A 144,179-nucleotide genomic window follows, 5' to 3' on the forward strand; every position below is an offset into this window, starting at 1 on the left:
CACTCTGAACCCTAAACCCAATTGCAACCATATCCATAATAGAGTTTTTTTTTAAATATCTATTTTTTATAATAAAAAATTAAAATTTACATACATATATATATATATATATATATATATATATATATATATATATATATATATATATATATATATATATATATATATCACCCAAATAAGTCGACACACTACATCTGTACTAATAGGGCTTTTTTTCTTTTTCTTTTTTCTTTTTTCTTTTTTTTTTTGACGATAAGAGGCCGAAGCCAAGATTAATTATTATGTGTTGTAATTAATTATTATTTTTATTATTTATTAAGTGTGATCGTGAGTAGATTCGAACCCAAGACCTCTCCGATAAGAGGCTCACAATTTACCATTGTGTTGAAAGCTCTCGCCTACATCTGTACTAATAGTTACTAATAGTGAACAAGTAAAAATTATAAGATTCCTATTTTTAAAAAATTGTAAGCATTTATAGAATAAAATGACTGCAATATATAGAGAGAGAGAGAGATTCTTCTAGAGTCTATAAACAGACAGTCCGGAGAGATTCTTTTAGAGTCTATAAACAGACAGTCCGTATATGAATCTATGAGTAACTTATAATAACATAGAAACAGTAGATAACATAGAATTAATAGAGCCATTATTAAGACAACATAACGACTCATGCAATTTGATCTCTCGTTTACAAGTGAGCAGCGAAAATAGTTATGAACGCTATGACAATCGCTTGAGCGAACAAATAGAAAGAAAACCTTTCCCGTGTCTCAGTAATATATTTGGCCCAGGAACTAAGAACTGGAGATATCGGAAGGAGGGTGAGAGCGAAAACCGGTGGAACGCAAACAATAATGAACTCACAGACTGAAAGAGATACATACTCATTGAAAGCTTCCTTATCCATCCTCCTAAGCTTCGCATGGTCGTAGGTTGTTGTATAGGAAACGGCGGCAGTGAGGAATGCTATTACCGTCCACACGATTGAAACGAGCAAACTCATCCCGGAAACATAGGACAGCAACGGCGCTTCTTCCGAATTATTGTAAAACAATACTTGTCGAGCTAACCAAGCGAAAACCACAGTAAGGGAAGTGGTGAAGGCCACAGTGTCACTGAATAGGAACAATCTAAAACGCCAATGAAATGCCATCCTAGCAGCTCCATAGTGTATACTATTTTTGTCATCCTCGATTCCTCCAGGAATTTGAAAAATGGCTGCAAATGTGACGGTGGCAATGAGTGATGCCACTACCATGTGCGTATTTATCATATCTTTGTCTCCCACTCGCTTCGAATTTTTTCTAGGATGGGGAGCTGTTTTAGATTTTGGTGTGAGACTCCACCCAATGGCTCCTTTACCTTTTAGTATATGTACGATGATGGCACAATTGGGGTTGTTTTGAACTGCTGCTGCTGATGCTATGTCAAGTGCAGTCAAGCCTTCATTGTTGAGAGCATTCACATCTACACCTGGAAATGAGACAAGGTATTCCAGCAGCTGCACTTACAACATCTTATTACATTACGTCTGACGTATTTCTTCTCACAAAGTCCATTACTTCCACACCTTGCATATTGTAAACAGTTTTATAAACATTTTACTTCAGATAAGGGGGAGGATTTAATAGTTGGACATTTTAACTTCCATATTTTTCAAAATTCTATCTGTAAATTTCAAATCAATTCTACATTTATACAGAAACTTATGTGGCAGGTCTCTTACTTATAACTAAGGTTTCAAGATCACATCATGAAATGCAATGTCAAGCATTCATTTATCCAAGGTGTCCAAAAAGGTTCCAAAAAAATGTGAAACCAATAGTCACGCACTAAGTCATGTTTTATTGGTGCATTAATGTGGCATCATATGATTTGTTAGTTTTACATCTAAGAAATGCAATTCATTTAGTTATAAGTAATCATTATCCACAGTTACTACTTTTAAGTCACAACTATTAGTGCAGTATTGTCAAAAATATTGGACTTTAAATCAGCAAGTGTTATCACAACTATTAGAATACGCTCAACTACTTGGCCCTCCCCCTTTATTATCATGTACATTAAATTTAAATATTTTTATTGATGAAGTTTGTATACAAATGTTTTTGATAACTAAAACCAATAGAACAAGGGTCTTGCCTGTAACACCAACCCAAAAGTGAAAATAAAAACAACTAAATAGAAGACAGACCATTAACAGCAAACTAGCAGCATAGCAAGCAACCCACATGTTTCATTGGGGGGGGGGGGGGGGGGGGGGGGGCGGGGGGTGTGGGGAATGAAAGACTATCAGGTGACTTTTCCTTTGCTGACGGACAACTGCCCAAGCAATACATTTAGTAAGGTCCTCACCACCATGGGGATGTAGTGTAACCCTCTTCACAAGACAAATAGCACCAGGAACAGAGTGTTGGTAGTGTTGTGCCTCCAGAGCCAAATGGTTGAAGAAAATCAGGAGTAGTCATCAAAGGAGGGTCTGTGTAGCCAGAGGGTACCGTACTAGCAGCAAGAGGCAGAGTTGGGTCCACCAAGTCTGCTGAAACAACAAGAGCATCTCCCTGGGGGGATTCATCACTGGCCTCTGAAGAATTGTTAGAGGAAAAGAATAAAAGGTCATGAATTAGGTCAAATGTTCATTATTTGCTTCCTTCCACCAAGTGGAAGCACCTTTACAGCATGAGAGAGAACAATCAATAGCCAAATGACCAATAGAGAGGTATCGTCAAAATCGAAAGGGGAGACCCTATAAACAATGATTGAGTCCAAAGCCTATCCCCAACCATAAGAACCACATCCCTTTGGAAGGGGTGTGGAGATGTCAATGTCCACCAAAATGCGAGCAAAGGTAGAGATGCCCAAAATTGTCGTAGCCTCATCCACCTTTAAGAATCAGCCAATAGAGTTTCTAATGGCCTCAAAGGAAGAATTCTCCCAAAAATGAAGGTGAGGATTTACCCAAATGCTGGATGCACGCTGAGTAGTTCAATAAGAGGGTTAAAGAAGATTGTCCAGTGTTTGGTCAAGAGAGAGTGATTCACCCAGCCCCACGGTGTACTCAACACCAAATCACAGTCTTGAAGAAATGAAAAGAGCAATAGAAAACACCTTTGCACAAGGGAAAACTCAATGTTACCTAAGACGAGATCTCCAAGAATTGGAAACCCAACGATGCAAATCTGAAAAGGCAAGAAACCGATGAATCTATAGACTAACCCGCAAAGTTGGTAGAAATCCATATTCTTCGCCGCATCCAAGCTACACACCACCACAAGGGGTGTCTTGGCACAGGCAAGAGGTCAACATTTCTCCTTTGAAGAAATAGCTGCAGCAGACTTGGCAACGTGAGTAAAACTCTGTCAACCAACAACTCTGTGGAACCCTTCCACTACTTGCCAAAATTCCAAAATCACCAGCAGCAAGGTATAAAGTAGACACAGGTACCTTGAAAAAGAGGGTCCAAGGCAATCCCCACTCAGTACATCAGAAATGGCACAGGAAAGTCTACCACAACAGGTGAAGAAACAAGAGCACCCCTAGGGACAGAGGGTAGAGTAGTCATTCCAGCAAGCACTAAGGTCTTGAAGTTAATTTTTTTTTGCCTTGGTGGGAATACTTGATGGCACAGTAGCAGATGTAGATGTGAATGACATCATTTCAAAACCTGTCTAATAGGGTATCATTTTTGTATATTCATGTTATTTTCATCCTGGTGATGGATCAAGGAGTATGATCCGAAACGTCGATGGTAAACAACATATACACAATCATTTCTATAAACATTATAGCTAGATCTTCGTCTACTTTTACATTTATTTTGAAGTGACTAAATGTATCTACACGTGATAAATTGTATACATTTGTAAATATGCCCCTTTCCTAATGATACTTCTTTGTTTATAAACATTACAAATACATTTGTGTCCTGACTTATCAATGCCAACACACATTCTAATATGTACATTTAAATAAGATTTCAATTATAGCAATCTATACACACATTATGTTATATTTTAATATCTATTTTATTTGATTGTTCCCATATCATAAGTCATTCTCATGAGCACAAGGTATGATAATTGACTGTGACTTGAAAATTCTGAAATTCATTCAAATGTAAACTTATTCGTATTTGGATAGTATTTCAATACTCTTTGTAATCCTAATTTAATTATTATTTGATTTAATCTATTATTGCACACTCATACAAACGAGTGTTCCACATTGAGGTGAGAGTCTTTACTACACATAATGTAATATTTTATTTCTATAAGAAATTGAAAGAGCATCCAATGACATAAAGATCTGAAAGAACATTTTACGACATTATGAGATATGGAAGAGAACTTTTGACAATTCTATGACATGTAAAAACATGTGAGGGGGTTACCTTTTCTTTTCATAATAAAAGTAGTGAAGTAATGATGTTGTCAGTACAAAGACAAGCTAGAAAGTCTATTTACAACTTGTTTAAGAACAAACTAGAATAGATCAATTCAAACACACTAGCAACACCTAGTAACCCACATCAAGAGTGGGTAAAAAATTCACCCACAACATGGGGAAGAGATTGGGGAGAGGAGGAAGCAAAATATTTCCTACACCGACTAACAATAGTCCTAGGATATTATCATTAGGAACACCATCATAATGGGGAGCAACTAAAGAAATCTTCTTCGCGAGACTATCAATGCAAAGGACAATCCTAACAAGGTTGCACATTATGTACCAAAGGTTGGAGCATAATAGGAGAAATAGTTGGAGAAAGGTCCATGCAGAAAGAGATCTATCAACAAGAGGTGGAGTAGGATCCACAGGGCCTGAGGAGGCCAAACCAACAACAAAAGAAAAACATCATCTTAAGAGGACCATCATCATCCTGTAAAGAGTCATCAAAGGAAGAATTGGAAGGCACGACAATTAGCTAATCCCCATTGGCATCCTTCAACTAAGCAATAGTGTCTTAATGATACAAGAGAACAATCTATGGCCAAGTGACTAGTAGAGAAGCACCAATAACATCGAAAAGGGAGAACCCCATAATCCAACAACTTTGTCCATGGCCTATCCCCAACCATGAGAACCACATCCCCAAGAAGAGGTAAGGACTAAGACAAAAATGCATTGAAAAGTAGTAAAACCCATGGAGGTATCATCTACCTTTAAAAAAGCAAGATCAAGACTTCGTACGAATTCACAAACAACCTACCTTATCCAATGAGAGAAGAAGGCCCATCTTGCAATCCTCCGCCATTTATTTTGACTAAGTAGAAGGCATTGATAGAATCAAACAAATTGCTCAAGGTGCAGAAGTTTGGACTGACAGTATCTAGAATGAAGCAAATATAAGCATGTCAAGAGCTTTGTACAAGTTCATGATAGGGCATTGCCCATCCTTTCTAGGATTCACTGCATAGTGAAATCATGGGATGATGACCGCATCTATCAGGACAAAATGGTCTCCGATTTGCAAGAATTGATAGAAACACCCAGGCAAACATTGGTCAATGGTGGGATCATCAAGCAAGGAGATGCATATGACTTTCCTTGATGGTATGGCACAATACTCATGGCAAGGGAAATGTTTGCACTACCAGAGCACTACCAGAGATCTCCAACACTATAGCATCAGTGCTATCATGGAGGACGGTTGAAGATGAGATAATTGTAGACAACCTAAAGAGAAAATTAGAGGAATCCTTCATATTGAATATCTTCACTAGAGATGATTTTGAGAACCTCTCCACATTCTCAAAAGACATGCATACAGGCCAGGACTTGCTGCCAAAATGGGAAGAAAGCTTGTGGAAATCCGAGCATGCAGTGAGAGCCTTGGAATTCAAGCATGAATCGGCATCGAGCGTCAACATGGATGAATTGGAGACGATATTGGATAGATTCCAAGAATTCAATGACAAAGTCAAAGATAAATCCATTTAATGCATAGTGGGTGTGTGCAATGTTAATTTATTTCACCCTACTCTCTTCCTAAACGAGCATAGTGGGCATTTATTACCCGCTATGGTAGTGGATTACTTTTTACATTAATGTAGATTCTTCATTCTTTGCCCTAAGCCTACTTAGGGCTGATGTGACAAAAAAGGGTGATCAATTATTGTTTCAATCTAGGACACCCATTGTCTTCAAGGAACTATAAAAAGGTCTCTTCTTCTCATTTGTAAGAAGTGGATCTTCAGAATATTGCTATGAGCTACTATAACAATAAAGTCTTCATTGAAGTTTGGTGAATACTTGAAGTGTTTTAGTGCTTGCTTGGTTTCATAATTCCCTCATTTAGATTAAGGTTGTTAGATAAAGTGTCGTGATTGAGATGGAAAATATGATGGTGTTTTAATGGATTATTTTGGTTCAGACTTTTGACAATTTATTGATTGTAAATCATTGTGCAAAGTTAGCCTGAACCCCATTCTTGTGTATTCTTAACTTCTATCATTCACATGCATTGTTCTTTCTGATGGTGTTCGTGGTGATATGAAAATCTTTTGCATAACCCTTCAAGATTGCACCAATTCACATGTAGTTGTAGTATAGCTTGGCGAAGCGGAGCTCAATTATTGGGGAATTTGTCCATCAAAGTATTGTTTGTTGTTGTCATTACTCTTAGGATTAGACTAGAATTTCTTAGCCCTTTCCCCTTTTATTTCTACATATTTTGTTAGGATCCCAAAATATTACTTCACTGCAAAATCTTCTAATAGCTCCCACATCTAGCATGATTTGAAATTAATTTGAGTGAACATACGTAAGGCCCCTTTTTGATATATAGTAAATCACATCAACCACCAAGCGTATCCACAATCAAGACCTGACATAAAAGATACCTTGGAGTCATCATATGATCTTCTCACAATCTTAGCATACCCAAGAATTTGTTCAAGATAGGATAAGATACATCTGTATTTTGTTCTACTGTTTGGTGGGTCATAAAATGCACATCAACAAAAATTGGTGCTAGGAGGGCTAGTACACATTATCAAGATTCAAAAGAAGTTTCACATACTAGAGAAAAAGAATCTTATGGTCCACCTCAGGAGAAAAGGAACTGCAAGAATTAAATTTTGATCCAAAGCTTGGGCGAGGTAAGAAAGAAGCATCTACAAGTTAGAATTCACCAAGTGTAGCCGAACTTACAAGAACATTCCAGACTCCATCTCAACATCAAGCACAAAGAAATGCCCACACGCAACAAGCAGGAGTTCAACAAGGAGCTACACAAATTCAACAACTATTTTTGTAGATACCTATACAAGTTGTTGAACCTAAAGCCACTCAACAAGAAGTTCCAGTGATGGCCTAACAACAGTAATGTCGTCCATAGAATGCATTGCCCCTCACGACATTTGTTGCTTACCACAATATGTCAAAGAATTAGAATCCTGAACAATTTTGTTCTAAATTCTTTGTGAATGATGTCAATCGCACTGCAAATAAACACATTAAGATTTTTGAAGACGCTTTGCAAAATCGAAATGTTCAAAAAGAGGATGTTGCTTGCAATCTATCCCCCTATTCGTTGGGCATGATGGAGCCCTAATTTGTGCAAATCAGGACCTCCATTTGTAAAATAATGTTAGAAAATTTACATTCAAAGACTTCCAAAATCAGCCTTGATGGGTGAAAACCAATGCAGCAAGAACCCAATGCAGATTTAGTTGGCCTTGATTGTTGCAACTCTAAAAGGTTGCAACATAATGGAGAAGATCACAGAGTTAGCAATGATATTTTTTAGCCTATAAAAGACACTAAACTAGAGTCTCCTAATGCTATAACTGATATTTGCAATGATAGCATTGAATCTAGTGAGTCCAATGAATCTGGAACATCTGGAGATAGTTCTTACACTATGTCCTCTAAAGATCTGGAAAAAGGAAATTGTTCATACGCTTAGTCAAAATGAACTTGAACAAGAGACTTCTAATATTAGAATTCGATAAAGATTAGAAAGTACGAGAAACTTATGAAGAAACACAACTATAATACAAAGATTGTCACAGACATATCTTTGCCATGAACAATAATCTCAAGAAGACAAAGAAAATTGGAAACAAAGTTGTAGAGGATGACGGTGAGTATACGACTATAGATATGTGACAAAATTTTAAAAGTGCTTGATGAAAAACAAATATAGCAGCAATATATATATATACTCCTTCGTCTACAATGACAGTGAAATGGAATGAAAGATATATGTGGAAGAAACGAGAGTATGTGAATCAGAGAAACAATATATAAAGAACACAAAAGTGCTTATGGAAACACAGTTCGAAGATCCTAGAGATGTCATCAGTTGACTCACAGACAGCAATGATAAGTTAGAGACAACAACGATATAGTTTCCATGTCAAGCAGTCGTGGGAGTTCACCAATGCATATGTGTACAACGACATTACACAGAAAATACTAGATCATCGCCAAAAGTGAAGGTCCTATAACAATAACAGCAAAGCTGTAAAAGGATGTTCAGGAAATATAGAATATTAGCGATTTTTTTGAAGCCAATCAAATACAGCAACAAACGTGGGGAATATGCAACAGTGGAGAAAGTTGAGATGCCATAGGGATTTCGGTCCACATATATATTTATGGAAAAACTAAAATTATATTGATCTTGTCAGATAACAATGCAGACAAGACTATTATCAATCTATATAAACATGAAAGCAAGTTAAGGAAATAATAATTGGTTTAAAGAAAAGAAGTCCAAAGTATTCATAAACAAATAGCAATGCATCGTATTTGAAACAGTTAAGAATAAATATTTTATTAAATAAAAAGATATTTGAAAAGTCAAACCCTTAATCAAATAGGATATAAATGAAGGATACTTTATTTGAATGGAGGGAAGTCAGCAGTAAAAAGAAAGTAGAAACACAGAATATATAAAGAGAAATAAGGAGGGATGGAATGTTTTTTGTAGTTTTGGTATATTGAATATTGTAAATGAACACACTATTTGTAGTCATTTTTCAAATTTAATGCAAGAGCCTTGTTTTTTTATTCATCTTGAAAATCAAAGTTCAAAGTATTTTGTTCAGATTTATCCCCTGTGATTATTAATTTCAAAATCAATTGCTACTAACAGTGATGAAGTTGATTTCAATACAAGTCTTTGATAATCAGAATTTCCATATGAAATGTTGTCTATGTGAATTTTGTCTAATTGTTTTTTACAGAAAAATTAAATTCAATTAGACTACAGATTATGTTGTCAATTGAAGCTTCGGTCTATAGTGGATGGTATAGCACTGTCTCTCAAAGTTGTATATAAGGATCTGGAAAAAGTTTGACTCTATTTACCCAAGGTAGGATAAGGGACTAGTCTGCAATTTATTTTGTGAAAGTATGATGATGTCTGAGGCCTTGAAGTTCAACATTCTGCCATATCCATAAATCATAAACACTATTGCTTTCATTTAAATAATATTCATTTCATAAGTAAACATGTCAAAGCATTTATATAACTTTATTTTGATCAAGTCTAAGAATTTTGCCAACTGAAGAACCTACAACGTTTAAATTTGCTATGGAAAAGCTTTAAACCAAGTAATTAAGGTTTGAGGTGAAGGTTTACCTACCTAGGTTTAGCAAAGTCTAAAGTGCAAGGGAAGTGAATCAAGAGGTTATTCATGTTCGTTGGCCAAAGTTGATTATGTAATCCTATTAGAGAATTGGCAAAGCTCTTGGATTTCCAATCTGTGGTTTTGAGAACCAACACTGACAACTCTACTGGGAAAGTTGTTCACAATAAGTATTGTGAAGTTACCCAAATGTTCTTGTTTTGCAGAACTGAAATAAAAGATATTTTTCGAAGTGCACTTTGCTGGAAGGAAGAGCCCAGAGAATCCAACAATCAATATATTCCTCGAAGACAGGTGGTGACTCTATTCAGATAATTAGTGACTCTGCTGAGGGAAGTGACTCAGAGAAATGTATTTTTCTCATTTTTTAAAGAAGGAACATTGTTATTGCAAAATGTACCAGCCAAGGAAAAGAAGACACTGTTTTCCGAGTGAAATTAGACCGTTGGACCTCAGAGGGTTTCAATGTAGTCCTAATGATTTATATTTAAGACTCTTACATATTGCTCTGAAACTCTATGGAGAAGGTGGTGAATATGCCCTCGACCATTTGGATGCCTTCTATAGGCTTATACATGCATACAAAGTAGATTCAGAAAGTCATGCAATGAAGCTCTTTGTCAGAACCTTGAAGGATTTTGCGACAGAGGCATATGACTTATTGACCCCACAAAGTATTTCATCATGGTGGGATTTGGAGCAATGTTTCCTTGTTGTATTCCATGATGCAGATCAAGAAGGAGAGGACATGTATGAAGACCAAAACAGCAGCATTGAAGAAGATCCTAACATGTATCTACTTGATGCCTTTTTCAGTTTGGAGAGATTTGAAGAGGAGTCTTCTGCATAATTATACAGAAGGGCAGTAAATACGTATCAGGGGATACCTGCAGATATTGTGCCTTCACGAAAAGCATTCATAAGAAATGTCAAAGAATTGGGGATCTTAGATGAGCTTAGCTTGGATATGTTGCTTAAGATTATGGAGCAAGACTGTTGTGAATCAAATCATGTTGCAGAGTTTGATGACAGAACTCTAGATCATAATGAAGTAGAATATACATCTAATGATCTCCATGCAGAAGATAATGAATGCAAGATCAAAGATGCATATGAGTTAAGTGATGTTTTAGATGCAGGAGAAGTTGTAGATCAAATGGAGTAAGAGCCTATCAATGGTGAAATTTCCATGGCAGCAGCAGACACCAATAATCATAGGGAGGATGATCTTCTTAGTGTAGAAGAGATCTCTAATTTACTTGAAACAGAATATCAATAGCACATAGAGAAACATGTTCAAAATTTCTGCATCCCAAATCTAAAGAAGATAGAACTAAGGGAACTAAATACTTAAGTGATGCTTTGTGAGCAGAGGGAGATTTGAACTACTCGGCAGAAATATCTGTCCATGATAAGATTTCCATAGAAGTAGAAAGTCTAAATTAATGAAGCGTGTTTAGTATTAGCATCAAATAAGTAGTTAAAAATATGTTTTCTTCTACTTAGAGTGTGTTGCTCCCAATATTATAGTGTTGACTTTTAGCCATTGCTTATTAAATTTACCCTGCATTGTAGAGGATTAATGGGTTACATTTAAATTGGAAACAAGTCTGATTTACTTAATTTTTTCATCTTGTTGAATACAGTTTCTATTTCCATTATCTATTTTCAATTTTTTTGCATGCTACATCCTTTGTCTCTGTGAGCCTTGGCTAGTTGTTGGGCATAGAATGAATCTATTCAATCATAATGCTCATCAGTCGGAGTATATTTGCAGTTGTATTTCTATTTATGTCTCCTCTAATATGCAAGGAGGCATCAACAGCGACATATGCTTCATGGTATAGTCCTGTGACATTCAATGAGGGTTTCAACTTTCAACAATCTTTGGAGTCCTGAGCATGAAACAGTGTCACAAAGCCAATCTCAGATAACTCTCTGGCTTGATAGGCAGGTAATCATTTGATTATTTTTAGATTCTTATACTTGCATTCAACCCTTTCGCATTTTTAAACCACTTGATTGATATTGCTAAATAGGGTAGTCTTTGAATTGATGAATGTAGGAGTCAGGCTACTTCAGTGCACCCATTAAACTACAGCCTGGCTATACTGCAGGGGTTGACAATGCATTCTATGTAATATTTTCTGTGTTACCTCATGTTTCCTTTTGTTCTCTAGAGTTGAGGATATTTATGGCAGTGTTTTACAAATCAAAGTGATGATCTGTTCTTCTGCTTGATAGTTTTGTTAAATAACGTAATAGTTTAGCTGAAAAGAAATTGTTTGTTTTCAGCTTCTTCTCATTTCTTGGGCTGTGATGGCACCCACTGCAGATAGCATGCATGATTGTAGATTTATTTTTGTTTTATGTGCTTAAGTATAGCAGCAGGGAGATGCCAAATAGAAGATACTGATATAGATTATTGATATGCAGCATTTCTTCTCATGTATTAACAATGCAGAAAATTAATAGAACATGGTAGAGAAGAGAAGTGTATTTAGCAGTAGGAACTCCCAAATTAAAAGTTAATGACACCACTTATTGATCTGTATATTTCTGTGAAGCTGCAAATTTGTTTCAAGCTTTCAGAAAAGCACTCTTTTGCATTATTAAAATTTAAATATTTCCTGATTATAATCATTAATTTGAATCTATATTAATTGTTGAATGTGAAGTACAGAATGTGTAAAAACATTTGCATTGCCAACTACAAAATCTACTGCTCTTGCTTCTCCAGAAGTTCAGACTGACCTTATCAGCCAGCACAGTGAGTGTGCTACTGAAAATGATCTTCTCTAATCAAATCAGTGGTCTTCAAATTTGATCCTCTTTGTCCACTTCTTTCATGCTAATCATTTTAGCTACTTTTTTCATGCTAATCATTGTATCTCCTTCCTTTCCTCACATACAACACAGAAAAAAGTACCAGCTCCAAGAAAGCTCCTTCCAAACCACCCAACAAGATGCTTTTGGAACACCTGAAACCCTTATGCTAAGGGCAAACTGAACTAAATATCTTATTTTTAATCAGCGCTGTTCTTTATGTTCTTTGTTAGCAGACAGCAGAAACCCCTGCATTTATCTTATAGAATTTAGCTTATATGGGGCCGTATGGCTGTAATGATTTAGTTTGTGAAAGTAAAACATGACCATGAATCATGGACAAGTTTGTGCTTTCATTCTACTATTGTCACAGACAATAAAAATTTATTGACTAGAAGCATTGATATTAGTGGTCATTTCTGACACTGAACTGCACATAATATCTGCCATGTATGTGCTGCAGTTTTTTTACACACATTTCTAAGTTTACACTATTAATCCTTGCCTGAGATAGAGTTATCCTAAATCCTTGTACTCTCGTCCAATTTTCTTTTTCATCACAATTGAACTTAGCTCAAAGCTTCATTATCCTCCATTTGCTTCCATTTCACTGTTTTACAAATGCAAAGATCACATCATTGCAATTATTTGAATGCCAACTCCAGCATTACTATTTTGGCAAGAGGCAGGGACTTCAGCCCCATCGCAGCTCTTGTTTTTTCCTTTTTCCCCGCTTAACATGTTTTACAACCCTTTTCACCAAGTCCCTGATAGATGTCAGAAATATGTACTATGTTGGCTATTGAATATGATGGAGATGTGCCATGACCCCCGTTTGAAACCCTAATTGTGATATCTCAATACATGATGTAGCTACCAATGCCTCACATGATCCTTCAATTTTGTTAAATCTCTAAAGGAGACAAAATTGTAAAAAGATAGATAACTCAAGTATGGTGTTTTTGGGGAAAATCTAATGAAAAGCCATCAATACATCTCAGTTAATGATAATACTATTGCTGGTCATCTTCAATATTCTCAAGACAACAATGATGTGAAATATTGGATCAAGGAATATGGTATTAAATTATTAATGCTATATCATCACACCAGGAAACACTTTTAGTTACTTGGCAACTGATAGTCCAAAAATACCAATTATGGAGAACATAAGTATCATGAATTTTAGCATCGAAGCTAGAAAGGAGAAGTTGTTATTGGGAAAATTAAAGGCTATCACGATGATGTGTATGGATGTCTGCGGCAATCACAAGGAGTCAGATCCTTCTCTATGAAGATTCATGACAAATATGCCCATTATCATAGAGACAGCAATAATGATCAGAACATTTGAAACATTTATCAATTGTTATGGATGATATACGATCTTCTAAATCTGACTGCAATTGAAAATCAAGCAGCACCTAACAATTCAATAAAGAGAAAACAAAAGTTAACTGGCTATGCGTAGTGAATGGTAATTATTTGACAGTAACAGTAACTTGGATGTATGCTGTCATATAAGGCTCACTGTGAATTACGAAATATGGTGCCAGCAATTACTTACACGGGTGTTCATTATGAAGAGTCATTGGCAATAGTTAAACAAAGATTGATGGTGTGCGATGAATAGCATTTAGTCAAATAGACCAAGGACTCTACTAATCAAAGGGATGTTATACTATCAATAATAATAAGGCAATAAGCAGTAACATTAATACCATTGATTTATTATTAAGAAATGCCGATGTTAAACTCTAGACATGTATAACTAATTAGACATCAATCACAGAGGAAGGTTATCAGGTTATTACAAAGAGGTGCATCTAAAATGTGGAGATATGATTAAGGAAAAGACAGTGTCCTTTGGAAGGAAACCATCCCATGTATGTGGTATAAGCTGAGGTTCAAACACATTTATTTTGGCATCAGCGAACAAGGAAAATAGACTAGCATGATAGGAGGAAAGCTTGAATCATCATATTCATCTAACCAGCAATCTATAGCAGTACATGTTTTTATAATTATTTCAGCGGTATCTGGTGTGAGCAGCTCCCTATGTATATACAACACTATGAGTTATCCATGTGTTCTTAATACTAGCAAATGACTGTTCATATAGCAATGTGCTTAGGAGGCTGAACACATCTTATTATAGTACAATGTTAATTATTTGCATATGATTTTTTTTATATATGGCCATATTGAATAAGTGGATTGATAAAATACTATATCTGTATTCATCTCTGACTGTTATTGCCTGCCACAATAGGCGAAGTGAGGATTCCCAATCAGGGGAAACAGTGATGAGGTCACTTTCTAAGAAAACACTCCATGTGGTAACTAAAGAGTCCGGGGGCAAAGGGGAACAAGGTGGACTACCTTTGGGCTTAGGAAGGGTACACTTTCAGGACACCTTGTTGTGAAGACCCTTCACCATCTCTATCAAGAGAAGTTAACCTTCAATCAGGAGAGACAAATTAGGGGTGACTAATGGAGGGAAAAGGCAATAGGAGCCCACACTAGGTACGCCACCTCATATGTATTACATGGGCCACATGAGGCCAAGAGGAATGGTACATCCACTCTTGGGCCAAGGGTAGAAGGTTTCTACGATGCCTCATTAAACCATCTGATCTTGTCATCTCTATAGTTGAATGGCATCAAAGTTAATTCTAGCAATCTATTGGTCCAATTAACATTTCTTATATATGTTTATTTCTAATTAAAAGAAATCTAACTATTGCGTTGTGATTATAAATAAAATACTAACAATATTGCAGGATTTCAATTTAAGGATTACACAATTGAAGAAAACTGTATATATGGTAACCCCTAACCCTAATCTTGTGTAATTGTGATTACTAGGGCTATTTGAAAAAGGGACATTACAAGGTACATATTTAGGGAGCATAGAAGTATAATGTTCCCCTTTACTTTGTGCCTCCTCTTGATTGTGTATTTTGTTCTAGCTAATATTTAGAGGGGAATGTTAGTTTTTTAACTTTTAATGAAACCTTTCTTTTTCCAAGCTATATCTTGTTTGTCTGTAATGTCCATTTTCTTCTAATTGTAATATTCTTGTTTTATCAGATTTAAACGTTACTTTCAAACTTCTGTCATCCGTTTACATAGCCATGGCCCTCAACAATGCATATAATTGTTAAATATTAACAGTGATATTTATACTGGTCTGAGAAGTGCAAACCGCACCTTAATCTTCTCCCCTTATTCCATACAAAAGCATTATATACACTACACTTGACAAATAGGATGGGCAGCGATCCTTAGCAGTAAACATGTTATGTACTAACTACTAACTATAACTAATTGTTATTTTAGTTAACATTTTTTATCTACTTCATAGGCGCCAATTTCTACAAGTAATGTATGGGCTGACCTAGAGAGGGTCATGTCCCTTTAAGGGACATGCCCTTTGGTCTTGGTATAAGGGGTGGTGTTATTGTAGTTTAAGGATACAGAAGAAATATAAGTCTGCTCCTTTAAGCAATTCTGCCTATACGAATTTATTGCAGAGATAAAACAAATTCAGAACAGCATTTAATATTCTGATAACTCCTCCTGCATTCAGAAGATAAAGAAGATCATCTACAGCAAGCATAAAAGTAATTATCTAAGTCTGATTTAATAACAGAATTTGCAGAAAATTTACAATAATAAGCAAAGAGAAATGAAATTTCAGATCAAGAAAAGAATGGATAAAGCAGACAAGTTAAAGGATGCCAAACCTGGGGATCCACTGCATTCATTGCTGCCAAGTGTAATGGTGTATTTCCAAAAAGGTCATGATCATAGCTCACCAATTTCCTTACTTCTGTACTGTGTTTTTCTTCTAGCAGATTCATTGTTACAATTAGTTGATTATATTCCACAGAGAAATGCAGAACAGATTTATGATCTGAACTGCGGATTTCTACACAGTCTGGCATTTTTGAAATGAATTCACTGATTATGCTCCAAGTGCCTTTCATAGCTGCTATATGAACTGCGCACCTTCCACACTCATCCTCCTCTATCATTGATGAGTTTTCCCACCAACGATGATTTATCATTGCCCTTACTAACTCAATGTGTCCACTACGCACCACTGCATGCAAAATGGGGATTGCAGGAATATTCAGGTTTGGATCATCAAGGAAGACATTATCTGGACTGTGTCTGATAGGATAGTCAAGCATTGCCACAACTACATCTGCCTCAAATTCAAGTTAATTAATGTCAATGTATTGGGGATGCATCTGGAGACTTAAATCTTACTTCAACTAGAACAAATAACATGTGACTCTACCTGTATGTCCCCTGTAAGCTGCTTCTCTAATAGATCGATCCCATTCAAATACATTTTCATGTAACCTGGTTTGCAAGAAATGCCTAACTGTTTCCACGCAGCCATACTGTGAAGCGAGTATTAAAGCTGTCTCTCCAAGCTTATTGAAATGGTAGACATAACTCTGTCTGCAAAGGAGAATATCGACAACCTCTCTGTTATCAGTTTTAGCTGCTTCATGCAGTGGCATATTGCAATCCTTGTTTTCAGCTCTGGCCAAAGAGGGGCTCATTTGAAGAATCCATCTAACGAGATCTACATGGCATTTCCTTGCAGCAATATGCAGAGAAGTATCTCCTTGGAAAGTAACCTCAAACAGAATGAGTGGGTCCAAACTATACAAATCTTGAACTTTAGTAAGACTGCCACTCTGCAAAGCACGGAAGAGTTCGCTTTTCATCCTTACCTATGACATAGGATGCACTGACAAAATCAGATACAGCAGAAAAAAACTTAGCCACAAAATTGTGTCGACCAGAGACAATTATTGTAGATGAAAGAAAGTGTGAAAATGAAATAAAAGTTATGTCCAGTCGGGAGAAAGAGTGAGCCATGAATATTTATGGAAGTCCTTTTTTTATGAATATTTCTCATAACATTTATAAATAGAGGGAATTATTATAACATTAAAAAAGAGAGGTAGACACATTCACAAAGTCTACTGCGATCAAGTTCTAAAAAAAGACAAAATAATAGGGTCAAATCCAACAAAGTCCAAACTGCTAGAGTAAAACGAGAAGGATCCTTGTCACTAGGATTGCCCCATTTATTTTCAGTGACAACATCATTAATCAAGCTGGCTGGTGAAAGCGGTTTCTTCTCCAGAAGGGTATTTGGAGGTTGCTAAATGTGGCATGGAGGAGTGGCCAAGTTCTGTTAACTTTCCTAAGTCAAGTTGATTACAATCAACTTGCCTATGAAAAGAGGTGGACCTCTTAGAAGGCTACTCCCAACTGTTATGAGCAAGGGTACTTTAGGCAATTGGGGTTTGAGAGCCATAGGGACCACATAGAGTGAGATATATGATCATGCCTCACATGAATCTCTGTCCATATCTACATCCTCATTTTGTCGAGGAAAGATCAAGTAGAACACAAGCAATAGTACATAGAACATCCCCTAGGTGATCTAATAGCTCCTAAGATAAGCATGTAAGTACAACTTTATGAGCACGCACCTAAATTTGCATGAGTACATTAGATCGAACCATGCCTTTAATATACAAAGACTAGTATAGATCAAATAACATAGCAAGACAAAAAAGAGCATTATTTATATTTTTTTCAAATGCTATCAAACCTAGGCATATTTGTCTATAGATAAGGTTAATCTCCAAGTAAAACAATATGCCAACAAAATAAGAGTAGGCCTTAAAAACTTACAAAGAAATTATGGATCCAACTCCAAGCCTCATATGCTTTGGGATAAAACCAAAAGAATCCATCTAATCGAAGAGTCAAAAAATGGAGATTAGGAATACCCATGTGAGCCAAGTCGCTATCCAAAGGGAGGCCTTGATATAAAATGCACAAGGCAAAATTAGCCAAATTAGGAGCCAAACTACTAATCAAATACACTACAACTAGCAATACCAAGCCCCTATAGAAGACTAGAGCTGCTATCGAATATTTAGCTAATCCACCATATGCATGTGAGGGAATAGCTCCACAAGTATCCTTTGGGAAGCTTGTAGTTATGAAAGGGTGTATTTGAATGCAACTTCCATCCATCCATCCGCAAGGTTTGAGAGACTTGACCCCAATTTTGTAAAGAATCTGGGGAGGCATAACATCAATAACCAATCAAAAGACTTCATTGTCTTGGGTAGCCAAATTCCATTTTAATTTTAATTAAGGCCAAGTAATATTAAGTTAGGTACTTATATCACTAAAATTTAAAAACAAGTGAATGCCACTCAAAAAATTAATGCAAAAGTGGGGATGGTCTTGAGAATAGAGAACCAAAGAACAAAAAAAAAAAATGTTAAGTGACAAAAAGGCCATTATACAAATCACTTTCCACTTGAAAACACCAATATTTGATGGTTTCTTAGGTTTTCCATATACTTTTGATGACAAAAGTACTCTAAATTTTAACATTATCCTGAATTGTGCAAAGAGTGCTAAGGTCTAGGCCCTCTCAACTCAAATGACCAACTAGTACTCTCAAATCAATACAATTTTTTAATAATTTTTTCTAAGGTTCATTGTCTTCATAGTGTTGTGATAATCCATTTAGCACGTAGAATAATACCTTACAGACTAAGAGCAAGCCCTATCCTCCAAAAATGTGAGGTAGCCAATCACACTCCCAAGCCACATGGTGAAAATCATGACATTCTACATAATTAACCTAGATAAAATATTTGAAGAGATTCTCAATGTGAATGTAAAAATATTTCAATGGCACACAAGGAGACAAATAACATGCATGGAAACCAACACTTCAAAAATAAATCTAGAATTTACCACCCAATGAAAGAGACTTGAATAAAATAACTACGATTTTTTTCCACAAAACAATCATAGCTTGACAAGTGTAGACAGCAAGGCTTGAAATGTATAAGGTGAGTCATATAAAGAGGAACACTTCCCCATGATCAAGCAAATGCTAGTAGAATTGGTTAAGTCAATGCTAGTCATTAAAAGGTGTTTATCCTACACTACTCTATCATAGCTTGGGTTTATGTCCTATTTAGAAAGGATTATTAATAGCATCATGTATAACTTTGATATTTAATTAAGAGGATTATGGTTAATATGATCATGTTTTCATTTATGTGGATTGTTTAATCAATAATATTCACATGGGGATTATATTCATGAATGGATAATGTATTTACAATACTATTAATATTTTATTGTTTACAAGATTATGAAGATGAAGATGACTATTCCTTCCTTGTTAATGGACGCAGAAGTAGATCAATCCCATGAACATGGGCACAGTATCATCAAAGAGAGGAGGTGCAAACATGGGATGAAGATCGGAAATGTCACCTAAGCAGGAATCCATAGCTAAGTATTTGGTCATCAAGTCTCGGATTAGGTTGTTGCCTTGGTCATGTAAAGTTGGCTAACCATTCTTGTCCTCTTTTTAATAAAAGAATTAATGACTCTTGATTAATAGAAGTGCACTATGATCTTTTCCTATCAATTGAAAGGAACAACCATGGAAAACTCTTCATTTATCTTTGTTCGGTTATATATACATAACATAAACATAAATGGATACAAATATATGTATATATAGATAAATGTGTATGTGTATGCATTTATAATGGTTGGGCAATCGAGTATGTGGAATGTACGTTTGCAATAGGTTAATAGCACATGTGTGTGTGTGTATAGATGCAATGTATATGCAACCTTGTGCTATTAGGGCTTGATATTATTCTTTATATTATGGTATTGTTGGTCAAGCCCAACTTCTAATAAATTTATAATTAAACTTTCTCATTGACAAGGCATACCTTCTTGGGTGGCAATGTAACTCTTCTTGTCGCCCAATATCAATGAGGAGTTACTTTTTCTTGATAGATCATTCTTGTTAAAAGCATTTCGGCTCATTTTGTTATTGCGGCTGAAAAATAGTGCTTTACATCTTGTGCCTCTGGAAATCATTACCAAATATGAAATTTTCAAGGTGATAGCATTATAGTTTGTAACTAAGGTTATCGCACCAGCAAGGATAGCACACAAGAGCCTTAGGAAAGAGTTTTGCTTCCAAGATTTACCAGACATGCTCTTCTTCATGAAGCTATGTCGTATTATGTATTTATATTTGCATGTTGTCCAGTCGATCATAGAAGATCTTTGTGCTCGATGTTAGAATCGATATAGAGAGTTTAGTAGTAAACCAAATTTATATTGTGACACTAATACATGTTTGCTTGCTAATCAAATCAGTCAATCATGAGTATGATCCATATAATCATTGTTGCATATTGATTGTAATGATCCCATCTTTTAGCAGTTGACCAAGTGTGTGTGCGTTAGCCTTGTTCTACATGGTCCTGAGGGCTAACGAAGGGTTTAATGGGATCTTGGAGTGTTTTGGCCTAGTCATTTCCAGTTTGGGCCAAAACGAAGTTGATTTACTCAGTTTCAGGCATACTTACTATTTTTAGTAAGTCGGCAGGACACAGTGCAGGTCAATTTTGGTGATTGGATTCGATACTCCTCGGTGAGAGCTTTCCGATGAGCTATCACTCGCATTATTCGAAGTCCGATTGCTAATACATTTTAATGCCTGAAGTTTTATTAAAGTAACGTCTAATTTAATTGTAAAATATTAAATTGTTACTTTAATATTTATTCCCTTGGGGTTTGGCCTTTGGAATTCTTTCTTATTGGCTTCATTATCAGGCAGTTTAGTTGCATTTCCGGCTACAGGCAGATTTGATATTTTGCTCATATCTTCTTCACTACTTGTCCGACGCTTATGCCGCTTGGAGGGAATGGTATTATGAAGGTAGTGGACTGATTGGAGGACAAAGTATTGTAGCAGCAAGTTCGTAAGCATGGGCTGGAGTATTATGACAATATTGCTGAAGTAATTAGTGAGTTGATAAATCTGCTATGTATTTGATTTTATGAATTCTGAAAATAACATTTTATTAGCAGCAGTTCATTTCCACTTTGCATATCATTGTAGTTGCTTTCTTGTTTATGTTGTATGATACCAATTCCATGCACGAAACACAACAAACAATAAATGTTTGATTTCCGGAATTATAAGGGGTTTAAAACATTAAACGGAGAAATAAGAAATTGAATGCAAACTGTTTGACATAATTCCTTTCAGCAATTTGGTTTAGTTTTTTGGGACATCCAAGGGTGACCATTACAGTGGTATCAGAGCTTCCTTGCAAAGTCTTTCATAAAGTTATAACCAGGGGTGCCCATTACAGTGGTATCAGAGCTATAAGTCCTGCCATCCTGTGGAGGTCTTATAGGGAATTTGGAACAGCCGGATAGAGGGAAAAAGTAAGTAAAAAACACAGGCTAAGCATTTATGTTTGAGCATGCAACAGGGGCCTTATAATTTTCGCGATACCAGAGCAAGACAAAATAGGATTTCAGATTTGCAAAGCAAACAGTCTAGTACATCTATGCAGAGGGACATTGAATCCAGCCATACAGACACGGAGGAGATATTCTTTGATCAGGACAACAATATGGGTGATCGAGATGACAGGAATACAGGATTAGGCGGAGGCGGGAATGCTGGTCCAGATCAGGGGGAGGTACTGTTCAGAGAGTTATTGGGTACATTAGAGAAGGGGCAACGTATGCAACAGGAGCAGAATAGGCAAATGGATATGATGTTGCAGCTTATGGCTAGACAGATGGGCATCAACATTGATGATTTGTATGCTGCTCCAGAGCAAAAGGTAGTTGATTCCTCAGGTGGGATCGAGACATGTATAGAGCCAACCAATTATGATGTTGGTGATGTGGGCATTTCGACAGAGTCAGTAGAGACATGCGTGCAAAGTCAGGAGACCACATATGAAGCCTTGTCAAGGGATGATGATGTAGCAATAGTGGAATTAGGAGAATGCAAGGGAACTGTCATATCAACAACCACTTCTATGTCAGTTGAACCATCCAATGAGGAGTTTGGTAATAAGCATGCGGTTGTAGATTTGTGCTCTGATGATAGTACACTTGTTATTGCTAATGAGGTGAGCAATATAGTGACAGAGTCATATTATACTATCGATCAACAAAGTGTTAATGTTCACTCTTAAGATAGTACTATGTTCAACATGGATGCAACATTGTCTTATGACAATCTGATGTTTGAGGCTGATGTTAATCATTCACCTGAGTGGAGATGGGCTCAGTTTTCACTATCTACAAAGATTCAGTTTTGTGTTGCAGCAGTTGGGAGGAAGAGGTTTCAGAGATCTTCTATGGAGCCGCCTTCTGGTGACATCCAGACTTATACTTCATTAGCACAAGTTTTGGGAGCTAACTTGCAGGACATGTGGTTGGTCCTAATGATGTTCATTTGCAGTTTGTTTAATGTCTATATGGATATCACACATTACTTCAATTGGGATCCAGGTGGAGGTTGGAGTTCATTATGTTGCTTAATTGCTTGAGGACAAGCAATTTCAAGGAGGGCGGATTTGTAATGATCCCATCTTTTAGCAGTTGACCAAGTGTGTGTGCGTTAGCCTTGTTCTACATGGTCCCGAGGGCTAACGAAGGGTTTAATGGGATCTTGGAGTGTTTTGGCCTAGCCATTTCCAGTTTGGGCCAAAACAAAGTTGATTTACTCAGTTTCAGGCATACTTACTATTTTTAGTAAGTCGGCAGGACACAGTGCAGGTCAATTTTGGTGATTGGATTTGATACTCCTCGGTGAGAGCTTTCCGATGAGCTATCACTCGCATTATTCGAAGTCCGATTGCTAATACATTTTAATGCCTGAAGTTTTATTAAAGTAACGTCTAATTTAATTGTAAAATATTAAAGTGTTACTTTAATATTTATTTTATGGTGATGTGTACCCAAAGGAGACATAAGGGGTATTTTAATATATGTTTTATATTATACATCTTTTATCCCACATTGCCCATATGAGTTGAGCGGACCAGTGGGAATAGAATAAAAGGAAGCATTTGTGGCTTCATTAGGCAGGTTGAATATGAGAAGAAATTGGTGTGTGAGTTGCAGCTTTGTTCTTGGCATTTGAGGACGTCTATCCTCTCTTGTAACATTCTAGACGTCATTCCCTTGGGGATTTGGCCTTTGGAATTCTTTGTTTTTGGCTTCATTATCAGGCAGTTTAGTTGCATTTCCGGCTACAGGCAGATTTGGTATTTTGCTCATATCTTCTTCACTACTTGTCTGACGCTTATGCCGCTTTGAGGGAATGGTATTACGAAGGTAGTGTACTGATTGGAGGACAAAGTATTGTAGCAGCAAGTTCGTAAGCATGGGCTGGAGTATTATGACAATATTGCTGAAGTAATTAGTGAGTTGATAAATCTGCCATGTATTTGGTTTTATGAATTCTGAAAATAACATTTTATTAGCAGCCGTTCATTTCCACTTTGCATATTATTGTAGTTTCTTTCTTGTTTATGTTGTATGATACCAATTCCATGCACGAAACACAACAAACAAATAAACGTTTGATTTTCGGAGTTATAAGGGTTTTTAAGAAGTTGAATGCAAACTGTTTGACATAATTCCTTTCAGCAATTTGGTTTAGTTTTTGGGACATCCAGGGGTGTCCATTACATTGATATACAAGAGTTTAGATGCAAACCATATTTACATTGTATCTTTATAGGTATTTGCTACATATGCAATCATTGGAATGTTGATAGTTGTGTATAATATTGAAATGTTATTATAATAAAGGATTAATGCATTTTTAAATATGCCCCATCCGGTTCGCATTTCTAATCAAAGCAACTGGATTATACTCTTGATTGTTATTCTTTTCCAAAAGAACTGTTGTGCATCTGCATATAGGAAAAAGAGCTGTCTCAATGACTCATATCTTCTCAAAAAAGAAATCATGCCATGTTTTGAGCATTGCATTGGACTACACTCATCTTAAATTGGATGATCATAATTTTTTTCATAGAATTAACCAAACGAAACACCTCTTGCCTGAAGCATAAAAGAATCCTTAGAATCAGTAATGGGGAGAAGATTCATGTCAGTTTTATTTCAGTAATATACTGTTTATTTGCAGAAAAGAATCAAACTGAAACTGAGTCACATGTCTTATCTGGAACTAAGTTCTAAGATTGGGATAGACAAAACCCTTTAATGCTGTATTCATAGATTTCCCTTAGGAAATGATAGCCAAGGAACTGAGATTAAGTAGGGTTAGTTTGTTTGTCAACCTGTAAAGTAAGATGTCAAGGGAATGTTACCCTGCAGCAAGAGTTAGGGTGTTGCCTAATCTTAACCCTAAACCAAAATAGAAATCAGGGAAAATTATGAAAACCCTAGAGCGTCACAAATATATTCACATTGCCTTGTACAATTTGACATTATTATTGCCATTTAGGACAGCACATCCTAAAGGTCGGGGAAGAAATAATTTGAGTCTAGGACTCTTACACGAGTTTGGCAGCAACATTGACAACACAAAGTACAGTGCTTGCACCTCTAAAACTTTGGCCAAGGTAGCACTATGTACATGGGTAGTAACTAGTAACCATTAGTCACTAGAACTAGCAGGGCAATGTCTAACTAGGAAGGTCATTTTCATAGCAAAGATGTCTATAGGTGCGACTGGCTATGACAGTTGTGGGTTCTACACTAAGTTTCAGATGGCCTGAAACATTGGATCCCATGTCTGCATCTCTCATGTATGATCGGGCCACTTCCATTAGGGAACTTGTGCAGGAGAACATTAAGGTTGAGATCCTCTTATGATATTCCTCTCCACTTAAAAGTAATCAGGAACATTAACAAAGAGACACAGGAATTGACCTTCACCTTATCAGGTTCTATAGTCACTGCTTTGTCAATTTGTTTCAGTTAATGAATTGTTACTTGGCATTAAAGAATTGGAAAAATGTTGATACTCTTTTTCATGTGAAGTTAGTTATTCAAGTGATGTCATACCTTTCTTTCTGCTATTTAGCGAACTATTCAATTATTTGTGTTCATGAGAAAAGGCATGCAATTATTTCTATTATTAAAGAATAAAAGCAAAAAAAATATTTACTATTCTTTATTTGAAAATATTGTTGATAGATAGTTTTTCGCATGTAATAAATTGTCTAAATTGTATTCAAGATAATGCACTCATTGGCAAGAAGGATTATTGCCCTATTGTAGAGAGATGGACAAATTCCTTATTTCCATAATTTGAAACTCTGCCAAATTTAAATACTCATCTTCAATTCTTGCTTATTCTAGATCAGACCATTATCATATTTGAGGGGATGTGTTATGGAACGACAATCAAAGAAAATTTAAATCTTCAAATGTGAGCAAATATGGTTCAGGGATAGAAACTTTTTGGTGGCAAATGCACCTTTTGTTTCACGATCTAGACTATTCTCGACAGCAAAAATAATTCTATTTATAAATGGACAGATTAAGCAACTGAACCAGCTGCATTTCAAAAATATTTTTAAATAAAAAAACTTCTTCAGTAGTTGCAAGACCTTAATGATCATGTTATTGAGCTTAGAATGAATGATGAATCCTTTGAGAAACACAAACAACTACTAAAAGAGTTGGAAATTATTAAATGGAGAAAATTTATTGGCAACAGAGATCATGAAAAACCTCAATTGAGGGGGGGTGACAGATATGCGAAGTTTTTCCATATGTCAAAAAATATCATGAGACATATCAATATAATTTTCTCTATCAAATCAAAATCCAATAAGAGTGTCAAAGTTCCAAGTCTAGTCCAAATGCAATTGTTAAGGCAGAAAAAGATAAGGAATTTCTAAACTTCATACCAAAGGTAGTCACCCCTTAGGATGATAAGTATTTATTGTCATGTTGATGTGAGTTTTGTTCCCCTACAACATAAAGAATCAAATACTTAGCATTCCAAACTGATTGTGAATAGATTGTGCAATCAAATGAGATAACCTCAAGGTTCCTTCTTAATTTGGACTTTTACTTAGTTATAATGATGTAATAAGATGGTTATCAAAGAGGGACTTACGCTATTCATTCAATGGGTATCAACTACTTCAATCACTTCCAACCAAATAACTACAAAGGATAAGGGTTCAAAAATATCTAACTCTAAGAATGGAAGACAATGTTGATGATGGGATGAGCCTCTAACCAATCCTTGCTTCGTTGTGTCAACTACACTTAGGAAGGTGCCATCTTCTATGAATGCGAGAATGATTTTCACATTGTCAAAATTCATCCAAATACCCTAAAATGAACATCTCCAATAGAAGACAAACACTTGCAAATTAGGCCCCCAATTAATATTGCCCTACTACTCACAATTAGTAAGTCGTAAAAGGTATGGACACTAGCTCTAACATTTGTTTAAGGGGGAAATGGCATCAAGGAATTTAACAATGTAAACTAGATGAGATAAATTCATTAACTAACCACTTTCGCACTTAGTCATTCAAAACAAAAGGAAAGAGGGGCTTTCAAACATAACTCTCAATATAACCTAAGTTAGATTAGCAAAACCCAAGTAGGATGAAGGGATGCTAATGCTAAACCCGAATTATATCAAGGAAGTACAGAAGCAAGTCCTCTTTCATGCAATGTTAATTAACTTAAGATGTGCAATGTAAATGTAAATTGAACCAATCGATTTAATGACAAGTAAAATAGATCTAGGTGTTATATATATGCAATCAGCCCAATTAAGATATGAATATAAGTATAACCATTTATGCTAATGAACCTTGGAGAGTTCTGATCAGAAACAACAGTCAATGCTCTATAGTTCCCAAAGGCAAAAGCTGGATGCACAAACCATTTTGTGATTTGCTTTTAAGAGATTTTAAGATCAGAGTATTTGGTTCTAATGTTTTTAGTACTCTCTGGAAGGCTTGGACCCAGTCAAGGATACTCTTACCAGTTAGAGGTGTTATTGGCTCTTCTCCATCTTTTGTTGTCACAGATAGATCAATTTGGTGGGGGCTATACCTAAATGGAAAACCTTTCACACTTAGTTGTTCAGAAAAACACTGGAATGTGATGGGAATCTCATTAATTAGTGACTTAATGATTGACAATCGGATGGGTACTTGGGATGATCTTAGAGCTAGATATGATATCCCACAAACTCAGAAAAAACATATATTTTAATTTGCAAGGCACTTGGTACATGTAACTTCTTCAAGACCATTGACTCAAACAGTTTTTTCAAACAATTATTGTGGAGTATTTAATGACGTATCAGTTAAGCAATTATATATTATGCTTGTTTCTGATCTTGAAATTTTTCAAAGGGTGATTCAAGGGTGGGGTTTGTGTTCTCCCTTTTTTGAATGGTCTTTCTTTTTTCAGTAATTGTGGCAGGCTAAAGTGGAACCCAAAAAAGTTTATTTCAAATGGCTCTTGTTGCTTTAAAAACTTGCTTTAGGACCTAACTTGGAGTCTTTAGGTCTTTCCTCTGGCTATTGTAATTTGTGATGCAGTTGAGTCTTTTGAGCATGTTTTCTTTCAATGTGATTTTGCTATTATGATATGGTCAATTTTTTTGGGCAATCCTATTGTATGGAACTCAAAGCTAGGTCTCTCATGGAGTGAAAGTTTAGTTGGATATGTTTAAGCTTTTGACTCTAATCTTAATTCTTTTTGGTCTGCTCTTACATGTGAAATTTTATGGTTCCTTTGGAAAGCGAGAAATGAAGAGGTTTTTCAGCAAAAGGATAGAGGACTTACTGAGTGTACTCGTAAACTCGCACATTTTTCCATTTTGTCATAGGTTTCACTCTCTTTGGAAATCTCTATGGTTCAATTTATGACACTGGTCAAGGATGGTATGTTACTTATTCACAAAGACGAAATCAAAGGCCTTCAAATACCTTGATCAATTTAAGGATATAATGGACCCGGATGACATAACAAATTGTTAAAATGATGGAGGATCTGCACATTTCCACTAGAACCCAGCAATCTGCTTCACAAGTTTCTACTAGTGAAAAGGTTCAACTGGCAAGTGATTTTGTTCTAGCAGGTTGGAATGATAAATTGTTTGATGCTTCTTTTCTACAAACTCTAGATTCTAATGATGGATGGGGCCCGAATGTTAATAAATAGCATGTTTAAGATTGATAATTAGTAATATGTACAGCTCTTGATTATCAGTAAGATGTTACTCAACACTTTGTAAAACTTTTTGGTTATTCAGAATAACTCTGATACTGTTTTGATTAGTTGCAAAGTGAAACATATGGGCTGACTACCCTATAAGTCATGCTTAGTAGTGATATGTTTGTCTTAAAAGTTTGTTGTTCTGGTAGCTTATGCTGAACAATTCATTATGAACCTGATGTATTCTGTTTTTAATCTATTCTAATATCGATATGAATATAGGTATATGCTAAGAGATAAAAGAAAGGGTGGAAACCTTACCTTAAAATATGCAAGAGACGATGCTATTAACTCTGAAAATCGCAGATCTGCAACTATGATTGCGATTTTCACTGCAGATTTGCGATTCGAAAACCCAAAAAAAATCCAAAAAGCCCAGGCCTCCAGGTATAGGTTGACCAAAAGAAAACTGACCAAATGGTTTATGCAAAGTTGGTCAAGCCCTAGATTTAGGAATCAACCTTGAAATGAAATGAAATGTAAAGCAAGCAAGACAAATGTAAATATTCATTTTACTTGTTGAAACCCTTGTCAATAAGGATTTTGCAATGCTTGATTGTCGATGTTGAATCTTCAATGAAGGACGTAGAAAATCACCAAACCAAATCCAAATCATCGAGCCATGGATGTAAATGTGCACCAAAGAAGAAGAAGAAGATGAATGCCACAATGTATATCTCCTCCCTTGATGACCAACTGTAACATCCCCTTTTTTAGCCTTAACTAAGAACTATCATATCATTGAACATAGCTACTTTTCCATATTCATGAGCATAAGAAGGCAATTAAAACAATTATTTTACATGTTCATATGAAAGAGATCAATAGTTATACCGAGTTAACTGAATTTCCTTAACCAACAATTAGAAGAGCATTTAACTAGAAAATGCAATATATCTAGCTGCCATCGTAAGTAACCATTGCTAAATGGAAAAAGAGATCATTTTCTACTAGTAAAGATATGTTACTATTCATAATCACATGAAGACAGTTTTACAACCACTTTACATATTCAAATGGAAGACAACAAACAGCTATAACAGAATAACTCATTAAACGATATTAACTGTCAAACATAACTTCAACTTGAAATTGCAAATTCATAAAAATAAAATACCCATTACTAGAAGATATTTGAAAGCAAATAGTATCTTTGCCTTGTGCAAGTCTTGGCATCTGGTAAAGAGGAGAAGCATTGCCAAGTGCTTAACCTCCCAATCGCAGACCCTTAAGTATCCCCACACAATCTCTACTGATAAAAGCCCTCCCTACCCCGGGGATTAAGCTTGGGACACCATTGTCCAGCCACTAAGCATCCTAGTGTTAAAGTGTCAACACACCATGAGCTGACATGGACTTTAACATCTCTTGTTACTTGTTTAAGTTAATGATGGTTCTTTTCTTTTATCATGCAGGAATAACCATAGTTCAATGATTGCCATTTCACACCCTCCATCTCGAGCATGCTAAATCACTAGGTGGATGTATAAGCATTTGTAATCACAACCAATGTATATGTCAATCTCGCCTTGGCATTATAAAAGATTATTTGAATGTTTAAGCATTAATATTCATAGCCACACTCCAGTTATTCATGATTTGGAAAGAGAATTTTCTTATATGAGCAAAAGCCATAGTTTTGGAGCATTCTGACAATATATACATCAAGAAAGAAGACATCATATCTTGATCGATTCTAACAACATTACTTTAACTTTCCAAGCAGGCTTCAACTATGCCTCACTATATCATTTTAAATATAAAACATAAAGTTTATCAATGGTGATTTCATGACCTAACTGGAGGTCGTCCTTTGCAAAGGGCTTGAATGATTCCTGAACAATGTTGCAATGCACGATCACTGATTGATATGAAAACAAGAACAATATCAATCAGCTACTGTCGCTCTGGTGCAAGAAACTTGGCACCGAATACTGATTATGATTGACGCAACACTTGAAGAAGGCGGAAGCTCTTTCCAAAATGAAGAATGGTGATAGATGATGGTGTGTTTGCTGAATTAAAAGAAATGTGGAGAAGAAGATAGAATCCATTCTTAAGGAATCCGGTATGACAAGAGAAGAATTTAATGAGATCAAAAGCATAGCAATGGAGATAAAAGCAAGTGGGAAAAGTGAGGTGTTGGCAGCCACACCTATTGCTATTGCAGCACTCGTCTGAAGGAGTGACAGTAACAGAGCCTACTTCACAGACACCTATTGAACCATATGCAACAGCTGCAGGTTCAACTAGTTAGCGTACAACATAGTCAGCAAAAGAGGAAACCATAAGATGATATAGCAGTTGCGCAAAGGAAATCAGAAAAATTGATAAAGCTTAAGCAAGAACCTACACCATCTCCCAAGAAAAGGGTCAAGCAGACCATCAGTGGACTCAGAAAGAGGAGAAAAACACTGCAAATCAATGAGTTTGAGGAGTCTGAGGAAGAAACCAAAGAGAAGCCAGTTGAATAAGCAGTTGAAGGAAGGACACCAGCGAGTAAGAAAGCTTGAAAACCTAAGGTAGAAAATCTGAATATGCAGATTATAGATAATGACAATTTTGTTCAATTGAATAAGTATTATAGTTTGTACAATAACATGGATTGGAGACAATTAGAAAATGCCATTGTAAGGAATATGATTCTGAGGAATAAGAGATTTGATAGCATCCAAAATAAGATACCAAAAGATTTGTACAATAGATTGATAAACAGGAAAAAAAGAGTAGTAGAGCAAGACTCTAAATTAAGAGAGAATATGATTAATAAATTGTGTGAAGTAAGTACAAAGGAAGATATAGAAAAGATTTTGAAAGGTATAGAACCTTTGCTAAGAAATAAACGAAGAGCAATTCTTCTTATGGGAGGTAACTATTAAAAAGTCAGGAAGAAAACAGAAGAAGCCATAGTAAAATATATGACTTCCATGCCTAAGATCACCAAGGATAGTGCGCAACCGGAAACAATGAGTCCAATTTATGTGGAGGCCAGTACTCCTACTGAAGGTGAAGAAGAAGTTGAAGAGGCACAGAAAACTTATTCACCTCCTCACATAGTTATGGGTACTGAATCCATGCAAGTGGATAGTACGCATATGACAGTTGATGTCAAAGAGAATCTGTTTACAGCTTATGGAACTAACATTGTTGGCAATATCGCTGCCTACTCAAGCTTGGATGAAGAGGATGATGAAGAAGCAAAGAAAAATGCAGTGAAGAGAAAGATAGAGGAACAAGAAAGAAAGAAAGAGTAGAAAGAAAAGAAACAAAGAGAAAGAAACAAGAAGAGAGAAAGGAAGAAGATGAAAGAAATAAAGAGCAAGAAGCAACAAGAGTTGAAAATGAGAAGAGATTAGAAAAAGAAAGAAAGAAAGCTGAGGAAGAAAGTAAGAGAGAAGAAGAGAAGGAGAAAAGAACACAAGAGGAAGAAAAGAAGAGCACAAAACTAAAAGCAATTGCACTAATTCCAGCAACAACTTCCAGTAACAGCAACAACAGCAGCAATAACTAATGATGATGATGATCAGAAAGGGAATGAGCTCCTTGAGAAAATTACTTGAAAAGAACAAACCAGTGAAGTCTTTGGAAAGAACGCTGACAAAAGCCTTAGAGAGAATGCAGAAGAAAATCCACATAACTGTCATAAATCCAGACTTATAGACAAAGGCAAAAGAATGGATGAAATCTTTTGATGAAAAATTAACAATCTTGTGTGAAATTGCTTCAATACAAGCACAAGCAAAGCGTGATGCATCACTGTTTGATACAATATGCACAAATGTCAGAAATGATATGAAAACATTCGATATGTGCATTAAAGAGTAAAGGAAGAGCAAAGATGAAGGTAAGAAGTTGTATGGACAGTGTGCAATGTCAGATTTTGATAATCAGATCAAAGGCCAAATGAGTGAGCTTCAAACACTCATTACCAGATAGATGTCGTAATGTTGTCATTTATGGCAACATATATTTAGCATTTCATTTATGCAATCAGAGTTAGAAAATTGTCTAAGTGTTAGACAGGTTGCAGTAGGTGAGTTACAGATACAGTATGTACGAACGACAGACTTTGAGTTTGTTCATGTGCAGTTGAGGATTGATAGTTGACAAGGTCACGATGGCGTATGTCAATGCGCAAACTTGTATGGATAGTACAGAGCAAGCTACAATTAAATTACTAGTTCAGGTAATCAGCAGAGCAGAACAGACCACGGCAGCTAATTGGAGTATACAGCTTAAGGAATTATTTTTGAAACAAAATAATTACTTAATCATGTTGGGCCGACATCCTAGATGTTTACCCAAAGTTATTTATATTTGGTCAAGCGCATGAAAGCATCAAAGCCAACTAAGCAACGATTTATTAATTTGCAAGATATAAGTAAAGATCATATCTTGCGCAAATAGTGTGAAGAGTGAATGTGATGCGAATTATATGTGAAGAAAGCTTGAATGATATGTGAGCCTTATGTGATGCGAAATCTGATGTATGATCAAAGCAAGTGCGAGATACAGTAATAAGATCGTATTGTATGTATATCTACTCTTGTGAAGAAACTTAATTGTATATTGCATGTTAGGGCAGTGGGCTCTTCTTGCATACATTGTATTTGATCTACCAACTCCTAACAGGGTTGAGGCTTTTAACAGGGTCTAGTCCTCTAACAAGGACTCGAGACACTATATGTATTTCATAATCTCCTAACAGGGTCAATATCCTTAACAAAATTCTTTTGTTTAGTGGATCATCTTGTGGGTACCATCCCCACCAGGGTTTTCCCTTGGCTAGGGTTTCCCTAATTAACAAATAATGGTGTTATGAGTTTTCTTTATGTATGGTTATATTTATTATTTAGCATTGTTGGTTTACTTTCATATGCAAGTTATAAAGTAATTAACAATATTCAGTTGTCGGCAAAAGTTTGTAGAATACTGATTCACCCCCCCCCCCCCCCCCCCCCCGCCCCCCCCCCTCCCCCTCTCAGTATTATCTATTTCTAACACCCATTTGAAATAGAGTGATGGTGTGAAAACCTCACAACATGTCACCAATCACTTTGTAAAAGTAAAGGATGTTGCGTTTACCCTCTCACCAAACAAGGCCATGTTGATGTTAGTTTTGTACCACTACATAACATATAGAGATTGAATACTTGACATGGAATATCAAACACTCAATCACTCTCTTGAATAGTAAATACTCATAAAGACATGAGAAAAACTCCAATGTTCCTTACACCTGTGGATACTAACTCAGTTATATTAATGTGATTTGTTGGTTAATCACGTAGGCAGGCTTACGTTGTTCATTCAAGGATGTTTAACTCTCGTTGTGATGGTGATGATGATGGCTTTGTAAAGTATGTGAGCGCCAAATAATGTTGATGGTGATGATGATGGAGGGTGTGTCTACCAATGATGCTTCTCCTTTCTAACTTTCTTCTTCAAAAACTCCAACTACTAAACTACTTGCTACTCTACTCCTACTCCTATGAATGGAAAGATTAGCAAATGGACAGGGATCAAATCTGATGAAAACTTATCAGTGGCTCCACCTCCATAGATGCAATGATTCAATGGAAAAACACTAGATTACCACGCAAGTCTTCCTAACAAACCGCTAGAATGCTAGTGGCCTAGTTTATAGATCCCTACCAAACATCTACTAATATCACCATGCAACTATCCATCTACTCTTACTCTTAACAACTTTCTTGAAGTAAAATCTACTTTAACAACTTCAATGGAAATTAACTCTAACTATTGGAAGTAGAAACCATGCAATAACACCAAGTGTTTTTATCACCATGCAAGTCACAACAATGATAAGAGAAGCAATTTTGGTACTATCTTAAGTAACAATTTTCTTCAACCCTTTACAAATGAGAGCAAATGGCCTTATATAGGGGCCAAAATTACAACCAACAGTAGAGATTAAGAGGCAAAATCAATGACCTAGATCAAATCCTAGAAACCCAAATTAGGGTTGCCACCTCATCAATGGACCAATGAAAAAAAAAAGTGGCAACCAATAAGAAGGCACCAAAATGGTAGCCAATCAGAATCAGACACCTATCCTACCCAAAAGAAGGAGAATTTGCCACTTGGGCTTACATCAAATGATCTTCTCATATAATTCTACCATTTTCTTTCATCTTTTTAGCCAAAGCGATGAACTTGGCTAACTTGTCGTTGACTTCCTCCATGGGAGGGCAAAGCATGTGCTTCATCTTGAGCTCAGCTGAATTCATCATGTTGCTCGCTGCTTGCAGTGTCTTCTCATGATCCTTCTCATACTGTTTCACATATCCGATAAAGGCATTGAGAGAGGCAAGGGTGCCCAAATGCTTCTTCTTGATAGCAACCTTCCCCAACTCATCCAATCTCAATCCAAATTTTGTCTCACTGATGTTCTCCTCTTTGATATCTTCAAAATCAAGTGCAACTCCAACATCGCCCAACATAGTTGAAATGGAAGAGTCAACACCTGGGCTATGTTGTGCAATCTCATTCCATATCTCTTCAAGTATCCTCAATCTGATGGTCAAGACAACAAACTAAGACTCCAACCATACTCATTCCTCCTTCGTCCACCAACTTGGCTCTCTTCAAATATCTCTCTGGTAGCTCAATAAATGCACATAGCCTAGGAATGGCTAAGTCCTTGATTGGAAAGAAATCCACCCCCTCACCTTCAAATGTTTTGAATTTGTCTCTAATAATGACCTGAATGTCAAGATAAAGAAAGGCAAGAAATTTCGTCCATCTTGAATTATATCATGGATCCAATCTTTGACTTCGCGCAGCTAAGTCAATGTCTCTTTTATATTGCTCCTGTTATCTTGTGGAAGGGTTTCCTAGTGCAACTATTGGATAGGCTGGCAATCCCTCCAATACTTGTTTTCAGCCTCCAACTTTACAATCCTCTCATTTGTCTTTCTCAACCTTTCTTTAATTGAAATCATGCCTTCCTAGATCTCCTCACATTCCATGTCATCCATGATTCTTCCCAAGTTATGCTCTACTATTTCATAATCTTGAGCTACAATCTCATCCACTGCCTTGCTAACCTTTGGTATGGCAACCTGAACTTTTCGGTGACCCTCATCGCCACTCCTGATTACCTTTGCCACCATTTTTGTAATTTGTTTTTGTTTCTCGCTATCATCCTTTTCCACTAACCCTTGAATATCTTCAACTGTTCGGACAGTCACCACCTCGTCTCTTGGCATAAGCATTTGCCTTAACCATAGCGATGCAGTGCATCTCCCCAAATCTGGATTTGGTTCGACTAGCAAAGCATCACCAACAGCCTCAGGCGCCTAGCTTATTTCCTCAATATCAACTAGCATATCCTCTTCTTCACTAGTGATTGTCACATCATCTCCATGTTAGTTCTCCGAGAAAGGAGAGTACTCAATACTGTTACTATAACCGCTTGATTTGGAATCAAAGCTTACCTCTACCATGGCCCTTTGTCCACTTGTATCATCCTCTTGGCCTCTAGCCTCAATTATGCTCTCCTTTAATGATGTTGCATTCCGTCTCTTTGCAGGAGGTTCCTGATGTTCTTTACTTTTCTCAACCGCCAAATTTTTCTTCTTGTACTTAACTGCTCTTGGTTGCTGGCTACTGGCTTCACCTTTCTATCTAACTGACTCCGTTGGACCTTCTTCCTCCAGTTTCATCTTCTCATAAGTAAGACATACATTCCAAGTTTGTAATTGCCTTAACTTCCCATTGTACCACGACTCAGTGTGTAGATCCACTGTCCTTGTAACTGCCTCTAAGGAAGGATCCTGATGATCATCCCAATCCACTGGACCCAATTTTGTTCCATTCACTGTATCATAATCCTCTCTTAGCACATTTTCATCCTCTTCCAGTTGATCGGGAATTTCAAGGCCTGTCCATCTGATTGCCCTCATCATGCCTACTGACAATCTCAAGAAAGCTAGCTTTCTCACATGAAAGTCAGCCTTTGCATTGGCCCAAAAATCTTCTATAGTAGGAATATGTTTGAATGTGTTTTCGTGAGATGCCTTGATAAGACCATTAGGATTGAATCCTTGTCTTGCTCTATACCATCCTAGATGATACCATTCTAATTCTTTCTCTGCAACTACAAAGGCGACAGGTTTGGGGCAAGTATCATTGCCTATTCCAAATGAGAAGGTAATCCCTATCTCACCTTTAAGTTTCATCATCTTGTCATAATGCTCAAGTTGCCTAACCAACTCCATCAAAACTATCTTGTCGGGTGGGTACCTTGGAAGTCTCTTGGCAAACTGTACTTCCCACCACTCTAATATATGTGAATTGCGGAAATTGGATGAACCAACTCCCATACTTCTTAACTTTTACTTCCGCTTCTAATGAGAGTCTCCTAACAAGTGTCCCTTGTAATATCTTTACCGTCTTCATGGGAAAGGCGTCATAAAACATCTTATAATCTTTGACATTGTGCAAATGAAGCTATGGATAGCACTCATGCACCAAGCATTGCTCCGGCCCATTGCCAATCACTCCTAAGGCATTAAGTCCAAGATTTTCATATAGTCTTGCAATCAGATAAAAAAGATAGGATCCCATATAGAATTGCTTTTGATTTTGCACCATCCTAAGTTGCAACTCTAGATTTTCACTTATAATTCTATCCCAATCAAATTTTCTCTTTCCATTTTTAATTTCATCCATAAAGTAGTACATCTAGCTTTCGAATTGCATACTTTGAGCCACGCCCATAATTAGGCTGAGAAGCACAATAAGATCACTATACTCTGGTTTGAAATCTGACTTGATGAGCTTTGATGACCTGGTAACTCCCTTCTTGCCTTCGTGTAACCAATTTTGCTTTAGATGAATGAAATAGGCCTCCTAATTTTCCTGAAATAACTTGGCCGCCTAATCCATCATTACCACTGTCATGCCTTTATACTAGAAAAAATTGAATACTTCTTTGACCACTTATCCGCTGATGTTAGCCAACACTCTTTTCCCTTCATTGAAAATGATGAACTTGGTCACAATATCAAATCGGGATGCACATTCCATTACCAATTCCAGACAAGGCAATGTAGGAGGGAAAGTCGCCACGTGTACAATTTCGCTCTTGTAGATCTTCTTTGCTATGGGGGATTGTCCCTTCAATTGTACCATGTTCACCATGTTGATATTGGTATCACTTATTCACCTCACTTTCAAGAAGGTGGTCTTAGGCATCATGTTTTCCTTGTCTTTTTAGTATTTATTCCTTTTGGGTTCTTGCTTGCACTAACATCTACCATCCTAAACACTTATTTCTGCCCCTTCATTCTAAATGATATGGACTACACTTATCAATCTCCAACCTTCTTTTTATCAATGGAATCTAGTTTATTTCTGCCTCTCCAAGTCCTATCTCTACACTTATAAATCTCCAAACTTCTTTCCTAGGGATGGGACTACCACTTATTTCTGTCTCTTCATTACCTTGGGATGGACTACACTTATATCTCCCAACTTCAATTCTAGGGTGGTCTAGCTTATTTCTGCCTCTCCAAATGTCTTATCATAAAATCTACACCTATATCTCCCAACTTCAGCCTATTAATGGAATTATGAAGTGGTGGATGATGAGTGCAAGAAGAAAATCAAGGAAACAGACCAGCAAGAACAAGGAATAGAATCTACCTTTAAAACCAATCTTCACCTCTAAAAATGAATAGAATTTTACCTTAAATCTGCCTTTACCAATAATTGGGTTCTCTTCAAGTTCAAATCAGATCTTAGAAATTTCAATCCTCCTTACAAATAATGATGCCCTAGCAAAAATCAGAATTTCAACTTCCTCGAAATTGCCCACACTTGCCAAAAATCAGATCTTAAATCATGTTGTACTTTCACCAAATAAAATCACCAAATTCTAGAAGGAGAAATCACTACCAAAGATGGAGAAATCAGACTTCAAAAAAATCGCCCAAGCTGAAAAAAAAATCACCAAATTCTAGAAGGAGAAATCACTACCAAAGATGGAGAAATCAGACTTCAAAAAAATCGCCCAAGCTGAAAAAAATCAGATCTGCTCTCGTCCTAGGGCAGAAATTTGCCCAAGCAAGAAGGAGAAAAAATGCCGCCAAGAAATGGAGAAATCTGCCCCAAAAATTGCCCAAGCTGAAATTTGCCTCCCTTAGGAGAAAATCGCACATCTGAGGAGGAGGAAAAAGGAATGAGGAAATAAGAGTGGGGGAAGCCCCTCTTATACCAAAATTTTGCCTCTCCAAGTGGGACGACCTGCCTGGAGGGAAAACAAAATTAAATTAGTACCTCAATTAATGCTAGATTTAAATGCAATATTAAAATTACTTAGCCCTATACTGAAATTGGCCCATTTAGTTGTTAGGTTTGATCAAAAATTGCAAAATAGAAACAAGGTAAGCCTAGGAGATGTCAAAATTTTCATTTAATAACGTTTTCACAATTAAAATATCATTGAAATTGAATTTAACAAGCCAAAATCAATTTTCAATTCCAAATTACCAACTTTCTTTAACATTTCTAAAATCCTCTAGGCTAAATTTCAACCAAATTAATGAGATTTTGCAATTTAATCTAATTTCAATTTTGCAATACAATTTTTTTTTTTGACAAAATTAATCCTTTTCCTAACGGTTAAAATTCAAACTCCAATTTCAATTTCACTATCAAAAATTTCCTTTTTCACCAAAATATTCAAGATTTTCCAACACGACTAAATCTAACAAATTCATTTTGAAAATGCTCAAGCTTATACAATTATTTCAAATTTTCAAAAATCCATCGAAGTCCAAAATTTGCAATTTATCCTGCCAACTAACCATCGAAAAAAATTGTTGTTTTTGAATTCTATTTGGCCTAAGGATAAAATTATATGTTCCAGAAAAATTCAAGTTTTACACCAGGTGAAAAATAAATCAAATCAAATCCCCCCTAGACCGAAGGCATCCCAAGCGTAAAATTTTCAAATTGAAAACCTTTGGACAACTTCAAAAAATTTGCTAAGGCAACCGAAAAATTTCCAACACTGCAAAAATTGCCAAGGTTTGCCCGAAAAAAGGGGGTCCTCAAGTTTTGGGGCGATGGTGTGAAAACCTCACAACAGGCCCCAAGGTCTTAACGGTTTTACTTTTGTATTCTATCAGATTTGTTGGCATTTTGGTTGAAAAGATATTTGGTTGACTTTGGAGGAATCACGTAGAACTGAGACAACGTAAAAGGATCTCAATACTACTCACATTGTTTTAATACCCAAAAATCAAATCCTACCAGCTTTGCAGAGTTTAGTCACATCTCTCTTTGCAACACCATCTATAAAATTTTATCATAAGCTATTACCCTAAGGCTTGCAAAACTCTTTAACAAGATCTTGAGCCTATGCAATTCCTTGAATTAAATTTCTTTTTGTCATATTCCTAGGGAGTGGAACAGAATGGTTGAGTGTCTAGCAAAGTGGACTTTGACTAGCAAAGAGGAGATGTTGTGGGCTAGGAGGGATTACCCCCAAATTGGATTGAGAGTTTGGAGAGGCTAATCTTGGAAGGAAGGATTATGTAATAGCCTTTTGTATTGTTCCTTCTGGAATCTTTTGCTTGGTGATTGATATTGTGGTTGGGCTCCGGGCCTTCTACTTTGTACTACTGATTGTTCTTGGATAAAATTTTACCCCTCTTTCAAAAAAAAGGGCTTGCAAAACATTTCTTAGGTATTACATCAAAAGAGAAGGGTGGTTTTGTCTCGAGAAAATAGACTATTGAAGGAGCAATAATAGCACATGAATTTCTACATTCTATTCATCAACAGAAATTTTTTACATCAATAATAAAATTAGATATGATGAAAGCATGTGATAAGGTAAATTGGGAACTCTTGAAGTCTAGGGGCGATTGGGTTTTACAACAAAATGGTGCAAACAGAATCTATTGTATCCCAATAGTGCAAAGTCTTTGTTAAACTAAATGATTCATTGGCTGGCTTCTTTTCTATGTCCCACAAGGCACGACAAGGAGATCAAATAAATCATTAGGGACAACTAATCCACAGTCGTATATCTCTTATACACATTCCTTGTTTGCAGATAATACATTACTATTTGTAGAGCCTTTTGTCAGAGAAGCAAAATATATTAAATATGTGCTCGAAAATTACCAGGTTATGGGGTCAAGTGGTTAACCCGGGGAAGTAAAGAAAAATTAATCCAACATACTAGTACGTTGATTAGTGGTCGCATTCTATACATCTTGGAATTTAAGAGAGGACAACCTTCCTTGTAACTATCTTTGTATCCCTTTTGTTGCAAAGACTCGCAAATCATATTTTGGAACAAGATCTTCTCAACAATCCAAAGTTGGGTGTGAAAGGAAGCCTAAGTGCAGAAATGCTTCCAAATGCTAAATCTAACAAGAGAGATGATGCTGAAATTTATCTCACAAAAACTTAAACTACCGCAAACTAAATAAATACATATAGAAAGATTCAACTCATAAACACAGAACACAAGATATACGTGGGAAACCCTTCTCAGGAAAAAACCGACCACTCCAAAGCTAGACTCAATTGTATTATCAGCAACAATAGTTACAATACAATCTACAGAGTCACAACTCTCCAAGAGTATTCAGTTATGATATCAAATCCAGAACAATTCCGGCAACATAACAATGCTCACACTCCTATAATTTTCTACAACAATGCCTTGTACTTAGAGTTTTCGTACAAGAGGAAACAGTTTCGAAAGCGTCTACATTCAATGCATCTATAACTTATTTTAGAAACTTCCTTATGCACACCTTTGCATAAAAAACAAAGCATAATAGAATAAATCACCAAAAAATAGAAGCTTTTTGTTTTCCTACTCCAAGTCTTTTCTTGTGGAAGAATCCACTTTTATTTAGCAACTTTCCATGAAAGCATAAATAAAACAAAAAATTATGGTAAGGCTGAGTCACCTTATCCCAACAATCTCCCACTTGACGAAGACCTTACAAGAGTTACTGTATCACAGCAGAGGCCCCAAGGCCCATAGAACTAACACACCATCTGAACTTCTCAATGTTCACTAGCTTTGTCAGTGCATCCGCAACATTCTCCAAAGTCGCAACCTTTTCTAACTTCACCTTTCCATCTTCCACCATATCACGAACAAAATGATACTGTTCATCAATATGCTTTGTTCTGGCATGGAAAATAGCATTCTTTGCTAAACAGATAGCACTTTGGCTATCACAATAGATAGTAATCTGTCCTGCATCAAAACCAATATCAGAACACAATCTCTTAAGCCAAATGGCCTCTTTAGAAGCATGAGTAGCTGCCATGTACTCTGCTTCCGTAGTAGACAAAGCAGCTACAGCTTGCCGCTTACTCATCCAACTAATTGCACCACCAAACATCATAAAAGCATATCCACTGGTGGATCTTCTACTATCAATGTCGCCTACCCAATCTGAATCCACATATCCACGAATGCAAATAGAACGACAAGATACAGAAGAGTTACCTTGAAAACACAAGCAATACTCAGATGTGCCTCTCAAATATTTGAACACTCTCTTAACTGCATCCCAATGCACCCTTCCAGATTAGCCATATATCGACTAAGGACTCCCACTACTTGGGCAATGTCTAGTCTTGTACAAACCATAGCATACATCAAACTGCCAACAGCACTCGCATAAGGTACTCGAGACGTGTCCTCCATTTCGGTAGGAGATTGTGGACAATCCTCCTTAGATAACTTTGTTCCATGTAATATTGGAACAACTAATTGCTTGTAAGCTGCCATGCTGAATTTCTCCAACACAGAGTTTACATACTTCCTCTCGCTCATCCAAAGCTTTCTGCTAGCTCTATCTCTAATGATCTCAATCCCAAGAATATATCTGGCTGCACCTAGATCTTTCATCTCAAACTGTGCTGCTAACTGAGACTTCAAATCTGAAATCATTGTTTTACCATTCCCAATAAATAACATATTATCCACATACAGGACTATGATAAGAATGTGACCATTTTCAGATTTATAATACACAAAATGGTCAGATTTAGATCTCAGAAATCCCAAAGACAACACATAGGTGTCAAACTTTTGATACCACATTCTAGGAGACTGTTTCAAACCATATAGAGATTTCTTCAACTTACAAACAAGATTTTCTTTACCTTTTTCAACAAAATGCTCTGGTTGTGACATATAAATTTCCTCCTTCAAATCACCATGAGGAAATGTTGTCTTCACATCCATTTGCTCAACTTCAAAATCATAAGCTGCTGCAAGTGATAACAATAATCGAATGGATGTCAACTTTGCTATAGGAGGGAATATTTCACCATAATCAATTCCCTCCACCTATGAATAGCCCTTCGCAACCAACTGTGCCTTATACTTCTCAACACTACCATTTGGACCCACTTTCTTCTTGAACACCCATTTACATCCAACTGGTTTTCGTCCTTCAGGAAAAGGCACCAAATCCCATGTAGCATTCTTCTTCAATGCTGCCATCTCTTCATTCATGGCTTCTATCCAGGAATCTGCATCATTCATACCCATAGCCTCTCTAACAGTCCTAGGCTCGTCAGTGTTAGAAATCAAAGCAAATATACATCTAGAATCCAACAAAGAATATCCAAACCTCTCAGGTGAATAACCAAATCTATCAAGTCGTTGTCTATCACGAGTAGACCTCCTCAAAGTTTGAGGTTCAAGTTCTTGCTCTTCTTCAGAACTTCTAGAGCTACTTAAGCTCTCCTCATTCTCAGGTCTATCAGGAGCTCACAGTTCTTCTCCCTTAGAGATAGTAGCAAAATGAACTACTTCCTTTTTCTGCTTCTCTTCCTTCTCTAGCTACAAAAGAACTGTGGAAGGTTTCAGCTCACAAAATATAACACTTCTACTATAGAGCACCTTCTCTACAACTGGATCCCAAAGCTTGTAACCTTTCACACCGACACCATAGCCAACGAAGATACACTTAACTGTCTTATTCTCCAACTTTGATCTTTTTACACTTGGCACATGAGCATATGCCTCACAACCAAAGACTCTGAGATGTCTCAAAGAGGGCTTCTTACTAGACCACGCTTCCATAGGTGTCTTCTCACCAAGCACTGAAGTAGGAGACCTATTAATTAAATAACATGCAATGGCTACTACTTCAGAACTTTTGTTCAAGACCAGCACCACTCAACACACTCCTAGCCCTCTCCATCAGTGTTCTATTCATCCTTTCTGCAACTCCATTTTGTTGTGGAGTGTATGGAGTTGTTTTATGTCTCTCAATTCCATGATCCTTACAGAACCTGTCAAATTCTGCTGAACAAAATTCACCACCATTATCAATCCTCAAACACTTAATTTTTCTACCAATTTGATTTTCAACCAAGGATTTAAATTCCTTGAACTTATTAAAAACTTCAGATTTACTTCTGAGGAAATACACAAATGTCCTTCTACTATAATCATCTATGGATGAGACAAAATACAAAGATCTAGATATCGAAGGAACATTAACTGGACCAAACACATATGAATGAATATAATCCAAAACCCCATAAGACTTGTGAGAACTGGAATAAAAGGAAAAACACGATGTTGTTTACCATAAATACAATATTCGCAGAAGTCAAACTCCATATTACAATCATCAAGGCCTTCAACAAGGCTTTTATTTTTCAAGGTTCTAAGACCATTTTCACCAATGTGACCAAGTCTTTGGTGCCATAACATTGTCTTCTCAGCAGGGAGCTTCATCTCCAAAGTATTAGCACCCTTAGGTACCCAAAAAGCACAACCATTAGATGTAGAAACAATGGTCTTCTTATTTTCTTGATTTGTTGGTGACGATAAAGAATCTAAAGCCCTTTTCTTGGACTTCACAGAAGTGCTATTGCAGTGAATTGTGCATGCATCCAGCCTATACAAGGTGCCAATCCTAACACCCTTAGCAAGGACCATAGAACCTCTTGTCATCTTGCATCCATCACTCGAGAAAACAATCTGCACACCGACATCACCGAGCTTGCTGACTGAAAGTAGGTTTCTTGCTAAACTAGGGATATGCAGTACACCATCAATCCCCTTCACTCTACCATCAGGGAATCGGATCTTGACTCTACCACGACCAACAATATTCGGGTGAGAGTTATCACCCAGATACACCTTTCCACCGTCAAACTCTTCATACTTTGAGAACCAATCTCTGTGAGACGTCATGTGGAAAGAAGCACCTGAATCTATCAACCAAACATCTTCTGATGTATGCGTTGCCAAGGCTGCAACAGAAGCATCTACATCATCTTGAGAAGATTTATCAGTATCAAAATCAGAGATATCCTTCTTGCCTTTCTTTTTCTTCTCCTCTTTGCAGTCTCTTCGAAGATGTCCAATTTTGCCACAGTTCCAACATTTTGCCTTGGATTTTTTACCAGGAGACTTGGATTTTCCCTTCTTGTCATTTTTCTTGCCTTTCTCTGTTGTTCTACCACGAGCAACAAGGGCCTCCTTAGCCATCTCAGAAGACTTTCTTCGCATCTCTTCAGATAACAGTGAACCAACCACATCCTCCAATTTGAAAGTGGTTGTTGTGCTTCCAATAGCCATAACAAGGTGGTCCCATGAATCTGGCAAAGAACATAACATAAGCATGCATTTATCTTGATCATCAATCTTATCACCAACTGAATTCAACTGAGCAATCAACATATTAAACACATTCAAGTGATCAGCAACAGAACCTCCTTCATCCATTCTCAAAGAATACAACTTCTTTCTTCGAAATAACTTATTTACCAAGGATTTTCTTTGATAAATATCACCAAGCTTTTTCCAAAGACTAGTTGCAGTCTTCTCTTCATGAATATTCAAGAGTACAGAATCAGCCAAACAAAGTCTTATCAAACCCTTGGCTTTTCGATCTGCCTTATCCCACTCTTCTTGTGATTTAGTCTGAGGTTTTGTTGAAGAAACCACATCCCATAGATCTCTATCTACAAGCATGTCCTCCATTTTAAGTTTCCACAACTCGAAATTGCTGCCATTGAACTTATCCATCTCTACTCTACTGGATGTGCTTGCCATATCTAACCTGCAATAAGGATTATGAAAAAAAAACCTCTACAAAACTCCCACTGAAACTAGATCAGCACAAAAAACCTGTCTACCCAACAATTGTAACAAAGCTGGCCAGGCTCTGATACCAATTGAAAGGAAGCCTAAGTGCGGAAACGCTTCCAAATGCTAAATCTAACAAGAGAGATGATGCTGAAATTTATCTCACAAAAACTTAAACTATTGCAAGCTAAATAAATACATATAGAAATATTCAACTCATAAACACAGAACGCAAGATATATGTGGGAAACCCTTCTTAGGAAAAAACCCACCACTCCAAAGCTAGACTCAATTGTATTATCAGCAACAATAGTTACAATACAATCTACAGAGTCACAACTCTCCAAGAGTATTCATCTGTGATATCAAATCCAGAACAATTCCGGCAGCATAACAACACTCTTCAAACAATGCTCACACTCCTATAATTTTCTACAACAATGCCTTGTACCTATAGAGTTTTCGTACAAAAGGAAACAGTTTCTAAAGCGTCTATATTCAACACATCTATAACTTATTTTAGAAACTTCCTTATGCACACCCTTGCATAAAAAACAAAGCATAATAGAATAAATCACCAAAAAACTTCTCCAAGTCTTTTCTTGTGGAAGAATCCAATTTTATTTAGCAACTTTCCATGAAAGCATAAATAAAACAAGAAATTATGGTAAAGCTGAGTCACCTTATCCCAACAGGGTGACTTCACGGAGAAGGTAACTGTCTCTTGCAGGAAGAATCACCATGAGCAAAGAAATGATAGCTACCATCCCTAACTATTTATTCTCAGTGCTCCAAATGCCCAAAGGAGTTTATGATGGCATAGTTAAAGCAGCTAGACTGTTCCTTTGTAGCTTACAACCCCCCTTTTTGCTTAAAAGATTTGTTTGGTAAACATCATAAGCTAGAAGGACAATAAATAACGATTACACCATTGAAGTTATCAGATCAAAATCAGTACCGTGGTACAAGCTTCCCTTCTTGCACATCTGATTACAAATATTCTCTTGAGCAGCAGCAAAGAAAAGATATTGAGGCATGCAACAATTGGAACTTCCTTTTAAATGTGGCAGCAACAGAACTTGCCTCTACTGCCAAAATAACCTTGAAAGCAGCAATGAGTATCCAGATTACTTCTAAACAATTATTGGCTTCAGGAACAACATTCAGACCCTTATTATTCTTTTTTGAGCAGCAGCAAAGCCAAGGTTATGAAGCATAAAACAAATGAGACTTCTTTTATAATGTAGCAACAGTCAACGCACTAGGAAGGAGCCTCGGATATTCAATCCCACACTCCAATAAATTTCACTGTCACTCTAATGTATTCGATTTCAAGAGACATTTTGTTCTTAAAAACTATATAAAAAAAATTGAACTTGCAAAATCGACCCACAACGCTGTCTTTTGTATCTGGCACCCACAGACTCCAAAGTTTCCACAGACAGCCTCTAAATTACACGCAAGGGTTAACGTAAGGGTTCGCCTGTTCCCATTAACGCTTTCATTCTGACTAAAATAGTCGTCCACCTTTCCATATAAAATTTCAGTCATTTTCTCATCGCCCAACGCACAGAAATCAGTCAAGAACTTACCCATACTGAATGCAGTTTTAGTTTCCCATAGTCAACCAAGTTACACCCTTCACATGCACATTTTAATTGAACCGCCAAGTAATATGGTGATTCGACAATGTAACCCAACACTATAAAACCCTCCAAAAATCACAGTCCAAATTATAGAACAACGAGCACTCAGGAAAACTGAAAAATCGTCATTTCGATCAAAACCCAAGCACAGGTATTGCCTCCGAATGAAACAATCAAATTATCATCTAGCGAGATCTCTCACCCACGAAGACGACGCATTCTTCAGACTGTAAACCAATGCTATGCAGCAGAAAATTTGTATTTATTAAAAAAAATTAAAACTATCAGGATTTTGAATTTCATTTAAAAATGCAAACAAAATTGTCTAAATACCTAGGTGCAGTTTGTGCTGCATAGATATTGCCCAATTTCACTTATTCAATATTTTATTTCTTTCCGTCTGCCGAGGAAATGAAGAAATTTTTCCAACTTGGAAAAAATTGCGTGTCTTACTAAATGACCATGGCAGCCTTGACTATATTTAGTATTATTATTATTTCTATGAGGACTTTTTCCACCCAATGTTTATATATTTCCTTCTTATTAGGTTTCAAATCGTGTCATTTTTACAATCATACAATATTGATTAAAATGGAGAGGTACAAGAAAAGGCACAAATAAAGTAATTAGCTGATAGGCTTTCACCTGGGCGATAGCCCACTGGGAATTCCTCACGCTGTCGCTTGCCTTTCTGCTTCTTAGCCGATTTCAGGTACCACTGCCGGGATGCCCATGCCGGAGTTCTCGTTGCAGCCGTGTCGACAGCCGACTGCTTGCAACAGGGATGGAGAGTCCACAGGTTCACCACAGGCATTCGAAGTGCAGACGGATGGAGGCCACAGGTCTACTGTTAGGGCATCACCGGCTATGCAAATAAGGAGTGTGATCTCGCCATGCCGCCTGTCGTAGCCCCTATAAATTCGGCTGCTAAGGAGTTTGCTTGAGCTATCACTCCTATGCTACGGGTTCAACAGGTATTCTTGCTCCGCTGCTTTCTTTCCGTTCTACTTACATGCTTGGTGCTTCTAAATAACTTTGCTTACATCGTTCTTTGTTACCTCTTATAGGAACTGGGACAACGGTAGGAGAGGTGGACAACAGTGTTTGGAGTTCTCGTCGGTGATTTAGGTAAACTGCCATTATGCGATTCCATGCTCTATAGGGAATCAGATATGAAATTATCATTGATCAATCTTGAATTGACTACTGTTTTTTGATTTGGTTTGAAGTGTGTTTGAGATGGTGTTCTGATTTGGTTTGATAGCTTCTTCTGTTGTGAAATTTGGATTCTTAGCTTTCGTCCCTGTTGAATACGGGTGTACAAATTTGTGATAGATTTCGACTCTCGATTTTACTATTTAGTTTATGTTTCGTAGCTCTTCTGTGCTCTTTAACCCTAAGCAGTCGAATGATGAAAACATTGACAATATCCAGTTAGGGTTGTCTAATATTGTTCCATGCCTTCACGGGGCTAAATTTAGTTGTTTTAGGTATTGGTCTCTTGGATTGTTTAGTTCTACCAATCCACCCTTCTACATCGTTATTCTGCAATATCCTTGAGGTTGTCAGCCTCTGCAAACTTATACCAAAACCATTCTGCCCTAAAATACTTCATAAAATACTCATACAACGTTTTGGATTTCAGGCGGCAGCTTATGCTCTGCGTTGGCATTCTGAACATTTGATTAATATCCCATTAACAACAAGCTTGAAGTTATATGTTTACCTTTGTCGAACTAAATTTTGCCCTTTCGATGGATCTCAATTGACTGACTTTCTAATTGTTGATCAGGTACTGGTGGCAATGCTAATGGGCATTTCCACTTTAGTTCGAATTATAAACATTACAACTATCCCTATATGGACTGTTGCCACCACACCCAAGAAATCGTGCTTGAATCCAAGATTGTCATCTAGAAATTGTCTCACACTCTTTGGAGTGTCTGGTTTTCAAATGGGTAAAAAGTAGCCACTAAAATCCTCTGATTGCAGCAAGGATTCACATAGAGATCAAGGATTTAGAATTTGGCTTTAAACCGACCAGCTGCATCCATTTTAAATATTTCTATAGACTCTTCAAGAATTCTACCTGATGTTTCTTTAGTAATCATTGTGTTCAAGAGAACATATCCTCTCAAAATGGCATTTAGTTGTAAGGCATTATGTTGCGAACAATAGCACAATATAGTGTTGAAATGTGGTATTATTCAAGAGTAATTCCCACTCTGAATTATATCTCCCGAACTGATAGTTAATTTGCTGGCTGGAGACTTTTGTTGATCTATATATTTGAAATATGTGTTTCCAGACTATAGGCTGATGTTGCTTGATTGATACCTTCCAGATTCAGGTAATTAAATAAGGTCTTCACATCTGCTCTTTCATGATGCTCCCCTATTTGAAGGCAGCAATATTATTGTTTCCTATATGATGCCTGAGCAATGAATCTTTTCTTCCTAAACATGTGCCATGTCTTGTACTCATTCATGGGATACTAGATTCAGATGCTCCCTATCTAAAATTTATTAAGTGCCAGGGCATGCTGTAGAGGTTAGTTTCCTGGAAATCTCTATGTTAGGTCAATGTTTTAAAAGTTCTCAAGAACCTTAAACCAATTAATAATAATGACTTTGATGTTAGGAATCGGGAATATTAAACCGTTTGGAACTCTTAACCATTCCTCCTTCCACCGAATTTATGACATTACTGGCAGTCTATATAAAAGAAAACATAATTGACATTCGGACACAAAGATGCAGACATATATCTATATAAAAGTAAACCTAAAAACTAATATCCTTTCCTATACATATGATCAGACATCCAAATATTTGACTATTGATTATAGTGGAGGACAGCTCTCTTTGTACTAATGCATGACTATGCTTGGATTATTCAAATGAAAAAACATACGTGTTTGATCCCAGCTATGTAAGAAGATACCAGACGTTTATTTATAAGTTGCCTTCACCTAATATTTGTCTAGATTAGTCTTTATTTAAATTCTGGCTTCCAGTTTCCCCCTATTTATTCCATCATTAGTATGGCTAGTGAAATAAATACAGATAGGATCACACATTCTATAGGAAATGCTAGAAACATTAACTTCTCTATGATAAGCTCTGAGTAGAAGGCATAATTCCCTATCTTGAAAAGTGAAAGTTTGGATGTGTACAGGGTCAAAATCTAATTCACTAATGACCTTATTTCGAAAGACGTTAGAAGTTTGGTGAAGGGCATGATGATTAGAAGGATTGTAATACAGCAGATGAATATGTTTATTCTTAATATTCTTAGAACATTATAAGATCCATTAGAAGACTAATATTGTTAATATTCTTAGAACATTATAAGAACACTAGATGTCTATTAGAAATAAGGATCACATTTTAGCACGAAGCAAAATACATCCATAGGAGAGAAAACTAGCATAGAAAAAATAGCAAAGAAATTATAATAGCAGAGTAAATGTGTACATATCCAATAAGCGCATTGAATACCATACTGAACAGTGCTTGTCATCTGTTGCCTAGCTATGTTGCAATGCAAAACCATTGTCACGGAGGACTTCATCCAACACACAGATGTGTACAAAATGTGTACCGATGAGACAGAAACCTCTATCCTCGCTCAAGAGTTCTTGGCGCACCGCTACCTGATTACATATCGACTACCCCCGCAACGCAATGTAGACCATCTCTTTGTAGACCCACATGTCTCAGAATTCATCAGCTGTCGTACTTGCACTCCAATGCATATACATTACATTCCAACTGAAATTTGGTTCCATACACCAGTGGCAAGTGATATAGACAGCCAATATTTACTGGCTGGAACTGCCCAACTGTGGGCAGAACAGATGTTGTTGAGGCTGCAAATGAACAATCTGAGTTTAGGGTGTTTGCACTACCATGGCGATATATTGAGATTGCAATTTGGCTCTCCCTCAAGCACCATGTGGAATCGGCATTTGGTAGAAAGGTGGGGGCCACAGGGGGTGTACTTAACGGTTCCAATCAAAGAAAGGATCAGGACAATCGCTACCGAGCAAATACCAACATGGACGTAGATGGATTGTATCTGCTCTTTAATATTGCATCTTGCCACGGGCAACTGGGGACTGAAACATCGTAGACTTCAACATCTTTATTGGGTCGATGAGTTGTACCCAATGTCGGAAGAATTTGTGTCCCTAATGTCAGCATTGTAGAAGGTACGAAGCTCTAACCCTCGGTCTCAATCGACTATGGATGTAGTATACCATCTTGGTTTCTTTCCTTAAAGTTGGTTGGATCAAATGTAATAAGAAGCTAAGTTGTATCAAGGGAAACATGATTTGTATTGCATTTTATGTACACAAAATTGAGTGCTATCATACATAATAAGTTTTCCAACCATTTGATAGGAAAACATAAATTTGGTTTTCTAGTGTTCCTGTACTGGCCTAATCTACTTTGGAATGTGGAATAATCTAGCCGCGTAATGGAGTTAGAGGATCAAGAGGATGTCGTTACCATCTCCAACACCAGCCGAGGGAGCAACAACAGGGCACCGGCAAACAATAGCACCACAAAATCAGAGGTAGCCTCTGCACCCACACATGAATGCCAACAGATCAATGACGAAATCGAAGAGGTGTGCCGCAACATTGAACAATATTGTGAAGAGATTGTTCAGGACATAAGGCGTGCATCCAGCATCATGGAGACTGCTACCACCATAAGTGTTGAATGAATGGAACATGTTGTAAATACAGCAGAAGCAATGTGCAATGTGGCAGATGCCTTATATAAGTCGTCGTGTCAGATCGTACATGCAAAGTTGTACGACATGGATGTCTCCAGCATATGGAAACACGCATTCAACCGTTACGTGAGCAGGACATGACCGCCTAACGGTGGTAGGATACCATAACCCAGAATGCTAGTATTACAATATCTCTTTGTCTATGAACCTAATTGTACACAGATGTCAGAATAATTGTATAAATCGGCAAGACATGTAAAAACAATTTTGTGTCATGTTGTACCCTGAATCCTTGAAATAGTGATAGCACATACAGGCAAATATGTAGGGGCATAGCACGTGATAGTTAACTATCCATATGATGTACGTACAATGTCTTGAAATACATAATAGGTGTTAATCACATTTACGAACAGTAATGTGCAGCTCTGTTATACACATCAGCTTCTCTTGTCTATAAATACTTTTGAAATGAATTGATTCTATTCATGCATTTGTAGTGCGCATTGGATGTACTAAGGGGCATTTGATCATATTGTCTATGGGATTCTGCCTTCAAAATTTACTACCTTGTATTGTCTTTTTCCTACAACATCTACTGCACTTATAAAACTGAGAGCCTTATGAATGTGTGCAAGATCACATCAGTGCTTCTGCCTCCAAAATCAAATACCCAAGATTCTTTTCCTCCTACAGCACTTGACTTTTAAAACTCAGAGCCATATAGATGTGTGAAAGCTCATCTCATGCTAGCCAACTTAGGAACTTCTTCCCTACATCATCCCTTTAACAGCATCTTTTTTCCCTCATCCCTCCAATCAACACCACCTGCTTTCCACATCGCACACGCCTTAGTTTAGATAGCTCAATTTCAGCAGCAAACAATAATTCGAAGACAAACCTCGTGTAGATCCTCTACATTTTAGCTGAGATTTTTTAAGTCTTTTAACAATTAGAAATCTATAAATTTCCAAGACAATTAGAACCCATAACCGAAATCATATAAAACTCCAAAGCCCTAAGATTCCACTAATGGTGAGAGCCATATCAAAGACAAACCCTCACTAAAACCAGCAACTTCTAGAAAGTTTCTCCTAAATTAATTTTATTCGATATAAATTTTTACCAATACTTCAAAATTAATATTATTAATATTGAAAAAACAATAGAGAAGAAATTGGAAATATACTAAATTTCAATCATGAAAACAACTATGCCTTTTATAGGTTACAAACAGAAGTTAATCCATAAATATCTTGGCACATTAATCCTGCATACTACTTGAATTACTATGTTTGTATAATGAACAAAGATACATGTTGGTACTGCTCGATGTGATATGTAAAAGTGATTAGGACATGATATATGTGATATTCCTTATGATTTCATCAATCAAATGGGCGTCTAACATAATCCTAACTATGCATTTACATCCACTCTACATTCCAGGGCAACCAAAGTAGCACGCACTATGGATACACTCACACCATATGCTATACATCAGTTGACTAATGGACACAATGTCACTTCGCCTATTGTGCAAGTATGTTCAATCAATAAACTCCGAGAATGCCTAGGTGAAGCAAACCGCTACAGCTTAGACATTTCTGATGGTGTGCATGTGCACCGAGCATCACTACCCGTAAAATACAGTGAGAATATTGTGCTTGGCGAAATCAAAGTGGGCTCACTAATACAGCTGACAAAGTATCATTACTCTACATCAAACAAAGCACGGTAAGACAATAGAAGACATACAAATTCGAATAGTTCTACTATGCTCTTATGTCCTTTCATACCTATGATAGTTAACATCCTAACATTACTACAGTTGTAAAATGTCCATATGAAGGTGGATTGTCATTCTCGAACTGGAACTGATATCTACAGTGAATGACATAATCGGATCACCAACAAAGCTCACACTGGAACACACAGATGACGCAAGAACAACCCCATCACCACCAAATATGCATGAACAAAAAAAGAACCGTTTCGGCCTAACACCACCACGGCCTCTCAAAGAGTTGCCAGATGTTGTTACACCAATAAAGGATCTAAATCCATACCAACCACGGTGGACCATGAAGATTCGAGTAATAGCAAAGAAGGAGCCTCATCAGTATAAGACACAAAGAGGAGTGGGGCACATGTTTAGCTTCGATGTAATAGATAGCGACAGAACGGAAACTCGTGTATGCTGCTTCAATGAACTAGCGAGAAACTACTATGATAAAGTGCAAGTTGGTTCTGTATATCTCTTATCTAGAGGAACAATAAAACCTGCAAACAAATTGTACAATAGATTGAATAGTGGATTGGAAGTGACATTGCAAGAAAGCTCAAGACTCATAGCTTGTGAAGATGATAACAGTGTTCCAAGCCATACATTCTCATTCGTACCACTAGAGACAATTACAACCCTACCCGATAACTCTGTGATCGATTCCATAGGGGTTGTAATATGTGTACAACCAACCTCCACGATAAGAAGAGCAAATGGAATGGAAGTTTCTCGGCACGCCATACAATTGCTTGATATGACTCGGAAGCCCATTGATTTGATGCTCTGGGGCTCAGCAGCCGAGCAAGTGGGCAGCGAATTGCAACAAAGCTACTACTTGCAAGACACTACAGTTCTAGCGGTTAAGGGAGGCCGTGTTACTGAGTTCAATGGAAAAGTACTCAACACCACAGGTAATACACAACTGATGATCAATGTCCAAATTCCAGAGACAGCGGAGTTAAAGTCATGGTTCGATGACAATGTTAAGGACAATGGTGAGCCATCGATTAGCTACACCCCACAACCTCCTGCAGTATTGAGAATGACAATTCATGACATACATGATCAAACTGTGCATTCTACTTGTGCTATAAAGTGCATCATGAAAGCAACCATTATAGAGGTCAAAACAGACAAGCTATCCTACCCGGCTTGCCCCAACCAAGTGGCAGGAAAGCAATGCAAGAAAAAGTTGTCTGAAAATGCGAATGAAGAATGGTATTGTAAAACATGTGACAAGCAATTTATGGAATGCAGTTATAGCTACATGGTCCGCCTACGATTGCAAGACCACACTGGGGAGCTATGGGCAACCGCATTTGATGAAGGAGCAATACAACTGCTCGACATGACTGCGAACACGTTGCTAGAGCTAGCAGCTGAAGATGATGCAGAGGACAAAGCATGACAAATTGTCAGGAATGTACAAAATAGGCCACACATGATTACCTTGACATGTCAGGCAACAACGTACAATAATGAAGAACGGCTGAATGCAATTGTCATATGAGTTGAACCAGTGGACTATGTAATAGAAAGTAATAAACTCCTTGAATAGATCCTTTGGATAACTGCTAATATAGGAAATAGCTCGTGATAGTAAGTAAGCACAGGAGGCAGTTAGGAACATGCCCGCTCAATGTACAGATGAAGTCTTGCTACAATCAAATACCACCATATCATTGTACAAAACAACACATCAGTATACCGTACTATTTGCACATCTTTCACTTGTATATTTGTCAATATATCAACCCAGATTATGAAATAAATATACTGAAAAAGCATTTTGATTAGAAAAAAAAAGAAGGCTTCTGCATTCTACTAACTACCAATGTTATCAAGTATTGTGGCTTGCTTCGCCATGAGTATACACTAATGGAAAGAAATAGATCGATTGTGTGAACCATTATATTTAAAATTATATATCATATAGCTCTTTCAAAACCTTGTTTAAACATACACAAGAATAGATTAGTCAAATAAATGAGGCTTTGTTAATTTTTTGTCAGAATCTCATGATGAATCCATATTGATTTTAATATCTAACTACATGCAGAGTGTCTGAAAAAAAATCACACTAAATGATAGATACGTGGAAAATAGGTGCAAAATCGTGTTGCAACCGAATACCACTGTAGCATTGTAGAAAATAGCACCAGTATACCGTACCATTGGCACATCTTCCACTTGTATATTTGCCAACATAGCAACCCAATGTATGTAATAAATGGGCAGAAAAAACATTGTGACAGAAAAAAGAAGAAGCTTTTGTATTTGATTAACTACCAAAGTTATCAAGCACCATGGCTTGCTTCATTGTTATTACACAGTAATGGACTAATCCATTATTTCTGCTATAACATTCATAAAGAAATGACCACAGCGAATACGTTTATTGCAATATATTATCTCTATAGGATTTCTATACTTATATTTATAAAAATAAAATAACCATTACTTTCCGTTGTCACAGATGTGTAATTTATGCTCCTTCGAAATCAGAAAACTAGCATGATGTATGCAGTATATGATTTTTTGTGCCACATGCCATTCCGATGTTTATGCTATTATATATCTCGGTCTAAATAAGACAACAAACCTCTAACTAAAGTACTGATGATGAATCTTGTATGTAATTGCATGATGGATGTACATGGCAACATTCACCTAAGGCAGCAGCAATGCAGGCAACGGAGTAGATAATACTATGAATGCCATAAGGAAGACATATGTGCACGTAAAAAACTTAAAAAACAACAAAAAAAAATAGAACGGGATCCACAAACAAGAGCCAACACATCAGACGATTTTACACACAACTCTGGCTTCAAGGAAGCACTAAAAAGATTTCGCCATCGGATAGATACCTTAGGTAACTTACAAACATGCACCGTCTGCAAGGAATCGTACCCAGGCATGCCTGTCAACTCCAGGAACTCAACAGTCACATGCAGAAGATGCCAACGTGAAAATGGTACACAGGGATTCACACGTCTCAATAACATGGACCCAGGAGAGAAGCCAGCTATTCTGGCAAGGTTAACACAAGTAGAGGAAATGCTCATCGCTAGAGTCAACCCAATCTTGCAAGTTACACATGCTACAGGAGGCCAATACAAGTACCACGGCCATACAATAAGCTTCCCCCAAGATATCAGCCAGATAGCAAAAGAACTGCCGCACAGAATTCAAGATCTAGATGTGTTGATTGTCAGTAGGTCAGATGGTAAGGGTCATGCTTATGAGTGCTATGTAAGCAGGAGCCATGTCCAAGAGGCATTAGAATACAAAATAAGAAATGATCCGCTGTATCGAGATGTGATTGTCAGTGCTGACCACCTGTCGGAGCTTCCAGAGAACAGAACCAATGTAGCAAACATCATCCATACAATTGAAATAGTAGACGATGTAATAAATCAGGAGGTAGGGGAAGAAAGTGAAGAAGAGTGCACAAACAATGCCTACACAAATACATCATCCTTTGTACCGACACCACACAATAAGCAACGAGAACTTGATCTTATCAAAGAAGCGTTGGATATTACCACTACGAATAGCCAAAAAGTTGATTGGCCGACCATATCATCATCACCGATCAATGAATACAACACGGTTGGATTGCTCGATATGGCATTCCCAACATTGTTCCCAAATGGTAGACCTCTGCAACTGTAACCAAGGTTGACAGAAGTCAAAATGCACGAGTATATAGTACATTTGCTAAAATTCCACGACCAACGATTTGGGAGACATCCAAGGTTTTGTTATTTTGTATTCAACCTAATGATGAGACATCGCAGCCAAAGCTTAGCAACAATATTCATAAAGCAGAATGCTGAACAAAGTATTCCACTAAGCATCGATGATCTACGAGCCCATATGAATACCCTTCCTGACAGCCAATTGGCCGAGGAGCTCTTGCACTATGGGGGCATGATGAGAGGAACACGCCCATACTGGAGCATACGACGCAAAGAACTCTCAAAAATGATTCACCAACTTGGCCTGCCTACTCTCTTCTTCACACTCAGTGCTGCCGATACAAAATGGCTAGATTTACAAAAGATCCTTTCTACAGATGGCAATGTGTCGCAACATACAGGATGCCAACGCCTAGAGAATGTAATCAACAACCCGCACCTAACATCACTGTACCTACACCAACGCTTTACAATTTTCTACGAGGAAGTGATTGAAAAACTATTTAAAGCAAAAGAATATTGGTATAGATATGAATGGCAAAGTCGAGGCACAACACATATACATGGATTCATCTGGCTTGAAAATGCCCCAGATATGATCAACATAGATTGGCAGAACAACATGGCCGTAAAAAGAGCACGTGACTTCTTTGATGTATACATCAGTGCGTGGAACCCGCGTAATCTAGATGAAAGGAACAATACAGTTCACCGGTGTCGTAATGAGGACCCGTGCCTGCTGGACACCAACAATATCCTTGCCACAGATGGGTATGCTGACTATGTAGAGCTCCTCAATCGAGTACAAAGACACACAAAATGTAAGGATGGGGCCTGCTTACAGAAAAGGGGCCAAATGAAGGAATGCCGCTATAAAGCCCCTTGGAAGGAGCAACCGAATTCGACACTAACATGCGATGAGTTAGGTAAAAAGGAATATGCACCTGCAAGAAATGATGACAAACTCAATGTGCACAATCCTGAAATGTTGTCCATATGGCGGGCAAATATCGATTGCCAAGCTATAACATCAAAGGACCAAGTTCTAAAATACATAGCCAAATATGCAGCAAAAGTAGAAAAAACATCGGAGACCTGCAAAGACATGGTAACTAGAATATGTACCAGTAGTCAGCCGAAAGAACCAGCTATGAAAGCGTACCGCAAGTTTATGATGGAACTCATTGTGGAACGTGATATAAGTGCCCAAGAGACATGCCACATGCTACAAAATTTGCCTTTGGTCATGTGCAATAGAAAATTTACCAACCTCAACGTAGGACGCAAGATACTACATCGGCTTACTCAAGAAAGAAATAGAGCACAAATACAAAATAGTTACTTACAAACATACATGAGCTGACCTGAAGAAATGGAAGCAATATCGCTAATTGAATCTGCCAGGTCATTCTTATATGCAACACGACGACAAGGAGACAAATGGAAAAAAAGAAAAGATAAGAGCCATCGTTAATATATACCTAAAATTTTACAGCATTCCAGTCATTGACTCCGAATAGTTCCAAACATTCTGTTGGAGTGAATTGCTATTGTACAAACACTTCAAAAACATTGAATAGGACATCGGACTTACAGAGGATGTAATTATTGCAAATTGGTACCAGTTAAGTTCATATGGATACACTGTGTGGCATGTACCCCGCTCCACTACAGGCATCTCTGAGGCTGATGACCAAGAAGACAATAACGATGAAACAGCTTCATTAAATAACATAGAAATGCAAGAATGGGAACTATTGTCACGCATGGGCTGCATTAATTATGACGACCTTGATGATATGCAAATGCTTGGTAGACGCGAATTTGATATGAATCAAAATTGACAAGAACATACAATACCGCCAAATCTACATGATTGTGCATCAGAATTCATAGCCTTGAACAAAAATTACGCAACCACAAATGCAACCAGTCAAGACAGTGCACCCATCTTCAAATTATCACCTGACCAGGAGGAGGCCCTTAAAATAATTATCAAACATAGCAAAAGCCAATTCGTACAACCTCTACGCATGATAATCCAAGGTACAACAGGAACTAGAAAATCACACCTAATAAAATGCATACGCCATGCACTAAGGGGTAATGCTCAAACGCAACAACAACAAATTATAATACTTGCCCCGACAGGAGTGGCTACATTTAACATCAATGCAACCACTATCCATTCAGCCCTCAAAATCCCCATAAGAGACATGCATCCACTTAATGGCCAAGGACTGACAACATTCCAAGAGGCCATGCGGTATATCAAGTATATCCTAATTGATGAGATGAGTTTCATTGGTCCAAAACTACTACTAAAGATCGACAACAGACTACGTGAGGCTTTTCCTAATGACCAATCAACACATTTTGGAGGAAGATCCATTATCCTAACTGGCGACCTTGCACAACTACCCCCGGTATTAGACAAGCCCCTGTATGCGGCACACTCAGACGCCCTTGCAATCTGGAGACAATTTCGAACTGTTGTAACATTGCAGACCATATTCCACCAAAGAGGTGAATGCCCTGCAGAAATACAATTCAAAGCAGCACTGACCAATATGCGTGATGCAAAACCAACACAGCAAGACTGGGAACTACTAATGACGCGATCAAAACACTAGCTCCCGATTGAAGAAAGCAAACAGTTCGACAACCTACTCCACATCTTTGCTACAAATGATACTGTGACTGCACACAACCGAAGAATGCTGAAACAACTCAACCGCCCAGTCGCCATAAGCACTGCAACAACTTTCCGCAGCAATCAAAAAGACCACTCAGATGAAGAACAACTCCAAAAAAATGTGCTCCTATGTAAGGGTAAACGCATCATGCTCACAGTGAATATATGGACACAAACAAGACTTGTCAATGGAGCACTTGGCAACATCACCGAAATTGTCTACAGTCCTGGCTCCAAGCCACCCGACGTTCCTATGTATGTTACAGCTAGGATTGACAATTATACTGGACTGGTATGGGATCCAGCAGATCCAAGATGTGTTCCAATAACACCAATTTCATTGGGCAATAGAAGACAAATGCCTATCACTATGGCGTGGGCCATCACAATTCACAAATCACAGGGCCTCACACTAGAGAAAGCAACAATTGATATTGGCCAAACAGAACAGCAAGGCCTAACATTCACAGCAATGTCACGAGTCAAATCAATAGAAGGAGTTCAAATAGATCCAGCTTTTTCCTTTGACAGATACAAAAAGATGCAGAATAATCCATTCACCAATATAAGAAAGAATGAAGAATGGTGCCTACATCAACTTTGTTGTACAAGCAATTTGAACCCACCTTCATATGTACTGGTGCTGCTTGCCTTGCTAACCACCATTATGTTGCAATGCCAAAGCACTTATAAGACTGCTACTATAAACCATTACTGATGCCTTCTTCAGTTGTGTACTTTCAGGGGCCACGAGAAGAATCTGTTCATCACTGAAAGCAAACTACACATGTTGGCAGGCATAAAGTAAAAGCGATAACAATCTTACAGGTATGCCCGCAGTAATACCCACTTTCATGATCCCTGACTACTCTTAGACAAATAGATATTGAATTTAACCCAATCGAAGAAGTTGCTCGGTGGTAGAGCAACTGATAATGATGGTTAGGAGTTGTAAGAGCCATGCCATTTTATTTGGTTTCTTCCTCCTTTTCAATGATTTGATATATCGCTTATCTGAACCTAGTGTTTACCCTAATGTGTTTGCTGCATTCTCAGGTGCCACCCAAAAAATGCTGAGAATCTGATACCCTCCTATGTTTGCTGCATTTTAGTGTTCGTCACAACTATACTGACCTCTTCCAATAGAGATCCTCACTTTTTCAAAGACTGCCTGACCCACATTATGTTAAAGAGTACTTTGCACTAAAAAAGAATCTTCAAGACTTGACTTTCAGATTTGAGAATATAGAAGAAAATAATGATGCAGCTATTCTAAAAATGGAATCAAAGCATATGTCTCTGATTCTGAAATTGAAATGACTCTGAAGGTGACATCAAAGCAAACATATTCGATAATTTAGTTTTGAGAATATAGAAGAAACTAATGATGCAGCTATTCTGAAAATTAAATCAAAGCATATCTCTCTGATTCTGAAATTGAAATGAGGACAAGCTTGCAAAAAGCCTCAAAGAATTTCAAGATTCATATTTTCATAAATTGCACTAGAGTATGAGGAATTCTGAAGAAGAACTGACAATAATAACATTTTTTGGAATATTATTCATGCCCATGTTATATGTCATTATGAATGTTCTATTTGTTCATGTTTCTTATGGACAAAGGTAGCGATTTTCAATTTGTGTTTGCTCCTGTACAGCAATGCCTATCGGCTGTACCCTTGGACCCTGCTGGGGTCAAAGCGCTAGTTATTACTCCTATGTCCTTTTCTAGGGAGAGCATACACCAATGTTGGAATAGTCTCAAGAGTCAAGATCGTGAAAAAAAAAAAAAAAAATTAATGAATAGTTTTTTTGTATTAAAAAAAATACTAAGATTACAATTCACAAAAAAAAGGTCAGGAGATAAAAGATCACTCCGCGAATGAGTTCACATAGTCGAAGCCAGACTAAAAACACAGCGATCACCGAAAATAGAAACTATATATATATATATATATATATATATATATATATATATATATATATATATATATATATATATATATATATATATATATATATATATATATATATATAAAGCAACCTCAGGTTGCCAAAGCAGTGCCAGCTAAGGGTGGTGGATCATATTTATCATGAAAACCCCAATCATCTCTGGGATTGGGGGGCAGGTTGGGAATAGTTCAGCCATCATCAACAGCAACAGTAACCAGAGGATCAGTTGCAGTTTCTGCATCTTTAACCTCTGGTTATGGAGGAGAGATTTCCAAGTCTAGGCGAGGTCACTTCCCTAAATGAGCCCGACGAGTACTTGGAGGAGGAGTCGAGGACCAACCAGAGCCACCATAGGGTGGGGAAGCTAAGCGGTGCCTCCATCCACCATCACCACCATTGGGAGAGCGGTGGCGGGAAGCCTAGGAGTGTGAGGTGTGTGAGTGGCCACCTAAGGAATGGTGTCGAGGATGGTGGCCACGAGGCAAATGCCAAGGCATTAGGAGGAACTCTGGCAATAGCACAAGGAGTATAGCCCCAATGGTTTAGCAACTTCTAAAAGTGAGCGACCTCAAGGGCAACTTTGTTAGCTTGCACTTGAATCTGCATAATTACATTGTTACAAATGCATGTCTTAGTGTACATAGCAATGTTAACATCCAAAAAACTGTGTGTGAAAATAACAACATTCCTATCTTTCCATAGAGAAAACAAAATTTCCATCCTGAAGGTATGCCAACTCTAGTTGAACTTCCGAGGAATTCTAGGGGAGTCACCCAGTAAAATCATGTGCCAAGAAAAGAATGCAGGTCTCAATGGCTTGAAAAAATCATGAATCCAGTGCCAATAATTTTGAGCACGCTTACAAAACCAAAAAATATGCAAGAAAGACTCTAGTTGTCCACAAAAGGGGCACCTAGGATAAGAAACCCCAATATGTTTGAGTCGAGGCCCCAGGGGAAGACCTTGGAAGGCCAAGCACCAAGCAAAATGAGCAATCTTGGGTTCAGTTATAGCATTCCAAATGGTATCAAAGCATTTTTTTTCATTGAGAAAGAGAAGATTGCAAATGCCATCTCTGGTTGGGTGTGTCCACCATCAAAAGGTGGGGCAAGAGCCATCTGTATCCCAAATTTGGCTTGTAATTGGAAAATGGAGTGGCAGGATACCACTTCTAATCATGCTACCAAGAGTGAACAGACTGAATCCCCACTTTATGAACTAAGTGCACATGTATGGAAGAGAGCAGAAAGTCAAAAGTTTGTTGATCTAAACAGATAAGGCAGTATTGTACTTGCATGTCTTCCCAGGTCCTGAAACTCATGGTGACCCTTAAGAAGAGGTCCTTAGGAGTCTCGATGCCACGTTTGAAAAAATGCAGAGCACTGGCACCTCGAGTCTTAGCGAGGGGAGTACCCTGAATGGAAAATAGGGGAGACCACCATATGTTTTGTTGATTCAAGGAGAGGCCATTACAGAACTCATCTCCAACCCAACGAAGCCAAGGCCTAATAGCTTCCTAGGCTTTTCATACGCTCTTGATGACAAATGAGCCCTGTATGGCCATTGGTTCACGCATGATGAGAAGGGTTTGGAAACCAATCCCCTTCCACACATGCCTGTTAATAGGAAAGCTGGAAGAAATGCAATGCTCAACCAGAATCTTCCAAGCTTCATCTCCAAAAATAGCTTGAATAATCCATTTTGCACAAAGAGCAAGGTCTTGTTTCTAGGTGGAAAGTAGGCTAAGACCACTAGATTCTTTTGGGAGACAACAAAAATCTCAGGCAAGTCCGTGAAAACCATGATGATCAGAACCAAAGGCCTAGAGAAAATCCCTGAACAATCTTTCCAGCTTCAGATATGAAGCTTTGGAGGGAGCCTAACAGGAGGAATAATACACATGAGTGGCTGCCAGAATCTTCGAGCAAATCTGGAATTTCCCAATAAGGAAAAGTTGTTTTGTGATCCAATAATCAAGCTTCTTGCTAATCTTGGCTAGCATAGCATTCCAAAGTTCCATAGGCAAAGCCTGGAAAGCAAAAGGAATGCTAAGAAAGCAGAATATTTCCCCATGCGTAAACCATTTCCACTCAAACTGGTTGAGCCAAGGTGGAGCTGGCAAAAATGACTGGCAAAAGTAGAGTGTTTTATGCCATTGAATGGCAAAATTAGAGGCTTGACAAAAGGTTTCCAGGAAACTTAAAGCATTGTTGATGTTTTCTTCTTCCTCTAAAAGAGTAAGAAAGGAATCATCAGTGAAGTGTCCATTGACTAACTGGGAGGATGATTCAGGCAAGGAAATTCCATGAACCAATCCTGAAGACACAAAATGAGCTAGAAAATAGCCAAAACCTTCAGCAACAAGGACATAAAGCGCGAGAGCTAAAGGACAACCTTGCCTGATTGAATGAAAAAGTCCAAAAGCCTCAGATTGTGAATTAGTGATGGTAATGCAAGCATTAGCATCTCCAAATAGCATCTCCACGAATTGGAGGAAATTGGGATGAAAACCCAGAGCTTGGAGCATAGCCAAGATGAAGGGTCATTCAATGCGATCATAGGCTTTAGCAAAATCTATATTTAAAAAGATAGCCTTCTAATTGGACTTGTGAGCCCATTTCATGCCTTCCCAGACAAAAATAATGTTGTCAAGAATATATCTAAACTTGATGAAGTCAGTTTACTTAGGCCGCACAATTAAAGGCAACATGTGCCTAATTTTGAGAGAGAGTGCCTTGGCAATAATCTTATAAGACACATTCAAAAGGGTAATGGGTCTCCAATTGCATATGTCCTCTGGATCACCGGTTTTAGGTATGAATTTGATATTTCCTTTATTTATAATGGCTCTTAAGCTTTTAGAATTATAGGCTTCAAGATAAACTTTGTGTAGATCAAGACTTATATGCTCCCATAGGTGTTTGTAGAATTCATAGGGAAACTCATCACACCCAGGGGAATTTTCATCAGCCATGGAATAGACCGCCTCTTTAAGGTCTTAGAGGGAAAGAAGTTGCTCACAGAAAGCACATTGCTCAACTATTAGGCAGTTTGGAGTAACAAAGATACACTTTCTGAGAGCTTCCTCCTGAGCAATTGAATTTCCCTGCAAAGGAAACACGTTCTCACAGTGATGAAGAAATGCTTGCAGGATGTTGGGGAGACTGAATAGAACAAAAATTCCTTGTTTGATATTTTTAATCACAACATTGGTATGATGGGCTCAAAGAGCCTAAAAAAAATCCTTCGAGGCTTTATTGCCAACCTCCAACTAGTGAAGACGGGCTTTGATTTGGGCTCCTCGAGCAACATAGTTATCAACAATTTGTTTGTCATGGTGAAGCTTGGCAAGCTGAATTTGTAAATCTACATCAAAGGGATTGAGGGTGAGAGTCTTAGAGGCTTTTTGTAGGGCAAGGGTGTTAGCTTCATATGACCATTTTCTGAACATTCCCAATTGGTGCCCATAGGTGCACAGGAACCGAGCAGTTCTAGTAATGGCATCATTCCACCATTGAATCCATCCCCTTTGAGAATGTGGATATGGCTCCAAATCCTAGACATGTAGGATGTGTGAGATGGTGGAAGCATGCATCAACACAGACGTGTTGAGGAAGAACTAAGACTTGGCCAACTTCGAAATAGATGTTTGCCAAGAAATGACAAAATAAATGGGATAGTAGTTAGATAACATCACATCTGGCAAGGGAATGACAATTAAATCTTGATCCTCTGAAAAAGAGAAAAAGGATTGCGTAGTGATCATAGCAAGATCGAGGCGTTTTAAAATGCGGTTAGAGCCAACTCAAAAGTTTGACCAAGTGTGCCAAATCCCACTATCTTGGCGATGGTTGGTATTGGGATCAAAAAGGCCCAATTTATTGTGCATGTACTACCAAGCTACTCTTTCCCTAGTTTTCCAACAAAAAGGTAGAATGCCATCTTTGTTAGAGGCCACTTCAACCATATTGAAGTCCCCACACATGACCCAAGTAGCTAGAGGCAAATTGTCAGCCAACCAAGCCCACAGCTAAGATCTTTCCACAACATCATTATAAGCATAAACATTAATGACTCCAAAAGAATGATTGTTAATGGAAAGCAAAAGCCAAACAATTCTATGCGTGGGGTTAGAACCATGCGAAATCATAGCAGAATTAAGGTGAGGTGACAAGAGAGTAACTACACCACCTCGGCCAACTTTATGTTGAGAGGAAAACATAATGCCATCCTGCCAAATGACACAACATGCCATAGAAAACATGAAACTAGAAATCTTAACTTCTTGCAAACAAAGAAAATCCAAATTACCAAGTCTATGATGGGCATCTCGGACATAGTACTTTCTAAGGAAATCTATGAGACCTTGAACATTCCGTAAAAGGAAGTTCATAAAACTCTTTCATATCATCCTCGTCCTCAAGAGAGGAGTAGCTATTCTACAAGAAGGTAGAAACTTGGTTGAAGTTAGACAGAAAACCCTTTGAACTTATAGGCTATTGTTTCACCTTTGGTATCTCTGTATGTCTAGGAGGACTGCGAGAACGTCATGTCATAGGTGGCACTATGGAAGAAGCAGCAAGAGGTGTACAAACCTTAGCCAAGATAGAAGCCCTGGCGGCCACCTTTATCCCTTGCATACCAGCAGGGTTTGGAACCTGTGAAATCCCTAGCATGGGTGTTTTGAGAGCCACTTGCATCCCTACGTTGGCTAGAATTGATGCTTTTGTGGGAATAGGAGGAACCGTGATGACCACTGCATAGGATTGCTTGGGGGGAAAGGGATTCAAGGTAGCCTTTCCCTTGCACCCAATAGTAACCCAATCTTCTTTTTTCCCTTCGATGTATTTGGTAGACACTTCTTTAGGCGTGGGCTTGTCCCTAGGCATAGCCAAAGGGCAATCCTCGATCTTGAGTTCTGCGGACTGGCACCTATAATAGCTATTGGGGAGGTTCAAGTAAAGTACCTTCTGGGAGAAGGTTTGAGCCCCAATCTGGATTTCCATGGAATCCTTAAGATCCTTGGAAAGATCAACCTCAACGCAAATGCGTCACTGTGGACAAGCATTAAAAAAAAATTGAGGCTCCTTGGTGACAACTTTGCCAAGGGCTTTGGCAATGGACTCAATGAAGGCCAACATGACAAGGGTAGACCTGGGAACTTAACCCACACAAGAACCCTAAGCTTTTTATCATCTGAGACTGTGAAGTCTCGTGACCATTTTTGAAAAACAAGTAGAGAAGAACACACAGACCAAGGTCTGTTGTTAAAGACCGTGTTTGCTTGCAATGGGTTAGCGAAGTGAAATAAAAAAACCTTTGGTAAGGTTTTGCATAGCGTCAACGTGGAATCCATGAGGAGCCCAACACTAGTTAACCCATTCTCAGAGCATAACTTTAGGAGGAGTCCTACCCACAAAATAACCTATCAAGGTATGTTGTTCTAACTAGTCACAAGTAGCATCACATTCTTGCAAAGGAACGATAGCGTCAGGATTACCTCGTGAAAAACCTTCGAGACAAACTTGCAAGGGTGTTTGTTCTGTGGTGGCGCCATGGCAGTCCAAAGTAGCAGCGTGAACACTAGAAACAACTGGTTCACCGCTGGTCAGAGCCATTATAACCTAGCCTAAAAGCTCTCATAGTAAATGTAGTGTGACAAGTGGTGACTATAGAAAGAAAGCTCAAACGAAGAGTCATACACAAGAAAATTAAAAGTTTACATGAAGCAAGAAACCCTAGCAGAGCGCACTCCTAACCATTCTCCTAGTCTTCTTCTATAGAAATAGTTTTTGATAGAAGTGTCTAAGTTAAAAAAAAATCTATAATAGCTATAACTAGCAATCACATGCTTTCGTACATGCAATGAGTGTACCAATAGGAGATGAGATTTAAGAGAAAAATGTAGAATGAACATTAAATAATGTAAATATAATTTTTTTTAAATGAAATTTTTTTTTTTAAAAATTGAAGATTAAAACATAGATATAAAATTTACAATATTTAGGAAATTTGAATATTACTTAAGAAACGTGTTCATTGAGCTTCTTCCTACTGCTTCCTATTTGTGGTTGTTGTTCATGGCTGGTCTACTTTCACGGGGGGGGGGGTTTGCTTAGGGGTGCGTAGATTGGCTAGATGGTCCAATCCTTGTTTGGCTGTGGGAGGACAACTTTTACCTGCATTTTTGTTGTGCTCGACAATTTCTTGGTGGGTGGTGTTTTGGGATCAGAGACTGTGGGTTTCTTATCCCATCTCTCTCTGTCGGTGGGGTTGTGTTATTTGTCCCATGGTGAATCGGGGTTTAGCTTTGTCTCATATTGCCTCTGAGGATATGGAGATGGTAGATTTGTCTTCTTTAGTACATGCTAATGTTGAAGATTAGATGAGTAAACCCCTATCTGGAGATGGGTCTCCTCCTCAAAAGCGATGCCTCAAATAAAAAAAGTAAATGGATGTTTGGAAAGATCTGACAATCGACCTGTTTTGGTTATTCAACCTAAGCAAGTTTCCGAGGATGTTGAACACTAGTGCAATCAATGCCCGTATTTGCAAATTTTTGGCCTTCATCTTTCTCTACCCGTGTTGGATTCCTAGGCTCGTCAGGTTTGGAATCCCGAAGGTGATATGGAGATTATTTTGGTAGTGAATAACTATTTTCTAGTTATCTTCTCATGCATGTCAGATAGGAATAGGGCTTTTGAAGGAGGCCCTTATTTCTTTGACCAGGTGGGGCTTTTCATCAAGCCTTGGCACATGGGTTTTAACTTCATTGAAGAGATCCCCCCGCGAGTACTTGTGTGGGTTCATTTGTTGAGGCTTCCTTTGGAATTTTGGAGGGAAGAAATTCTTCACTCAATTTCATTGCTTCATGGAAAACCTGTGAGAGTGGCTACACAAACTCAAGATCGTAAGGTAATTTATTATTCTTATATTTGTGTAGAAGTTGATTTAACTAATCTATTACTAGACTCTATGGAAATATGCATGGGATCTTCTTCTTGGATCTAACAGCTAGATCACAAGATCCTCCCTTTTAGACGTCAAATTTTTCATGAATATGGTCATTTACTCTACAAATGCCCCATATTTAAGCCCTTCCCCTTGGATGCCTCTAGACCTCCTAGGGGGGACAAAGGGAAGGATCTTGTGCCTATTGAACTTGCAGATAATGAGGGCTTTACTTAGGTTAAGTCTCGTAACAAAGGCAAGGGTAAGAAGAGAACTTGGTTGGATAGACACAATGATGGCACTTTTAACAGATTTGATGTTTTTGAAGACTTTGTACAAGAGGAAGGTATTCTAGTTGAGCTTTCTTCTAAGGATAACGGTCTACATGAAGTTCAGGATTAGGATGCAAAGAAGGAGGATCAATTATTATCTCTAGGGGACCTTCAGATTGAACAGATTGCTCCAGATCTTCCTTCTCAAGTTTAGGATACCAAGGATCCCCAGGATTCATAGGCTTTGATGAGATCTATTATGGTGGTTCCTAATCCCCCTGCTCCTAAGGGGGCCTTAGACTCAACAAAGGGCAGTAAAGCTCCTCCTATTTTAGACTTATAGTAGAAATCCTTTAAAAAGGGGCCTCTTGATAAACCATCAAGGAGTGGCAGAAAGACTGATCAAGAGAAGGTCAAGATTATGGGGGATACTTTGGTTGAATCTAGGTCTGTGAAACCTATTGATTCCCACTTCTCCCAACCCCATAAATGATTGTTCTATCATGGAATATACGGGGGTTGAACAACATCCCTAGACAAAAGGTTGTCCGTAGATTAATTGATTCTTAGTTGATGTGGTTTTTATTCAGGAAACTAAGCTTACAGTGGATGGTTTGGCTAATTGTGCTTCGTGCATCTAGCCCTAGGGTAATTGGTAGGGGGTGGGAGCTTGGAATAGTTCAGGGGTGGTGGCTTGCTTCTAGAACCCAAGGAAAGTACTCCCCTTATGGTGGATTTCTAGTCGGTTCTCTATCTCTTTGGTTGCATCTTGTTTGGTGACTAGATAAAGGTGTCTCTTATCCAATATTTATGCTCCTACTGATCTTTTAGGTAAGTCAAATCTTTGGGCTCACATCAGCTTCATTCTGTACTTAAACCCATTTCTCCCATGGATTATCGCTGGTGATTTTAATTCTATTACCAATTTAGATGAAAAACGAGGTGGGTTAGCCAAGCTGGACCCCTCAACAAATCTTCTCAGGGATATGATTGGTTCCTTGAATCATATTGATGTAAAGCCAACCAATGGTATCTTTACATGGAATAATAGAAGGTGTGGTGTTGAGGCTATCTCAGAAAGGCTCAATAGATTTTTGGTTTCCTACTACTGGATGAATAGTAGGTTGATCACTAGTTCAAAAATTATTGATTGGTGAGGCTCTGGTCATTGGCCTATCAAGCTCTTTGTCACTACTTATGGAGTCACCAAAAACCCTTCTTTCAAATTTTAGTTAATGTGGTTAAGAGATCAGCCTTTGTAGGATATTATGGTGGATTGGTGGTATGAGGGGATGCCTACCCATGAGAAGACAATGTTTACTTTTTGTAAGAGGCTTCAACATATAAAGTACAAGCTTTAGAAGTGGAATAAACAAGGTATTGGGAACCTACAGGCTCAAAAGATAGTTGCTTAGATAACATCACTTGTTTGATTCGAGATCAAGGGTTGACCCTTGATCTAAGTAAAGCTGAGTCCTTTGCTCTTAAGGGATTAGAAGAGTGGGAGCTTCATGAGGAGATCTTTTGAAAGCAGAAATATCGTGTTGATTGGCACTTTAGGAGGGGGATAGGAACATTGCATTCTTTCATAATTTGGTTAAGGCTCAGAGGCAAGGAAATTCTTTCTCCTCTCTGGTCTCACCTGAAGGGGCTCAACTCTCTTCGAGTGTTGATATTTCTAGGTTTGTGATCAATTATTTTTCAAACCTTTTTTCTAAGGAGGATATTGTTGCTAAGGATGAGGAGAGGGCAATCTTGGATTGCATTCCTCACCTGGTCTCTACTAAGATGAATGGGGCTCTCTTATGTCCTATTTTGTTACCTAAATTGGAGAAAGTGGTGTTTAACATGAAAAAAGGTAAGGCTCCTAGCCTAGATGGGTTTTTGATTGAGTTCTTTTAGGAGTTCTGAGAAATAATAAAGTTTGATCTCCTCGAGGTGGTTCGAGAATCTCATAGGAATAAACAAATGCTCAAGTCCATGAATTCTACTTTTTTGGCTCTCATACCTAAGTAGGAGGGGGCTAATTAATTGGCTCAATTAAGACCTATTGTGCTATGTAATGTTGTTTAAAATAGGAGGGGGCTAATCAATTGGCTCAATTAAGATCTATTGTGCTATGTAATGTTGTTTAAAGATCAACACTAAGCTGATTGTGGAGAGACTCAAGCCTTTCCTCAATACTCTGATCTCTCCTGAGCTGGGAGGTTTTGTTAAAGGAAGATAAATTTTGGATGGTGTTGTGGTTGCAGTGGAAGCTATTCATTCTATGACTAATTCTAAGGAGAAGGCTGTGTTTATGAAACTTGACATGGCTAAAGCTTATGATCAGGTGAGCTAGGAATTCTTACAAAAAATTATCTTGGCATTTGGCTTTGCTGAGGAGTGGGTGAATTGGATTTATAGTTGTGTGACCTCTTCTTCCTTCTCAGTTCTTATTAATGGGGAACTATCAGATTTGTTTAGTGCTTCTCGAGGACTTCGAAAAGGGGACCATTTATCTCCTTATTTATGCATTATCATAGTAGAGGGTCTTGGAATATTTATTAAATCTTAGGTGGGGCAGGGTCTTATTCAAGGTTGGAGTTGGAACAATTCTCTTCCTTCCTACTCTCATCTTCAGTTTGTGGATGATGATGTGCTAATGGGCATGGCCAGAGTTAGTGAGGCTATGAACTTCAGGAGAGCCTTATACATCTATTTGAAGGCTTTAGGTCAGTGCATTAATGATGACAAATCCTCCATTTACTTCTTCAATACCCCTTAGCTTCTTCAAATCAGGATTGCTAGGATCCTTAGATTTCAGATCGATTCTCTTCCCCTGATATACCTTGGGATCCCTTTGGCTTTGGGATCTTAGTGTAGAGTGTATTGGTAGGGGATTTTGGATAAGTTCCAGAGTAAAGTCAGTCATTGGACTTACAAGTGGCTTTCTTCTACTAGGAGAGTGATTCTTCTAAAGACTGTGGTGCAGGCTCTCCCCATTTACAAGTGTTGTGTGCATGTTCCCCCTTCCACCTTTGTGAGGGATTTTGATGCTCTATCTTGGCAATTCCTTTGGTCTGGCAACCTCCTCTCCTCAAAGTGGAGTTTAGTTAAGTGGGAGTGTGTTTGCAGGCCAAAGCATGCTGGGGGCCTTTTTCTTAGGTTTATGGTGCTTGTTTTCATGACCTTGGTTGTTAAGCTATACTGGAGGTGGTGCAACAATCAACAACAAGATTGGGCTAGGATTCTTACCCACAAGTATTTTCCTAGTGCTAATAGCTTTGATGTTCTGCTACTCACTTTGTTGGGTAAAGGTTCTTGTGTTTGGGATACTCATAAGAAGGGCACTCAGTTGATTAAGGAGGGTCTCTTCTAGATTTGTAATAGAGGCTCAGATGCTCTATTTTGGCAGGACTCTTGGGATGGCCACCCTCCCATTATCTCTAGTTTTCCCTAGCTTCAGCCTCTATGCCATACTTTTACTAATGTTGGCTGGTTTAAGGTGGAGCATTTTAAGATTGTCAAGCATTTGGGTCAGGTGGAGGTGACTTGTTGGAAGGATCCTTAGGAGTGGCTTGTGGGTGGCTCTGATGAGGATTGTGCTCTCCTTTCTAATGCTTTGGAGAATAGGTTTTGTAGCTCCCTTAATGTGAGGGATGTTTTGGCTTGGAGTCCTAGCCCAAAAGGTAAATTTACTATGGCTCAAGGCTATGTTATACTTGATAGGAACTTACATGGTCCAACTGAAGTGCACTGGTGGAAGAAGGTTTGGAATAACTTTTCTTGGTCCAAATGTAATTTTTTCTTATGGTTGTTGGATCAGAAGAAATGCCTCACTTGGAGAATCTTTGCAAATGAGGTTTTCAGAGACCTTTTGTTTGCTTCCTTTGTTTGTACAATGAAGAGTGTACCTCTCACTTATTTTTTCTTTCCCTTTTTTGAGAGAGATGTGGCATAGATGGTAGTAGGCTTGGAGTCATGGTTTTATTCATGCTACATCTCTAATTGATTTTTGGGAAAGCTTGGGCAGACCTCTAGTGAATACTTCTTTCTTGTAGATTGCCTAGATAGTTGCGTCGATATTCATTCTCTGGAACCTTTGGTTGGAGAGGAACCACAAAAATTTTTGTGACTCCAAATTAGGAAGCTTTCAATTATGGAGGATGATTCTTAGTAGGCTTCAGGAGACTATTTTTGCAAAATGTGATAATTCTGAAAGTATAGATCTTGGTGATCAAGCTATTATGAGGAATTTGAACCTAGGTGATAATAGTCTGGGATGCACTCTTGGGAAAAGGCCTTGCCATGGCAAACAATAGGTTTGTCGAGATGGGTGGTGGACTCCTCCCTCGGTTGGGATTTTGAAGATTAATACAGATAGTTCTTCTTGAGGGAACCCTAGTCATGCTGGTATTGGGGCTATAGGTAGAGGTAATGATGGTGGTTGGTTTTTCTATTGTCTATTTACAAGGGTCAACACTCTAATAATATGATGGAGGCCCTTGCTATTAAGATTGCAGTTGAGAGAGGATGCTCTTTAGGCTGGAAGAAGATCATCTGTGAGTCTGATTCTTAGATTGTTGTGGATATGTTGAATAACCAGAGTTTGGAGAATGTTAGTTGGAAACTAGCCTCTTTGGCCAGACAAATTCTAAGTCTTTGTAGTTCCTTGGACTCTATCTCATTTCATCATATCCCTTGCGAATGGAATAGAATGGCAGATTGTTTGGCAAAGTGGGCTTCAGAGAATGTGTTTAGTTGGGATATTAGTGGTAGGGATGAGCTACCTTTTGAGTATTGTGGGATTTTTGATCAACTGTTATTGGAAGATAGAACCTTTGGCCTTTGCTCTAAAATTTGGACTTGATTGAATAAATTTTAACCCCTTTTTTTGTATTAAAAAAAAACGCGTTCAATAATTTCAATATTTTACAATTAAATTCAATTTATGAAATATAAAAAAATTATTTTAAAAAAAACTCATCAAAAAATTTATTACGAAAAATTAATAAGAGAAATACAAAAAAAAATTAAAAATAGCAACATCTCCAAAAAATATTCTATTGATTAAATAAATTATAGAAACTAAAAAATAATATTTAAAGAAAAAATTAAACTAATATAAATAAATAATTTAGAGTAATTTAAAAACTAAAACTTAAATCAATTTAAAAAATCAAAAGTTTAATAAATAGAGATCACAACATAATCTAATGTGGAGATCACAAGTAATTATTTTTTAAATATATAAGAAAAGAAAAACAATAGTTAAAAGTAAATATTTAAATTATAATCTTATGTGAACAAATTAGATTATTAATAATCTTTAATTTAATTAACATAATATTTACTAAAATATTTTAAATAGATTAATAAGTATTATTTGTTTAAATTAAATTTATCAAATATGAAAAAAATCATTAAGAAAAACCCATCAAAAATTCTATTATGAAAAATTAATAAGAGAAATACAAAAAGAAAAGGTCTAATCTATATTCTATTGAATAAATAAATTATAGAAACTACAAAATTATATTTAAAGAAAAATCAAACTAATATAAAAAAAAATTAAAAACTAAAATCCAAATCAATTTTAAAAATCAAAAGTTAACTAAATAGATCACAACATGAGCTAATCTGGAGATCACAACTAATAAATAGAAAAAGAAAAACAATAGTTAAAAATGGAGATAACAACTAATAAATATCAAAACAAGAGTTAAAAGTGGAGGGAGATAAAAACAGGCTGATAAATAATTAATAGGAAGGATTTTCAATTTTCTGCCCAAACTTTTACAAATTTTCCGTCAAAAATTTAATTTTCGTGAACAAAGTTCCCACAAATAGCCTATCAGCTAAATTAGTAGTTGCATGTTTTTGTGCTTGCAACGATAAGTTAGGTAATTGATAACAAAATTATGTGAACAAATTCGATTATTAATAATTTTTAATTTAAATAACATAATATTTACTATAATCTTTTAAATAAATTAATAAATATTATTTATTTAAATTCAATTTATCAAATATGAAAAAAAAATCATTTAAAAAAATCTCATCAAAAACTCTATAATGAAAAATTAATAAGCTTATGTATATAATTCAATATACTGATCATTACATATGCAAGTATATCTCTATGTATTTTATGTTGTATCTTTTGCATTTATATACAGATGTATTTTGATAAGTGTGTTCCCCTTTTGGCTTCATGAAATTATATTTTGCCTCTATTCAGGTGTATTTTTTGGCTTATATTAATTGTAGTTTGTTTGCATGTCTACGATTTGTTGTTTATTGGCTCTAATCTTATATGTTATCTTGGTCTGGTGTTTTTTGTTTTCAGTTTTTTGGATTTTTGGGCCAATATTTCTGTGGGTAGGCCTTTTATTCTTGTCCTCTTATCCTCTGTTTCTCCTGAAAGATTAGTTTGAAGGACTCCTTTTTTAATCTAGCCTCTTTGGCCTGATTCTGGTATATTTAATTAACAACACTTACAGTTCTGGGCTAATTCAAAGATAGGTTTCAAGCTAATGAGTCTTGGACTCTAGCCTTGTCATGTCCCCTTTTCAAATAATTAAAAATAATAATCTTTGCTAAGGCAGGCAAGCCCAAAAAGATGAAATTTCAGCAAAAGGGGATAATCTTTGGAAGTGAATGGACTAATAAATGAAAATTATTATTACAATATGTTTTATTAACCCCTCTTGGACGTGAGTTAGGGTTACGGTTACGCCCTCTCTTAAGGGGTTTGGAGGCATTTTGGGCTCATTGCAAAACTTGATTTTTGCGCATTGCTTTGTTGTTTTTCAAAGGCTGCCAAACCTGTGGAGAAGGAGACCCAAGAATGGGAGTTTTCAGGTTTCTAGGAAGGCTAAGGATGGGAGTTCAAAGTCATTCCATGTGCATGCTCATGCAGAGTTTGCCTTTGTGCTGAACAGTGCAGATTTGTGAATTTTCGGGTGTGTTTTTTGTAAGAGTTCGGTGTTTCTAGTTGAGTATTTCATATTAGTTTGGGTTGCTGCTGTATATCATAAATTTATATGTTAAAATAGAGTTAAATATATGTATTTGACCATGATTATACTTTTGTGATAGATTATTAGTGTTTTTGTGGTGTTTTCGGCTATTTTGTGTTGTTTTTGAGAGCCCGATGAGCATTTCGGTTGAGTATTTCATATCAGTTTGGGTTGTTGCTATATATCAGACATTTAGATGTTAAAATAGAGCTGAATATATGTATTTAGTCATTATTATACTTCTATGATAGATTATCAATGCTTTTGTGGTGTTTTCGGCTATTTTGTGTTGTTTTCGGGAGCCCAATGAGCATTGTTTTTGTCCTCTATTTGGGAGCTGTTGTGTAAATGTTATACAGATCTAGAAATGTCATTTTGGAGGCTGTTATATTGCTGAAATTTCTATAAAATATGTCCACTTTCAGATTTATTAATAATATGTGAAGTTGTGAAGTTTTTGGCACTATTTCCGGCATACCCGATTTGGGGTTTATTGAGAAATTGGTGGATCTTTGAAATATTGGTTGTTTGATCTTAAGATCTTATTAGAGGCTTGAAATATCATATAAAACCAGAGAAAGGGATATTTCAAGCCTCAACCATTCTTAATAAATAGATATCCCTAACTGATGGAGTACCATGCTTAATTAAGATTTTGATAATTTTAATTGGTTTTCTAATTCTTATGGCATAGGAAATTTAAGTCTTGAAATGGCCTAATTAGCTCTAATTATCTCTTCTGGAGTTGCTAATATGTTCTATTATGGATTTAGAGTATGATATTGTCTATGGGTTAATTTGTTGATTATTTATTCTTTTGACTAATAATTATGATAGTCTAATTTCTTAAGGTTTTTATTTGCAAATCTTACAGATCAAATTATTCCTCACTCGTTGCTAAACTTTCTAACTAATCAATTCTTTCTAGCATGTCTTGTCTCGCTATTGTTGTTTACAGGACTAAGCAAGAGAAGGTATTCAGTTAGAATCTTCGCACTGCTAGAAGTCTCAATCGATATTTATATTAAATACTTGTATCTATCCTTATAACGGATCAGTTGTATTTAAAATCTCCTCGGTTTTATACTCCAAAGAATTTTTTGAGACCTCTAATTGGGGGTATTCCCCTTTGATACTTTGTAGTTTTAGGACTTATGTCCTAGGCAAGACTGGAGGTTTTCTTCCTTGTTATTTCCTACCAGTGCTCATTTGAATGGAGGACATGTAAAATAATTTTTATTAATAAAATATATTCTAAAGGCTTTGACCATTTACTGATCAAAAAATAATAATAATAATAAGAGAAATACAAAAAAAAAATGAAAAATAATGTCTTCAACAAATATTATGTTGACTAAATAAATTATAGAAACTTAAAAATAATATTTAAATAAAAAACTAAACTAATATAAAAAATAAATTTAAATAATTTAAAATTATTTTTAAAAATCAAAAATTAAATAATAGAGATCATAACATGAGCTAATGTGGAGATCACAAGTAATTATTTTTAGATAAATAGAAAATAAATAATAATAGTTGAAAGTGGAGATTAAAATGTAATTTTATGTGAAAAAATTAGATTATTAATAATTTTCAATTTAAATAACATAATATTTACTAAAATCTTTTAAATAGATTAATAAATATTATTTATTTAAATTCAATTTATCAAATATGAAAAAAATCATTTTAAAAATTTTTCATAAAAAAATCTATTATGAAAAATTAATAAGAGAAATATAAAAAAATAATATGAAAAAATAACGTCTTAACAAATATTCTATTGACTAAATAAATTATCAAAACTAAAAAATAATATTTAAAGAAAAAACTAAATTAATATAAAAAATTAATTTAAATAATTTAAAAACTAAAATCTACATCAATTTTAAAAATCAAAAGCTAAATAAATAGATATCATAAAGCTAATGTGGAGATCAATAACAACTAATAAATTTCAAAACACGAGTTAAAAGTGGAGTGAGATAAAAATTGATCGGTAAATAATTAACGGGAAGGATGTATAATTTTTCGGCCAACTGACAACTTTTCTGTCAAAAATCAATTTATGAATGTCCAAACAAATATAATACTAGTAGTTGCATGCTTTATGCTTCCAATGATACCGATAGGTGCTCGATAATAAAATTATTTTTAAAAATATTATCTTATGTGAACAAATTAGATCATTAATAATTTTTAATTTAAATATCATAATATTTATTAAAATCTTTTAAATAGATTAATAAATAGTACTTATTTAAATTCAATTTATCAAATATGGAAAAAAATCATTTAAGAAAACATATCATGAAAAATTAATAAGAGAAATACAAAAAAATAATATGAAAAAATAGCAAGGTCTCTAACAAATATATATTCTATTGACTAAATAAATTATAAAATCTAAAAAATAATATTTAAAGAAAAAACTAAACTAATATAAAAAATAATTTAAAAACTAAAATCTAAATCAATTTTAAAAATCAAAAGTTAAATAAATAGAGATCATAACATGAGTTAATGTGGAGATCACAAGTAATTTAAAAAAAAAAATAAACTGAAAAAAAAAAGTCAAAAGTGGAGATAACAACTAATAAATATTAAAACAAGAGTTTAAAGTGAAGTGAGATAAATAAAACTAACCAGTAAATAATTAATGGGAAGAATTTACATTTTTGTGGTCAAACCGACAACTTTACAACTTTTCCATCAAAAATTCAATTTTCGGGAACAAAGTTCCCACAAATAGCTAAATTAATATGACCCATCATTTCACAACTATTGAGATTAATTGGGATCTCATTGTCCATCTCATGAAAGATTTTCATCTTGAGTGTTATGTCCAAGTCATGAATGCATTGATGGCGATGGGGCCCATAATTCCAAGTCATAAAGAAGCAATAAAAATTCAAAAAATTTGTCTACCTTAGCCATGATCGCCCATAGGAGCCAATAGACCATCCATGAGATCATAAAACATTGGGTCATTATTGCACCGAAAAGGTTTTAAAGAGGAATACAATTATAACAATTTCAAATCCCAACCACACAATGTTTAATCAAGATTATGTGGTTGGGATTTGAAAAATCTCTCCACATATTTCTTCTTTCATCTCTCCATTCATATTTATTTTTAGTTTACATCATCTATCTTTGTCTTATATCTCTCCCTCACTCTAGCTCTCTACATAACACTTTCTATCTAGGTGATTTCTTCCTACTAAAAACATAAGATGAATCTAACGATAATAGAGTCAAAAAGCTTGGAGTACATAAGCTCAAAATGCATGTACATACATTATTTTGTACAATATTTCTGACAATAATTTTCTTCTAGCTATAGCTTGTCTAGTACACTATCTTTAATACAAAATCCTCTAAGAAATAATGTAGTTTTTAGAGTTAGGGACTTCTGAAATATGTCTCTTTCTCTTATTTGATTTTCCAAACCTAATATCAACAAATCAAAGTAGAGATGAAGATTTGAAAGACGAGTTCCCCACCATGGAACTGAAAGATATAGGTAGCTTCTTCTGGAAGGGTTTGATTTTGCAGGAAAATATCCTCTACACTTAGGAAACTCTCTTCTCATTAACACATTGGTGAATGGTGTTGTATCACACATCAAGCCCCACTTTTCCTCACTAGAATTATAATAGTTGTTCCTCTTTTATCCATGCATTCCCTTGAGGACTACTTGAAATGTTGTTACCCCTACCCCTTATTTTTACTTCTTCTAAATTATAGTTTATATGAATATTTAATTCCTTCATTTCATTTTTCATTTTTCTCTGAATTTTTGAATACTCAATATGGGGAATGTTTGGGTACCTATTTTTAAGGTTTTGAGGGAGAATTATGATTGCAAGGTTGTTGAGCATTATTTTTGTGTATGTAGTTAGTTACAATACCATTGATAAATGCAACATTTGTAGACACAAAAGAAGATGTAGAGATAGAGCTTGAGATAGAGACAAAGATAGAGATAGTGATGGAGAGACAATGAGATAGAGATGGAGATAGAGGGACAAATGGACGCATAAATATGGAGATGTAGAGATACAGCGGTATAGGAAGGAGTTGATTTTAAAAGATAGATAAATAGAGAGGTGTAGATGTGTCTAAATATGGAGGGGGTGTGAGGATAGAGGTAAAGATGAATATAGAGTGAGAAGATGGAAAAAAACATGATAAGAGAAAAAATAGATTTTGAGATAAAGATAGAAAAAGATCTAGGGAGATACAGAGGAAGAGACAGAGAGGAAGAGATATATTTATAAAGAGATAATTAAATATGGAGGCCCCAAGAGAGAGAGAGAAAGAGTGAGGGAAATACTTAATTGACCTTCCATACCTCTATGGCATACCTATTGCACACTAAGATGTGATTGCTAGTTATTATTAAATTGTAATTGCGACATATTCATATTCAAATTATACTCTAAAATGTCTTGTCCAGTGTTGTCCTATGTGGGACCTACTTTGAAGGAACTCAAAATGTTTGGTGGTGGAAAATACATTTTAGAGTTAATCTTAATATAAATATGTCGCAATCAAAATTTAATATTTTTACTTGGGTGAATAGTGGTACTTAGATAATTAAAAAAATTAAAAAATTGATGAGAGGGTAAAATCAATCCAAATATGCTTTTTTATATAATTAAAAATTGGTACGTACTACCTATTATAATATTATAATTTGACTTTTAGAAAATAACATTAAGTTGGATTTTTAAATGATTTAAATAAATTGATTTAGAAATTATTTTTAGATATCTTAAAAATAATATGTACAATTAGTTTTGTACCAAAGTATTTTTTAGTCCATTTCTAAAGTTTACATATATATATTTATTAATTTAATATATTATATAAATTACTTATGGCAATTATGATTGGTTGTCTTGGTTCAATATTATAAGATCTCAAGGCTTCCTCAAATTTATTTGAATAAATTAAATGTGAATAAATACTATATTTAAGTAGGTATATTTTTAATAATTTCTTTATATTTGGAAAAAGAGTATTGATCTTTCTAAGAATAGGTATAGTTAAAAATATAGGAAAGATTATTTTTTTCTAATAACTTTACATTAAGAAAGGCTTACCTTTCTTAATTATTCTCCAATTTGAGCAAATACTAATATTTATTAGTGAATCTTTATATTTTAAAAAATATTAATATTTGTTAATATTTTCTAGCATAGTTTCTAATCATCCACCGATCCTACTCAATTATGCTAATAGGCCTATTTTTGTTCCCCTCCCCTTTTGCTATAAAATTATATGGTACTCACATCCTGAGCTTTATATTTCAAAAATATTAATATTTTTCTAGCATGATTTCTAGTCATTCACTGATCCTACTCAATTGTGCTAACATGCCTATTTTTGTTCTCCTCCCCTTCTGCTATGAAATTATGTGATACTCACATCCTGAGCTTAGGAACTTCATTCAATCCTTGCGAAACATATTTGTAAGGGAGACAACTATGTTTTGGGGGGTGAGAAAATGGAGTGAATCCTTGTTTGAGAATATATTTAAGAAAAATAAAGAGATTTAGTTAAATTTGGACCAATTACAAAAAAATATTATTTTGGGGGTTTTCTTCATGGAAGCTCATATTGAAGAGGAATTTTGGAGGCAAAAATGGAAGGATAACTTGGATAAGGAGGAAATATACTAAAAAAAAAGGTATAGAATCTAGTGGTGACTGCGGGAAATAGGAACACCTCCTTTTTCCATCGACTAGCTTCCAAACATAATAAGAGGAACATTATTTGTTCCCTGTTGAATGAGAAGAATCAGGAGCTTGTGTAGGTTGATGACATTAAGGAGTGGGCTTGACATTACTTTATGGTGTACTCATGTACTACTAGGGAAAATCCCATTGAAATTAGGGATAAGCTTCTCAATGATGTCCCCTTAGTTTTGGATAATGCTAACAATGATCTTTTAGTGTGCCTAGTTATAGAGGAAGAAGTGAAGATGGTGATTTTTGTTGTTGGTGCTTATGGATCCTTTGGACCATATGACTTTTCTCTACCCTTCTTTCCAAAATTTGAGGAGGTGGTGCAATATGATTTGACCAAAGTGACTAAGAGCTTTATCAACTCAAACAAGCTTCTTAAGAAGTTGAATAATACCTTTATTATTCTGGTTCCAAAATTCTCAGATCGCAAATACATGGCATATTTTTGCCCTATCAACATGTGCAATAATGTTTATAAGATATTCTTAAAGGTCATTGTTAATAGAATAAAGCCTCTTCTATAGAAATTAATAGAATCCTAGGAAGGCAAATCCTTGACATTGTTATTACCGCCAATGAAGTTGTCCACTCTATGGAGAAATGTAGAATACCAGGTATGGCTTTGAATTTGGATATCTTGAAGGCATACAATAAAGTTATCTAGAATTTCATGGATGATGTTGTCTTAGAGTTGGGATTTAATAGAGATTTACTAGAATTATTAAGGAATCAAGATGGAAAGTGTTCATTTTGTTGTGTTGGTTAATGAATCACTTGGGGTTTCTTTAAGGTGGGAAAAGGGCTTAGACATGTGACCCTCTATCACCTTACCTATTCATTATGGTTGTTGAATTCTTGGGCAAGAATTTCATCTCTTTGGCCACAAGTGGTAAAATTTAGGGTGTGAAAGTTGCTTCTACTTTAACCCCTAAGGTCTTGTAGGAATTTATTTATGATACTTTTTTGTTTGGATCACCCTCTTTTTTTGAGGCTTGGGAATAAAAAAACCTTCTTGAAGAGTATGTGATCACTTTAGGGAAATATATTAACTACAATAAGAGTAAGATATACTTATTCAATACTAATTTAAACCTTTAGGGAAATATATTAACTACAATAAGAGTAAGATATTCAATATTGATTTAAACCTCTAATGGAAGATTATTAATATTCTTGGCTACCAAGTTATTCTTATTTTATACACTTAACTAGGAATTCCCTTGATGGTGAAGGAGGTGACCACATAGTTTTGGAATTCAATTATGGAGAGAATGCAAAAGAGGTTGGTTGGATGAAAATGAAAAATTCTTAATAGTGTTGGGAGGCTTCAATTATTGTCGACCTCCTTATAGGGCATTCCAGTTTATTTTCTTTCTTTGTTCAAGATCTCTAAAGTGATGGCTAATCAATTGGAGAAAATCTAAAGGAACTTCATGTGGATTAGAATGGAGGAAAAAGCTAGACCTAACCTTGTTAACTAAGATGTTATTTGTAAGCCTGAATATGTGGGGGTTGGGGATCTAGAGGATCATGGATTTTAACAAAGCTCTACTTTCCAAGCTTGTTTAGATCCTTGCCTTGCACTCAATTAACCAGTGTAAGATTATGAAATGTAATTTTTTTAATAATTTGACTTTCCCAATTCTTTTATCCTCCCATAACCTCCCTATAGGGTCTAAAATATGGAACACCATTGTTAAACATAAAAGCTTGTTGAGGAATGGTTTAAAGTGGTAGGTTGGTAATGGTGAGAGGATCAGGTTCTAGGGAGACACTTAGATTAGGGATAAACCCTTAGCCTTGGATCATTTCAGTCACCTTGTGAGGGACCTTAAGAACCATTTTGGCTCATATGTTGTTGACTATATCTCCCCATTAAAAAAATAGAAAAATATTATTTGATTGGTTAGGGATTTCCCTTCATATTGCTTAACAGGCAAAGTAGATTCAGAACATGTTGATGGAAGTTAGGATTCCTATGTTCCCCATTGAGGATAGGTTTGTCTAGGATAAAATCCTATTTGGATCCTTCTTAGTCAAGTCTACCTATTTCCACCTTGTTAGTTCTACTAATGATTCAAATTATTGGAGGTATGTCTAGGATGCTCAACTTCTGCCAAAAACTAATTTCTTCTCGTGGACTTGTCTTCATGGTAAAATCCTCATCATCAATAATTTTAAGAGGAGGGGTTTTTAGCGCCTAACTAATTGATGTGGCTTATGCAAGTGTGAGAAATAAAGTATTAATAATTTACTCATTCAGTACCCTTTTTCTTATGTGGTGTGGTTCAAGTTTCTTGAAAGATTTAATATTACTTGGACATTCTTGGAGGACCTATAGTTTCTTATCCACATTTGAACCCCACCCCTACCCCTCAACATTTGTTGGAACCTATGGAAAGAGAGAAAAAATTACATTTTTAGAGGGAATGAGAACTTTGTTGATGTGATGTTGTCTATAATTGGGAAATCTCTTTTGGAGAATATGGGTATCTATAAATGGAAAAACTTATCGAATCCTCCTTCTACAAATGATTATATGTTAGCTATGAAGTGGAATATAATTGGCATCTTCTATAAATTCAAAAATTCCAAAAGACCAGTTAGAATCAATGCAAAGTGGTCTACTTCCAACCTCACTTGGTTAAAACTTAACTTTGATGGGGCAAGTCATAATGTTATGGTTGCAGGAGGAGGAATTATACTAGATGGTAAGGGTAATCTGGTTTTATTTTATACTAACAATTTCATCTCTATCCAAAGAAACTTAGTTGAAGCCCTAACTCTCTTTTGGTACCTTAGGTATTCCATTTCAATTGGTCCAAGAGGTTGGTTGTTGAAGGAGATTCCAAATTAATCATAGACACCATTAAATTGAATATGAAAGTTGGTTGGAAGATCTATAATGTCCTAAAAGACATTTGGTTGATGTTGGCAAAGCTTTAAGAATTTAGTATTCAACACATATACATGGAGGGAATGGTGTTGCAGACCCTCTAGGTGTTGATGGTCTCAAAAAGGAGGGAATGAGATGTTGGAGGCATCTATCGCACCTCCTACAAATTATGAGGTCCCTCATGGGGAGGGAGAAAACCTTTTTGGTGTAGTAATGACTCAAACTTTTATAATATGGTGGATGGTATGTTGACTTCTATGGGCGGTCATGGCTAAGGTAGGTAAATTTTGATTTTAAATTCAACTTTGTATTGCTTCTTTATGATTTTAAATTATGGGTCCCATCACCATTGATGCATTCATGACTTGGATATCAAAGGTAAGATCAAAATCTTTCATGAGATGGATAGTGATATCCCAATCGATCTCAATAGTTGTGAAAAGATGGGTCATATAAATTATAGTTATTTTTTAACCTAGTTTCTAGATACTTCCATAAAAAGTTATTTCTTGATAAAGATGGAGTTTTGAGACTCTACTCTTTATATGTATTCTAAAATTGGCATATGCTCTCCTTGGAAATGGACACTAAGAGTAATACTTACTCCTTTTTGTGCCTTTTCTTGTACCTCTTTAGTTTAATCCAAATTTTGTAGTTGGGATTTGAAATCGTTATAATTGATCTCCTCACGAACAATATTCTTTCCCAACTATGGAGGAATTAGAGTCAAATTTGGAAATGGGAGGGGATAGGGTCTAGGTTGAGCCAAATCCCATTGGAGATAACATCTACAACAACCCTTGTTTATGGATGATCATTGACAAGGGAGACATTGTAACTTTCATGATAGTCATGACAGGGTTTGATGAGAAGTACTTGTCATTTATGAATAGATGAGATTGTAGGAGAGTCCCTATGGAGGGCATAATGTTTGAAGCTAACAAGGAAGTCATTATGCAATTCACTAGGATCTCAACTAGGGGAAGGAAATGGACAAAAACAAGCAAGGTTTTAGATGAGATCAATTTGAATAGATAGTTTCAAAAGAATAAAGAACCTATCAAGATGTGTGGTGGCTTCAACAAAGAGGAGCTTCCTCAACCTAGGGACCAAGTGTATATGCATATAGTAAAATATTGCACCCACAAAGGGCAGTTTGGGGTTTATTACTTTCACCATTTTCCATTACTGAATTATATTTGGCACTGCACTCATATCTCCTTCCCTTTCTATTTTCTCCATTCTCTAGAATCTACTATTATGGAGATGTGAAAATTTTGTAGCTAAAGGTAGAAACTTTACCATCCTCCACCTAGGCCTTATGCTATGTCTTAATAATTTTTACTTGGCATTTTGTCCTCACAAAACTATTTATATCCAAAGAGTCTGGCACCTCCCCTAGCCCTTTGATGGACCCCATGCTAATTGTAGAGGGAGAAAGGAAAATGGTTAAAACTTGAAATCCTCTATCAGATCCTTAGTGCATCCCCTTTGAATTATCCTTCTAAATTTGGCTGAAAAAATAATGTTTTTCTGATGGGATTCTCTATTGCCTCCAAGAAGCCTAAGACTAAGCCTAAAATACACTTGGTGGACTTGGATGTGGAGGCTACTAAAACCCCACAACGTTCCAATAGTATTGATGCTAAACCACAAATAAAGGAGAAAGTAGTTAGGGAAAGATATATAAAGGAGGAAAAAGATGATTCTAGCTAGGAGGATAGTAGTAAAACTAGGATGGACAAGGATTTTACTAAGGATAATACTAGCTCCACTCATGTCTCTATCATTTTCAAGATGAACACTATTGATCTTAAATTTCCATCAAGTAAGAGGAAGTTAGTAAAATCACCTATCCCATGATTGCTAAAAACTCTCCTCCCATACTAAGAATAAGGGCATACATATTATTGAAGATTCTGGGGAAAAGATTAAAGGCGCACACTATGTTGTGGATATGCATGGAGAAGATGGGGTTTCATATGAGGGGTGTGTGGATACATTGAAGAATTAAATACATTTTAAAAAGAGTTGTAAATTTTGGACAAGAGATTTACTATGGTAGTTAACTTTGTTGTGAGAGTCATGCACTCTTGTACCACAACCTTATTTTTTCTTCAATGTGGCAAGGAGAATTGGGAGGAGGATGTTGGTGGAGGTGCTACCAATGATCTATTTGAATTCCTAGCAGATGATTGGACGAAATGGTTTCTTTCCAAGCTCAAGGAAAGAAAAAAATGTTTAATGGTGGTATGACATTGTTCCTCTTTTTGGTTTGGTTTTGTTCTTCATGAATCCTTAGGGATCATATGCTTTGGACTTGCCCAGTGTAACTCTCTATCTTGGACTTTATTTTATTGCAAAACTTTATATATATTCATAATGGCTTTAGGAATTTACATACTCTTACTATTATGTTAGTTGGTAGTTGAACTGGATGTTTGTGAGTAGGGAGGGGTGTTTTCTTTTGAAGTTTTTTCTTAGATGGTGTGAAGGGTTTTTGAGATTACGGGAAGGGATTGGTTTACTATCTATTGTTGATGTTTCTACTTGGTTTTTTTTTATGTGTGGTAACTGTTGGCCTTTACCTTTCATAATTTTGTTGCATTTTATAATGAAAACCCAGTGGATTTATGTTTTAAAGGTAAGGAGTATTAAAAACCTTAGATGAAAATTTTTAATTTCATGAAACCCTTACCATTTTTCCCTAGTTTTCAAAGACTTTGGAAGGTACTTTTTTATTTTGAAAATTATGTGGGAGGATTTTTGTTTTAAGTTCTTTTTCCTTTCTTTGTATTTATTTTAAAATACTTTCCTAAAGATATTTTTCCATTAACCTTTGTTTTAACCATGGTTTTAACCCTGTGTTAATTCTTTAACATTCTTTGAAAGTGTTTGTAACTGCAGTAGGGTTTACCTTTACAAACTATTGATCAAAGAAAGATAAATGAGGAGCACTTTCCCACAATTTGAATTTGCTCAACTTTTAGTAAATTTCAGGAGGCACCTACATGACATGGTACCTGATGATGTCAGTTCTTTGGTGAGCTGCAAAAGTTGGACATGTTAGAATAAGTTCAGAGTTATCAGATGATTGTCAAGACACGTTGGAAAATTTGAGCCATTTCATTGGTTGAACTAGGTGTTGGGATTACTTTTTAAAAATACAATATCACACCATTAATCATTTGAAGATTAATGATGAGCACTTCCTTGCAATTTGATGATGTGGAAGCTTTATGAAATATGAGAAAGTAGCTTTGTGACATGTATACTTGATGAGGTCATGGGCCCCTAGTTTGAAAATGTGTTGGAACAATTGGAAAATGTTAGGACACATTGGGAGAGATAACTCATTTTTATTGGTTGTTGTTGGCGACTAGATTGCAAACAAGGTGAATCTTATGAGACCATTGATCATTTGAAGATCAATGAAGAGCACTTTCTCACATTATGGAGAGGTTTGATGTTTAAAAAATGCAGGGAAGTACCTAATTGACATGTGGATAGGTGGGACCAGTCATTCAAATGGTTGCTTAGTCATGCTAAGTTGGGATGCATGTTGAAAGTCTTATGCCAATTTTTTGAGTGGTCTATGTGTTTACTGAGTTGGAGGGCGACTATGTAAGTGGGCCCAAAATATTAAAAGTGGACATAGAAAATTCCAAAGGTTTTCATGATCGTCAATCTTGTAAAGATCTATGATCAACACTTTCCCACAATATGAAAGTGTTTGAACTTTAGCAAATGCAGGGAAGCACCTTGTTGACATGTGGCTAGTTTCACAAAAAGGTAACACAGTCACTCTAAGTTTAAATCTAAATCATCTGATTTGAGAAGATCAACGGTTGATTTTCAAATTTCATGGCACGACATGAAATATGACTATTGGAGAATTAATTCTGATCAATGTTATTTTGTGTGAGTTTAATTTGGAAATAAGAATTCTAATTTTCTATTACTAAACAATAAAGTTGTAGAATTCTCACAGAGCAAGGATTTTTAGAGCTAAGGGCAAAATTTTCCAAGGGTTTCAATTTACTACTAAGCAATTTTCAAAGGAAAAAAAGAAAAGAAAATCGAGTGACTCTTTTGGGTTTCTAAAAAATGAGAAGCTATATTCATAGTAGGATAATTACCAAACATGCCTCCATGAAGGGATTTTTTAGGGAAGGTAGATTATTTAAAAAGAGTTGTGCATGATGATTTCCTAGAGTAATTGTCATAATCCATAAATGAGCTTGCTAGGGGAAAATAGTTTATTCTAAATAACCCTAGGTTTTTGGTTAGTGATGGTTTTTATGACAAAGGAAACTAGTTGAGGGATGCTGAAATATCTATTGGAGGATTAGAGCTTTTCCAAAAAATGGTTTACAGAAAGAAGAATAGATACTCCCTTGAATAATGTATGAGAATTTGACATAGGTAAATTAATTATCTCGGGAGTTTTCTTTGATGATGATTTTCTTGCGATAATGACAAAGAAATATGATCCAATTACCAGGATTGTGAAGAATCATGTTGGTGATAATCTTTTTAGGGTTTCACTAGAATTGATTAGAGAGGTTTTTAAATTAACCCGAACCATGCAATCCATGAGAAGATAGACATGGAAGACCTCAAGGCTAGGTATGATGCACAAAGAGTATATCTAAGGGGAGGACCATTATGAGAGCATTTTTCATAATAAGATCATTGCCCCCGGTTACACAAAACACTCCAGAGCCTTTGTTGAAAAAATATTTCAACCCTAGAGCACAGGCATTGTATTTTCTCTTTATAAACTTTGGCATGGATGAGCAAGACCATATCCCAGGTTCCATTGTCTTCATCATTGCTCAAACCTTTCAATATGGTATGAGTTTTATTTTTGACTTTGCTACTCTCTTGGCAGAAGAAATTCATACTGGGTTAATAGGTATTGCAAAGGCTAAGGTTAATAAGCCCTTCTGTTGTACTCCATGTTGATGTACATATATTTGTATAAGGTAGTGTTGTGGTTTCACAATGCACACTCCATTTCCTATTAGGAAGTGGGGACCCCCTACTTTAAATAAGGTTTTTGGACTCCTAAATTCGGGATCTGAGTCATTTTTGAGGTCCTCCATAAGCCCCTAGTTCATAAATAGGTCCTGTCGAAAAGCTTGAAGGTCAAAAAATAAAAAAAAAGCTATGTTTTAAACAATTTGGCGCACTAGGTGCACCTCCCAAGGTGTGTTAGTGTGCCTGAGTGGGAGAAAAGGTTATTAAGTGTAGCTATACAGTTGTGCACCTACATAGCTACACTGAATGTGTATGTGGTGCTTATTTAAAGGGGGGGTCACTTTCCCCCTCACTTCATCTTGTTTTCATCATCTTTGCTCTCCTCCACCACACTGCATTGTAAAGTCTTTGACCACACCTTTGAGCACACGACCGCACCAGGTGAGGTGTGAACCCTACCATTCTCCACTTGCAAAAAACATACATCACCATTAATATTGGTGCACACTACTGCGCCAGTGCACACCAACATATAAAAACCTCCCAAAGCAAAACACAACACCATTTTAGGGGTGTGCATTGGTGCACCTAATTAGGTGCACTAGTACACACCCAAAAATTTAAAAAACTTATATAAAAACTTTTAAAAAAGGCAAAAAACAGAGTCAGGTGTGCACTAGTGCACCTAACTTGGTGCGCTAGTGTGCACCCAAATAGCAACAAAGCCCAAAAAACTAACAAAACTATATAAAAAAAACATGTTTTATAATTTAGGTGTGCACTAGTGCACCTAACCTAGTGCACTAGTGCACACCTATTTTTTTTTAAAAGGAAAAAAAAAAACGGGTTTTGTGCATTAGGCGCACCTCCCTGGTGCACTATATTTCCTACATTCAAGTGTTAAAATGGATTTTTTTCCTATGTTCTTGAGCAGTGTCACTTTAAAAATTTTGTTTGACTTAACCTTTAGGGTTTGAATTGATCATATTTTCTTCTGAACTAATGGGTGCCTTTTTTGTGCAGATATAATGGCATCCTCATTAGCTTCTATGGGCAAGAAAATGGCACTAAAACTAGTGGTCTTCAAGTTCCAAGGAGTTCCATCAAAATTGAGATTTTAGGATGGCTACTCATAAATCAAGGATATAGAATTGGCACACACAAATTTGGGGGAATTTCTTAAGATTTGTAACAAGCCCACCCAAAGATCACAAATGGTTTTTGCACTTATCCAATCTAGATTGGTCAACATAGCTTCACACTCGATATTGATGCAATCTTTGGAGTTCGTGATGAAACTTGTAGAACACTTGGTCCCAGAGGAAAGGATAGTGAAGAGTGTGACTGGAGAAATTATCCTGGATCTACACTCCAAGAATATTGAGAAAGTATTCCACCTCCCATGGGCAGATTAGTTCATTAGGCTTACATATGAATAGGCAAAAAGGTGGTACCAAGAACATATTGAGGAGGCATCAAAGATCATTCAAACCTCGTACCTTATCGAGAAGACTCCTTTGGGGAATAAAATAGGCAAGGATGACATGACTAGGGGATATATGATTGAGGACATTAGATATTCCATTATCCTATTGAGCAGAGTTATGGGTTTACCTGCAGCTGAGCATTTGAACATCTTTATGGTGCATTTCATCAAAACAATCAAGAAAGCAATAATGCCACTATATTGAGCTTCCACTCTGAGTGAGAACTTATGTGAGTAGCTAGTGGCAGCCAAGAATAAAACAAAATTTTATATGACCTCATATCTAGTATACTTGTTAGCCGCAAGGGCAACACATTATCTAGGGTTGCACAAAAGAGGTAGCATACAGGATCCAAATGCATGGCCATACATTGTCTACCCTCAGTTGGTGAAGAAGAAGCTCTCAAAGCAAAATAAAGAGTACAAAATAATGAACAACACATTCATATTTGCCATCATCTGATTCATAGAAGGAGATTATACAAAGAGGTTATTAGAGGATGTAGTGGCACAAATAATGGTACATGGAGCATATTACATTTAGTTCAAAACATTTACATATCTAAGGGTAGTAGGTACCATTGTCAACCTGAAGAAGCTTCCAAGGTACCCTTGTGATAGACTTGTTTGAGTTTGCATATGACAGAGTTAGAAAACAACATAAACATTGTTGGACATGGCCTTTGAACATAGGACCTTTTTTAAGTGAAATGAAAGTAAGATATTCCTTCTCTTGAGTGTGAATGGGATCAATATCCCTTGGAAGAATAAAATTATCCATAGCCATGTTTTGATAATATCGGGAGAGTACAATATCTAGTAGGTAAAGCATTCACACATGAGGATGCCATTAAAGACCATTGGATGAATGCTACAAATGACTACAATGTTCAAATAAGGGACTATTGTAGGATGACTTTGTACTTGGCAAACAAGGCCTTAAAAATGACAATTCCCTTAAAGATATGGCATCAAGATTCTAACAAGTTGTTGGATCCCCTATTTAATAGGGATAGAATTGGCAATAGACCTATTATGAGTGCTAAGGTTGACAGGGAAGAAGACTCAAATATCAACCATCAGGCTAGGCACATCATTAAAATGATGTAGGATTGGATTAAGAAGCCATTTGATCTTGATCCAATACCTAAAACAATAATCTTCCATGCACAATCTCTCCCGACTAAAGGTAGAGGGAAGAAAATCACCATTCCTACCTTTGTAGTTCAATCTCTAGTAAGGCCTGAAACCGTGCATCAACTTGATAGGCTGGTAAGTTATTATAGATCTCAAAAGAGTGGAGGCCAAGGGAAGAGGAAAATAAATTCCCCTTAGAGAGTTGAACAAGAAAAGGGCGAAATCCTGACACCTCAACAATAAGGAGAAGTAAATGCACAATGACTAGAGGATATTAAGGCACCAAAAGTTTAGATTGAACCACAATTTCCACTAGATATTGCACCAAGCCAAACAGAGACACAAGTTGAGGTTCAAGAGGTTTCTCCACCTCAATAGACATAACAAGCATCTCCTTCTGCACCCAAGAAAGGAAGAAAGATTAAGACTCCAGTCAAGAAAAGGGAAAGGGTGATTAGTAGGGTAGTTCCTTTCCCATCTATTCCAAAACCTATTCCTAAAGAGAGGAATAAGAAGAAGATGAGGATAATATACCTTTGAATAGGAGAACCCGGCTAGCAAGAGCCACAAAGCAAGAAAGAAGGAGAAGTTCTACTATTACACTGCCATCAATCCCAAAAGAACATCAAAGGATGAAATGAAACAATGGGTTGATGAGCAAGATGTAGAGGGCACTAACATATTTAAGATGCCTAATTTTGATTTCATGCCCATAGGCACTAAATTGGTGGGAGACAAGATCCAGGATACACCAACCAATGAGCCCCAACAAGAAGATTGGACTAAAATGCCCCTAGAATCACAAGGTCCTAAGCTTCCTCCTCCATCCCCATTGCAAGTCACAGTTGTGGACAATGGCTCTGCTACTCCTCTATCACTAGGCACAAAAGAAGAACAAATTCAAAAGGAGTAGGAGAAAGAGCCACAAAAAAATCCACCAATGAAGTTCCTGGAGACAGAAAAATGGTCGAGTATCCTCAGCAAGCCTCCCAGGACATTGAGGTAAGAACAATGGGCTCTAGTGAAATAGAGACTACAAAGTGAGAGCCATCACAGAGGGAGAGAACCTTGGAAAGGAGTGATAAAGGAAAAGGGGTAGTAGAGTAGACTCCTTCATCCTCAAGAGGTAGGCCTTCGATGGAATGGGTCCCAAGGTCATTGCACAAAGAAGTGATAAGAAATAAAAAGCCACAATTTAACACCGATGAAGAGGACATGATTGAGTTGATTAAGGTTCTAAGGAAACCTGAGTCCCCCTCAAGAGAGGCAAGAGCATTAACATTCATCAACAATAATTAGAATCAAATTTTTTTTGTGCAAGTGGCTATCCCTCCTCCTGATTTGGAAATAGAATATTTGGGTCCAAAAGATTATCAGATCAGAGAGGTTATGCTTGGGAAGCCCACATTGGATACAACCAAGTTGATGGTTACAATGGGGATGAAGGAGGTGCTTAGAAGTTTAGAAAAATAAAGGGTAGAACTAATGACACTTCATAGGTAGAATGAAATTATAAGAGGATATTTAGTTGAAGTTGTTGGTTCCTTAGATCCTGAACACCCCGAGGAGATTCTAAACGCAACAATTTAAAGTAGAGATAGGGGAGGAGTACAATTGGATCCATTTTTGAATGCTTATCAGCAATGGTGGGATAGTTTTGAGGAAAAGGGCATGCTTATCATCCAAGGAAATCTAAAGCTACTTCATGCTATGTAGGAAAATGTAGATAAAATGGTAGCAATTTTGAAGCAATATTTCAGTATTATGGATGAGGTACATGCACATGGAAAAGATTTATAGGTACTATAAGCCATAAAAGGGCAAAGGTATAGAATGATTGTAGATGTATATAAAGTAGAGGAGTTAGATTTCATTGATGATTGGATTGAAAAGATAGCAGATAGTAATAAAGTAATGAAAACATTACATGTGGACATCCATCGGCTCAAGGACCAAACCCGAGAGCAGATTTTGCAAGTAGAGAAACATTATAGTGATGCATGACTTGATATTTTTGAGGATGATGCAAAAGAGAAGCTAATACTATTTTAGATGGTAGTTCAGAGATTTAGAAAGATTTTTGATGAAGTTTCTTGTGATGAAGATATCCAACAGGCATTTAGGATAGAAGAAGCCTTGCTAGAGTTGGATACCGAAATTGGAAATTTTGTTGAGACTTGTATTGAAGTAGACAACTATAGACAGAAGGTCAAGGATAATTATGATGCCTTATATTTATCAGATGTGGAAAAAATCACTGAGATTATCAAGAAATTCAAAGGCAAGCATCTAGGCATAGCTCTGGTATGAAGGGAAACAAAACCTAGAAGCCAGAATTTCAATTTTGACACTCAATAAAATTTTGCAAGTTTGGACCTTTGAGGTGCATTGTTGCATTGGTGCACTTTTTGTCACAAAGTGTTGGAATATTTTTTGGAGAAGTTAGAGGTGTATAGGTGTGCTGGTGCACTTCTTCCAAGGTGTGCTTTTCTAGAGGTGCACCTACAGTTAACTACTAGTTCCAAAATTAGAGCTTTCCATGCATTGGAAATGCATTCTAATAGTAGTTTAACTCTGATAGATGCCTAGTGAAGGAAGAACTACTATTTTTGATACTTCCAAAAACTTCTACTTCAACTAAAGGCTTTCGTCTTCTTCTTCTCTTATAATTTCTTTGTTCTATGACATGTAAAGGCTCATGCATCCAATTAATGAATATAAAAATGAATGGAGTCCTACTAAGCACCAGTTAGATTGTTAGTTTGTATATAATTAGTTTTTTTTTATTAATTTAAAAAGCATATTATTGCATGAAGATATCTCTCACTCTCAACACAAATTGAGGAGATGATTTCTTATAAATACAGGATTGTAATATGTAATCAGGGCCACCATTATTTTCCAATAATATTATGCTTTTGGTGCTCGCATTTGGAGTGTAGTGATTCTTGCCTAAATGTATCATTGTTTTGTGAATGTATGTTGATGAAATTATGATTGAGCCAAAAGTTTATTGCATTTTTTCTGGTTGTGTGATATTTTAATTTTGGTGTTTGCTACAGTTTTGCGAATTCTATTGACATGTCTAGAATAAGAAGAAATCACCAAATAGTGCCTGCATAACTCTTTGTCTCACATGAGAACACTTTTCATGGCCTTGCAATTTGATGAAGATTGAAACATCATATGGTTATTAATTTTTCCATCGACGATTGCATTAGTGGAATCAAGGAAGCCTTGCTCCTACTTGCATTGGTTACCTATTGATTTCTTTGAAAGCTTAACTAGTAGACGTGTTGTTTCTGCAACTTATGTCCATTAGGATTTTAATTTCATGTTATTTTATTTAAAGTTCTTGTTATTTTCTTTACTAACCCTTTGTTAATTTAGGAATTCATATTAGTTGCATTGTTAGATTACACTCATAAATAAACTAGAAAAATACAAAAACATAGTTCTGTTGTGTGTTTTATTTTGAAGCAACGAACAGATTCTACATCTCATCTAAAATCATTCAAACTAGCAAAGGCCTCCTTGTTAACAAAAAGATTTATCTTCAATTGAGTGGCTTCCAGTAGGTTGCAAGATCACCTGGAACCTTGGAGTTGATTCACAAGATTGACTTTTCAAGAGAGGAGTTCGAAATAATTCCTATCATTTAGTATCATGCATAACAACAACTCAATAGGTAGTTACTTTTTTCTCTAAAGAAATGAAGTTGGAATTGGAAAGAGATGGAGAAAAGCTCCCTGTCCAATTGTGGACTGCAGATATGAAATGGGAGGTGTCTGATGCCAATTTTGTCAGATTTGATAAGTATTTTTCTTCTAGGCTTAGAATGTTGTTGATAGGGGATAGCCCTAGAATACCATAGCCTCTACTAAATTTAATTAGACCAAAAGATCATGCTAAAGGGTTGATGGTGAGTCACAATTGGGGACATCATCCCATATGTAGCATCTACTTTTTTCAAAGTCTATGGTTTTCTTGGAAAACTACATGTGCTACCCTATCAAGTGCCTTTGAAAGTAGGGATTGTTGAGATTCTATGGAAGATAGGATCAAAGGAAAAAAGAGAGTTATTGGGAAAATCTAAACGTAGTTTCTTTCCCCAAATTACTATTGTGCATAGCTTTGTTTTTGTCAAGAAGGGATGGGGGCACTTGGAGAATTTAAAAAATAAAATCAAATGGCTCAATCCCATGCCTATTTTATAGACTTAGAGGGATTTTATGATCTATTCAGAGAAAGAACTAAGGCCAAAGATCATATACTTTCTAGAAGATATACTTAGAAATAAGTTCTCATTACAAGAGTAGGAACTTAGGAAGGAGAAGTGGAAAGTATACAAAAAAGTCCTAGATTTTATAAACGATTTTAAGCCAGACTATGATCACCTAGCTAATATAAATTACTGGGGTATGAAAGTATATATGTTGATGGATAAATTTGTTGGGATTAGGGAAAAATTTTATGAAAAGAAGAAAATTCTGACATAAGCATACCTTGACAAGGCCATTGATGTGGAGAAGAGATTAGCAAGTAAAATGATTTTGAACCTAGGGTAGTACACATTGTAGAAAAGAGTCGGGTACATAGTGGCTAGGAGTGTACAACCTATTCCTCCATATAAAAGAACACACTTTGAAAACCCACCTACTATACATGCACCTAAGACACAAAAATTGGAGTAGGGATCATCTTCTAAGGTTGAAGAATATTCACCTACTTGAACCCCACTCAAGATTGATGATGAATTATCCTTGAAAGAACAATTGAAACAAATAGGAGGGGAGTAGGATATTGTGGTTATAACTGTAGACATAGAAGAAGGAGTACCCGAGGAACATCCTATGCCAACACTAGCTCTCACTATGGGAGATTATAGAGATAAGGAAATAGATCATATAATAGCATAGGCTTCTATAATTTTTATTGTTGATGAGAGTTTTGTCAAGTCTAGAGTATTTGCTCAATTTTTATGGAGAAGAAATATTGACAATTTTGAGGCCAAGTGTAAAATGATCAAAGTAGAGCAACCTAACAAAAAGGACTCTGAAATTGAAGAGGAAGTCAAAGCTAATTTCATGGAAGAGTTTGCACAAATAACCCCTAAAGGTGGGAGATAATTGTTGAAAGATTCAAGAATTTTGAATTTACTTGAATGGGACATTGCAAATGCCATGATTTTTGATGCTACAAGAAAGGAAAAAGATACCTAGTTTAAAATTGAAGAAGAGGTCTTGCAACCCATAAGGGATTGAAATATAGTGATGATCATCAAGCATTAGTGATATGGCCTATTGAGAAAAGGGATAAGACCAAGATTTAAGAAGCTTCAGATGCTAAATATATAGGAAACCTCATGGTCTATAGGGCATAAGATGTAGATAGTGAAAGTATCCAGAATGACTAAAGAAATGGTGGATTTTGGAGTTGTTGTTACTGCAAAAGACAACAATAAATTCTTGGAGCTCAATGCTAGATTTGAAGAGTATTGCCCCACTTTTCACCCTGTAACCATTTTGCAAAAGTGGAAAATTTTGTGTCTTAGACAAGCCTAGGTATGTTTGGGTCTAATTTTAATTCCCCTTAGGCGAAAAGAGTCTCCATTGGGTTTTGCATCTTTCCCTTCTCCCATATTTCATGGCCAGGTGGTTTTCCTTGATATTGTGAGTTTATGGGTAGCTTAGTACAAATTCAATGGGGATTCTTGCAACATGCGAAGGTGATTCACAAAGTTGGGCTTGTTTGTGACTTATCATATTTTCAATAAAAGAAGGAAGCTTGCGGAAAATTGAGCATTGCCTTCTCCTTGGTGGGTTTTCAACCCATTAAGGCAATTTTCTGCAAAGAGTAATATATGATGTTTACGAGCCTATATAAGAAGACAATGAGCTATTTTATGGAAAATCCTTATTTTCATTAGAATATTCTACCTTGGGAAACATTCAAGATTCATCACAATGCTTAGAATCATCTTAAGCGAAAAACTCAAAAATGACTTCTCCTTGACGGGCTTTTGACCCATGAAGTTCATTTTTTGCCAAAGGCAATTATAAAGGAAAGAAACAAGGAAGTAGGCCCCTTTTTGACTTTCACAGTCCTTTCAAGATTTTTTGAACCCAAAGGAAATATTAACTCAAAGGATTAAATTTAAAGGAAAGTCTAGGCAGAAAAATGGGAATTGTCTTCTCCTCGATGGGTTTTCAACCCATTAGGACAATTTTTTGCATTTAAGATAAAATCAACTTTGTAAGTGGATTGGGCCCATGAATTATAGAAAAAAAATCTTAATATGATAATGGAAACAATCTAATTATTGCAAGAAAGGTATTCTGAGCAGAATTCAATTGGGCAGATATTTCCTTATGGGGTACTTTGTTCATAATTCTCTAAAACTTAATGGGAAACAAAAAAAAAAGTATGAAAGAAAGGAAAGTTACTGTTGGGCCAATAGAAATAGTGAAAAGACACCAAAATATCCATTAGAGCTCGTGTATTTACTGTTTCAATGTATTTATCCTTTAATTCATTCGTGTGGTGCGAATCCTAAAGATCAACAGATGAATTGAGACTCCTATATAGATGGAAACATAATAGTTATTCAAACTACCACTTTTTCTTGAACTATTATTTTGTTAAATTGCACAACACTTTCAAATAGTCTATATTTGGGAATTCAATATCTTGTTCTTCATCTAGATTTGAAATTTCAATTTACTTCATTCTCAGTTAGAATGTCAACCATATTTGCGAGGTTTGATGGGCTAAATGGAATCAAGTCCACATTGCAGAATTTCATGGATACTTCACTCTATTTTTATGATATGAAAGATTTCCAAAGGAGGCTAAAGTCGGAGCTGATGCATCCCATAACTGAGAAGCTCCAAGGAACTAGACTAGTAGAGGCAATTGGTTTCCCAGCTATAGTCCAAGCTCCATAATTGATTTATGAATGCATAAATCACTACAATCCAGATACTAGACATATTGTGTTACCTAATCATATAGTATTAATCTCCATTGATAGGAATTTTGGGGTGAATTGCCTTCAAGTTCCAGAATGGGAGGAGTTTTTGGACTTGATAGTAGGAGGAGTAGTCTCTGTGTTCTCTGAGAAGAAGATGGTGTGGAGGAAGGAAATTATGTAATCTTGGTTTAAAAAGCCATAGAGTGCTAAGAGTAAGGTCCCCAAAACTCTATTTGGTACTAACCTCAAACCTGAGATTGTAGACATTATGGGTCTCCTACATAGACTGAAAGGTGAGGTAGAGGCTCTAAATTTTGTTGAACAATATTTCTTTCTAGTACAAGTTATTTGTTTAGATACACAATATATTGATTGGGCTCATGAAGTAAGTAAAAATTTGTCCAAGGCTCTTAGCACTGTGAAGTTCTACAACACTTTCTATATGTCTTCCTTTTTGATTTACATGCTAGCATCTCTACAGTTATGGCTAGGCCTTCCAAGAATAGAAAACTTTCCTAATGATGTGAAGTGTTATGAGTTTTATCCATGTTTGTAATTGCAAAATAATTATGCAAAGTATGTCAAAGTTAATGATGCATTCACAATGAGAATTTGCAAGGAACTCTAAGGATGCTCAGAGAGGAGATTTAGTCTGGAGGCAATGGTAGCTATTAGTTAATTTGGAAGCTATTTTATCTAGTTCTCATCTTTCTCATATTTGCGTCTTGTAGCTTTCAATGGATTCCCCCTGAAGCTGCCCAAGTATTCGAGTGACATGATCGTGTTGATAGAGATCATGAGGCAACCAGTCTAGGTGAATGTTCTAAGTGGAAGCTTGAAGAAGGGATATGAGTTCCCTATGAAAGTAGAAGCTTACAGTTGTGAGTCTTGATTTGATGCAAAGAATATGCTCAAAGTGTTCAAGATGAAATACAAATTAGAGATGTATGAGGTCTTAAGACCTATGTTTGATCCAAATGGATATGCTAGGGATGTGTTGCAAATTGGGAGTGTAATCAAACACATTACCACTATTGAAGACTATTGGGTGGATTGTAAAGATGAATTTGAAAGTCAAGATCATGCTTTCGATAGGCTCATATTGGAGCAAATGAAAACATATAATATCAATCTTAATGTTGAAGGATTAGAGGATGATGGGGAATATATGTATAGTAATACATATTTTACTAAGTTAAGGAACACTCCTATCAGTTTAGAGCCTTATGAGGATACTAAGGAAGATTTAGACACTATGATGGCTTGAATCATCAAAAGAACTAGGAAGTGTGTCGAATAGACAACCAAAAGAAGCCAGAGTAAGGACACAACCACTCAAGCTTCTCCAACAAATACAACTCCTTCTTCCTCCTAGAGTGCTACACTAGGTATAACAGTAGCTATCACTCAAGGACTGGCTCAACCTTTAGGAGGAGGTGACCAACCTCCAAACAATAGCATTTCAATAGCTAAGACGTGTCACGCTGGCTCCTTCCCAATTATTGGAACCCAAATTGATGCTGAGGAGAAGAAGATAGAAGAGCCAAAGGATAGTGTTGTTACCTCAATGCCCTCTCCTCATGTTACACCTATCCCCTCTCCTCATATCACCCTAGTTCCCTCACCTCATCATATCCTAGTTTCACTAGTAAGTGCTACACTTTTTAAATCAAGTGGCTCCCCAGTATAAATAGTAGATTTGGGAAATGGAAAGAGTAGCAAAAGTGAATGTACTAAATCTAATGAGGCAACAAAGAAAACCTCAGAGGTGGAGAAAGGCCAAAGCGCTTCTAAGCTCATGTACTAAATCTGATGAGGCAACAAAGAAAACCTCAGAGGTGGAGAAAGGCCAAAGCGCTTCTAAGCTCATTTCTTAGGCCCCAAAGAATTGATTCTCTTCAACTATGATGAAAATCACTCCAGTTAAGAAGAAGATGTTTAGCATAGAATCACTTGGGACAGCCTCCAAATTGATAGGCACTAATTCTTAGCTAGACAATACTCTAGAGAGAAAGAGATAAAGGAAAGATGAAAGCACCCTTGCTAAGGATGCCATATCCCTTGTAGTTCATTTTAGATCTACATTAACCAAGGTGAAGAAGCAAAAAACTTTGTCTATACTTGGGCAAGATCCAAAAATAGGGCACCTAACAATGGAGATAGTAAGGCCCAAGAAAGAAGGAAGCATTGAAGATATGCCTACTAATGATTTTACTATGCACTCGGTGGACCTTGGGGAGGCTAGACATGACACCAAGGTTGGCTTGTGGAAGTCAACTAATGAAGTAATTGAGGGAAAATTGGAAAACTTGAAGTTGTCAAAAGTTAGGATGAAGGATGAGATAGAAGAGTTGAATAGATTCATTAGACAATTGGTCACTCCATTGGCAACTATCTCTATAGTACCAGTAATAATAAATCCTACTAGTGCCAAAGTTCAAGCCCTTATCTCTCAACTTCAAGAAGATAAGCACTTTGGCCAAATTGGTAAAGACTGGACTGGGAAGCTCAAATTAGAGGGAGTCTTTATTATAGAAAAAATTGGCAATGTTATCTTATGATTAGAAACAGAGAAAGATAACATCTTAGCAAATAGTAGTACTTCAACCAGAGAAAGAGCAAAGAGTGACAATTGTATCTCTCTTTTGAAGATGATCATCCAAATGAAGGCAAAGGAAGTTGTTGAAGCAAAAATCTTGCCAAAGGGAGACAAACCTATATTTGAATGGCTTTAGAGCATGTAGTTCAAGTCAGAGATGATATTTTTAGTAGAAAGAGGACTTAAGGAAATAGAGGATAAAGTGAAGAAGACTCAAGATAGAGGATTTGAACTCATGAAGGGACTACATATAGATTCATAGACTAGTGGCCAAGGGAAAGCACTCTTTGGGATAAATGTCATGAAGGAGAATTCCTCCCAATTTTTAGATAGTCTGGCTGATGTATCTTCCAATAATCAAAACAGAGTTGCAGAACTCTAGAAACTCATCAGACGCATACACGTGGCCACGAAGGAATTTCCAAATCAATTGAATGCTATAAGGAGTTGGCTAGGGAACATTTTAAGTGGCTCTTGAGATATACACGTGCCTAGGCATGAAGAGCTAATCCCAATCATAGTTGTTGCTAAGGCCTATAGCAAAAAAGTAGAAAAGGGGAAAAAGACGAAGTGATTCACATTCCACCCCCTTTTCACTTTCTTATGTAATTAATGCAATATGACAAATTGGTTTCTTTCCATTTGTCATTCTTTGAGGAGATGAATTGATTGAACTTCTATTGTAATGGTCATCTTAGAATCCTATATGTATGAAATTGAAAGATTAATAAAAGGTAAACAAATTTTTGGTGTGGAGTACTTGATATTGCAGAGTTAATTGAATGGTATTTTGTATAAACTATTTTCAGTTCCATTTCTGTTAGTTGTTAGTTATATGTTTTCTCTTTTGTCTAGATTAAAGTAAGGAAAGAACGAAGTTTCATTCCCCTATTTTGAGGTAGCGAATGGATGTGATAAGCAGTGCCATTACACATTCGAAGAGGAATCCCTTAAACGTTTTCCCTTTTTAGTTAACTTCTTCTTCTCTATACTTTAGATCCTAATTAATTTAGTTCAGTATTAGTTGTTATGCTATTAAGCTTTGTGAGTTCATAAGATGTTTGGGTTCATAAACTTAATCAATTCCTCAAAAATTTTTTTTTGCCTGAGTTAGATCTTGTTTAGGTCTGGCTCGGTTTTAGCTCTTCTATTCTCAAGTCAAGAACATACCCCCATACTAGTTTAGGAATAAAACACAATTCATTGCAAATCCACCATAGGGAGTTGTACCTATTAATTCAGAGAAAAACCTGTCTATATATAAGTGGCTTTTTAATATTTTGTAATCAGATATCGTTCATAATTTGGGCATTCAAGAGTCATAATAAAAAAAAGAATAAATCTATTTACGAACAAAGAGATGCTAAAAGCATATGAGGAAAGAGGAAATAAGATACATCAATCAGAGGCTCAGGTGGCCCAAATGGATAAGCAACTTGGAAAGATAATAGTGGGAGAATCCAGCCAACCCATGATTGCTTATCCTTATTGTCCCCCAATTGAACCTTTCAAGTCAACTCCACTCGTAGAGTTACTAGATACTCCACAGAGACCACAATTTTATACAGTTGAGGAGTTTGAAGAAGAGAAGAGAAAAATTTGGGAATTACATGTGGAATTGAATGACCAATATGAGGATAAAATCAAAAAAAAATCTTGTATTTGGTAGATAAAATTGACTGGCCCACATTTTATGACCAATTGGTAAAGATAATGGACATGTGGAATGAGATAAAAGGTAGTGAGGATGCTCTAAAGCCAATTATGAACAAATGAAGTAGTAGGGATAAAGATGCCACCCTTTTATGTGTATCACTCATTAGTCTGTCTTGTGAAAAAATAGAAAAAACCTTTGACATGACTAATAACCTCTCTAATTTTGATGATGAAAGGGTTGCAGTATAGAAGAGAATCATAATCTATTTCTCAAAGTATCTTGCTAAAAAATTTGAACTTTTTCCCCATGGCCAAAGAATTAGATGATTTGTTATGCCTTAGAATTAACGAGGTCATAAATGAAAAAGGGCACGTATGGTGGGCAAAAAAAACTGAAGAAGTTGTCAAAGTTAAAATATTCTTTGATTCTCTTAGGGAAGAATTTTTTGAAATAAATAAGTTACCAGGCTTTGTTTTGAAAATGCAACCAAAAGTCTTGAGTTTTAATTGGCCAGATGATACACTTTTTGACAAGTGGATGGCAGATTTTGTACATTCAAAACAATTGGTACTTGGTGAAATTGATGAGGATGAGGTGGACCAAGATGGGTTACAAATAATTGATGCATCAGTTAAAGTAGAAGAAGAGAAAGATGAATAATCAACTATAGTAACAAGTACAAAGGTTTAAATTATTGACTTGGTAGTACAAGAATCAAGTATAACTGTTAGTTTGTTAGTACAAGATGTCTTGGATGGAGAACCATGAGGGTGAAAGTATAAAGTTGTGTCACCTTTCAAGTTGACTTATCAGAATGAATGAATTTGAGTATTTCTATCTAAAAATCAATTTTGTTCAAACATATGATCTTGATAAATTTATTCTAGCTAAGTTATATATTGTCTTACACTTTTCCAATTGGAAATGTCTATTAAGTGCATGTTTTTATAGTAGTTAGTATCTAATTACTAAAGAAAAAAAAATATTTCAGAAAACTAACGTTTCAATAACTCTTACTATTTTTTATGTTTTTTTTTAATAACATATAAACACCATTTTATAGAGCTCAATGTCAAGAATATTCTCATATAGATTTCATAGTGTTTTAATTATATATAGTATGTTATAATTAAAATAATCTATAGGTACATATTACAATACTCGAGAAGATGTCAATTTTGAGAAAGAAAAAATATTAAATTATATCAATTTAAAAAAAAAATTATATGATGCAGACAAGGACATTGTTTAAATTTATGGTAACCAATCCTTTCAACCTTGTCCTTAGATTGTTTAACAAAGCCAAATTCAACTTATGTGGCTTGTGTTTTGTCCTGCATATTAGATGTATTCCTACGGCTAATCTAGATCAAAACTGAATTTGTTTTGCTAAGAAAAATTCTTTCCATTGTTAAGAAGAGCCAACTCTCTAATTGCAAGAAGCTCTCTAATTTCTCGATGATAATATTGATAGAAGATTTTAGAATTTTACCATGTGATGTGATTAACCTTTTTAGTATATTATAAGCATTTCTCATGGTATTATTGGAGTTGATTGCAACATCCAGTGGGCACATATCTTTTGCATGGATTTTGTTTTTGGTAAATGTGGCCCTTAGCCCAAGACTTCAAGAGTTAGAATAATATTTCTAAAATTTAGGTTTAGTGCTTTTGTCAATCTGCATCTAACATGTAATGATAAAAAATTGTAATTTTGTCTTTCCAAAACAAAGATTTTCCTTATGCTTGCTCCTAAATGGGTGTTTCTTTTCCATCTTTTAGTTATTAGAGAGCACATAAAAAAACTCTTGAATTAGGCATACTTTTTCAAATTCTTGGCTGCAAGATCAAAATCAAAGTATCTAGCACTATACCTTTTAAATAAGCTTTTGATTCCAAAGACTGAGTTTTTTCTGTGTCATTTTTCATTTGAATCTCCTTTGGAAAGACCACATTGTCTTTTTCTCATGGATTTTGCAAAGAAAAACTTAGTGTGTAGGTTATGAATATGCCACTTTTAAAATAAAATCATACTTTTGGAATTGGTCCTATTTGACTCCTATTTTACTCCAAACTAAACTTCCCTATGTTTACAAAAGTTTTTTTACAACTCGTATCATACATTTAGTGATATTTACTTTTAATTAGATTATAGTATTTGATTAATTTTTTAAAATAATGTTACCATGTATAATCATATGTTTTTCCAATTCTTATTTCAATTTCTATTAAGTAATAATTTATAGCTTGCATTTTCCCTTTCTACTATTTCATTGATGATTTGTTCTATTTATTTTATTAGGTTTCATATACTGTATTATTTGTAGTTTTACATTTCATATGTCTAAAATGTTAATATTATTCAATTTTACTTCTAACATTTGTCATAGTTTTAAATTTTATTAAGAAGTAAAATTAAAATTTAACCATAGCTTGTAATTTTATTAGATATTTAAAATAAAAACTTATCAAACTTGGGAAGCAATGTTCTTCAATGTTTAGTAATCAAGATTTTAATATGCTTTAAAGCTTACTTCTAACATATGCCATAGTTTTTAATTTTATTAGAAATTTAAAAAAAAAATTTAACCATACACCATAGCTTGTAATTTTATTAGGCATTTAAAATAAAAACTTATCAAACTTGGGAAGTAATATTCTTCAATTTTTAGTAATCAGGATTCCCAATGTCTAGGTTTAATTCAATTGTTTAGGTTTAGGTTTAAAGTTGAGCACAAATTAAAATAAAGTTTAGGGATTGATCTAAACTAGTTATATACCTATAAAAAATCCAACTCATGCCAATTGCTCTAGTCATATATCGATAAAAATTTCAACTCATGCCAGTGTCCTAGATCCTGAAAGAACAAAACTACTATTAAAATTTCCGTACACAATAAAACAAATGCTAGGAGGAAGAGACTAATGCCATATATTCTTATAACTCATGAGTTTAATTGAATCTCTACTATTAAGGGATTGATCTAAAATATTAATATTCCAATAAAAAATTCAGCTCATGCTAGGTGCCCTATTTATATACCAATCACAAATTCAGCTCATACCTAGTGCCCTAGATCCTACAAAAATAAAACTACTATTTGTAAGCTAACAACAATTTTCCATAATTAGGCAAGAGCCTACAACACAACGGTAAATTGTAAGCCTCTTTGGGAAGTCTTGGGTTTTAATCTACTCAAGCTTAAATAATAATCAATAATTAATCACAACAAATAATAATAATTAACCTTGGCTATGACCTCTTACTAATAAAAAAAACATTTTTTTTTCATAATCAAAATCCTTTTATCTTGTTGGATCTAAAATTCAAGCATCCACAATCTGTATATTCATGTAGCTCTAGTTGTCTTGATGTGAAAATCTACCTATCTTCATAGAGCATTTCATATTGCCAATTCCATTCATATCTAAAAAATTGCTAGTAAAAATGGGTTTAACTATTCAACATCTGTAAGTTTCCTATGCATCACATATTATGTAGAGGAACATATCTGCTGGAGACTATTTCTTTTCTCAGAGGTGATTGGCTCAATGCTCTATCAGTTGTAGTTGTTAGGTTTTTAAAAATGCACATCAATTCAAAAGGCCAGATTCATGATGGTATTTAACAAAGGTTTAGGTACCTTCAAGGATTTCTGGGAAGGACTAGATATTTTCTTAAGGAGTACATACTAGGCTCCTATGCATGTGAAATGAGTTCTAGCTTCAAGATGTGATTGGTGATGGATCTCTTCATATATATTTAAATTTTGGATGGAACCAACTACCTTCTTAAATTTCCAGGTTACATCATATTATATTTATGATACAATTCTTCAAAACTAAATGTTTTATGAATTCTGAACCTAAACTTTGAACAATCCTCTTGAATTTGAAACAATAGATAGTGATGTAGTGCAAGGTAGGAGAATCCCCAAAGGAGATGTCCTGACCCCCAACAAATAACCACATAGTGGAAACAACACAACAAAATAACAATAATGCAAGATATGATACCAAATCACAACTCTTTATTATTAAAATAACTGATTACATGCAATATGTCTAACTATAAGGCCTTCTAGGTTAGGGCCAAATACAAATATCAATTACAATATCAATTTTGCAAGATCACAAAAGATCCAACTTACACTCTCAATCCCAATCTTAGCTAGTCTTGATTCATAGCTAGATAAGAATGCCACTAATAATTTCACACTCGTACCCTCAAGTCCACCAAGTAATCCTCTAGTTCTCAAGTCCCAACTACTAGCTCTTCAAAATTCACACCCTCTTCTTCACCTCCACACAATCCCCTAATGTCTAAAGACTCCACAAAACCCCTTACACCCAACTAAGCCACAAGTTGTCCTAGTTCATTACAAACTAAATTAAATCCCTTACAATAAATATATGTTGAGCCACGAGTTGGCTACAATTGATGCAGGAGCATCCTGGGTGTAAGAGCAATCTTGCATCACCCAAAAATATTTTATTTTTAGTCTTTTCTATTTTAAGAAGGACTAGTAGACAGGGTTATTAATATTAATGGAAAATTTCTATTTTTAGTAAGTTTCTCATATGATCTTAGAATGTTCTCATTTCTACATGAAGGTTCATTTTGGAATTATAAGCCACCATAAAAATCTCATTGCTCCAGATTAAGTATCAGAGAAGTTATTGTGAATTTTTGATGGAAAAAAATTGTAGAACAATCTTCAAGCTCACTATTGGAGGCCTTAGATTGCTTGGATGAGGTCCAAAAACTCAACGAAAGGGTGCTCGCATAGTTTTGAGCCTATAGATCATGAGATGGCATTTCCAAAAAGTGGTTATAATAGCCAACCAGAGCAACAGTTCAAGAGTTATGGCCTTCAGAAGCTGGGATACCAAAATTTCTAAAATAATTTGTCCAAGATGTATTTAGCCAACTCCATACGTATTGTTAGGGTCTATTGACCCTAGGTATTAAGTTTGAGCATCTAGAACCTTCCCGAGCGACATAAAATTTGCCTATTTAAGAAAGGTCTGAACATTGTCTAGAACAACTCTAGGTGGTAGTTCACAGCTTAGTCTTACAGATTACTCTAACGAAGTCACCCATGTGGATTAGCATATTGTACTTGTGAATTCTATAATTTTGTATTTGTGGCAGAAATAAGAAGTCAATATTTTGTTCTTGCATTTTTTGTTGTTTCTTTATTTCTGTTATGAGTTTATGGTATTAAGTGGAGCACCCTTCATCAACAACAAAAATTAAATACCCACATAGAAATTAAATACCAAAAGTTGGCTCAAAGACAACTTGGCAACAACAAGAACCAAGACCAAACCAAGTGTTAACAAAACCAAGTTGAGCAATAATAAATTCTCAAGTATCATCGAGCTCCTAGAGAAAACCAAACATCACAAACCATGTTGAGCTCTAAAAACCATGCCAAGCTCCCAAGCATTACCAAGAAAAATAGTGTATGCTGAGCTCCCCGAGTATGCTGAGCTCTTAGGCATAGACTATGCCCAATAGTGACCAAGCACCACTCCTTTGGTGACTAAGTCCACAAATTCAAACCATACTCCCTCCAACATGAAGGATTGGAAGAAATCCTAGGATGCACTTGCATCAGACACCCTATGTTTGAAAATATGTTCTAGTAGTTAGAAGAACATCTTTTGGGATTCAACACATAAATCCCAAATTGGTTCTTCACATACATATCCTTCTAGGTCTTCAACTTGTACACTCTTTCCCTTCTTCTTCATCACATCTATCCTAGGTGTGTTATGGGTCTATTATCCATATTGATCTCCAACCTTCTTAGAATCTGCCAACTCAACTTGACTACCAATACTCAAGTTCCTCCTACTGAGCTCTTCATTCTACAAAGGAATTAGGAAAAACTTTTTGCCACCTTTCACAATAGTAAATACATTCCTGACACAATTATGCACAACCCTACAATCATACTGCCAAGGTCTACCAAGTAACACATGACAACTATTCATGTCCATAATATCATAGAACACTTGATCCTTGTACTGCCCAATCTAGAAATCAACAAGGCATTGTGCCCTTACTTCCAAAACATGATCACCTTCCAACCAACCGGTCCTATAAGGATAAGGATTTCTCACTTTCTTCAAACCAAGTTTCACCTTGTTGACTATACCACCAGACTTACAACAAGTCCTAAACAAACTAGTCCTCTAACAAGAATCCAATATCCTCTAACCAACCTATACTCACCAAGCTAGTGAATTCTCTCCTTGCTTGAGGCTGACTATCCTAGACTGCAACCTCATTCACAACAATATTTGTCCTACCAAGTGGACAATTAAAAGATCTATGCCCTTCTTTATCACATTTGAAACAATTACCTCTAAACCCACTTCCACTTGTCCTCCTTTTTTTGTCAACATATTTTGGTTCACCTTCTGCACTTGGTTTAGCTTGTGCCAAGCTATCCTACTTCTCCTTCCCTCTAACATTACCTTGAATTTTCCTCTTCAACTTATCTTCTACCTTTAGAGCATATTGATAAGCATCCTCAACTAAATAAATATTCAACATACCAATCTTATCATGAGTATTGAATCTTAAACCACTAATGTACCTAGCTACTTTTTCCTTTAACAATTCTCTATGACCAAATTGAATAGTCAACTTGTAGAACTTCTTAGTATAATCTTTCACAGTCATATCTTTCTATTTTAGATACTACAACCTCTTAAATAACTCAAGTTCATAGTCAACAAGAATGAACTTACCCTTTAATTTAGTCACCATCAATCTCCATCTAGAGATCTTCATTTCACCTTCTTCCTCTCGATTTCTTTGCAATTATATCCACCAAAGAGCAACATGTCTTTTCACCTTAGTTTGTGCCAACCTCACTCTGAGTGGATCCTCAATATCCTCAAGCTCAAAGTAGTCTTCCAATTCACCAATCCAATCAATCAGGTCTTCAAGAGTCAAAGTACCTGAGAAATTAGAAACCTCCATCTTATGCTTCAACTTCAACTAAGATCCTGGTCTAACAAATTGACCAATCGTAGTTCTAACAGGTCTCTCCACATGATCAGTTCTATCCTCACCACTAGATCCAACAATTTCAAAGTCATTAGCAACTTCCTCATAACTACCATTAGTACCTACATGCCTAGGTACACCACCTAAAGCACTCACAATTTCAGCAATCATATTACTCTTCATCAATGCAATATTAGTTCTGAATTCTTCTCTAATCTTCTCTAAGGTTATTTCTTCCACAACATTACTAAGATCATCAATTTCCCTAGGGTCTAATCTTCTTGAATGCATCTTCCAAAATTTTTGCAAACCCTAAGCAACCAATCCAAAAATCCAGATGATCAATTAGCTACATGATCAACCTTCTCCAACCTAAGATCTTGATGCAAACTGCCTCAGCTTCAATAATTTGTCTACACACTCAGGAATAACCTAACTCTAATACCACCTAACATAGTGCAATGTAGGAGAATCCCAAAAGGAGATGTCCTAACCCCCAAAAAATAACCACATAGTTGAAACAACACAACAAAGAAATAATAATGCAATATTCGATACCAAATCACAATTCTTTTTTCATAAAATAATTGATTACATGCAATATACATGGCTATAAGGCCTTCTAAGTTAGGGCCAAATACAAATAACAATTACAATATTAGTTTTGCAAGATCACACAAGATCCAACTCATAATTTCAATCCCAATCTCAATCCCAATCTCAATCTCAATCTTACTAGTCTAGATTCACAACTAAATAAGAACACCAATAAGAATTCCACACTTGTACCCTTAGGTCCACCAAATAATCCTCTAGTTCTCAAGCTGCAACTACTAGCTCTTTAAAATTCATATCCTCTTCTTCAAGATGGATCACGTCCACACAATCCTCTAATGCCTAAAGACTCGACAAAACACCTTACTTATACCCAACCAAGCCACAAGTCATCCTAGTTCATTACAAATTAGAAATTAAATCCCTTACAATAAATATATGTTGAGACACAAGTCAGCTACAACACAAACTAAATACTTGGGTAAAAGCACAAACCCGTGTCACCCTTTTGTAAAGGAAAAGGCTAACAAAAGTATATTATTCTTCATCAATGCAATATCAGATCTAAATTCTTCTCTAATCTTCTGTAAGATCGTTTCTTCCAAACATCACTAAGATCATCAATTTCCCTAGGGTCCAATCTTCTTGGATTCATCTTTCAAAATTTTTGTAAACCCTAAGCAACCAATCCACAAATCCAGAATGTCAATTAGCCACAAGATCAACCTTCTCCAACCCAAGATCCTAATGCAAACTGCCTCAACTTCAACAATCTGTCTACACACTCAGGAACAACCTAACTCTGATACCACCTAACATAGTGTAAGGTAGGAGAATCCCAAAAGGAGATGTCCTAACCCCCAAAAAATTACCACATAGTGGAAACAACACAACAAATCAATAATAATGCAAGATCTAATACCAAATCACAACTCTTTTTGCATAAAATAATTGATTACATGCAATATACATGGCTATAAGGCCTTTCAGGTTAGGGCCAAATACAAATAGAAATTACAATATTAGTTCTACAAGATCACACAAGATCCAACTTACAATCTCAATCTCAATCTCAACTAGTCTAGATTCACAATTGGATAAGAACACAAATAAGAATTCCACACTTGTACCCTTAGGTCCACCAAGTAATCCTTTGATTCTCAAGCTACAACTACTAGCTCTTCAAAATTCATATCCTCTTCTCAAAGATGGATCAGCTCCACACAATCCCCTAATGCCTAAAGACTCCACAAAACCCCTTACTTATACCCAACTAAGCCACAAGTCATCCTAGTTTATTAAAAACTAAATTAAATCCCTTACAATAAATATATGTTGAGACACAAGTCAGCTACAACACAAATTAAATATAGTCCATACATAAATTAAATGCCAAAAAGTCAGCTCACAAAAAACTCAGTACCAATATGAACCAAGACCAAATCAATTGTCAACAAAACCAAGTTGAGCACCAGTAAATTCCCAAGAATTGTCAAGCTCATAGAGAAAACCAAACACCACAGATGATGTCGAGCTCTAAAGATCATGCTGAGCTCATAAGCATTGCTAAGAAACACAGTGTATGCCAAGCCCCTACAATATGGCGAGCTCCTAGACATAAATTATGCCCAATAGTGACTGAGCGCTACTCCTTTGGTGACCGAGTCCACAAATTCAAATCAAAATCCCTCCAACATGCAAGATTGCAAGAAAGCCTCAGATGCTTCTACATCAAATAGCCACATTGAACCTAACCTAAGTAATGATTCTTCAATAATAGATCTATGCATTCTATGTTTATTTTTCTATATTGACAATGTGGATTATTTTCTGACTGTTGCAATGATTTGAATGTTTAGTACACAATCTTGTTGATTGATCATTATATTGATTTCATTTTCTACCCTTGCAGATTTTCATTATGGGCATCTTGAGTATTTTAAATGCATTTTCTTTCTTCATATCTTGCAATGATGCCTTCAATTCTAGCAATTCAAAAATATCAATAAAATAGTTACAATAATTGAGCTCCTCTATAGTATGTAGATTTCATCTTAGATACAATTAGAACATGTATTATATGACTATAAGATAGTTACAATAATTGTGGTCCTCGATATGATATAGACTTCATCTAAGGTACAACTATAACATAAGATATTTTTTTCTATCTCTCATAAGCTCCTACCTATGGCTGTAGAATATTAGTACGGTCTGTTCATTGAATGCTCATAACAATAAAATTTGTTAGCTCATCTAATCAACATTTGTGCTGAAGAATTCTACTGATACATAATCAAAATTTACTCCCTCTATCCCTCTTTCCACAAGGTAGGAAATGAGCTGCTTTATGACTCTTGTTTACATTAGCAAGGCTAATGATATTTTTGTAACTCTATTCAAATCTCCCCTAGGCAGAGATTCAAACTTCAAGAATAAGGCAAGAATTCATGTTGGCTATCGTCTTTCTATGCATGCCTAGACTCTAATTTTTTCTACATGCTAGTTTGATGATCACTTTGTTCCATTTTTGATTCAACTACCTAGCATTCCTTTGGAATATAGAGAGCCAAAAATTATAGAAAACAATGGGTAATCAAATTAAAATATTCCTTAAATTTGATCACATGTCCTATACAATCTAGAGCATCATGTCTACATTTTCATCCTCTTTGACTTCTCCAAACCTTTTTCATTGCGTTTTAAGCTTATTTCAAAGTCTGGGATATGAAACAAAGATATTTTCCTAGAGCTCCTCGATAATGTCTTTCACAGTTGCCATTGTCCTCTTTCCAACCCCCATTCATGTCTATATGACACTTTAAATCCAGTTGTAAATAAACTCCCAAAAGCTCATTTTATTGATTATGTTGTCTCCCCATTATTTTGTGACACTAACAAGGTTGTCTCTTTGGCTTCCCTATGTCCTTCTATCTCTTTGACTAGATTTGACCTCAGCTCACCATTAACCCTTCTTATCCCCTCATGACTTATTCAAATTTTCACCAGCTCATCCTCACCTTCCCTCACCCTAGGATTTAATTCACAACTGGCTCTCCCCTTGGATAACCATTCTTTTTCAAAGTCTCCCAATTTTTAGCCTCCCATAATGAATAATGATTGTGATGTTTAAGTCTAGGGCATTGCTAACTCAAGCCTATGCAATGACTTGGAGTTAGATACCATCCTTACTACACCCTCTTTCCAATTCAATTTTTTGAGGATTTCCCATTACCCTCCGCTCATTCATCACCTATGAGTTTTCATTTCTCCCAGACCCTATCTTTGCACCAAAATCTTTTATGAACATTCCAACTCCTAAAAATAGGGGAAAAAATAAAACTATGATTTAGACCAAAGAGGTTTTGCATGGAAAGATGGCCCATGTGGATGAGAAGAGAAGAAAAATCAAAGTCATTATGAGCATGTTTTGAGTTATCCATCATCAAATGTATATGGATTTCCACACATACTCTTTGAGTGATATGAGGATCATTTCATGGAATGTGAGAGAATTAGTTCCTTTAACAAGTACGCTTGTGTCAAAAATCAACTTGTCTCAAGTAGGGTAGACATTTTTCTTCTTCATGAAACTAAGCTTTTTGACCAGTCTTTACTTCAATATTTATTTAAGTGGCAGAGGTAGAAGTTGGCTTCTATTTCTACCCAAGGTGCTTTGGATGGTTTAGCAACATTATGTAACCCTTCCACCACTCAAATAGAATCTGTCAACTCATCTACCCACTACCAACTTTTTAGGGCTACTCACTTTAATTATTAGTTCATGCTTCTCAACATATATGCCCTAAATTAAATTGCTAATAAAGCTAAGCTTTGATCAACTTTAACTCAACTTCTCCAAAGCCTTTCTTTGTAATGCTTCATCATTGGAGGTGACTACAACACTATAGTTTCACTAGTTGAAAAACATGGAGGGATTCTCCCCTCTTAGAAGGTCATGAAAGACTTTGTAGCCTTCATTGAGGATGATTCTTTAGTGGATGTACTTCCATATAATGGTAAGTTTACATGGAAAAATAAGAGAAAGAAATTCATGCAAATAATAGAGAGATTGGATAGGTTTCTCTTGTTCCCTACATGGAATCCAAACAATTCAATATCCTCTCACTTGTAGCCTCTGTCTAATATGCAATATTAATAAACATTGGTAACACTCAAGATGAAGAAAAAAAAAATCAAGTTCAAATTTGAGAAAATGTGGCTTAGACACCTATATTTAATTCCTCTAGTTAGATATTGGTTGATAGTTGCACCTTGAGTAAAGGACACTTGAATGTACAAATTTCACACGAAGCCTCCATTTCTTACAGAACATGCTAATTTGGTGGAACAAAGAAGATTAAAAACATTTTTCAACAAAAGCAAGTAGTGAAGACAGAGCTAAAATAGATCAATGAGAAAATTATTCAACATGGTTTATTTCCTCATATATTCAAACAACCACGAGAGTAAAAAGAGAAATGGGAGGAACTCTTGAGGAGGGAGGAGATTTATTGACAATAGAAGTCTAGGGAGACTTGGCTACATGAAGGCGATCATAACACTAAATACTTTCATGATGTTTGTAAGATCAAGGAAGCCAACAACACTACATTTATAATTTACCACACAGAAATAAATTCCCTATTCAATAAACCAAGGGACATTCATAATGAAGGACTAAGATTTTATACTAAATTACTTGCTCCATCACATTACACACCACAATATTGTGACTTGGTTGATGGTAAAATCTTCAACATATCCCTTGTATTATATTCCATGAGGATAACAAGGACCTCCTCAAATGATTTACAATAGGAGAAATAAAGAAGGCTATTTTTTCTATGACTCTTGATAAGTCCCCAGGCCTAGACGAGTTTACTGCTCTCTTCTTTTAAAATCATGGGACATCATTTGATTCAACCTTCTCTTGGCTATGGAAGAATCCAAAAAGAATGTAAATATTCTTATCCTCTTCAATTCCACAAAAATTTTCTTGATTCAAAAAAAAATCAACCTAATATGTTTGCAAACTATAGACCTATTTCATTATGAAACATGATCTATAAATTTTTACAAAAGCTATTTATTTGTGGCTACAACATCTCCTTCCCAATATTATGTCACCAAAATAGGGGGTTCATCCTTGGAAGAGAAACAAATGAAGGGGCCATTTTATCCCATGAATTTTTACATTCCATTAATACACATAATATTCTAGCACACATGGTCAAACTCGGCATGATTCCAACATATGATAAGGTGGTACTATTAATTTTTTCATAAAGTTCTCATCGAGTTTGGCTTTCATCCAAGATAGTGTAAGTGGGTTATGCAATGCCTTGAGGAGGCCTATTATCAATCATCATTAACATATGTTAGGTGGGCCTACTTAGAAACACTTAGGGAATACATCAAGGAGATTTCCTCTCCCCTTAGCTTTTCATCTCTATGGCTAAAAGTTTGAGTAGGGCTATCACATATAGCTAGGGAATTAGATGATGGAAAGGCATTCAAACACCAAACTCTATAATTTCAATGATTCATTCATTATTTATTGATAATACATTTCTCTTTGGACAAGCCATACTTCAAGAGGCAATGACCATGAAAAGTATCTTAATTTGCATCCAAACAATAGGTTGGTTCTCACAAATCTACAATTTTTGTCTTGAATTGTAGCTCACTTATAAAAGGGAAAATCATTGATTATCTTGAATTCAAAGAAGCATAGTTACCAATCTTGTATTTAGGAATACCCTTCCTCATAGGGACAAATTATGGACAATATTGGCATAGCATCATTAATAGGTCTCACACTAAGTCTTGGAAAGCTAGATAGCTATCTCTGTCAGATAGAATCCTTTTAGTCAAAAAATTATTTCCTAACTATCTTACAAGCCCCTACTACTATCATAAAAAAGTATTGAAAAAATTACTACTAATTTCATTTGGAGAGAGAATACGATAGACAAAAATTAGATACCCCTCTAGTCTCCATACAAAACATGGCCTTTGGTAAACTTGGAGGAGTAGGCCTACATGATATGCATATTAGAAACAACACTTTTGGAGAAAAGCTAGAGTGGAAAATGTATGCCCAACCACAAGCTTTGTGGGTACAATTGATGTAAGCTAAGTATCTTGACTCCACTACTAACACTAGGATTCTCAAAATTGAGAATCCACTAGTGGAGTAACTTGTATGGAATTCTATCTTGATTATCTAGAGAAATCATTTCCTAGTAGATTACTTGGGAAGCCAATTTTCACTAGATTGTAATATTTGACCAATATCATCTAAAAGAGCAAAGAGAGAAAATCTCGACTCCCAAGCTCCTACATATCAAGTCTCAATCGAGCAAGGAATAGAAAAAATTAGATACAAATGTGTCTTAATTTATAATAAGGCAAGCAAAGACTTCAACAATTCTTTATGCATATTGGTTTTGACAATGGATCACTTGAATTGGGTTGGGCAAATGTTATAGGAAAAAACCATGGGGTTATAGAAAGTAAATGATAAAAAATATAAAGAGTCTAAAGGGTTAGGGATTTAATTTATGTATTGTATACTTTTGCACTATCATTATAAAAAATACATGCTTGGATGGTAGGATAACTTAAATATATGCTCAATCAATCAATCTAACATAAATAAGTGTTGCAAATGAAATAGTACTGAAGTAAAGATATCATTTAGATTTATCCAAGCCAAAGAAGATAATAATAGCAAAATAGAAAGATCTCAATGCTTTTGAACATAATTGAATCCCATAGAAATATCTCAAGGATTCTTCTACTGAATAAAAACTTATAAATACTAGCATGCACAAGGTATAACAAAGATACCACTTCTAGGAAGCCAGATTGCAAAAAGAAAGGTGGTACTACTTTCATTCACAGCAATGGTGTTACAATGAAATGGAAGATAAAATCATCAATTATTGACCCTAGAATAATTGATATTCTTCTTATTTATATGCAACTATCTGAATAAAAATAAATATGTGCGATAGGGGTATGATACAAGAGGGGGAATATAGGACCTATCCTTAATCCAAATTCCCAAAAGGAATGATCCAATTTGATTAACCATAAAGAAGTGATCAATGCACAAATGAATCAAACAATGGAGAATACGAAGAAAGGAGGAAATCCTGTACTCTACTATAGAAGTTATATACTTGAAATCTTGAATAAGTAGAAGAAAAATACTAACCTCAAAGTAGGGAAAATCTAGAAAATACTAATTTTTGATGTCTGTGTATAGTTTCAGGAAATTTTACAATGTGCTCTAGACTAGAAATGCTGACACAAAGAAAACTCATAAAATTTTTTTCCTTTCAAAGGTAGGTCAACATTGATCTAGATAGTGGGGCACAATATTACCCCAATTCACAATCTTACCCAAAAAATTTGACCTTGACCTACACTCCTCTAACAAAATTTCTATTCACAAATCCCAAAATCTTGGTGAAAAGGGTATCCAAATCTAAAGTCCAATTCACTCTCTTGTACCTGTACCTACAAGATAAATGGTTTTGTTGTTTGGATGAGGGGTTTTCCTTGCTCAAACCCTAGTTTGGAATCAACCTTAATAATGGAATTGAAATAAAGAATGCTAGAAAGTAGTAGAAGTAAATCTAACAATGAAGCTATGATTTTCAAAAGATATGTAATTGTATTTGAAATATAAACAAGTATGTTGATATGAAAACTTAAACATAACATCAACAAATATAAATCAAAACCTCCATGATTGTATGCTTGAAATCCACCTTGAGAGAAGAATGAATAGATCTAGAAGATGAAAAAAGGATCTTGAAGGAAGATCACACCACCATGACGGATAGATCTAGGGTTTAAATGATGAATCTTGAATGCTTGAACCCAATCCCTTCAAAGGCTTGAATGCTTAAATCCTTGATCTTCAATAGAAAACTTGAATGCTTGAATGGGTGATTGTTTCCTTGAAAATGCTTGATAGAATGATTGCTTGGAAATAATGGATCATTTGATATCTTCCTTTTTGTTATTTTTTTCTTATCCTAGTTGTTAGAGAAAATGAGATGAGGAGGCTTCCTTATATAGTGATTTAGGGCAAAAACTTCTAAAGAAGGACGACATTGGGGAATTAAATCACAATTAACCTAACCCCTAGAAATGGACCTAGATTAAATCCAATTCAAGAGTGTACCATTCCAAAACTTGAAATAGCTAAACTAGAAGTGGGAAAATGAAACTTTCCAAAGTCTGATATCCCGAAACCTCCAAAACTTTAAAATTGGACTTGGGGTCAGGGATGAGGTGGACCTTGCCCTAGATTAGGGTCAAGGTCATCCTTAACCTAGGTTATGGTTAAGGTCATCCTTGACCTAGGTCAAGATCAAGGTTGACCTTTACCTAGAAAGTCAAAGTCCTTAAATTTTGTTAGCCCTATTTTGAGTCACCATTATTCTTGATTTTTGTAAGCTTTCCCTAAACATGCTCAGTTTGGTTATCAAAGTCTCCTACCTTTATCTCATGCTTCCCCACTGACCGAAAAACATTGTACAAAATTATTCATGCTATCCATTGCATCTTGTGTATTTTGAACCTCTTTTAACCCCTTTGCACCTCGGTTCAAAGTAGTTCAAAGAAGTTCAATTGAATGGATTTATACTAATAATTTTCCTATAGGTAATGTGCACCAAGGACTACAAAGTGTTCCTTTGAACTAATTTGAACCCCTTTGAGTCTCGGTTCAAAGAAATTTCTATAACTAAGGATTTTTAGTAGAGAATGATTATGGTTGGCTAAAAACTCTGAGTTCCCAAGGCATTAATTAACACGTCAGGAGGTAATAATTAATGGGTGTGCCTTAATTTCAAGCATGAGGAAAGCTGTCATCATGACTTAAGATGGGAAATCTTTTCCTCAAGAAGAAGATTGGGTGCTAGATGAAAGTAATCATTATCAAAACAGCTGCAAAGGGAAGTTATTCAATAAAGGATCTTATCAAAGGATTTCAAATGTATGAACCTAGCCACAACTGATTATCCATGAATGCATCATTATGAGGTTGTACTTTCACCTGTATGTTCCTTTTTTTTTTCCTTTAAAAAGAACATAAGTTTTCTCTTTGTTTATTATGTGAAAGAAAGATTTGAAGGAGAAGTAGCTGAGAGATATGGAAAAGAGGTTATTTTTCTCAGCAAGTTATAGGTGAGAACATAGAAAAACCTTCTCTTTGTTCTACCATCTATGTTATTTTCAAGATAAAATTAATTTTGGACTTCACTTTCTTTGTTTGAGATGAAATCTGTACTGCATTTCTTTGGCAAATTTTCAAGTCTGGAATGCAAGAGACCCGTCATTAGTTATAATAATTTAGAAGGTATTCAAGTAGAAAAATTGAAATCCAATTTCCTTGAGCAAGCTGATGAAATGAATGCTTGTATGGAAATCTTGACTAGTGGCCTGATTGAAGCTGCAACTTTTCCTGTTGCCCTGTTAAGCCCTAAATTGCTTCAACTTTGTATTAATCACTATGATGTGAGAAGTAAAAGTATCTTAAAAAAGAATGGAGAATCTGTGTTGTCCTTTTCTAGGGAAACCATTACCTCTTCCTGAATGCACATTTGCTGCATTTTTTCCTATCTAGTCCCTAGCCAAGTATTAGGAAAGCCCAAGTAAATATCATAATATCTTAGCCAGGAAGTGGACATAAACCAATTATGGCGCAGGTTCAAGATTGCCCAAGATAGTCACTAAAGATCATATGAAACCCCATATTCATGATCTTATAGTGCTATTGCATTGGGTTAAGGGTTCAACTGATGTTTTCCTTTTTGAAGAATGGATTTTTTTTTTATGTGGAGATCATTTTAAAAGGTGAGCAATGGATGGATTGGGCTGAAGTAATTGCTAGTTCATTAAGAAGCCAACTCAAACATGCTAAGGAGTCTAAGGATGTTTTTTACATGGCCTCTTACCTCACATATTGTATTACTTGTGTCAGTAACATCACCTCCCTCCCACATGAAACTTGGAGTGAAGAAATAACAGTTTATCAATACTGCCTTCTACTCCAAAAAGATAGGGTGTTAGAAATTTTTAGAAAGGTACATGATGTGTTGGTGGAAAGTGTGCTTTTGGCTCTGAAGAAGGCACCCATGCCTAGATTGTCCTTCGAAGCCCAAAAATTGATTTAGAACTATGGAATTTATTTCATCCAGTTTCCTAAATATTTGAGAGTAGGTGGGTTCGAGTATGAACCAATGAAGCTGCCACATTATGCACTTGACTATTTTGTTTTGGCTAAACTTTGTAGAAAACTATTTTCTATAATTAAAGATAATCTACCTCAAGAAAATTGGGAGTCGGTGCTTCCTATCAAACTTAGTTCTTTAACCTATAGTAGCATGATTAACGCCTCAGTCATAGGGAGTAACTTGCTTGGTTTTGGTTTTGGGTCTTATCAAGGAAGAAGCGTTTTTGATAGTAAAAGGTTTGTGACTCAAGTTCTTGGCTTAAAAGGTTAGTCATCTATAGTCCCACATTTAGAAGACTTGTGGTGGTTGCAAAAATGAAGAAGAATTGCTAAAGAGAGACCATTCAAGGGCTAACACTTCAACAAATTAATTCCCTCAAACTCAAATTTCAATTAGAAGGGGTAGTTGAAGATGGTTCAAACATTGTTGAACCAGGATGCGAAGAGGCTAGTGAGTCAAAAGAGCTAGAAGTGGATTGGAATTAGGAAGAGGAGGATGACATAAATTTAAGAACTAGATCCATCCTCACCCACATAGACAACTGGATAAGGAGACAAAGCATGAAAATAGTTAATGAACCACCATCTGGAAAATCTCCAAAAATAGTTTCTTTTTTTGAACCACTGGCTTTTGACATTCAAGTTCGATCTGCTATTGTAGGCAGTATATCGACTCCTAGTAGGTAGAAAAGAACACCATCCCCTATATAGAAGACAACTCCTAGAACTAGATCAAAAACCATGTCTAAGGCCCTCATGCAACAAGAAATTTAGAAGGAGAAGATGATGACCCAAGGACATGATCTAGGTGATAGTATCAATTTCTCAAATAATCATGATGGTGATGTGCAGATGATTGAAGCCCCCAAGATAGACCTACCTAGGTTCATGACTCCTACTGAAGATACTCAAGGAATCTCTACTAATCCTATGATTCCATCTTGGCTATCCAACTCAGTTATCAAGAAAACGAATCTGTAGCCGATGTCTACACCAGTGAAGGACATTGTAACCATGTATGTAGCCTGTGGCTCCAAAGCTAAGAAGCTAAAAATTGATGCTCATTTGATTAAAGATCCTGTAACTAGAAAAATAATAGCAAAAGTAGCCACCTATAAGTAAAAAACTGAATCTGGTGATATTGAAACTAAAGGTCTTAAGGTTGCTTCTATTGAATTAGGAACTCTTAATAGGAGCGCATGTAACCAATTTTTTAAGTTCTCTATGGATCACATGCTAATCCAATTAGAAAAGGATAATAAAGAAAAGAAGGAACTCAAGGTATTGGTAGTGACCATGGCTTCCTACATAGATTCATTGATGAATCTTAGGGCCCTTCCAGTGGTTCAAACCCCACAATCCTTTGATCTTAATTCCATAGCCAACCAACAATTGGTCAAACAAATGCAAAAAGGTAAACTACTTTCAGATGCAATGCAAGATTGGATAACTTCCATCCTCAAAGAGGGAAACAAATTATTTTAGATTTTACTACTACATATGCTAAAGGGGAGACACTCTTGGATGAAATTCAAACTCTTACACTAGGATGGGAGTCTAAACAAAACTGATGTTAGGACATTGTGTTTTAGATTATTGAAGTTGAGAAATATGAGATACTCAAATTTTTGGGCAAAAATCCTATGAAAACCATAGATTCCTATATGTTATTTATCCTAAAAATAATATGGGCTAGAAAGAATCAATCTATAGGGAAGCTATTAAAGAAATAGAATCCATTGAAAATAAGATTGGTAGGATGCATGAAGAGATTTTAAAGGATATGAGCATGGTGTCCTAAAGGAACTCTATAGTTTGATGATGTCAATATGGATTTTGAGACATTGAAAAAAAGCTTCAATGATGAAATTATGAAGATTAAAGACATGGACACATTGACTGCTAGTGATTTCACCATGCTAGCAAATATTGAATCCATGCTATAGTTGAATTGGAATCTCATGCCATAGTAAAGTCGAAAGATCAAAGAGTTTAGATGGCAAAAAGGTGCTTGTAGATCTAAGTTACTGAGTTTAAAGAAGCCACACTCTCATGCAATGCAAGAGTTTATGAACACCTTCAGGAGCTAGAAGCTGGTGAGATAAATCGTGGGCAAGGAGGAGAAGATCGGTGATGAAGTCTAATCGAAACAATTACTTTATGTTGCTTTCAAAACTATTTCAAAACTACTTTTATTTACTATAACTATTTGAACCAAAAGTCTAGGCTTTAATGGAGGCCTTTTCAGATATGTTTAAAAACTATAAATGCTGGGGAATTAAACAAGTTAGGGGTTAGAATTTAGTAAGTGAGAATATACTCTAATAAAGTTAGTTCTTTTGATATAATTGAAACAACAATAGATAGATAGAATATATATAAACACTCTTTTGGATGACTGTGTATTGAAGAAAGTTTCTATATATATATATATATTGTTGGTCCAATTTTTCATAGTATAGAAAAAAGTCTAAATTTGTGGTATAAAATTAGTTAGGTCATTGCACTTTGCAGATTATGGTTTCACTCCTCATAATTTTTAGATTCTTAGGTTACCTTAGTCATGCCCTGATTCATGTGTTGTTGAATCTCATTAAACTCTCAAGGTTTGTCCCTCAATGCAGCCATTGCAATACCTTAAGTGAACCCTAGGTCTCCTGTGTTTATTTTTAAATTCAGGCACAAAATTTTTAAATTTTTCAAATATCCCCTTATGATCTTTAGCTTTTGTGCCTTGCATCTTTTCCTTTTAAGGAGCACCACCTGATTGTGGCAAGATCAATGATTGTTGTTACTTCACTATGATAAAATGGGAGTGAAATAACCATAGTGACATAGCGATTACTATTAAACTAAGCTATGGTGCCCAGATAGTTAGAGGTGGTGACCAAAAAAGTTTTGTGTTTGTCTTTTAATCACGTGTTCTTCACTTTTTCTTTCTAAGCTAGAAAGTAGCCAAGGATCCTAGAAATATTCTAGGCACTAGTAGTCACATCCTCGCTATCAAAAAATTAGGTTTCTTATTGAGAGCGAAGTATCAACGTACCTAAAAACTCATGTCACGGTGGCCTCCAAATTTCTCGGTAGTCATTAAGAATTCCAAGTGACCTAATATAATTATCGTATCAAAATCATGAGGTGGGTGATTATGATGTGACATAGTTTTATTTCCCAGTGTTGAGTTTTGTTAAGTCACTAGAGCTTGCTACCTCGCTAATAAGAAAATATAGGCCTCTTATCATTAGTGATATAGTGAGTTGCCATGAAATGAGCATACAGTGGAACTCAAGCAATCTGGAAAGATGACTAGAATTAAAATATTGTTTTTCTTTCACCAGTTGTGTAGAATTTATCATGTCATCATTCTTCTGGACCCACCTCCCATTCATAAAATGTAGGAGGGATTTTGATCATCAGATCAAGCTAAGATCAATGATTCTCACTATCTCGCCATAAAAAATATGTGCATGGTTTACTCCATGCGGGATAGTGAATATGGGACCCACCTCATCTTAAGAAGTTTGTGTAGTTTCTTTACCATTGGATTGATCTTAGATCAATGGCCATCGCTATCTCACTATGAAGAGTTTCTCAAAGCATATGTACAATGAAATAACAAATGTTGGGCCCACTAATGTTCTTCTAAGCAATGCAATTGCAGGTCATCCACATGATCAAGATCAAATCAACGGTTGTGGCTACTTCACTATGGCAAGGTGCTTATTCTTTATGTATAGTGAGGTAGCGATCTGTCGACACGTGTCCTCAGTTACTAGTGGGTCCAAAAAAAGATGCCACTAGGAAGGGAGCTAAATATGTGGTCTATTCTCATTGGATTGATTGACTGACCAACTTGTCAAGTGGAATACTTGTCACCTTTTTTTGCATCCCTTGATCACAGGATTTGTTAAGATCAATGCCATAGATTTAAAAACAAAAGGTAGTGCCATTCTATGTATTTATTTGATATGAAAGCTTTACATGTGTAAAAAATAGAGTATAACACAAAAGATTTTCTTAGTACCACCTTATGCGAATAAAGATTTCAAGCCTTTTTTGAGTAGAAGAAATTAATGAGAAGATTGTATTTGGCAAGTGTGTGAAGTAATTTGCTCATGAAAAGGTTGTAGAATTGCAGAAAGGAATAAGAAAGAAGTTTAATTAAGTAACTATACTATAATTTCTATTGTGCTCCAGTCCTACAAGTATAGTCAAAGAATGCCTCCAATGGACTCATCAAATCCTAGGTTGTGGATAGCAGAGGGATTGTTTAATGAAGGCATTTGGGTCCGAGATGTTGATACCTTGCAAATTGATTTAAATTTTCTCGAAAGATGGTTTGCAGAGAGGAAGTTGTTTACTCCACATGCTAGTATATGGATTTTTGACTGAGGAAGACTAGTAATCCCAGGTGTTTTTGTGGATTATGATCTCCTTGAGACTGTGGTAAAAAACCATGATCGAGCCACTAAGGTAGTGAAAAGAGTTAAGGGTGAACTTGGAAAAATTAGAATCATGTCAGCAATAACATCATTCTCTAAAGAAATGTTCAAGAAAGTATACTTCAATACCAGGGTAGTAGAGATATATAGAGACTTGTGCAGAGTTTTTGGAGAGGGTGAAGAAGATTTTATACTCATGGGTTTCATGCATATAATTACTCTTACTTTTTGTTAACACACATCTTTCTTTTCAAAAGAGGGACATATTTTGGTAGAGGAATAGTTTTGAATGCAGATATGACTGAGGAAGCTGAAAATGCTCATTTTATTATATTTGATAGCCACATTGCCTCTAAAGCTTTGATGCTTCATATTAAGTGACAATCCCATTACCCTAGGATACTGGTATAACCAAGGAATAGTGACAGGTAAGAGTGATTCTCATAGTACAGTATAATGATGATGGAACCCATGGGTTGAGGTTAGTTTACAATCTTTAGAACAAATTTCATCATTGGTGGGCTTAGCTATTGCATACATGAAGGAATTAGAGTTGCAGCCAAATCAGAGTAACCAAAATGTAATAGAAAGGGACCCACAAAGGAATATTTGATCTGCATCTCTTTCTATTATTTGTAGTTTTGTCTTTTCTGATAGGTGTTTTGAATTTGTTACAAAGAGGCACTTGTTAACCACAATTGCCCTTTGCTTGTTGCAACTCATGCTATATAAATGAGTTTTCAAGGCATTGTGATGGTCCAAATTTTTTTTTATTTCTTTAGATATTTCAAGAAAGTACATTTGGTCTAGTGATATGTAGTTTTTTTGAGTTTATTTTTAGTGATTTTTTTTGATAATGAATAGAAATGCAGAGTCAATATGATTCTTTGGGTTCCTTACTGAGTTCCTATTGGTTATTGTATTAGTCAGCAAGAAGGATAATACAAAGGGATATTTACACAAAATCTATGTTACTATTTTTCTCTCTCTTTTTCATGAGTTTATCAATTTTGAGATCATTTGGATAATGTTCATATGATTGAATGCATTCTGGATGGGGTGTGTATTGGTTATATTGTTGCTTTTAATTCAATGAATTATGTAAATGCTTCAATAAATCAGTAGAATTCATGAGCTTATGAAGAGGATATCATGTAAGAATAGAAATAGGTGATTATAGTTGACATATTCAACTACAGGCTAATTGAACAAGGTCTCCTACCAATAAGTGACCCTTTATGCCCAATGAATAAGGTACTAGTCTTATAAATAAAAAATGATTGAGAGAAAATTCTACTTCTACATGCTAAAACTATTATAAATTCAAAATCATTCGTATTCAATTTTGTTCAAGGTTGTAATGCTGGTCACCAATCATTTACATATAGTTTTATGAGTATTAGATAGCTGATAATTCTAGGAATACTTGTAAACTATAGGAGATTTATGACCAGATTTTCTTATAGGGGATGCATATTGATTTGAGAGATTTAAAGAAGTTAGCAAACTATGCATGTATATGAGGATAGAAGATGAGAATCAAAATGGAGCTAAGATAGTTGAAATACATTAGTTTGCATTTGAATCATCCCCAAGTATACACACCTTGGTTTAGCAGAGCCTAAAGAGTAGGAAACCATCCTTGGTTTCGTTGATGTTGGGTCCAGATGATCTGCTTGTGTAATTGACTATAGGAATTGGCTAATCTTTAGATTATTTGAGTACTATCATTTTGGTATTGAGCATCTTTGTTGCTCAGTAGTTTCAAACACCAAAATATATCATCTTTGATCGTGCTTTAAAACTTGGAGTTTGAAGTGACTTAGTCATTTTTACTTTGTGAAAACATGATCTATTGTATGGGATATCTATTATTGTCTCTCTACAGTTTATGTTAACTAATTTTCTTGAACTATTATTTTGAAGATACTGTAATATTTAGTTTCTTTTGGTTAAGATTATTTTTGGTGAAAGGACTATGGGCTTTTCATTCTTTCTTGTGAACAAATAAATGGACTATCACCTCACTACCTAAAAGTATGTGAGGGTACCTTATGAACTTTCTAGTAAAAGTGTGCAATTGATCATTGTTAGTTTCCTTAAATTCCTTGATAGATTTTACAAAGGGAGTTGTACCTATAAATGTAGAGAGAAAACAAATAATATGAAGTTTTCTCAACTATTGTGAAATTATTATGTTTTCTATATCTTGCGTATAGGTTAAATTATTATTGTGTAATCAGAAAAGACATTCTATTCACTAATAGATTTTTGGCAACTCTATTGGGGAGAGTCCTTGTTGGAAAAGGGTTAGGCCTTAAAAAATAATAATGAATTACAATGGTCCTTTTGAGTGATAATGTATTTCCTATTTAATAGCCTAATCTCATATTTGAAGACAGACAAGAGGATATAATCTCTAATTTAACATCTGCTGCTTGGGTGTTACACTGGAATAACTAGTAGTTTCAACAAGAATTGACCATGCTTGAAAGAGAAGAAGAATGAGCTAAACTTTTGAGAGGCATGCTAAAAATTCAAGAAGATGTAGTGGTGAATAGACATGCTCAACTCCCTATGAGGCCTTAAAAAAGAAAGACCTGGCTAAAAGGAGGTGTACAAGAGGAGAAAGAGGAAGGGTCATTCTTGATAAAAATTTTGAGCCTCTAAAAAAATTGAGTTTTCTACCCGATTTTAATGACCCGAAGAAGAAGAAAACTAAATCCTACAACAGGCCTAGTTCTCCCTCAAAACCTTCCTGTCTCTCACCTTTGGTATAATCTTTACTTCCATTGAAAGCTCTGGTCCCTTCTCATTTGAACATCTAACCATTACAATTTGTGCTACTGACCATGGCTGTCAAACAACCAAGGGGTCAAAATATAGGCCCATTGAACCTAGGGGTCAATCTTGCCGCATTACCCAAGGGTGCAACTAAAATCATGCCTAAGTTTAGTGGGGATGGTAAAATTTCTATAGATGATCACTTGAGTTCCTTTCACACAACCTATGGAGTTATAAGTGTCCTAACCCAAGAAATCATGGCCAGGTTATTTGTTTGAATGCTAACTGATGCCATTGCAAATTGGTTTAATCACCTACCCCACCATTCTATGACTAGCTAGGATGACATGAAAACAATATTCAAAACTAGGTTCAAAACACTTGACAAAAAATGCTTACTGTTACTTCAACTAAGTCAATTAAAGAAGGAAATGCATGAGCCCATGAGGGAGTTTTTAACAAAGTTCAATAGGTTAATCGGGAGAAATGAACTGCCTCTAGACGAAATGGGGAAAATTAAAAAATATTCTTTGTTAATGCAGTTCCCCTTGATGTGAGTTTTCACCTCATTAAAGATGTAGTTGTTGATTTAGTGGCCACTCAAATATTGGCTATCCAATTAGAGGATGCACTCATTATTGCTGGTAAGTGGAAGAGAGATGTCCAAACCTCTAATCCTGCTTCTACTTCTACACCCATAGACCCTTTCACTCAAAGGTTGATGAATGATATAGCCATGTTGAAAAGGAAACATAATAGACCTCATGGTCCTTACCAATCCCCCTATCAAGATATTAATAGATGCCAATAGCATTAGGGTTAGGGGAAAATCCCACTTTTAATAGCTTCCTAGCCAAGGATACAAATTGAGGGGGCACATAAAGAAATTGCGTGTTCTTTCCATTTGACGATAGACCATGGTGGGAAAACTTGTACAGACTAGTTGAGATGTGTTCAGCTAGTTAACGATGCCCTCACTGATGGTAAGTGAAAGAATTGAAGATGAAGATGCAAACACTTATTTTCTTGAATATGAATTTGTCTCAGAAAGAGGGTGAGATGCTTTTGTGATACTCCAAGATTTGGCCTGCACTATTATGACTAGGAACCAAAGAAATTAGAAACCTAATCTTGGAACTAACACAACTACCTCAGGTACTAAAGGGAAAGAGCATGTACACAGTGTTCCAACAAAGAATACAAATTTCAAGCTTATATCCAATATTGGAACAACTTCTAATACATCTTCTTTTGACATTGTAGACTTTTGTAAATCTTCTTCTATATCCATTTCTCTAGAAAAATATTTAAGAATGAACCCTAAAGAGTTGGATAAGTTAGTTCAATATGTAAAAGGGACACCTGTCACTAATGCTAAGTTTGTTGAACATACAACTAAGGAAAGAGAATCCCCAAAAAAACCATTTTTTGTATGTGAAAGACATACAAAAAATTTCCCCCATGCCAAACAATTGGTCAATGCTACAAAAGGCAAGATGGAAGAGAGGAAACCTAATACTTTCTATGTTTCCTTATTGTTAAATAGGCAAAAACTCAATAATTGTATAATTAACTCTAGAGCATCCGATATTATTATGCCTGCCCCTATTGCTAAGGCCCCTGGCTTAGATCTTACTAAATCTTTTGGATGTTGTTATTCCATGGACGACAAGCAAGTACCCCTAGTTGGTCAAGTGAAAGATGTAAAAGATTTTCTTTATGCTTGCCCAAATAAAATGCTGAAACTCACCATCTTGGTACTTGAGATACTGGCTAGTTATGGAATGTTTCTTAGTAGAACCTTCTGTAAAGATATGGGTAGAGAAATCAAGATGGATTGGTTTGAAGCTTATATTCTAGTAGGAAAGAAAAAACAAAAACTAGAACTAGAACCTAAGAATAAATACACGATGGTACCCTTAGACAATCCAAAAGCCCAACTATTGTATCAAGAGTTCCAATTTGGAAATTATGTCATCTTGCCTAATGATAAACCCAAGGAGGATAATATGGGAAACCATATGGACACCCTATGGATTTTAGAATTTGATGGTAGCTGCTCTAATTCAAGTTCAGGTGCATGAGTTGTTCTATTTTTTCCTTCAGGAGAAATGTTCCCTTTCTCTTTTAAATTGGATTTTCATAACACAAATAACACTAAAGAGTATGAAGCATTGTTCCTAGGACTGCAGGAAGCCAAAGCAAAGAATATAAAGCAATTGAAGGTGAGAGGCGATGCTAAACTCATCATAAAATAGGTAAGAAAGTAATTTTCTATGAGAAATGATAAGTTGAGACATTACAAGAATCTAGTTTGGGATAAAATTGAATCCTTTGATGCTTTCTCTATTGAACATGTGCCTCATTCTCAAAATACTAAAGCTGACTCCTTAGTTATTTTAGCCTCTCTATTGCTACCATATCCAAAATTCAAAAGTGATACTTATAGAATTGAGATCATTTATAGACCTAGGGTCCTAGATAATGTAAATCATTGATAGATTTTTGATAATGATACAAAGTTAAAGGATTTTATTGAATGTGGTAGAAACTTTGCTGATATTTTCTTCAAAGAGTCAGAAAATGATGGTAAATTTGTTGGGGAAGAATTAACTAAATTAGGAGAAATTGTTCAATTAAAAGGTAATAGAATTCCAAAGGGGTTGGTGTCTTTAGAACATCTTTTTGGTAGAAAGGATGATAGCAACATGAAAAAGGGAAATGATCCTAACAAAGACCTGGGGGAACATCAAAAAATCAATATTGGGGATGAAGAAAACCTAAAATGGATTTCTATTGGCCGAACTTGCTCCAAAAAAGAAAAAGATAGATTATTAATACTTACCAAATATCGGGTTGTTTTCACCTAGGGATACAGAGATTTAAAGAACTTTAGGAATGGGGAATTTATGCATCATATACATCTAAAACTAGGAGCTTTCACTTTTGGGCAAAAGCTCAGAAATTATAATCCTAAAGTGTCTGAGGCTATCCTAAAAGAAGTAGAGAAGATGTTGAAAGCTCACATAATTTATCCAATCCATCACTCAGCTTAGATAGAAAATATTGTCCCTATGAGAAAGAAAAATGATGAAATAAGAATTTGTGTAGACTTTAGAAATTTGAACCAAGCCAGTCTTAAGGACAATTATGCACTACCCACTATGGATCATGTTTTGCAAATAATTGTTGGATCAGAAGTTATGTCAATGCTCGATGAATATTCAAGATACAATTAGATTAGTGTTGCATCTAAAGATCAACATAAGACAACTTTCATTACTCCTTGGGGCAATTTTTCTTACAATCAGATGTCATTCAACTTCATCAAAGCAGGAGCAACTTTCTAGAAAGAAATGAATTCTTCTTTTAAATATTTGAGAGAGAAAATAATTGTAATATACTTTGATGACCTGACCATATACTCTAAAAGGAGAAAGCATCACTTGAGAGATTTGGAGGTGGTGCTGGGCTAGTGTAGACATCGTGATATATCCCTTAATCCTAAAAAGTCTATACTCTTCATTGAAGAAGGCAAATTTCTCGGTCACACCATGTCAAAAAGAGGTATTAGAATCGACCCAAATAGGGTAACAGTGATACAAAAGTTAGCTCTACCTACTAATAGGAGTGATTTAAAATCCTTCTTTGGTCAAATTAATTTTTTGAGAAACTTTATTCCTGAATTTTTTGAAAAAGTGAGACATCTACTGAATATGATGAGCAAAAAACACCCTGTTAGATGGCAGAAGAAAGACAAGAAAGCCTTTGAGGACATTAAAATAGCCATCTCAAATGCTCCCATGCTGGTAAGTCTAGATTTTGAAAAGGATTTTATCATTTATTGTTATACTTTAGAACACACTCTATCAAGTATTTTGACCCAAAGGGATGATAAAGACAAAGAAACCTCAATTGCTTTCATGAGCATTCCCCTAAAGAAGCATGAATTAAATTATACTCAAATGTAGAAACATGCATTTGCTATGGTGAAGGCATTAAAGCAATTCAGATACTACATTTTGCATTCCCATTAAATTGTTTATGTACCAAAGACATCAGTAAAAATCATACCAACTCAGTAGGAAATTGGGGTGAACAAGAAAGCTATGTGGGTGACTAAGGTTCAAGAATATGATTTGACCATCAAGCCTACTTATTTAGTGAGAGGATGAGGTTTATGCAAGTTGATAGTTGAGAATATAAGAGTTGTCTCTTGATAATACTTAAGCAACACCCTCTATTTTGCTAATAAGTTCAATGGAACCCTAGTTCTCTAATGTAGCATACCTTTTGCCGTATGGTGAATAACCCCTGAATATGAGATATAAAGAAAAAAAAATCTTAGACTAAAGGTGGTAAAATATGTAATCTCTAATGGCATACTGTACAAAAGAGGAGTGGATGGAACCTTTCTAAGATGCATAGATAAGGAACAACATAAAAGGTTATTGAAGTTATATCATTCAAATGTTTGTGGGGGACACTTTTCATCTACAATTACTACTTTTCAAATCCTAAAAAACTATTTCTACTAGCTAGGTATGTTTAAAGATTCCTATTCTTTTGTAAAAGACTTTGAAAAATACCAACTTTTTACTGGTCATCCTTAATTAGCAGCTTTACCCCTTAGACTAGTAGTGATTGATGAACCTTTTCATCAATGGGGCATTGATTTTATTGGGCCATTAAATCCTCCATCTAGTGTTGGGCATGTGTACATACTAACAACTACTAATTACTTCACCAAGTGGGTGGAAGCTATACCAACCAAGAAGGCCAACTCTCAAGTGGTGTGTGAGTTCTTATTTGAATACATATTTGTTAGGTTTGAGGTTCCTCAAAAGATAGTTACAGATAATGCAACCTATTTTTCATCTAAAGGGATGTCCCTTTTCTACTATGAACATGGCATATCATTAGCTCATTCCTCAGACTATTTTCCTCAAGGGAATGGGTAGGCAGAATCTAGTAACAAGATCCTGGTTGCTATAATGAAGAAATTAGTAGCCAATAATCCCCAAAATTGGCACAAAAAGCTGTATGAAGCATTGCGGTGTGATTGAATCACCCCTGAAAGAGCAATTGGCATGGCCCCATTTGAGTTGGTGTACAAAGTAGGTGCTCAAGTGTTCCTACTTCTAGAGCTATTTGCTACAAAGTTGCAGTCTATCATTGAAGATGGCTTTTTCCAGGACTCCCTAGAAAACAGGATAACGTATTTGAACAAGCTGGAAGAGGAAAGAGATAGGCCTATTGATCATGTCACTAAATATCAGATGAAGGTAAAACAAATTTTTGATATGAGAGCTTGACCTCATAATTTCCTAAAAGGAGATGAAGTTCTTTTGTGGGATAAAAGAAGAGAACCTAAGGGAGTACATGGAAAATTTTATTCTCTCTAGAAAGGCCCATTTATCATTTTAGAAGTTGTTGGTCTGAATACTTTTACTCTAAATTACCCAAATGGCATAGTTCTTCTCTTTACCTATAATAGGTAGGATCTAAAGTTAATAAATATGTAATCCCTTAAAGAGTCATGATCATTTACATACTCCATTTTTGGCTTTTTGTTCTGCTTTTCCCTTGGTTTTTCTTTTGTTTTCCCACTGCGGTGTTTTCTTGTGCTAGTATTATCTATAGTATTCCGAGTTCTCTATGTACTCTACATACCTAGTCCCCAGTCAGAGCCCCTATTAGCCCTATTCTTAGTTTCCATTATTCTTGATTTTTCTAAGCTTTCCTTGAACATGCTGAATTTAGTTATCAAAGTCTCCTACCTTTATCTCATGTTTCCCTAGTTACCAAAAAACATTGGACAAAATTACTCATGCTATCTATCGCATGTTGTATATTTTGAACCTCTTTGAACCCCTTTGAACCTTGGTTTAAAGTAGTTCAAATAAGTTCAATTGAAGGGATTTATATTGACCATTTTCTTGTAGGTAATGCATGCCAAGGACTACAAAGTGTTCCTTTGAACTACATCAAACCCCTTTGAATCTCGGTTCGAAGTAGTTCAACATGGTTCTATAACTAATGATTTTTAGTAGAAAGTGATTATGGTTGGCTAAAAACACTCGGTTCCCAAGGCATTAATTGAAACATTAAGAGGTAATAATTAAAGGGTGTGCCATAATTTCAAGCATGAGGAAAGCTGCCATCATGACTTAAGATGGGAAATCTTTCACCTGAGAAGAAGATTGGGTGTCACACGAAAGTAATCATTGTCAGAACAACTAAAAAGGGAAGTTATTTAATAAAGGGTCTTGTCAAAGGGTTTTAAACGTGTGAACCTAGCCACAACTAATTTTCCATGAATGCCTCATTATGAGGCTGTACTTTCACCTATATGTTCCTTTTTTTTTTGTTATAAAGAACATAAGTTTTCTCTTTGTTTATTATGTGAAAGAAAGATTTGAAGGAGGAGTGGCTGAGAGATAAGGAAAAGAGGTCATTTTTATCAGTGAGTTATAGGTGAGAACATAGAAAAACCTTCTCTTTGTTCTACCATCTATGTTCTTTTCAAGATAAAATCTCTTTTGGGCTTTACTTTCTTTGTTTGAGATGAAATTTGTACTGCATTTCTTTGGGAATGTTTCAAGCCTAGGATGCAACAGACCCATCATTAGTGATACCAACTTAGAAGGTGTTAAAGTAGAAAAATTTAAATCCAATTTCCTTGTGCAAGCCAATGAAATGAATGGTTGTATGGAAATCTTGACTAGTGGCCTGATTGAACTTGCAACTTTTCCTCTTGCCTTGTTAAGCCCTGAATTGCTTCAACTTTGTATTGATCACTATGATGTGGGAAGTAAAAGTATCTTAAAATAATGTGAAGAATCTATGTTGTCTATTTCCAGGGAAACCATTGCCTCAGTTTTACACCTTCATTAATGCACATTTGTTGCATTTTCTCCTATCCAATCCCTAGCCGAGTATTAGGAAAGCCCAAGTAAATATCGTAGTGTCCTAGCCAGGAAGTGGACAAAAACCAATTATGGTGAAGGTTCAAGATTTCCCAAGATAGTCACTAAAGATCATATGAAACCCCATATTCATGATCTTGTAGTGCTATTGCATCGGGTTAAGGGTTCAACTGATGTTTTCCTTTTTGAAGAATGGATGTTTCATTATGTGGAGATCATTTTAAAAGGGAAGCAATGAATGGATTGGGCTGGAGTAATTGTCAGTTCATTAAGAAAAAAACTCAAACATGCTAAGGAGTTTAAGGAAATTTTTCACATGGCCTCTTACCTCACATATTACATTGCTTGTGTTAGTAACATCACCTCCCTCCCACATGAAACTTGGAGTGAAGAAATAACATTATATCAATACTTCCCTCTTCTCCAAAAAGACAAGGTGTTAGAAATTTTTAGAAAGGTACATGATGTGTTGGTAGAAAGTGTGCATCTGGCTCTGAAAAAGGTGCCCATGCCTAGATGTCCTCAGGAGCCCAAAAATTGATTCAAAACTATGGAAGTTATTTCATCTAGTTTCCTAAATTTACTTATTTGAGAGTAGGTGGGTTCGAGGATGAACCAATGAAGCTACCACATTATGCACTTGACTGTTTTGTTTTGGTTGAACTTTGTAGACAACTATTTTCTATAATTAAAGATAATCTACCTCAAGAAAATTAGGAGTCAGTGTTTCCTATCAAACTCAATTCTTTAACCTATAGCAACATGATTAATGTTTTAGTCAGAGGGAGTAACTTGCTTGGTTTTGGTTTTGGGTCTTATCAAGGAAGAAGAGATTTTGACATTAAAAGGTTTGCAGCTCAAGTTCTTGCCTTAAAAGGTCAATCATCTATAGTCCCACATTTAGAAGACTTGTGGCAGGATTGAAAAAATGAAGAAGAAGTGTTAAGGAGAGACCATTCAAGGCTAACACTTCAAAAAATCAATTCCCTCAAACTCAAATTTCAATTAGAAGGGGTAGTTGAAGATGGTTCAGACATTGTTGAACCAAGATGGGAAGAGGCCAACGACTCAAAATAGCTAGAAGTAGATTGGAATTAGGAAGAGGAGGATGGTATAAATTTAAGAACTAGATCCATCCTCACCCACATGGACAACTGGCTAAAGAGACAAAGCATGAAAATAGTCGATGAACCACCATCTGGAAAATCTCCAAAAATAGTTTCTTTTTCTAAACCACTAACTTCTGACATTCAAGTTTTGCCTATTGTTGTAGCTAGTATATTGACTCCTAGTAGGTAGAAAAGAATTCCATCCCCTGTACAGAAGATGACTCCTAGAACTAGATCTAAAACCAAGTTTGAGGCCCTCATGCAACAAGAAATTTAGAAGGAAAAGATGTTGACCCAAGGACATGATGTAGGTGATAGTCTCAGTTTCTCAGATAATCATGATGGTGATGTGTAGATGACTGAAGCCCCCAAGATAGACCAACCCAGGTTCATGAATCCTACTAGAGATACTTAAGGAATCTTTACCAATCCTCTTATTGAATCCTGGCTATCTAATTTAGTTAGAAAGAAAAGGAATCTATAATCAGTGTCTACAACAGTGAAGGACATTGTAACCAAGTATGCAACTCATGGATCTAAAGTTAAGAAGCTAGAAACCAATGCTTATTTGATTAAAGATCTAGTGACTAGAAAAATAACAATAGAAGTAGCCACCTATAAGAAAAAAATTGAATATGGCAATATTGACCTTGAAGGTCTTAAGGTTACTTCTGTTGAATTAGGAACTATTAATAGGAGCATAGGTAACCAATTTTTCAAGTTCTCTACAGATCAAATACTAATCCAATCAGAAAAGGATAGTAAAGAAATGAAGGAACACAAGGCATTGGTGGTGACCATGGCTTCCTACATAGATTCATTAATGAATCTTGGGGCCGTGGTTCAAACCCCACATTCCTTTGATCCTAATTCTATAAACAACCAACAATTAGTCAAACAAATGCAAAAAGGGAAACTGCTTTTTGATGCAATGTAGGACTAGATAACTTCCATCCTTAAAGAAGACAACAAATTTATTCTAGATTTCACTACTACAAATGCTAAAGGGGAGACACTCTTGGGTGAAATTCAAACTCTTACACCAAGATGGGAGTTTGATTGAAATTGATGTTAGGCCATTTTGTTTCAGATTATTGAATGTGAGAAATATGGGATACTCAAATTTCTGGGCAAAAAGCCTATGAAAATCATAGATTCTTGTATGTTATTTATCCTAAAAAATGATATGGACTAGAAAGAATCAATCTATAGGGAGGCTATTAAAGAAATGCAATCCATTAAAAATAAGATTACTAGGATGTATGAAGAGCTTTTAAAGGATATCAGTGTGGTAAATCCTACAAGAATTCCAAAGTTAGACGATGGCAATATGGAGCCCGAGGCCCTCATGCAGCAAGAAATTTAAAAGGAGAAGATGATGAACCAAGGATAGGATGTAGGCGATAGTCTCAGTTTCTCAGATAATCATGATGGTGGTGTGCAGATAAATTAAGCCCCCAAGATAGACCAACCTAGGTTCATGACCCCTACCAGAGATACTCAAGGAATCTTTACTAATCCTATTATTTTATCCTAGCTATCTAACTCGGTTAGCAAGAAAAGGAATTTGCAATTGTGTCTACACTAGTGAAGGACATTGTAACCAAGTATGCAACTCATGGCTTTAGAGTTAAGAAGCTAAAAACCAATGCTCATTTGATTAAAGATGCCATGACTAGAAAAATAACAGCAAAAATAGCCACCTATAAGAAAAAAATTGAATACATATGGTAATTGTGACACTGAAGGTCTTAAGGTTACTTCTATTGAATTAGGAACTATTAATAGGAGCACAAGTAACTAATTTTTCAAGTTCTCTATGGATCACATGCTAACCCAATTAGAAAAGGATAGTAAAGAAAAGAAGGAACTCAAGGCATTGGTAGTGACCATGGCTGCCTACATAGATTGATTGATGAATCTCAGGGCCCTTCCAGTGATTCAGACCCTATAGTCCTTTGATCCTAATTCTGTAGACAACCAACAATTGGTCAAACAAATGCAAAAAGGGAAACTGCTTTCAAATGCAATGCAAGACTGGATAACTTCCATCCTTAAAGAGGGAAACAAATTTATTCTAGATTTCACTACTACATATGTTGAAGGGGAGATACTCTTAGGTGAAATTCAAAATATTACACCAGGATGAGAGTTTGACCAAAATTAATGTTAGGCCATTTTGTTTTAGATTAATGAAGTTGAGAAATATGGTATACTCAAATTTTTGTGCAAAAATCCTATGAAAATCATATATTCCTGTATGTTATTTATCCTAAAAAATAATATGGTCTGGAAAGAATCAATCTATAAGGAGGCTATTAAAGAAATGCAATCCATTAAAAATAAGATTGGTGGGATGTATGAAGAGCTTTTGAAGGATATGAGCATGGTAAATCTAATAGGAATTTTGCAGTTTGATGATGGTAATATGGATTCTGAGACATTGACAAAAAGCTTCAATGATGCAATTATGAAGATTAAAGACATTGACACATCCACTGCTAGTGATTTCACCATGCTTGCAAATAGTAAATCCATGCTATATTTGAACAACAATATCATGCTATGGCAAAGTCTAAAGATCAAAGAGTTGAGGTGGTAAAAGATTCCTGTAGATTTAAGCTGTTGAGTTTAAAGAACCGACACTCTCATGTGATGCAAGAGTTCATGAAAACCTTCAGGAGCTAGAAGCTAGTGAGGCAAACCATGGGCAAAGGGAAAAGTCTGATGATGAAGCCTGATCAGAACATTTACTTTCTATTGTTTCTTTTTGAAACTATTTCAGAACGATTTTTATTTACTACAACTATTTTAACCAAAAGGCTGGGCTTTAATGGAGGCCTTTTTGGATATGTTTAAAATCTATAAATGCTGGGTCATTGAACAAGTTAGGGGTTAGAATTTAGTAACTTAGAATAGACTCTAATAAAGTTAGTTCTTTTAATCGAAACAATAATAGACAGATAGAATATATATAAACACTCTTTTGGATGACTGTGTGCTGAAGAAAGTTTATGAATGTAATGCCCCGCCTGGAGATCCTAGGAACAAGGATTCAATTCTAGCCAAGATAATTTTTTTTTACAAGTATGAATGCACATGTCAACATCATACAAGGATCACACAGATCACAACAGAAGACTTCACTACCAATCTGAGCTACCAACGAATCTCCAAATGCCACTACCGAATAAAATAATTGAAGACAATGAATGCATAACTAAATTTGAATCAAACACATTCCAAATTCAAAATGCGAAATCAAAGGACTGAAGAATGCTTAAGAGGGTAACCTAAACAACTCCCAAAAGTTCAAATCAAATCAAAAAGTGCCGTTCCTAAAGAAGGAGGGCAACACTTTTAGGGATTGAGTGATACTTCTCTTGAAGGTGTGCAATACTTTAAGGGTATCATATGACAATTCTTACAAGGAGGTGCGATACTAGAAAGTATTACCTAATATTTCTCTAAGAGGTGTACGATAGAATCAAGGGGTGCATGATATAGTTTCAATGGTTGTGCAATATAATATTGTATCACACCATGCTAATAAATGGTCACCTAGGAAACTCAAGAAAACCACTCTAAGGGTCAAAACAAGGAAAGAAATGAGAAAAGAAACCTCCACACTAGGGAGTACCGGATCCACACAAATCGAGGAGTGAACACTTGAGTGCATAATCAATAATATGCCAAGGAACAAGAAAGAGGAACATCTATCCATCTATACCAAAGTAGTAAAGAACATACTGAAAACAATATCGCAGTAAACATAAACAACATCACAATGTATAGAAATAACATCACAATAAATAAACAACTAAACTAAGTACACAATTCCTCCCAACTATCAATAGCATCATAAGACCATTGTGGGTCCTAGCCATCCCCCATGCATAACATCCCAAGCCACTGACCAGATCATCGGTACTATTTTAATACAGATGTCACTACTAAAACATGCTACAATATAAGGATAAGGAAATCTAACATGCTAGTAGTGAAGCATAAGATTGATGTAGTGCCTCTCCCATTTGACTTTTGTAAGTCGTCTTGATAGATGCAACCTTGTTGATCTTTTGTTGTGATGGATCTTGATTGTGACCATGAGTGGTTTACACGGTAGAGGTGATTTGATGTATCTTTCTATATCAGTTGCTTTGATTATGCTTATGGCTGATTTATGAGATTATTATGTGATTTATGGTTTTCTAAGATTTGTGGCAGTGGTTGCCAGGATTTATGTGGTATCATGATGTTGATTCATGATTACCATGAGATGTGTGCAGAGATTGCACTGTGTATTATTACCATGCTACATTGGATTAGGTTCTTGTAGCAGTGGTTAGTCATGTTTATGATTATGTTCACTTATGTATTTTAAGTGCCTTTTTTTTTATTCTTTAATCAACCTTTATTAAATGCTTAATAATTAGAAATAGATTGCCCATGTTGGATTCATTGGTATTGTGCTGCAGATATCTACTTATGCTATGTTTTTCATGTGAGATGACTTGAGGGTCAGATGTTATACTTGGATTTCAGTATCATAGATGTTAGACTACTATGTTGTTTAGTTGATCATATTGCATGATGATGCCATTTTGAGATGACAGTGTGTTTTATGATGATATCTAGTTATTCGATATTTGGACATATCTCTGATTATGTTATGTGATGGATTTAATGCTATGGTTATTTACTTCATTCCTACATTGTTATGCTTTATGTGAACGTGAGTGATATAAATAAATTATTTTAATATAATTAAATAAATGGTTAAATTAGGTGATTTAATGCATTTATTTCTTTGGCTATGTTATTATATGTAATTGCACTTGATCATGTTGTTTAGTATCTAGGATTTATATCCCCGGCAGTGGCACATGGAGTTAATAATTCAGCTATTCATATTTTACCAATGTTGTCCCTGTTTGGTTGAGATATCCTTATTTTAAATGTTTAAATTAAACCTTTTGGTGATTATTTAATCCAAACTCATTTTCATTATATGATTAGACCATTGAGCATGTCTATGCATTTAGAGTTTCGCATTGTCGCGAAAGTTGTTAAGGAGATTTTTGAAATTTTGGATTTTCAAACTTTTTAATCGATTTATTTTAATTTTTGGTAGCTTTTCCATAGATGAATTCCTATTTCTAGGAATAGCCTATTGTGGTTTGGGTCAATTCGGAGTTTAATTAGGTTGGGTGGTTATTTGCCCTAATTGATTATTCACTCAAAAAGTGAATAAATATCCAAAAAGGAATTTAATTCCTCACTTCTCACTTTTGAATTAGAAAGTTGGAGAGTAAAACCCAAAATCCTCTTCATGAGGATTTACTATTTTGTTTGTTGTGGGAGGTACGAGCATGGGATCGTTGTGAGGTTGAGCTCATTGGATCCAGCTCGGGGAAACCTTGGATTGCCACGATTTTCAGCTACTTCTGCAGGCTATTTATTTTATAGTTTAGATTCCCATTTTGCACTTTTGGCTGTGAGGTAGGGTTGTCCTATTTTATTGTTTCAGCTCTATTTTAGCTTCTATTTCTAGTAGCTATTTGTTTCAAGGCTGAGAACTAGTGCTCCCCTCTATTTCTGTATGCTAGTTCTACCTGGTTGGGCGGGTATGAACATTTCCCTATTTTTTGGGATGAGGGTTTGGGGTTTTATGTTGTTATGCTGGTCATTTTTGCATACGGTGTTTGAACTTGATTATTTTTGAATTTTTTGAGTTTTTGTACCCAAAGGTCAAATGGGTTTTAATTTCAAAGTTTTTACAAAATTTGAGTTTTTACCTTGTTTTGCGTACTACCCTATTTTCTTGGGTTTTCTTAGCACGAGTTGGGTCATGGACCTAGATCATCTATTTGAATGTTGGTCAAACCTTTTTTGTAATTTTATGTTTGCATTGGGATGCATGTCACATTCGTACTCCTAATGTTGTGTTCGGTTGAGTGAGTTTATACCTATTGTTTTGGATTTTTTGGACCTTTGTTGTTGTTTCGTGGACACCAAGATTTGTGTAGAATCCATACTCATAGATTGAGGTCACTTGATTTAGTTCATGATGTTTGGTCTTATTGCATCATTGAGATTCATGTAGAATCCATACTCCTAGATTGAGGCCGGTTGAGTGATTTCATGATGTGTGGTTTTATTGTCTTTGGGATTCATGGAGAATCCATCCTCCCGAGTTTCTTTTGGTTGAGTGATATTTTTCATTGTGTTCTCATCCAATCCTTGTGTTATGATCTTTGTGATGGTGGTGCACCACACATGAGTACTTGTGAGTACATTCGTCGAGTGACTTGCTAGGCTTGATCTTCTGTGGATTTGCTAGAAGTTATGATCATTGGTGTTGGGTTGGGAGTATACATGCCCACGGGCACTTGTCCTAGGATGAGCATGGGTAGGGTAGGGTAGCATATGGAGGGGTCTTCTATCTCGCAGCCTGGTAATCATGACACCATGGGTTGATAGAGGGAGCTTTATATAAGTGATAACTAAATAAAATGTGTGAATGGTAATAAAACTTAAGATAAGGAAAAAGTTCTATGCATTGGTTGTTCGCATTCATGTGATGGCCTCCTAGGGAGTACCTTGAGAGTTTTTCCACATGTGATCCAAGCTTGGACTTTTGGATGCCAAGCGACTCTCCATGATGTTAGCCCCTACTTAGTAGCCTTTTGAGTGTCTAACTAGGACCTATACTAGCATTGTCTTAGGTTCTTGGTAGCCATCATATTGTCTGGCGTGAGTGTTAGCCATGGATGTTATTTTTGTGTGTTTGTGGCTGGATATTTATCTCCATTAGCATGATGGATGTGGACCTATGGGTTCCATGTGGTTGGGAGGTGTAGCTACCTTCACCACTGCTAGGGACCGGTGTATAGAGATGGTCTTTTGTACTAGTGCAACTATTGCTGGATGTTTTCACTTGATACTTTAAGTTTTAGAGTAGGCTTTCTTGTGATTTATGCTTTCATTAGAATACTTGGATATCTTGTTTAGATGATGTTAGTTTAGTTGACACATTATGATGTTTAGCATATAACTAGATGATGTGAATTGTTGTATTGGATTATCTATTGCTTATTGGTTAGCATGTTAGATTTCCTTATTA

General features: G+C 35.9%; 4 protein-coding genes across 9 annotated transcripts; 3 read left to right on the forward strand and 1 right to left on the reverse strand.

Moving 5' to 3' along the window:
* Positions 1 to 670: 670 nt before the first annotated feature.
* On the reverse strand, positions 671 to 47,819 carry LOC149558568 (protein ACCELERATED CELL DEATH 6-like). 6 transcript variants are annotated; one of them, XM_089832738.1, is made up of 5 exons: positions 47,682 to 47,799; positions 46,385 to 47,588; positions 16,738 to 17,182; positions 16,178 to 16,641; positions 671 to 1,504 (listed from the first exon to the last, which is right to left on the reverse strand). In XM_089832738.1, the coding sequence occupies exons 3-5, from the start codon at positions 17,174 to 17,176 to the stop codon at positions 692 to 694; spliced, it is 1,716 nt and encodes a 571-aa protein (XP_089688864.1). In that variant the 5' UTR covers positions 17,177 to 17,182; positions 46,385 to 47,588; positions 47,682 to 47,799; the 3' UTR covers positions 671 to 691. The 6 variants fall into 6 exon arrangements, with proteins under 6 accessions (XP_089688864.1, XP_089688868.1, XP_089688865.1 ...); XM_089832742.1 differs by lacking the exon at positions 46,385 to 47,588 and adding an exon at positions 38,583 to 38,853 and having other exon boundaries at positions 47,682 to 47,776; XM_089832739.1 differs by lacking the exon at positions 47,682 to 47,799 and adding an exon at positions 38,583 to 38,853 and having other exon boundaries at positions 46,385 to 47,644.
* Positions 47,820 to 53,565: 5,746 nt separating this feature from the next.
* On the forward strand, positions 53,566 to 55,288 carry LOC149558569 (replication protein A 70 kDa DNA-binding subunit A-like). The gene is made up of 2 exons (XM_089830930.1): positions 53,566 to 53,831; positions 53,947 to 55,288. The coding sequence occupies exons 1-2, from the start codon at positions 53,566 to 53,568 to the stop codon at positions 55,286 to 55,288; spliced, it is 1,608 nt and encodes a 535-aa protein (XP_089687056.1).
* A 2,381-nt stretch (positions 55,289 to 57,669) lies between these two features.
* Positions 57,670 to 59,428, forward strand: LOC149558570 (uncharacterized). The gene is made up of 2 exons (XM_089830931.1): positions 57,670 to 58,827; positions 59,165 to 59,428. Exons 1-2 carry the CDS (start codon positions 57,670 to 57,672, stop codon positions 59,426 to 59,428), a joined length of 1,422 nt encoding a protein of 473 aa, XP_089687057.1.
* Positions 59,429 to 59,800: 372 nt separating this feature from the next.
* Positions 59,801 to 60,217, forward strand: LOC149558571 (ATP-dependent DNA helicase PIF1-like). Its single transcript, XM_089830932.1, has one exon. It carries the CDS (start codon positions 59,801 to 59,803, stop codon positions 60,215 to 60,217), a length of 417 nt encoding a protein of 138 aa, XP_089687058.1.
* Positions 60,218 to 144,179: the final 83,962 nt, after the last annotated feature.

This window comes from Cupressus sempervirens, chromosome 5, assembly GCF_028749045.1.
Source record: "Cupressus sempervirens isolate cs-2001-9-10 chromosome 5, ASM2874904v1, whole genome shotgun sequence".
NCBI lineage: Eukaryota > Viridiplantae > Streptophyta > Pinopsida > Cupressales > Cupressaceae > Cupressus > Cupressus sempervirens.

Excerpts from the sequence above, each read along its gene's own strand:
- LOC149558570 (XM_089830931.1), top strand. The coding sequence starts at position 57,670 with ATGAGACATCGCAGCCAAAGCTTAGCAACAATATTCATAAAGCAGAAT. Across the intron at positions 58,828-59,164 it reads TGCTACAAAATTTGCCTTTG|GACATCGGACTTACAGAGGA; the intron begins GTCATGTGCAAT and ends AACATTGAATAG.
- LOC149558568 (XM_089832740.1), bottom strand. The coding sequence starts at position 17,176 with ATGAAAAGCGAACTCTTCCGTGCTTTGCAGAGTGGCAGTCTTACTAAA. Across the intron at positions 16,642-16,737 it reads AGCTTACAGGGGACATACAG|ATGTAGTTGTGGCAATGCTT; the intron begins GTAGAGTCACAT and ends AATTTGAGGCAG. Across the intron at positions 1,505-16,177 it reads TGAATGCAGTGGATCCCCAG|CTGCTGGAATACCTTGTCTC; the intron begins GTTTGGCATCCT and ends TTGTAAGTGCAG.
- LOC149558571 (XM_089830932.1), top strand. The coding sequence starts at position 59,801 with ATGCATCCACTTAATGGCCAAGGACTGACAACATTCCAAGAGGCCATG.
- LOC149558569 (XM_089830930.1), top strand. The coding sequence starts at position 53,566 with ATGGATACACTCACACCATATGCTATACATCAGTTGACTAATGGACAC. Across the intron at positions 53,832-53,946 it reads TCTACATCAAACAAAGCACG|GTGGATTGTCATTCTCGAAC; the intron begins GTAAGACAATAG and ends GTCCATATGAAG.